The 122,011-nt window shown below is 34.7% G+C and overlaps 3 protein-coding genes across 5 annotated transcripts in view; 2 read left to right on the top strand and 1 right to left on the bottom strand.

The window, feature by feature from the left end:
- The first annotated feature begins 504 nt into the window (after positions 1 to 504).
- LOC129268947 (E3 ubiquitin-protein ligase TRAF7-like) lies at positions 505 to 50,775 on the top strand. 2 transcript variants are annotated; one of them, XM_064105121.1, is made up of 17 exons: positions 505 to 608; positions 1,868 to 1,987; positions 4,139 to 4,234; positions 9,741 to 9,780; positions 10,816 to 10,996; positions 13,470 to 13,545; positions 14,039 to 14,125; positions 15,049 to 15,244; positions 30,771 to 30,812; positions 31,966 to 32,088; positions 40,997 to 41,201; positions 41,623 to 41,662; positions 42,644 to 42,877; positions 43,345 to 43,464; positions 45,349 to 45,480; positions 46,439 to 46,558; positions 47,988 to 50,775. In XM_064105121.1, the coding sequence occupies exons 1-17, from the start codon at positions 597 to 599 to the stop codon at positions 47,997 to 47,999; spliced, it is 1,836 nt and encodes a 611-aa protein (XP_063961191.1). In that variant the 5' UTR covers positions 505 to 596; the 3' UTR covers positions 48,000 to 50,775. The 2 variants fall into 2 exon arrangements, with proteins under 2 accessions (XP_063961191.1, XP_063961192.1); XM_064105122.1 differs by lacking the exon at positions 1,868 to 1,987.
- A 6,870-nt stretch (positions 50,776 to 57,645) lies between these two features.
- Positions 57,646 to 95,401, bottom strand: LOC129268946 (tectonin beta-propeller repeat-containing protein 1-like). Its single transcript, XM_064105120.1, has 24 exons — positions 95,225 to 95,401; positions 91,687 to 92,012; positions 90,473 to 90,661; positions 89,583 to 89,711; positions 88,391 to 88,513; positions 87,986 to 88,166; positions 87,214 to 87,311; positions 86,363 to 86,485; positions 82,176 to 83,451; positions 81,237 to 81,370; positions 80,765 to 80,920; positions 77,882 to 78,034; positions 77,355 to 77,500; positions 76,195 to 76,322; positions 75,222 to 75,324; positions 73,291 to 73,369; positions 71,855 to 71,934; positions 67,705 to 67,767; positions 65,130 to 65,304; positions 63,642 to 63,777; positions 63,056 to 63,148; positions 61,857 to 61,963; positions 60,561 to 60,668; positions 57,646 to 60,328 (listed from the first exon to the last, which is right to left on the bottom strand). Exons 2-24 carry the CDS (start codon positions 91,924 to 91,926, stop codon positions 60,161 to 60,163), a joined length of 4,188 nt encoding a protein of 1,395 aa, XP_063961190.1. The 5' UTR covers positions 91,927 to 92,012; positions 95,225 to 95,401; the 3' UTR covers positions 57,646 to 60,160.
- Positions 95,402 to 114,298: 18,897 nt separating this feature from the next.
- The window catches only part of LOC129269734 (membrane protein BRI3-like), an 11,478-nt gene continuing 3,765 nt past the window's right edge, over positions 114,299 to 122,011 (top strand). Inside the window, exons 1-3 of one of the 2 annotated variants that reach the window (XR_010294734.1) lie at positions 114,299 to 114,475; positions 116,227 to 117,256; positions 118,521 to 122,011. The exon at positions 118,521 to 122,011 is cut by the window's right edge and continues 3,765 nt beyond it. Coding sequence is in view for 1 of the 2 variants with exons in the window: in XM_064105118.1 (XP_063961188.1) it covers positions 114,373 to 114,475; positions 116,227 to 116,537 (414 nt within the window). In the remaining variant the exon portion in view is untranslated. Of the gene's footprint in view, positions 114,476 to 116,226 lie in introns of both variants that reach the window. The other variant, XM_064105118.1, reaches the window with a different exon arrangement.

The following is a 122,011-nucleotide window of genomic DNA, read 5'->3' as shown; positions in this document are numbered from 1 at the left end:
ATCAAAATCAAGTATTATTGGGTTATATCACATTTAATTTCCCTCTTTCAAACATTGAAATATTTAAAAGTGCATTTTAACAATACACCAAGTGACATCAATTGCTTTCATATTTTTTTTGTTTTGTGTCTATATTTTAGTTGAATGATGTTTTTTTTATTTCTAATGATACTAATTATACAATTACACTACTGTATGTATAGTTGTGTATAAACGCTTGGTGGAATTTTTCTTCATTGGTACTTTCTCATGCAGTACTTATGGAAATAAGGCTAGTAAACTCATATAAACTCATGTTCTTTTTTTGTCTGAACATTTTTTTTCAGCCACCAAAATTTTTGTCTCAACATTTTTTTTTCGATTAGCAAAATTTTAATGACCTTTCAATGAATAATAATTTTTCAATTAATGATTTTTATTATGTCAAAAATGTTTTATGAATAACTGTTTAATTGAAGATGACTTATTTTGAAATTATTTTTTTTTTCTTTTGTCTTACAGGAAGTATTAATTTAAGTGGAGATAACAACTCATTGGCCCCACCGTCACCTACTTTTAAAAACCGAAGCTCCTCTAGTGCCTCTTACAATGAGGATATGGACAGTGCAGTAAGTAGATATTTTAATCATAGATTGTCTGATGAAATCAATGTTTTGATTAATTTTGCGACTTAATAAATTCTTTATGCAATACTTTCCAATTACTGAAATATTCCTGCAAATATTTTTCATCCACAAGTAAAATCGTAAAATGTGTGGTATATAATTTGGCAAGGCAATGAAAATTGTACTATCAGTAATCCAAATATTAGAATTAATCCCAATATTATCTGGGATATACAGAAATTACTGACATGTATCGACATGCATGTATCTCTTCCTGTTAATGTAAGTATTTGGTACTATGGAATTCCATCAACACCTCAGGAATAATACTGGAGTTAATCCATATAATTTGAAGGAAATCAAATTCATCCTTCCCTCCTCGCCTGACAAATCATGTTCTAACATCCTTTACTCATACCTGAATTCTGGATTTGTGCAGCTACAGAATTCTTTCTTTTTACCGCAAATTTTGTCATCGGGCAATCAGTTACCTCCTCAAATTTTCACCAATTTACGGAAAAAACCTCACCACCATTTCTTTCTCCGTCCCGCTTTAGTAATAGATTCTATGTCTATGTCAGGTTGTCATTTTCCTCTTCCAACCCCTTCCCCTTCCGTTCTTACACCCGTCCCTTCTCGGAGCCTAATGAAACGTGTAGTGATTTAGTGAGTAACTTCCACCTTAAGTCAAATTTTCTTTACGTTAGTTGTGGTTGGAAAATTCAATCAATCGTGCTGTTAATTCAGACGTGGAGCCGAGCTGAAGAATGAAGCTGACTGCTTAGTTTATTTTGCTTAAGTTCAAAAGAGGTTTCACTTTACTTCTTCAGTCATGGATGTTGTAATTCTGAATGAACTACGGCAGTGAAGTGAAAATGTTTTGATATGTCTTTCATCCAGATAGTGTTGGAGTTCCCTGTGTCCTTTCAGATAAAACTGTGTTATAAGTCATGTTTTCCATAAAAATACAAGTAGATGGTATAAAATATAAATATATATACTTGTAGAGGAAAGCAGAAGAGAAATGGCACTTTTAAGGAAACTTTACCAAAACTTTGCCATCACTAGTTTTGGAAAAGGTCAGAAAGTTGGATCGTAAAGAAGAATTGGAGCTTGCATTGGACCAAAACCTCCATGATACGAGGCTCTGCAAACATGGATTGTGTGTCCTTGGAACCCATTTTAAAACAGATGAAACAGTCCTCTTCGATTGCTTATTGATTGATTTTGTTTGATTCTCTTATGCCTCTATGGGTGAATAGCAAGAAACACGGAGGCAGATATCTTCCCCCTTTAGTTTTGGGAAGAATGATATGAACCATTCTGCTATAGCACCAGCACCACCAAAACCTCAAAGAATGACCAGTCCACAAGAGGATGAGGTAACCATTTGTGTAGTGGCGGCCATCTTGTACCCCGCATGCATTGTTGTTTGTAGTTATAGACTTTCATAGTGATGTTTGATTTGTATGAATATCAATGCCTGGTATCTAACTGAACTGTGCATTTACCCATTCCGTGTTGAAGAGTTTAATTTTTTTTTCTGTGTCAGTAGATTGTTCCATTTCCCCCCTTCTTACTGTTGAACCTTTCAGTGCTATCCTTCTTTTAGTGCTATGTCAAATAAAGAGTATTATATGACACCTAGATAGATCCTTTGCATTTGATTGGTTGTTTGATATCGATCATTCGGACCATTTTACAATGACGTCATCGACCGTGCAATTTTGGGTCCATACGATTTTGTCCATTGCACGCTGGCATTGTACGTGACATACGTGACAATCAACAGAACGAGCTCGCACTGCATGATCATATTTTGCATCAAAACTGATAAATTTCCTATGAAAAATAATGTAGTTTTAAGTGTCATATAAACCAAATAATGAAATCGGTGAAAGATGAAATGAATGATCCATTCAACGAGGCTACGCATCGTTGAATGGATCTTTTCATCTTTCACCTCATGAAGTACACTGTCCATTGCACTCATAAACATTCATTATTTGTATAATATTTTACAATGTTTTTCCAAGGACAAAAATGGGAAGACAGTTTGCGTAGGAAAAACTATTACATAAAGTGAAGTTTCCTGTTTTAATGTAATAAAAAAAAGAAAAGTAGTTCTGCTGACCAGTGAGCATCAGGTACTACATATCCCATAGCATGTTAGGGGTTAATGACTATTACAACTAAAAAATCACAAAGATTTCTTCTAGACAACAAGGTATGTTTTAAGAAGGTCTTTTGTATTATTATTGTGGAATGTGTTTATTTATTCTCTTCTCAATTTGTTTCATATACATAGGCTTGATAGTTTTGTATTGTGGTCTATTTTATTGTTTTGTTCAAGAATGTATTGAAATTTAGTATTCTCCAATGTGGTTATCAATTCTAAACTATTTATTGTGTGTTTTTTTAATAACTTTTTGATATTAATTGTTTTGATTCTGATGCATGCTTTATTCTCAATTATTTCTTTTTGTGGATGCAATACAGTCATTCTTCTTGCATTATGAAACTGTTGCCATTTTCAGTTATATGTGGTATTTCAGGGTTCCTTTCTTATTCAAGTTCTTATTCTTTTTAGATTTAGTAAGTCAAAATGGTTTATTCCTCATAAATAACTATATCCCTTGTTTATTTCTCATTTTCTTTCTTTTAATCTTTTTCATTTTTTTCCTTTAAAATGTTTAATTCTACAATTCTTCTGTTCTTTTATTTGTGACCATTAATAATCAGTATACTGTACCCAAGTCCAATTGTATTTTGAATTCATACATGTTTATACAGATTTATTTTTTTCAAATATTTATTTGAAAGTCTTTTCATTTCATATTTCAAAAGTTTACATTCAAATTCAAGTTAATGTTGATAAATGCTCCTATAAGATGACACAAGAACCCAAGTAAAATAAATGAAAAACTGGAAATATTGTATAGAATGTACACTTGAATCAAACATAATAATTAGGCATGTAAGCAAAGAGCAATTGTTTAGTATGATTTCTCATTTCAGAATACTGCTTTCATTGTGTACATTGGATTCAAGCTGTTTTCACACCCTGGACACACAAAAAACAGCTCTAACATGGAAAAAAAATCTGTGTGGTGTTGTCTAATAAAAGGAGACTTTTAGAGTATGAAGAAAAATCTCCTTCATATTTTAGAAACACGAGTATGACAAGTTTTCCAAAAATTTTGTTTTTTGTATTCACACTGTATCCTGCTTGGTTGATTGTTGATTGATTTGATGAATTTCAATTCTCATGAAAACACATACAAACTAAATACCTTCAATCAATAACATTGAAAAAAAAATAAATGCACACAAGTGTATGGTTGTGAAGTTTAGTTAACAAATATCGGAAGACCAAAAAGCTATTAAAAAAAAAGGTCTTCCCAGAAGTGTAATGACCACTGCAGAAGATGAGCCTCTATACCTTGTAAACTCTTTTTGTTTTTGTCATCATGTTGTTGTAATGAGTGTTTAATTCACTATCTTTCCTTTTTTCCATTCATTCTTTTATTTAGATTGAGGTCCTTGTGTTTGTGGAGCAACCTAATAGAACCTTGTACTGCCTTCTCTGTAGATTGGTCTTCCAAGACCCTGTTATTACTCAGTGTGGAGTAAGTATTCTTATCTCACATTTTCATTTCTGATTGTCATAGTCAAAAACAGAATAATGATGGCCATCTGTTGTCAATTTATATCATCCACTTTGTGGTGTCTTAAAGGGATGGTCCGGGCTGAAAGTATTTATAGCTTAATAAATAAGAGTAGAATTCACTGAGCAAAATGCCAAATTTTTCATCGAAATCGGATAACAAATAACAAAGTTATTGAATTTTAAAGTTCAGCAATATTTTGTGAAAACAGTCGCCATGAATATTCATTAGGTGGGCTGATGATGTCACATCCCCACTTTTTCTTTTGTATTTTATTATATGAAATTAGGTTTATTCAATTTTTTTCCTCCAAGAACTAGAAAAATTGGATTGACAACTGATTTAGTGCATTAGATATTTATTGCTGCAACTTATTTCATTATAAGGGAGACATATTATTCACACAAGTATGAATTAATGAAAAAATTATGATTTTATGTAATAACATAAGAAAACGGAAAGTGGAGATGTGACATCATCAGCCCACCTAATGAATATTCATGATGACTGTTTTTCGCAAAATATTGCTAAACTTTAAACTTTAATAACTTTATTATTTGTTATCCGATTTTGATGAAATTTTCGGCATTTTGCTAAGTGAATTTTACTATATGTATTAAGATATAAACATTTTCAGCCCGGACCATCCCTTTAAGGCCACTGTCCTACTTAACAACTGGTCTACTATCTACTTTGGGAACAAATTGCATTTTGCTTTATAGAAATTTGAATGAATAGAATTTGATGTTCAAATTAACTTTCAGAATACTACAAACATGAAAATGGTTTATAATTGCAATCCTTTATTTTGGAGTAAAGGCCAAATTGGTTTCATATCATAGCTGATAATACGATTGCTCTGACATCACTATGATCGCATATTGAATTCACTTATTCAAATAAGGAGGGTAGTTGCTGATTTGAATATCGCAAAGCGAGATGTCCAGTGCCTCAAAATTTGCATCAAATGTTACGATTTATTCCCAAATCAGGTTGCAAACCAATCTTAAGATGTGCGGGTGACCTTTATTTCGTACATCACAGTGGTTTTTCATGAAGCTCTTTGTACATTCTGCTTTCTTGGGCTAAATGATAATTTTCTCTACTTTTAATAACAATATGGGAGTGCATTTCCTACATGTATATACATTATCAAATTTTGATGAAAAAATATATATATTTTCAGATGCTTGCTAAAAATGAAAAATTTTGATTCACAAAGATCATATTTCAGTTACAGATGATGGGAATGTATAGAATCTGAGTTTATAGCGCCCCAGGAATGGGTCACTGGTCATGCGTAAAGTTGCAAATAACTTGTAAACGGCTTTATAAAACCCATCTTGAAGCCATATTATTACCATCGCTTAAGATAGCCTGTAAGATAGCCACATTCAATGATTCTGAAACACAAGTTCTTAGTCAGAGCCTTCAGGATGTCCAGGTCAGAAGGGATGAATGATTTTACTCTCTCTTCTCCGCTATAAATGTTTTCATAAATCTCACGACGGAGGAAATCGCAGGATTTTATTTGTTTACAAGCCTGATTTCCTTGAAATTCTATATCCTATAAAGTCTAATTCAGTTAAGACTTTTCAAACTCTTACACTAACATAACATTTATTCTCCTCCATATTTTTTTTCAAAAAGTCATGTCCATTTATGAGATTTTCCAATTTAAATTAAACAGATTTGGATTGGAAAGAGTATAACAAAATTAATTGGCATCCCCCCAAATTATTCTTAGCTTCAAATATTTTTTGAATAATTATGAATCATCTCTGTTCTTTGGATTTTAGAAAGAAATAAATCAAGTATTTTTCAATCTATGTTTAGTCCTACATACCTATATAATCCCTTGGTTTATTATGGGTTTATTTTCATGTTAATTATGACTCTAACATGTGAAGTCTAATGCAGCACAATGAGCAAGCAAAAACCTATGAACTGTTTCATTATAAAGTCAAGGTTAATTCCTTTATGGTAGAGCATGGATGTAAATTGTGGTTTCTCAGACTCGCAATGAAATTACTCCACACAAGGTTCTTCAGTCCCACTTGACTAAATTGATGTAATGATCAGCACGCAAGTCGGCCAGATTGCCATGAAAATGAAAAATATTCATATATATTTTGTTGCTCATTGTGACCAATATAGACAAATCATTATTCAAGAGTTTAACCTCTTATAACTTAAAAGTATTTTGTTTTCACGAATGCGGCAGGATTTTGTCCTCTAAAGCCAAAATTACCCTCACATGCACTTTGATGGGGAGCGTGGCATCAGTCATTGACGCCAGTCTATTCTTAGCTAGCATTGTTTTTCTGGAGAGGAAGTACTCTGTTTCTCTAATGATTTGTGGGAAGGCAGGTGAGATTGACCTCAAAACAGAGACTCAATGTTCAGCTTGGAAATGATCTTGGCAACAAGCTCTACTCAATTGTTACAAACATCAAATTCAGATGACACTGCCCGAGACCTAGAGAGACAGAGAGGCCTATGCAGAGAAAGAGAGAATAGAGAGACCTAAGAAAGAGAATTGCAGAGGACTGTGACAGGGGGAGATAAAAAGAAGAGATAGATAAAAGCTTCAAGGGATGGTCTGGGCTAAAAATATTTATATCTTAATAAATAGAGTAAAATTCACAGAGCAAAATGCTAAAATTTCAACAAAATCCGATAACAAATAACGAAGTTATTGAATTTTAAAGTTTAGCAATATTTTGTAAAAACAGTTTATATGCACATCGTCATAAATATTCATTAGGTTGCTGATGATGTCACATCCCCACTTTCCTTTTTCTTGTGTTATTACATGAAATCATAAATGTTTCATTTTCTCATACATTTGTAAATGATGTGTCTCCATTAGGATGAAATAAGTTGCGGCAATAAATAACTAATGCACTTAATCAGTTGTCAATCCAATTTTTTTAGTTCTTGGTAGAAATTTTTTGAATAAACCTAATTTCATATAATAAGATACAAAAGAACATGTTTACATTGGCTTACTTTCCTTTCCGAAGCAGGCCCCGGGCCACCGATTTTCTTAATGTAACATGGGTCATGGAGAGGAGAAGCTGAAAAAAATGTAGAAGGCAATAGGCATAGAGATAGAGAGAGAGAGAGAGAGAGAGCAATAGAGACAAAAAAACAGGAAGAGAGGGGGATGGTAGTTCTATTTTTGGTCCGAGGTTGATATGTTAGGCATGGGTTAGAACACTTGACCACCCTGCTAATCCCATGAAGATCATCTCATGATCTTTCAGCCCCAAATATATCTTACGCTGCTAATCTCCAACTCTCCTGTAATAGATATTTGTGCTCCAGGGGAGGGTGTTCAATATTTAAAAAGCAATAATATTCAAGTACAAGGAAGTGGTTGGCTATACTAGGGTGATCAAACGGGGAAAATTCACTCCGGCAAGGCATCTTGGAGAATGCTTTCAAAAACTTTTTCCATTTTTTTATGTCTTTCCTTAGCAAATTCAGGCTTGCCATTTGAGGCAGATGCAAATCATAACTTTCTTCCAGATTTTGTCTTTTTAGAAATTTATTTTCACATTTCTTTTCAGTGTTGATCATAAAACGGAAGAGGCCCTAGTGAATATTTCATCTTATATCTAAAAAATCTTACATCTTTTTTTGCAAATATGGGAGTCTCACACCCACTTCCGCCAAAGACATAATTGCCCATCTCTTAGAATCCTGTAGCTCTTGGGGATTTGTATCTGTATCACACGCTGAAGTGTGAAAGACCTCTGTTTAACTTTAGAATATGATGATTACAAATAAACTTCATCGCTATCTCCAGAGAGATATGTCTCATTGTATGTGTCGTCGTTACATGTAAACTATAGCCATATGCGTCGTATTGTTATGTAAAAATATTAAAAGAAAGGGATGCTCGTTACGAGCTGGGAAAAGCATACTTAGCAGGAGAGACTAAGTGAAGTTGACAGGGGGGAAAATGCACAAAAGATGAAAGGAAATTTAATAGTCAACTCACATATGGAGTAACAATGTTAAAGAGAACAGTTTATCAACCTTTTTTTCCCCTGTTTTAATGTACACGTGATACATGTGTCTTCAGGCTGTGATCATTGTCTCTTTCACAAAGAAGATGTTCATTACATTTGGTTATGTTTCATCGTCATCACCAATTTGTACATATAGGAAGGACATGAGATCATGAATGTTTTTATTAGAAATTTGGGTTGTTGTTTTAAGGAATTAGTTGGTATCGAAACTAGAAAGTCTGTTGTCTTTTATGTGTGACCGACTGTGGATGAGTATATAATAGAGCCATTCAAACATAATTTTGAGATGTGAAAGATGTAAAACAAGGAGACTTTGTTTAACTTAGCATTATTTTTGATCATCTGATTCTTTTATTTTATCAGGAAAAAATCAAAGAGAATTTTTAATTTGGGTGGTTCTATAAGTATGCTCCAATTGCTTTTAAATATGTCCGAACTGGTTGCGTGATGAAGAAAAGGATTGTAAAATGTCATGCCCTGAAATTATAACTGCTGTTTCCGGGAAATATTGAGTGAGTAATATTATTTGCTCTTTTGTCAATTTTTTATCAAAAATATTGTTAACCAAGAATGAAATTGTCAAATTAATGTAAAATGTGTGTGTGTGAGAGAGAGAAAGATGGGGAGCTGAATATACAGAGAATGTCAAAGATATTGAGAAAGAAAACAAGTTTTGAAAGGAAGTCTGTAAAAATCCCATTATAATGTGGAGTTTGATAGATCATGTGAAATATAAATGAAAGAAACAAGTGCGTACTCACCATTGGCAAAATACATATTTAGCTTGTATATATTACAAAGTAGACTTGTGTGTAATATTGATCTTAAATTTTGACTTTTTAATACATGTATAAAAAAAAATGGAAAAAACATAAATTCTGGAAAAAAGATGATCCAGTTCTGCCCATAATAAGTCAGTCGACTCGCATAATGTTTTTATATGTGCACCATAAGTTTTATTCTAGTGATGTAATGACATCAAATTGAACATTTTTCTCTTGGGAACAGATTGACACAACAAATAATACGAAAAGTAGAACAGTAGATGTACATGTATTTGTTCTATATGACACAAATATTGCCAACACAGCATTCTGGGAATATATGTTTGTTTCATGACTTCCGCCAGCTGTAAAACACAGTTATGAACTGAGTGATCTCATCATTGTCAACGAGTTTCAATGAATGGGAGAGTTTTATTGATTCATTCATTATTTCCTTCCGCACTTGTTCCATTTCTTATAATTTCTATTTAATACTTTCTTTGTTTTCTTTAAGATGTTCAATGCCTGGGCCTCTTTGATTTCGATTTATCATCTATTATCATGTAATTATAACCAGTCCCTATGTTTTTGTTGTTTAGATTAGGAGGAAAAATGTATATTTGATATCAAAATGTTGTTCTTTTTCTTTCTTTTTCTCTGTAGCATACCTATTGTAGAAAGTGTGTGACTTCTAGACAAATTGGTGAGTAAGAAATATTTATATGATATTGGCTGATCATGAGGGGAACATTAGATTCTGTAACAGTCATTTCTCCCTCGTCTTTAGATGAGGGCAATATATTCGATGTTTCCCGAAAGAGAAACCAGTCGATATTATCATTGTTACCTGCAGCTGTATAATGTGTAAATTAGGCTATTATTTGGAACAATTTGAATGCCTATTTGCTTGTCACTAATTCTGATTTCAGGTTATTCATGAACTTGATGAAGTAATCCTTGCTAAGTAATTGTGATGTAAATTTGTATCTCCCAATCCTGCAAGTCTTGTATACATGTAGGTACATGTTATACTGAACAATGATTACTGATAGGTAAATTGGTCTAACTGAAATATTAAGGGATAATATTGAATGATGTTAAAATATATAACACTAGATTTATGATGTATATAAGACGTTTTTATGATGCATGAAAAACACATATATTGGCTTGCATGATACAGTAGGCCTATGTCTGGATGCAATTGTGGAAATGCTGAAATCTGCTAGATCTGTAAAATCCATTTGCATTTTGTCATATTGCTTTCTAATGTGAATCTACAACTCTTCAAAAATGGATCGCTCCTTTGGAATGCTGAAGTAAGTCCACTTTTCACTGCAAAAAGCGTATCCTGACATGTTAGTGTTTATGACTATCTTTTTTTAAATACTTTCCAAAATTGACAAATCGCTTACGTGGAGCGTTGTGGCCCAGTGGATTAGTCTTCTGACTTTGAAACAGAGGGTCGTGGGTTCGAATCCCAGCCATGGCGTAATTTCCTTCAGCAAGAAATTCATCCACATTGTGCTGCACTCAACCCAGGTGAGGTGAATGGGTACCTGGCAGGAATTTATTCCTTGAAATGCCACCGCGCTGTAAAAGGCTGCGGGGCTAAAGCCGGGGTAATAATATCCAAGTCCTTTGGAAGCGCATAGGGACGTTATGACATAATGTGATATGCACTGTACAAGAACTGCGTTATTATTATTATTATTATTACATGTATTTTCATTCACAGAAAAGTGCCCCGTGGATAATATGAAGCTAGCTGTCGTGGTGAACAATATCGCTGTGAATGAACAAGTTGGAGAGTTATTAATCCATTGCAAGTATGGTTGTAAACCAAGTCAGATTAATCTAGGTGAATATGAAGTAGATCCAGAAGGATGTCCATTCACCATCAGGATTAGTGATAGAAAGTAAGTGGAGTTCTTTTTTAATTTGTCAACATTTCCTTAGTACTTGGTGGGATGTCCCTCCAAAATACATCTGATAGGTTGGTCTATAGTTTTTAGCAATCAGTGAGTCCAGGAGAAGTGTATTTTAAAAGAAATGAGATTTATAATCTATAAAACCAAACAATTAAATAGTTCATTTTAAAGAACAATTCATCAATCACTGTTGGCATGCATATTCTGTTTCTTGCACCATTATACTGCACTCCAATTCTTCCCCTATCTCCATAAACTGTCTGGCCAGAATTCAAAAATGGGGGTTTGAATTCAATCATGGTCTGAAACCACCATGTTTTATTCTTATTTTATGAATTTATTACATAAAATTCAATAATGATTGCTGTCACAGGGCATTAAAGGTCAAGTCCACCCCATAAAAATGTTGATTTGAATAAATAGAGAAAAATCAAACTAGCAAAACGCTGAAAATTTCATCAAAATCGGATGTAAAATAAGAAAGTTATGACACTTTAAAGTTTTGCTTATTTTCCACAAAACAGTGATATGAACAACTCAAATGAGAAAGTTGATGATGTCCCTCACTCACTATTTCTTTTGTTTTTTATTGTTTGAATTATACAATATTTCATTTTTTTATAGATTTGACAATGAGGACAATGTGTTCATTCCACATGTTCAGGGAGGAATTAATCGCTGTTCATTTGACTATGAGGAGAAAAATAGAATATTCCCTATTTCATATAATAAAATACAAAAGAAATAGTGAGTGGATGACGTCATCAGTCTCCTCATTTGCATACCCACCAGGATGTGCATATAACTGTTTGTGAAATTAAGCAAAACTTTAAAATGTCATAACTTTCTTATTTTACATCCAATTTTGATGAAATTTTCAGTGTTATGTTTGTTGGATTTTTCTCTTTTTATTCAAATCAACTTTTCGTTGGGGTGGACTTGTCCTTTAAACATTTTACTATTTCATTGTTTTTAATTAATGAGCCCATTAATTAATGCATAATTATTGTTGCAGCACAATTCATGGTTATATAACAATGATTCCAAAGCAGCTTGCGTATGTGGGTCTGTAAGTTTTACCAACTCATTTGTCCTTGTCATTCACCTCATATACTCCCACACTATCATTTCAACTTTCTGTCTTTTAGAAATCCAGATTTTTTTTTTTTATATACTACCAGACTTTTATTAGCAAATTCACATTCTCCATTTCACAATGCTTACCCCCTTCCTTCCTCTCCCCCCCCCCACCACTGCCTTCATTTTGAAAAGGTTTATGCCACTTCTTTGAGCAACAGGAAATGGGTTCTCACACTCGCAAAGAATCCCAAGTTTGAGACATCTTAAAACATGATTGATAGAGATTCAGTCCTTAGGAAATTGGTATTACCAAATCCTCCAAGATCTATTCTTAATTTTCTGAATTTGATTTATCCTCTTACCAATGCTCAAATCGTCTCGTGTGGGATTTAGCTATGATGAAGTAAATATAGATAAGCTTGCAGACAGAATTTTTCTGGAGTGCGGGTATTATGAGGTTTTTAATAAAAGAAGACGGGGATTAAAATTCATTTTGGGAAAGTCATGTGTATTTGATTTTTGATAAACATATTCTGATTTTTTTTCCTTATTATTCCCAAGAGTTTAATGTTCTTGTCTGTTTTAGTATTTAGAAAAAATTCAACCTTAAATAAGAAAATTGTGTCCCTTCGTCTATCTTGGTTTTTTTTTCTCTCTCTCTTCTCTCTCCCCATTTCTCTGCCATGCATGTACATAGGCAGAGAAAAAAATAATTAATGCTAGATAAAATAGAGATGCATTATTTAGGTGAACTTCTCTCTTCATTTTGATATCTCTCATTCTATGATGTGGAATACATCTGTAATTAGGAAACCTCATTTTCTTTTTGTTCTGAGATAGCTGATAGGAATATTAATGAAAGTAAATCAGGATAAATCTTTCTGGAATTTCTTCTCTTTTTACAATAAAAATTATCAAGATTTGACATAAATATGGAATGAAATGGGAAGGAATTAAGAGAGACATGCTTGAGATTTTTCTTTTTGCTCTATCTATAATAGAGAGCAACAATTTCTTATGCTCCATAATTCTTATTTTGCAATTTATAAAGAGAAATTATGACAAATGAAATGTACTCTACACTTATCATTAATGATTTTTTTCATTTTCCTGAACCTTTTGTACTGTTTTCCATCGTGCCATAGCTACCAAAGACCTCTCTGTCTTCGATACGAGATTGCACGCTTTACGAAACAGAACATGGCAAAGCCTATTTGACCTCACTTGCGTAGGGTGTGGTCCATGACAGGCCCCTCCAAAGCTCACATGCTCCCGCATGTGTAGCGTTGATTCCGGCCGATATCTCCTTCATTTTACTAGGTATTTAGGTTGAGTTTTGTTTTCATCATGTTGCTGTTGTTTCCTCTTGTCTTTTCCATAGAGAGCATGAGTCACAGTGTGGCTATGCCCCCGTTCGCTGCCCCAATAATCCGGATTGTCCGCTCGTCCTAAAGATGGTAAGAAAAACATCGGCCCCTCCTTGGTGTTAGCCTAGTAGTCTATTGACCTTGAAATCAAAAGAGAATGGCACTACCTCGCTAGTAATTGATAGACATACACCCTTCAACATTTCTAGCTTTAATAGGGGTCGGTAAGGGAGTTATTTCCAAGTTGAGGTCTCCAATATTCTAGGATGGATTATTTTTATGTAAGTTAAATCCGTTACTTCATATTATAATATTTTTAATAAGATATGACCTCTTGCTTCTGAATATAGCATCTTTTTAATTATTTTTTTACAAGGAAGATGAATGTATATGAAAAGAAAAGGAGAATGGGTTTAGCAGACAGAAAAAAATCATTGTTTCATTGCAAGTGGACACTGACCTTTGTTTTTTACATCCCATTGCTCTTCATTCAATTATTTTGATGATTTTTTGTCATGATGTACATGCTTGTGTTATTTTATCAATTCATCCTTCTGTTCTTATATTTCTTTTTATAATATAGAATCTGGAATCTCACCTCTTTAACTGCAACCTATGTAAATGTGATCATCAGCGATATGGCTGCCATTTTGTAGGCACACAAGAACAGGTAAGTCTAATGGTTTATTCATTTGGTCTACAAGTAGTTGGTCCAATTCTTAGATAGTCTGACCCCACAGGAGCTAGATCCACTTGGCCTACTCTCAATTTGGTCTGATTATTGTTTGGTCGACACAACACCTTGTTCAATGCCAACTTTTCTCATTTTCACTTAGTCTAAAACCCAGTCTGTTACCCTGTTGGTCTTATTTCTACTTTGCTTACTTTTTACTTTGTCAACTTTTTTATTGTTTATTTTGACAAATGAAAAACAAATGAAAATTTGATTCATAAACAATCCATCTGTAAACCATATAGACTAAGTAGGGATAAACCAATTGCATAATAGATGAAATGGCTATAGCCTAAGTAGAAATCAAACAAACTGGTAAATTTGTTGAATGACAATTAGACCAGTAAATAAATTGGTGGTAGACAAGTTAGGATTAGACCGTGTGAGATGAGACTGAATGGAAAGTAGACCAAATGGGTGTAGACCAAATGGTAATGTACTAGTTTACCAGCATTATGGTTTTATTCATCAAAGACAAAACTTTTGAGATGGAATCAACTTCTTTTTAAACTTCTAGTTACTGTATACCACAGCTGATTTAGAGTCTGTTTTGTTGGGATGACTGTAGAATAAGAACTTTGATAGATTAATGTTAGGTTGAAGATTTATCGATACAATAAGATTATTTCAAGTCAGGTTTGGTTTTGTTTAATACCATGGACATCACTGTGTTTCTTGTGTAGTTGGTCAGTCATATTTGAATGTTCATCCAGCCCAACTCCATATTGAATTAGATGTTTCTTTACATTTGAGCTCAGAGTATACAGTATCAAATGGAAGTGTGCCTATGACAGCATAAAAGACTTCTTCTTATCATTTCTCTTGTTCTCTCTATCTTTTGAATAACCATGTACATGTAGGTGGAAGCACACCTATCTCAGGGTCAGTGTGCCTATGACAGCATCAAAGACTTCCTCTCTGCCTCCGATGATAAGATAAGAGAACTCCAGATGACCATCCACCAGAAGGACCAGGAGATAGGTTTCCTGCGCTCCATGTTAGGCAAGCTCTCTGAGAGGGTTGACAGGCTGGAGAAGTCAATGGAGATGAAAATAAGTGAGTGTTTGCATGCTGTCTAGCTAGGAAAGTCTTTCATGAGAAAATATAGTGATGTTCACTGACAAATTTGTCCTTAGCCAATCAGATGCAAAGATTTCAGTAGCTTATAACAATAGTTGGTGAAAATCACTATTTGTTTCATGAAACCCTCCCCAGATCTACAATGATGTCCTACACTTCATTTCTATCAAGCTTTACAGATACTCTCTGGGGGCATTTCATCAATCTGAATTATCAGTGACATTCTTTGTTATTATAAGCTACTAATTCTTGCTTCTAATTGGCTGAAATCACATTGTTAGTGAAAACCAGGTGCAAGATTCTCAATGAAAGAAGGATAAGATTAGATTAATCGAATGATGAATTTGAAGAGGTAAGTTGCATGTAAACCCATTGCCCCCCACCCCCAAGTTATCTTAAATGGATATGTTCTGGACCACGATACACATATTTATTTCTAGAGGTTACTGGATTTGATTCTCAGTTTGCTTTGGACAAACTTTTCAGGATAAGAGTTTTAAGCAATTTGATTGAATTTTTATGTTCAAATTTTCAATTCCTGGCATAATTCTGTCTTTTGGCAAGTTATTTTTCACCCATTTCCCAGGCAAAGAAAATGAGATCCAGTAGGATGAGAAAAGCCATTGTATTGATATTTTTCACATTCCCTCACAGTGATCATCTGGTATGACCACCCTATAGGGAGTGAAGGTGTTGTGCACTGTCACCAGAGTCGAGAAATTTTTGTATCTGAGAAGTCTGATATCATTCCAAGTTTCCAAAAAAATGCTAAATCATCAAATTTTCACCTCAGATTTATTCATCAAGGTCTTTGTATTCATGGTGCTGGTGACACATCAATGTTCAAACCCCCATCTTTCCAAAAACTGATTAAAGCAAAAACACTCAATTCCCTCTCAAGATTAGCGTACTCCTTTGTATGCTAAAGAGGGGGATTAAATGAATTTTTTTTTTTTTTTGCATTGTCATCACGACAAGGTTTAATTTACCACAGTGTAATTAGCTTGTCTTTCAAGTTGAGTCTTTGAACCTCTTGGTGAATATGGTGGGCCTCAGTACGATAAAATGTTTCTTTATGAAGATATTTTGAGTCCCTGCCTTTTTAAGGTTAGTTTACCCCACTGACTGCTACATGTAAATCCTCTCATCCTGTTCCCATAGCCAATAGGTTAATATCCTGATCATAGAAATTGAGTCTTGTAAGTCTAGATGATTAAGTTAGGCCTCACTATAAAGAAGAATTAAAGGCTTCATTAAAATCCTATTGTCTTTTCAAGGTTTTAAGGGGTTTCCAACGTGCCAATTTCTCACCTAATTTACCAGCCCCTTATTTAAAGGGCATATGATATAGGGTCTGGAGTAATCCAATGTGAGACAAAATAAGTTTTCCCTTCTTTTTATAATGCTTTTATTTTAGAAAAGGGAAATGTTATTAGACATTATCAGCCTGTGAAGGAAAGAAAGCACAAGTGTCCTTGAAAAGGAATGATACTGACCGTTTAAATAAGAAGCAACAAAACCTTAAAACAAACTGAATGTTTTTTGTTTATCTTCACCTTCAATTTTTCTTTGCCATTTCACCCATGGCTTCAATGTCACAGTTTTATGTCTAAATAGGCATTATTTCATTTAATGTTGTGTCATAGATAACACAAGGTGATTCAAAGCTTTTAAGACTCTATTCTGATTTGTGTTTTATCATTGGCATGAAGAATATATTAGTAACATTTTAAATATCATTTCCTGGAGCACCTATTCCTATCATTGGAGAATAGGAGTGGATAGGAATGCAATCTTATTTTCTTTCTTAGAAAAGTCAGGCTATAAGAACGTTGAATTTTGTATCTTCATGATACGATATTCTTGCGTTGAATACGTCATCACTTGAAGCATCTCCCTCCTGTCAGTCATTGCACTTTCTGTGCCAAACTCTCTCTCTCTCGAAGGGAGAGTAATTCAGGAAACAAGTTATCAACTCGCTAAATCGCCTATCAAGGTAGGGGTTCCCGAACCGTGCCAAGTATCGTAGACCTGAGGCGGCGCTGCTGACAATGGCTTTCACCTGTGGGATCACGTCAGGGGTCGTTGGAAGTGAGATCGCACTTTGACGCTAGAAGGTTGTTTCTCCTCTTTTGGAAGATATGGAGATCTCTACTGTGGAACCAAAAATGTTTTTGCTTTTGCTTTTTGCTTTTGAAATAGGATGAGGATCATAAGAAGGAAACAAATGGTTTTCATATTAAGAGAATTCTAGATTCTAAACCACATACAATCTGATGGTATGGAAAATTATTTGGGGATGAAAGAAAATAATGGTTAGAGTAAATCAGTAAATTGTAAATGTAGCGGTCTGGCGTCCTTTGGCAAGGCGTTAATCCACACTTTGCCACTCTCGACCCAGGTGCAAAATGGAAACCCGGTAGGATGTGAAAGTCATTGTAGCTTGTCCAGTACTGTGTGCGCCTCACCGGCGACTGACTGGAATACTCCCCAGGGAGTGGAGGATGTGCACACATTGTGTGCGGGAATGACTGATTGAATCCGATGACCGGGGTAATAATATATCTGTAAAGCGCTTAGACACGTCGTTTCGATGTATTAAGCGCTATACATGTACAAAAGCGGATTATTATTATTATTATCTCCATGATGTAGCAAAGTTTGATTACTCAGCCTACGAAAACTATGAAAAGAAAAAAGGCCTCAAAGCCATTGATGAACGGAAGCATGTACATGAGCCCTTCTTGTATTTAACCTTTAGATTGCTATTAGGTCTTTCCTCACCGCAAAAGTATCAATTGGAGGCCAGGAGGAGCCTTGTCGTGCCGTGGAGTCTAGTGACGTTACTAGACAGCAGGAATAGAGAGCTGGAATCGCACCGTATTTCTCTATTCCAGGGAAAGTCACAAAGGGATATATTTCCTGTATTGGTAATTTGTAGTGTAAATGCAACGGACATAATCAACAATAGTAATTATTTCTTTTTGAGTGACACACAAACTAGTATATTAGTTACAAACAGGTTGGATTTATAATTGAGTCATGGTGACAAATCCTTTGTGTTAAAAATTAAGCCATTGATCTGACTACTAAATCCGGTAGACAAGGAGTTAAGAAAAATGTGCAATAGATCAATGTATTGATTATATTTCTGTTAATTATACTATTAATATTAATGATAATGATAATACTATTCAGATTTCTGAAGGGCATAAAACAAATTTCTCAAACCGCTGTTGTATTTTATCCAAAATGAAGAAAAGAAATTATCACATACAAATTAGCAGTACATTATTCTTATCTGTAAATAGAATTGAAAGAGCGTTAACCCATTGAGTAATCTCACTAGCGTCCATGGAAATGTGCGTTATCATGAAATTAAATCAATTGTACAGGTTAAACAGCTGAAGTCTCCATAGAATATCCTTAAACTACATCAATATGGTATTTGATTCTTTTTATCTCTCTAAAATCTTTGCTGATATTGATTAAAGCCATGGATTTAACTTCATATTGAATGTCTTGTGACGTTGTTTACAAGGAAATCTTAGATTGGGGATTATGTTTGATTATAGGATAGGACATAGAAAAGCTGAGTGGGCTTGTGTTTTAGTTGGAATCAGGTGACCTGTCGTGTTTTTCCAGCGTAGCTGTGTCTCATTCTACTGCTTCATACCTGTGTGATTGTCGTCATTCCATAGTGATCAATGTGTGGGTGTATATTGCTAACCTTAGAGAGCACCTGTTGCATCTTTCAGTGTCGGTGTCATCGTAGGTTAGCCTTATAGGGTATGTTTCGATTCCATTCATCTGTGTACATTGTATGAGAGTGACAGCTGCTTCCTAGTACTTGTGTTTTCACAGATTAAAAAAGAAATCCTGAAATTTGCTACCAACTTCCAAAAATTTAGTGGCATTTCCAGGAATCTTGAAGTTTGTTTTTGATTTGGAAAATGAAACAGCAAGCCTGAAATATTTTTATAGTTTATTTTATAATCCAAGCTTTGCAAACACTGCTCCAATGAAATTCCTTTGAAAGATAAATGAATTCATACTTTTTTTGCAAGCATGCTCTATTTACATGTATGTACAAACCAGTGTTCTGTATAAGGAGAATTACTGGAACGGATTAACACATTGATTCACTTGATTTTTTTATTTGAAAAACAATTTATTTTTATCTTCATGACAGGATTTATCGTTGAAATTCAACTCTTAAGACTTATCAAGGGGTTCCCCCTCAATTTGTGAAAATTAAGAATGAAAAGTAGGACATTGTGAGGTAAGGTTACCAGCCTGAAATATAACCCAGCTGAAAAGGAAACTTGAATTTGCAAAATAGAGTCGCAGATTACATATTTCAGACTTAGATTAGAAAGATGACAATCAATTCTGTCATGAATTGATTTCTTAATCACTGAAGCTTTAGAGTTTGAGACAATACCAACAATATGAGGTGAGCTTTGTCACTGGAACACACAAAAAAAGTTGGATTAAATGATGCAATTGTCGCTTGGGTTGCTTTCCAATATAGGGATTAATTGTCTGATTCTTCCTAATCGTGAGTGAGCACGACATTTAAAAGAGAATGAGAATAACGTAATACCAACGTGTATAATGCAACTTGTCATCTGGTATTCTATTGTTGTTTGGATATCTTCTAATTTTCTCTTTTTATATTTGAACCTTTGTATGATTCATTGTTTTCTTGATTCACCATCTGATTCATCTGAATTTATTCATGTATGTCATCTTGTTTCTCCCATGATGGCTATTCTCATCTTTCAAAGAAGAATGATGCTTCATCCCCCTCTTTCATATACAATCATTGCTGCATATACAAACTTTTTTTCAAGTAATACTTTTCCAGTCTAATTTTACTAGCAAAAGCAGTTGTGCTTTTCATATTGACATCTTTTGTACACTTTACACCGATGTGTTTCTCTGCATCTTATTTCATTTTACTTTCATTTTCACTTTTCGTCTTTTTTCACTCTCCCTTCTGCCACAAACGAACTCTTCTACTTTATTCTTGCTTTTTCTTCTATCTACCTTTCTCTCACTCTCTTTCTTTTATCTCTCTCTCTCACTCTCTCTCTTTGTTTATCTTTCCATCAGTTTCACATATATGTCTGTCTATTTGTTTGTCTCATTTATCTTTTTGTCAATCAATCTATTCATCTACATATTCCTTTATATCAATATTTATTTCTTTTCTTTCTTTCTTTTTTTTCTTCCGTTTTTCTTTCTTTCTTTGTTTCTTTCTTTTTTTTTTTTTCTTTCTTTCTTTCTTTTTTCTTTCTTTCTTTCTTTCTTTCTTTCTATTTATTAGTCTACATGTACATTTTGTTGATCTGTGTCCATGTTTTTCTCTCGCTCTCTCCCTTCCTCTTTTCTTTCATTTCTTTGCCACCCAACCCCCCCCCCCCCCCGTACCCAATATCAATTGCTCTTTTCTCCACCTCTCTTTCTCTCTCCTCCACCTCTCTTCTCTATTCCCTCTTTCTCTCCTCTGAATCTCTGTCCATCCCTGTTCATCCTCCTGTCTTAGCTTGGTATTAAGTCAGGATTTTTATTTCTTGACAGTAGCTGTGAATATTAAAGAAGCAGGAAATCAGTTATTATCATATAATCTCTCAATTGAAGACAGCATTTCATCCTCCTCATCTCACATACTTTGAAATTTAAGGTTACTATGTTCATTTTTTTTTTCAATTTACATTCATTTTTATACTTCATAAATGTTACCTTTTCTCTTCCAAAAAGTTAAAGACATTATATGGAAATTTCCTAATAAGGACATGTACATGTATATGGTTCAATAGGTTTATTATTCTATTCCATAATTAGTATAACAATACTATATATTGCAATTAGAATGATTATTATACTAATATTGCTCATTGGTAAGATGTCAGTCAGAATCACAATATTTGTTGGGTGTGAGTTAAAGGCATGCATTTTCTTATAAATATGTCTACACTTTGCATAGAATTTACTTTTCAAAATTATGAGCTGTATTGAGAAGTAAATCCTTTTTCTGGTGCATGTACAGTATAACATCACATTCTATAGATAACTTTCAGCAAGTCAATATTTGAGTATCGTCATCACGTTGCTGCATGTAGACAGTCTGCAACCTGTTCCTCATACAATCTAAATATAAACCAATTGATGATATTAATAGTACGGAGGATCATCATGATTGATCTGTTACAAGCTACTGAAATCCTTGCATCTGATTGGCTCAGAACAAATTAATAAGTGAAAATCACAGACTCTTTGCTTCAAGGAACACTCCCCTATTTATAGACTAAGTGCGTGTTGGTGAAGGGTTATTGAAGACTGCTCTTACTTAAACTTCTAGGGGCAATTCCATAGGTTGGTGGACATGAGCTCAATGTGTCTTTGTACATATAGCCCATCTGAACTGTAACGTGAGTAACCACTTTATCTGCACCCCTAGTAAAAACCATGTGTTCTTTATTTTCTTAATTATATACAAATTTGTCTCCCTAATATACTTCTTTGAAATGGATATAATCAACTTTCATAAAAGCCTTGCATGAGGACACTTTTCACTTATGTCCACTTTTCATTTTATGCATGTCCAAAACATGTAACATGAGTAACCGACACATTTCAAAGATTTGCCAGGAGCATAATGAAATTTCCCAAGTTTTGTTTTTATACAAAGGATAGTCAGACTGCGTACTATGTTGTGATAAAGAGATGTTAAGTTCCTATCAATAATAATGGAGATACAGCTCCAAGTATGAGTCAAGGTGTCTCCAAATGTAACGTGAGTAACCGTGGAATAGCCCCTAGGTTTCCCAAGTGTAGAAGGAGATTGATATGAGCAGGAATTGCAGAAAATAGACTAAACTTTCAGTTAATAGTTGTGCTTCTCATATTGACAGCATTTATAAACTTTATACTGATGCGTTTCTCTGCTTCTTATTTCATTTTGTTTTCATTTTCACTTTTTCGTGTTTTTTTTCACTCACCCTTCTGCCACATACAAACTCTTCTACTTTATTCTTGCTTTTTCTTCTTCTATCTACCTTTCTCTCACTCTTTTTCTTTTATCTCTCTCTCACTCTCTCATTTTGCTTCAAGAAACACTTCCCTATTTACAGACTAAGTGCTTGTTGGTGAAGGGTTATTGAAGACTGCTCTTACTTAAACTTCTAGGTTTCCCAAGTGTAGAAAGAGATGGATATGAGCAGGAATTGCAGAAAATAGACTAAACTTTCAGTTAATAGTTGCACTTGACCAGGTTTCTACATGTAAATGATGAACTACTGTAAGAGCATAGCTATACACAGTTAAAGCCTGATACCTTTCCCATGTCAAAGTGAGCCCCCTATAGAGATTTCTAGAGGGGTTTTATCAAGAATCTTTAAACACCAAACATTTCTTATTTCAAAATATCACTTTATTTTTGTTCTTCAAAGTTTATGACATAGTACATGACTGTATCTCTATAATTTCTATAGGGCATACAAATCGCTGGAATACAATTTTAGTTTATTGGACCAGTCGCCCGTAACACAAAGCTTAGCAGTGATCGTAGAACATTTTTCTATGATTGATTCCATAGACTACAATGTACAATCAACCATAGACTTCAGGCGTACGATGAATCGCTATTCTTTGTGTTACGGGACCCATATTACCTTTAATCAAAGCTACTTGCAAAGTTTTCAACATTAATTTATATATAAATGCTTTCTTTTTATTAGTGAAATAATCATACTTGTGTATAAAGTTCATCCAAAGTTTACTATTAGCAATCTCCTTTGGAGTTATACGATTCTTGACTTAGCCTGATTTTAGAAGACCAGAAATATGAAGAAAAAGCAGGGATGAATTATAGATCCTGAAAATGTTGACCCAATTATGGATGTACTGTGTGAAGCCTTAGGTGTATGATTCATACTCTCTCAGTTTAATTAGGTCTGATGTTTTTCAGTACCAATGACACATTCACACATTGGTGTAGTCCCACCCATTGAATTAGCAGGAGAGCCACAAGCGAGGGTGTGAGGGTTGGGCCTCGGGAGATGCACGACTAATTGGTTGTGCCCACATGTTAGGTTTGCAGTTCAAGAGTTTTCAATACATCATACATTACATGCCGTGTACTTATTTCATGTACTGGGCGTGTGCACAGCCGAAGGCTAAAACAACTCTTTCAATTAGTGTTTGGAGTGAATAGTTCTCCTAATTCCCTATGTCTCAACTACCCTAGGTGAATTCACCATCATTATTTAATTACTTCTATATCCCATTAGGTTTATACAAGTAATTCTAAGCGAAGGCAAGTCATTATATGTAAAGGTGAGAAGGAAGAACAAATAATATACATGAATACGATTGAGGGTAATTACAGGTATTGATATAGAAGCAATTCCTTGTGTTGAAAAAAAAAATTGTGGAAGATCAAATGCTGTCCAGAAATGAACTTTATGAAGCATTAAACAGCAGGAAAGAATATGACACCTGTATTACTGCTGACATTGTCTAGTATAGGGGAGGAAGAGCTGAAAATGAGAACTCAGAAGATTAGACATTGCAACGAAAATTTACTCGGAAACAAACTTAAAAACTTTGAAAATAAAATGTGAGACTATACCAGAGGTGGTCAGTATCACTTTGTACCCAAATCATGACATACAGGTACATGTTACATGGAAATACAAGATTGAAAATACAAAGTGGTAAAGGTGAAAATAAAGTTACAAATGCCAAAGTTGATGACTATGTTTTTATGGAATTGTAACCTAAAAATCAAAAGGGGACAGGAATTGTTTGTTGTCTGTGGCACCATCCCCTTCTCCCCCCCCCCCCCTCCCCCATCTTCTACAGAATCAGATTTTGAAAGCATCAAGAATACAGTATTGAAGTGGAAATATGGTGGGGGGGGTTAAAAGTATATTGTGAAAAAGGGGACATTTTACACTTCATACATGTATTTGACTGAAGCATTCACACGAAAGAATACAATTGCCTGAAGATTGTGTTGTCCACCCCTCCTATGACTTCCACCGGATCATTGTAAATAGGTTAGCACCTCCCCGACACAGATCAGACAATTGCCCTTCCTTCCTGCCCCCCTTCCCAGGGGCCAAGTGCTTCAATCAACACTTCTTACTCGAAGGAGGGTATTCCCAATCAGCCAAGACGACTTCATCTATCTCCTACTTTCAAAGACACATCCTAACTGACCATTAGTTTGAGGAAGCAAGGCGTGGAGACCGTCAGGTCAGGAGGAGGACCAGATTTAGGCCCTCAAGGTCCTATGAGCGGTCAATTTAACATGGTCAGTTGGTCAGTTTAATGCTAAGAGGTGGGATAATGGCATGTAATTTCCATTTAATAAGGCTTAATTGTGCCTGTCTGTTTTAAGTGAGTAGATATAGAGTGATGATGGCTTAATTTTCAATCAGTCACTCATAATTTTTTTAAAGAAAACTGGTGTTAAACATTTCTTTAATTGATCATTTAAAGGCATTATGTACTGATTAACAAATTGTAACCTATTACATTGAGTAATGAATATAATGATAATAATAATAATACGACGTTGCTTGTATAGCGCATATCACTGCCCATGGGCGTCTCTATTGAATAAAATCATAGTTAACAAGGCAGTCCTTACAAAATTCATTTTTTCTTTATTACAGGCAAAGAAATTAGGCCTACATGAATAATATCATTTGAAAATTAAAAAGGAATACATTAATGCTTACATGTATGCATTGTATTATTTCCATGTAATTCCAAGAGTCTAAATCAGATTTGATGCTACTAATTATTTATTATTCTATAAATAAACAAGATTACCACATTATATATTCTCATTGAAAAAATATATTGTTTTAAATCTCAGTACATGCAATAATTCTTTGTAGGTAATGTGTGTAAACAGTATGAACAGAATTAAGTAGTCGGTGTGGACATGAAGTGGAAAATATCAATTTTTACAAGACCAATTGCTTGTGACTCACAAATCATGATTCATGAATAGGTTTACATTGAAAAAAGTCATAGTTTCATTGGAATCATTTCTATATTCATCAAAAGGTTGACATTGCTATCACTCCTGTGTCAAGAATCTGTTTTATGTATTTATTTTCTTTTAATTCTCTATTTATCAGACCACAATACATGATTATTTTTTCATCTTTAAAATCTGTTCATGAAAATTCTTAAACTTATTTAAAGTTTTAATTGATTCTAGTTGATTTCTATATACTCCAAAATATTTTGTAAAACTTAAGTGCAAGGATAATTGTCTGTTTTCCACTACTCCGTCAGGCATGCTCTGATCCCGGGGGGGAGGCCTGTCAAATATATTGCTATACACACGCGTGACCATGAAATTTCCAAACACCCCCTAAACTAGTTTATCTCTGTGTGCAAAATAACCCCCTAAACAAGTTTTTTGCGGGCTTTATTTACACATTTTGGCCCATAAACAAGATATCGCCAAAATATGACCTCGGGGGAAAAGCTTGGTGAAAAAATATACCCTTAATACGTTTGGCTAGTCTTTAAAAAAAAAGCTTTGGGGGAAAAACATACCCTAACTAAATACATTTGACCTCGCGATTGACCATTGACCGGTCTTTAAAAATCACCCTTTTTCTTGAAAATCTGTGTTTTTGATACCCTTAACAAGTCCACGCGCGGACCGCATCAAAAACTGAAAAAACACCCCTTTAATTGCATTTTTCTGGTCACGTGTGTGTACAGCAATATATTTGACTGCCCCCCCCCCCAGGGCTCTGATGTCAATTTCTAACGTGTAATTAGCAATCTTTTTCTTCTCTAATTTGAAGTATTCAGTACATACTTTAATATGGAAATTGGAGCTTGTACAGAACTATGATGAAATTAGGATTTTATTGGAAAAGGGGACAATGAATATGATGAAATTATGCAATTTTCCTGGAAGCTGACTTTCAGAGATTTGATTAAATCTTTTCACCCAAGCATTAACTTTCTCACCAGGGATGGAGTATATTAGAAAGTAGAGTAGTATGATGATAGAAAGCATAGAGAATGCTGTGATGATGAAAGGGAGAACACAGGAATGAAGATTGGGAGGGGAGGTGATTATCGGTTTTAATTCAATGCCAAGTTTGAAGTCAGCCTTCAAGCTCTCATGCGTTTGAGTGACCATTTCTTGGCATAGCCCAATAACTAAAGTACTCATAGATTTCCATTTCCAATTAAATAAATCCTTTCTTTCCGCTCTTCAACACATCAATTTGACCTACAGCCAAATCTGCCATTTATTCTCTCTCTCTCGCTCTATTTCTAACACGCTTTCTCACACACACAGTTCCAAACTTTCTTCTCCTTGTTACCTTTTCCTCTTTATTCTTCTCTCTCTTTCTCATCCTTAAACACACTCACACAATTACACACTTTCTTTCTCTCTCTTAGCTCTCACACACAATTGTTTACTTTCTTCTTTACGCTTTTCTCTCAATCTGGGTGTGTGTGTGTGTCTTTGTCTTTCTCTTTCTCTCTCTCTCTCTTGGTCTCTTGCCTATCCTCAAACACCTCATCTCTTTCCGGAGTTGTTTTGCAATTAGTGGCAGTAATTAATTAGTAATCAATTCCTGTGAGCTATCCTTGATGGTGATTAAAGGAGCACAATCCCTTTAGGATGTACACTGTAAAGGATCTCTTTCATTTCGTTTTGACCTGATTACAATACACGAAATATGAACTGATATGCAGTGGTGATTGAAACTGTTTTATTTCTCTAACTGTGCATGAAGGTATCCTCAAAATACAAAGACAATCATCTTAATAGTGATACTACAATATATTCTGCATTCTGCATTTAATCCTCCAAAATATACATTTGGTTGTGTACGATTAACTTCTTATGAAAAATATGTGCCGATCTTTTATTCCATTGTTTTCTACCATTTGTTTGATTTGTTTATATTCATTTGTGAGGTTTATAAGGGATGGGGATGAGAGATAATGTGGAACTGTCTGAAACATATTTTACAAGTGAAAACTTGAAATTTGACAATAATCATAAATACCAATCAAAATTTGTGTGATGAGGTACTTCTGCAGTGCTTTTTTTCTCAATCTGAACAATCCTATAATATCAAGTAGTATCACCTATGATTTGGATATATACAAGCTAAAGATTAAAACTCAATTGAGAATCTTGATTGTGAGTTATAACTTTTTATTCTAGATCATCCTTGGGAATTGATATTCATTTTTAACAATTAATATGTCTGAGATTTAAATTGTAAAATCACAACAAAATTTGCAGGCCTCCTTAAATACGAACATCATGTGATCTTACTTGATTGGTTGTAAACTATGTGATGATGAGTTATGATTCGTCCATTTCTGAGAAATGAAACATGAATGTGTTTATCATTTAATTAAGTAGGATAACTGGTTAACATGTAGGAAGTCATTGATACAGGCAGTGTTGGCTTGGTTTCAAACTGTGTCATTAGTTTAAATCATCATTTACTTTTTACAGGTACTTCTGGGGTTGATAAAAGACTTTTTGATTAGAAATACTTGATTTTTCACCAAATCAGAAATTTTCACCCAATCAGAGATTCTTGATATTTGACTAATCAGAAACTTTCTAAAGAAATATTCTTGTTCAAAGAATTATTCAACAAATCAGAAATACACATGGAGTTCTTGGATTTGAATTTTTAGTTGTGTTTGAAGCCTTGTTTGATGTCCACTTTTATTTCCCTCTTCATAGCTCTGTCCGCAGTAATCAAAAAGAAGAATTATTCAATGCTGGCTAACTATTAATTTAAAGGATCTTGCAATTCTGTGATTCCTACGATCATGGGACCATTTTCCCCTTTGTCATCAAGGGGTGTGTTCCCAGAATATTTAACTTTTTAATGAAAACAGAATATATAATGGATTAAGACAATAGTCATAAAATTGTCATGTGAATGTTGGCTAAAGCATCAGTGTCTGGGCAAATAAATAGATCAAGTTCTTAATAGTCAATTATAGAAACTTATCTCCATCAGAATGTTCAGTGGTTTGTTTAACAAATTTTGATAAAAATAACCGATTGAGATCAGTAATGGATTTAACACTAGGCTTTGTTGAAGTGTCCTCATGTGACAATAAGACTTAGCAATATGGGTGTAGACCTAATCAATTTTGAGCAAATGATTCCTGATGAGTCTTAAGCGAGCTCATCAGGTATTATTACAAAGATTTAGTCAAGGCCCTGGGTAGTGTTTTGATGAGAAGTGCTTACTTGGTAATACACATACCACCAATCAGTTCTGGGCGATGATTATTAAAATGAATTGAATAATGTGAGAAGTATGAGTCAATAGGTTATGGCATCTTCTCTATTGCCTGAAGTTTAAGGCTGCATCGTCTCGATCTGAATGCGAGGAATTTATCAGACTTTGATGACGGGAAGCGTAACCAAGTTTAGGAGGTAATGTCCCAGCGAAGTAATGTAGACATGTCATAATAGAGTTTATCCATATTGGAAGTTAGAGGAAAGGATGGTTTGGGAGTAAACGATAATTGTAGAAACTGGCCACTGCATGAGTCATGCTGTCAAGGAAAGGGGCTTGCTGTCCAATTTGAGAAACACCCAGGCATTCTCATGTATCCTCTGGTAGGCAGTCCAGTGTTACCCTCTTCTTATTCCATTAGTGACATCGTTGCAGAGGTACATTGTCAAGAGGAAATAATGTCCACACCCAGTATTGTTCATGCCAAATCCCAAGAGCTCAAATCAAGACCACCTCCTTGATTAAAGACTAATCTATCACTTCCTTTTTCTATTATCCCCTACATTTGTCTACGCCCTTCAACCCTAAGCCCTATTTAAACAAAATACATTTGGCATTTTTTCGGCAACGATATCCCTCTAATTTAGTTCCCCCCTCAATCATTTACACTCTATCACACTCTCTTTCTGAGCTGTTGATGAGCATATCTCTTCGGACGTTGTTCGCAATTCTGGAGGGGGCGAGAAAAGAGGCTGTGACCATAATACTTTCCTTATTGAAGGCGGTGGCTCTCTTGGGATTACACATGGGTGCAGACACTGGGACATACAGACACTATTAATTCTAGTGTAGCTCAAATCCATGTTTCATTTCCAGTTAGATGCTCCGACTCTGATCGAAACGAGGGCAGCAGTCAAGTTACCTTCTCATTCCTTGTAGCATTCAATAGGAGGACTTGATTACATTTCTATCACCATTTTGGTCCAACCTTTATTAAACACCCATCCCTGATTGGAGCTAACATTCTTTTGATTCTCACACGCTTTATCATCTACACACCGTGCACGTGCACTGCTACTTAGGGGCGTTGCTAAGGTGGTGTCCTCGTTGCTAAGGACTGGCTGTCACTGACGCTCTGTCCACTTTTACATACAAAAGCTAAGGTGGAAAACATTGAACAACAGTTGTTACCGTCTGTCTCTTCTACTATCTCACCATTACATCATCAGCTGATATCCCCATACCAACAAACTTTAGGTTAGCTCTATCTTATAGCTGATTTTTCTAATTTACATCATTGGGATATATTTCTTTTTCCTTCAAGTTTTTATTAATTCATCGGTAAGTATCATTATTCAAGATTGAAATGGCTTCATCTTTATTTTTCATTGATGTAAAACTTTTGATTTCTCAGATCTTTTTCAATTGTATTTTTATTATGTAGTAATGTTTGCTTAATTGATTGATGATATATGTTTTTCATCTTGAATATTTGTGGTCTTATCTTGTAGCAAATTCATTTGTATTGAATATAGGTTTGCCATGTTTTTGCCATGTACTTCTAAATCTTTTTTGTTACAAAGAATTGTAGCTGATCTGATTCTTCATTTAGGAAATATACAAAATATCCCTTTGGAAACCAGGAGGGGCACATTTATTAATCAAGTAGATGATGCATGCATTAGTATGCATTGTTTCTACAAGACATTTTGAAAAGACGCATACATGTATGTTTTAGGTCATGATGTTGCTGGCTTTCTATAATTGTGTTTGATTTGATCAATCGTATCTCTTTTAAAACAGGCCCTAGCGCAGCAATTTTTGTACTTTTAATTGTATCATTGACACTCTCTGGATAATATAAAGCTTTATTGTCTGTTTATTTGTGCATGTACTATTTTCATGAATCATTAGATAAGACATTATTCATGTATTCAGATTTCAAACTCAATCATATTTCTGCAAGTGCTACCTAGCAACTCCGTTCTTGATTAAAGGCTAATGCTTAAGAAGTATTTGTATTATGATCATTATTCATTATTACGTTGGTTCTATTTCCTTGGAAAGGGTAACTAACATTCGCTTCAGTTACTTTTCTCATTTATTATATGCAGTCAGAAAATCCTCTCTATATCATACTTTTCCAGGGCATTTATGATGAATTTTGTTCTTTCCATTTAGATCCTCTCATTATTTTTATGTTCCTCTCTCTCTCACAGACTACATGGACGATAACATCAACCGAGTAGAGAAGACGATCGGTAAGTTGGAATTTATTACAACTGTATTTTAAAGAGCAACAAATAAGCATTTACTAGTTCTTGGTTATGTACTGGACAGTTATGAGTTAAGTTGAAATCATTGTTAACTTGGAAATTCAATGAAACAAATTGTACATTTTGTGCACGGTGAACATGATGTGAAACTACATGTATCTGTGTTTAATATCTTGACCTGATAATTTCTTTCATTACATCATTTCAAGTGAGAGATGAGTAGATGATGTAACAATCTTCCATCGAAGCAGATCAAAAATGTTTTGATAATGTCTAATTTTTTCTTTTCCTCTATTTTTTTTTCAATTCTTTCTTCCATCTTTCTTCTATGTTCATACTCTCTTCCTCCATATTTTTATTGCATCATATCCAAGTTGTTTCATACTTTCACATTGTCTTTATCCAACCCTATATATTTTATATTATCCTATTTGTCAGCTTTGGATATTAAAGGACAAGTCCACCCCTAATAAAAGTTTATTTAAATAGAAGAAGAAAATCCAACAAGCATAACACTGAAAATTTCATCAAAATCGGATGGAAAATAAGAAAGTTATGACATTTATAAGTTTTGCTTAATTTAAGAAAAACAGTTATATGCACATCCTGGTCGGTATGCTAATGAGGGGACTGATGACATCATCCACTCACTATTTCTTTTGTATTTTATTATATGAAAATGAAATATTCTAATTTACTCCTCATTGTTCTCTGAAACAATGTTTTATTCCTCCCTGAACATGTGGTATTTCCATTGTTCTAACATTTTATGGTTCAGTTAAGTTGGTCCCTAATGTCAAATCTGTAAAAATTGAAATATTGTATATTTCAAACGATAAAAAACAAAAGAAATAGTGAGTGATGGACATCATCAATTCCCTCATTTGCATGTCACTGAGTTGCGCATATAACTCTTTTGTGAAAAATAAGCGAAACTTGAAAATGCCATAACTTTCTTTAATATTTTACATCCGATTTTGATGAAATTTTCAGTGTTATGCATGTTTGATTTTCCTCTATTTATTTTAATCAACATTTTTCTGGGGTGGACTTGACCTTTTAAGAACAATGACTTAAACTTTAATTATTAAAATCAATCATCATTCTCTCCTTGTTCTTTGCTCATCTTCTCCTATAGTTGATCTGGATGAGAACCAGAGGACGTTCTCGGAGGAGCTCATCGACCATGAGAGAAACTATACCATGGTTAATAGAGAACTCTCTGTCATCAATGCTAGGCTTAACTCAGGAGCGGCTGGAGGTAAGACTAGTTTCTTTGCTTTCATTGCCACTCATTGCAATATAACCTTCAGAAACTTCTTCCAAAATCATGACTAAATAACAATTATCCGTCGTATTTCGAAATTGTTTCAATTGCACACATACTATGCCATACACCCTTTACACTGCATATCATTGAAAGGTTTACACTGAAAAAGTCCCTAAAATTGAAAAAAATACAACACAGGAATACATTTTTAACATATATTCTTGGGCTTTGGTTGGTCTATCAGATTAAAGTAGAATTTTTCAACAGAATGTTATGATTGAGTGAGCCTCTCCATATCTATTAAAGGTCGCAGAAATCAGTTTTCACGCTGTGTCAAGGGAAAAGGGTGAAAAACCAAACTGTCGATGCGTTACATATCTCTCTCTTTTAAGAATACGTTTAGTCAATGGAAATAAAACAGATACATATTAACTATGTAAAACAACTTTTCTACCCGAATGAACACTTGAACCCAAGGTAAACATGTTCATGCCAGCTGGATAAGAGGACATGAAACGAAACCAATCAATGTAAACAAAACCATTTCCGGTTTTTCCAGCATGTTCTGGTATTTGTTTACGTCTTATTACAGGCAATAAAGCAAGATTTCAACGTAAAAAACCTCTATAATGGTAACGCTTAGTTATAAAGTTAGATAACTGCATAAAATAGGATGAAAATTGATTGACTGATGCCTTCATTTACCTGTTATCCAATGTAAAATAAACTGAGTCTAAAGAACATGAACTGTATTGAATAAAGACTGTGCCACACCCTTTTTATATCTGGATAATTTGAGAGCCATGATGATAGATTCAGGCAGCCATTATCCTTAATCATCTGGACACTTTTGATGTGGGCAGCTATTATCATGATCACATGTACAGAGATGTGAAAGGAAATGAACATGGTTATGTTTCATTTTGTTTCTTCTCATGTTATTCATGTTTGAAGAACAACATTGATCATTTTCTGCCATACTTCCCACCATTAATCACCTTAAAGAGTGTAGCCAAGATCATTTCCTATATATTAGAATTTCAACTTTAGTAATTAAAAAAATATATATATATATATCTGATGGAAACATCGATTTTATGAAAATATCTTTTCACCTCTTTGTAATTAATTTGAATCATTTCCAGGTTATAATTTCAACTAGAGTAACAAAAAGATATAAAATCTGACTGGAACATTATCAATTCTCTGAAGATATATCTTTGCACCTCTGTGTAGTTTAATTTGAATCATTTTCTAAAATACATTTGCAGATCTGGTAATAAAAAAGGTTTTTGAAAAAATCAGAAGAAATCCTTGAAATTCTCTAAAAACAATATTTATCTATATCTTTACTTTATGTTTTATTAGAATCATGTTCCCAATGCATCGTTCTCATTTTAAAGTGCAAAGAGGCATGCAATATTGTTTATTTGAAATGCCTTATAAGATTATATTTGAATATTGTTAGTGCACATTTCTTATGAGGGATGATATCTTTTGCATAATATCTTGAGAAGACATATATTTCATATCAAGTTCATTGCAAGCCAAGAATTGATAATACACACCATCCTGGGAGGAGTGAGAAACGCCCTTTCACCCTTGAGATGTTTACATTACAAGCAATTTAAACAACTTTGTCATGTTGTCTGAACACACCCCAATTATCTGTCTGAATATTGAGATATAATTGCAGTATTCATATGCCTGAACCGATTCTATTTTCTGAGAGAGTTCTTTAGAGACGTGCATATCATCTGTCTAGTTGTATTGGTCTACTGTCAATGTTAACTGAGGAGGAGGGTTTAGAAACACCCTTATACCCTTGACATGTTCACATCTATCCTAGATATTCCATTCCAGGCAATATGGCGTATTCAGCCTTGTTGTGTGAATGACCCCTATTACCTCTTCCTGTACCTTTTCAGATTATCTCATTAGATGTCATTTCTCATTACTGATCCAAATGTCAAATACAGTATTCAAAGGGAGTCCAGAGAATAAACTTATACCCCAAGTACAAACATTCTATTGTGTTATGACAGAATGCTTTTGAAAGGCTTCAGATTCCAAGGTGTGAAATTATTTTATATTTTATTTTGTTTTATTGCATCTAAATTCTCCACCTGTTGCCTATTAGATTTTTAAAATGAATTTATTGAGATAGTTTTTTCTTTTTGATATTTTTCTACTATTCAAATTCAATTCTCTTTATCAAGATTTAGTATTTTGGGGTTTATTTATAGATTTTTGGTTTTGTTTTGTTTTACGTGAATTTGGCATTTACCGAACTAAAGAAAAGGAAACATTCAACATTCAACATTCAAATCATGTTTATTTATTTTTAGTTTGCTATTTACATTAGAAAATAAGGTATGTACAGCAAAAGGGTTAATTTCATTTTCATTTTCAATAATTACATTGTAGATAGTTTCTTCAACAAATTTGTCGTATCAATCATATTGATAATCAATAATTTAGAAATGTTCATCAGAAACAAATGAACATGTGAGAAAATTTGGAAGTACTGGTTGATATTAACTAATCCCTTATGTCATGATTTTTGTTAGATTTATATATTTTGAATCATTCTTGGCATTTGTTACTTGGTTTGAGAGTGTGAAACCCATGCAAATTCAAATTGACACATCTCATTTTATTCTCCTAACTCACGCCAAGCCCATACATGATTCGCACGTGATTTGATTTGTTACTCAATTTTACAATTGCAAACACTCTTGTTGAGTATCAATGATATAAAAGGAGTAAATGATTGACTGAAGGAACAAACAACAAATGAACGATTTGGTAATGAATTAGTTGATAATGACCCCCCTCCCCCCATAAAAAAAAAAGAATAGAATAGAATTATGATAATGAATAAATGCAAATTAGATTGGAAAAATATCAATCAATTGATCAATCAATCAACCAAGCAGAGAGATGAACGAAATGGAGATGGCCCGGGGGGGGGGGGGGTACTTAGATTTGGTTTGGACGGGGGTGTGCAGCTGAAAGTTCAAAATCCATACCCATTTTTACGGGTCATTTTGGCTAAAAAAGGTACCCCTATTAGGGATTTATTAAAATCTGACAAGCAAAAAAAAAAAAGGTTATCACCCAAAATTAGAGGAGGATATGGACCCATGTTTAAGGCCAGTATCTAAAAATCGGGGCCATGTTTAGGGATTTTCCAGCATAAACCATACCTTATGTTTAGGGATTTCTTCCAAAAAAAGTGACCCATTCCACCGGCACATCCCAGTATGCCTTATTTCGTAAGTACCCCCCCCCCCCTCCCCTGGGAAGATGGAAAAAAGAAAGAGAAGGAGAGGAGGTACGATATACATGTACCATGGACACTTTGTGGTAGGGCCCATGGATATACCATGGACCCTGGATATACCGTGCGTGAATGAAAATATGTCATTCTTGATATACATGTAGGTACATACCTGGTGTTTATCAAACTAGACAGCAAGCTTAGGGTGTAGGTCCCTAGACAATTGATCCATAGATCCAGAGAAGTTAAGACATTGGGACACGCCTTTCTCAATTCAATTGAATTCCAAGGACTTCAAGCATTAACCAAGATTAGGTAATGCACTACCTGGAACAAGATATGAAAGAAGAAATGATATAAGACAGAAAGAAAGAAGGAAAGAAATTCATGAGGAGCAGAAAGCTTGTTTATGAAGAAGGGAATGAAGAGAGATAGATAAACTTGATGGAGCGGCCCACAAGGCAGTCAGTGGCATTCAATGGTAAAAAAAGAAATGGTAGAAAATACAAGAGAGATTGAGAGACAGACAGAAGAATAACGAAGTCAATAGATTAAGAACTAAAATGGAGCATTTCTTTACGACTTTGCTCTTTATTATAAATGTCTGTTCTAATTATCTTGCTTGAGCACAATAGAATGCTAAGCAAACGTGTTAAGATGAGATAATATAACGCTGCCTGAAGGAAATGAGTGTTCCTTAAGAAAACCCTTACTGGTCCAATGTAAGGCGTGTCTTCAGACCTGTCAAACTTTGACAGCACATCTTGACAATATCAAATTCAAAACATCAGCCTACCATTCAAACATTGACAAATTCTACCAAATTACCATCACATGGGCTATGATGTTCTCCTTCAAATTCTAGGATCAGATTCTCATTATCCAATAACGACCAATCAAATTGAGAGATTGTATCTGGTATTCTTGGCCATACGGTCACACCTCCCTTGATTAAGATTGGCAGTGTTGAATTATGATACTTTATAGAATGGGTGATTGCTCTATGATATGAAAGCTGTAAGTATTGACAGGGAAAGTTGCTGACTCACTTGACGTGTCCTGTTTTTCATGTAAACCCAGACAAATTCAATTTATAAGTACATGTACTCGCTTATAACATTTCTACTCATAGATGTAGATAGAAGAATTGTATTCAATTTCAAGGCTATACAAATCATTTGGTTCAATGATTGTTTGATGTGTTTCAGCTCATTTTGAAACTATCTTTGAAAGATCATAATCGTAATTGGATCTGTCTGGCAGGACTTGATTTCAAAATATAGGTGAGGAAAAGAGATTTTTCAAAATATCTTGAATATGCATTTTACTAGTTATAAAGTAGATTTTAGGTGTTTGGTAGGGAATGTTTTAGTCAATGAACAAATTAAGACTGGAGGCTTTCATTTACAGGGTGATACTTTGAAATTATGACCGTAATAGAGATACTAGTACTAGACTGGGGAGACTTTCTAACTTGAAACATGCAATGAATGTTCTGAGCTGTAATGAAAATGCGTGTGGACCATTGACTTGTCAACACCATAACATTTCATACATATACAATTAAGCTAGGTAATTGTCTTTAGTAGGAGAATCATAAAATCACATATTGTTTTGGAAGTGATTAGGTATGGTTCCACCTTCCTATGAGTTTTACATGTACCAATCACTCTAATTCTAGCATACACAGAGACTGGATCTCGAGCTGTACATGGACATTTTTTAACATAAAACATTCTCTTTAAAGTGGAGATCGTCAATATGAAAACTGATCAGGATACATTTATTTGCTTATCTGAGTCTAGCTTTTTGGAGCTCTAAGATGAACTTGCTCGTCAATAATCAAGTATGTAGGAATATCACATTAAATGTGTGTTTGGGAGGATAAATGTACCTGTACAATAGTGTACAGTTTAGATCATTTGTTCATTTCCTTCATCTTAAGACTGTGTTCAGTGATAATTTGGTTTTCAAAGAGAAAAACTTCACCAACCAGGACAAAAATACTTTAGGAAATGGTTCTAGTTATCTTGTTTATGCTGTCTTACCCCAGGCTTGGGAGATTATTATTACACAAGTTAATATGAATTATGCAAGTATTCCTTGTTGTGTTTGACGGTGGTTTCTAATTAGATCTAGTTCATCATGTGTTTTTTTATGCAAAATATATTATGAAAGTGGGTGTCGTGTTTTTTGAGGAAATGGTGTAATTTCAGCCCCCTTATAATTATCACATTAAATCATAATCTAGATAATGGACCTTCTTAATTTGCCATTTAAAATAAAATATTCTGTGGATATCTTTGTTTAGAAACGTATTATTTTGATTGCTCTGTGGTAATTTTTTTTAAAATCATTTTTATACAGCTACATGTATATAAACTGATGTATGATTGATACCAATATCCGTATGTAGCCACTGTGAAGAGTTAAATATTGGGATCAAGGGGGGCGGGTTGAAGGAGGTCTGATACCATTAAAACCTTTATCAAATTGTTTTGAAATTGTAACATTGAAGCTACATAGTCTTCCATTTTGGTTCATTTATGGGATCCTTAGAGGTCAAACCAAACTGTCACTTGAAGGGGTCAAGAGACAGAATGAGTAAAAGTGGAATGACATCAGTATGATGCGTGTGTTTTGTGAGGGGGAACGTCAGGGACAGAGGATTATAAGGGATTTACAGCACGCTTTAACTTCACAAACACGTTCAGTTTGAGAAATCTTAATTATTTCTGAAAAGGGATTTGCAGGGCAAAGCTCCCACGTTACTTGATACTCATTCACTCTTAAAGTCAGCATTAGGCTAATTTCCGCTCCATGGCAGTTGAAATATTGTTTTTAGGGATTAGTTTCTGTTTCCAGTCCACAACAACCATTGAAAAGGATCGGTCTCAAATATGTCAGGAAAAATTAATATTTGTAATTGGTTGATGACTTTATTACCCTAGCTTGCAACCATGTGTGAATGTTGAGGTCTTCCTATTAAATAACATATTATTGGCATTTTGCCATTGAGCATGGTTCCTTTTACTATACCATAGCTAAAAACTTGCTTTCATACTAATACGACGGTCACATTGGTGAAGCTGACTCTGGACTAATCAAATCTATTATGTTATTACCAATGACATACAATTAGTCCTTTTGGAATCTTTTTCATTGGTGTGACAGTACAATAGCATTTTGCCTACTTCATTCCAAGTATGTCTCTATTTTTGTTCTTAATCCTCATGATGAACTATAAATATAGGAATATCTCACATTTATTTTCATCAGTACAGTAGACTCATTTTGCAATGTTTGTCTGATATAACCCTTGTATACATGATTGCCCCAATCAAGACAATTTTCTTTAATCTCCTTTGTGTTGAAATTAATTCAAAGGTGTTCATAAACCAAATAATATCAACAATTTAGAACAAGGTGATTACACTACAGGGTTCTTTGCTTTCCAATTGATAATATGCATTCATAAAATCAGATCTAAAAAAGCAAACCCAGAATGATACTACAGTTCAAGATTCTAATACAGTGAAAGGTACTGTATATAGTATTATTCCGAATAGGTAATTCCTTGATGTTTTGAAGAAACCAAATAAATGAATTATCTCATTTCTGCCAAATTCCTTCAATAATGAACACTCTCTTGTAATATAAATTATCTGTTCCCAGTCCTACCATCATAGTTCCTTATCCTCTCCAATAGGTGCTTGTAAATCAAAGCGATCATCAAAATTCCTATTAATTTTATACAAGAACTTGTTTCGGCCCAAATACTCAATGAATCACTTTTCTCATTCATACCACCCAATCCAGACCCTTTTAGGATAAGTTCTCTATGAGGCTGTTCTCACTACGTTCCTAAAACTAGTTTAGTGGAAACTAGTTTAAGGCGTAGTGAGAACGGTCAAAGCGGTCTTGGAAGCGATCTTCCAAACCAGTTTGGAAAACCACCTCGCGATGTAGTTTTCAAGATCGCTTTGCCTTGTTAAACTGGTTTTAGCGTAAGTGAGGACACAACCGTTCTTCGGGAAGCGATCTTCGCACGTTTTGAGCGCGCTACTCCACACGACAGGTGTAGAATGCCTATGCTGCGGTTTAGAATTTCGCGCAAACGTGTCACCCCACTGAGAGCGTTTCCATAGCAACAAGAGCGCTTTACGTGAAGTGATTTTGAAAACCACTTTCATGTGATCAAGTGGGAACGCTAGCAAAGCGATCTTTCAAAGTGGTTTCCTGAATCGGTTTCCAGTAAACTAGTTTTAGAAAGCGTAATGAGAACGGCCTCCTAGTTATGCACATTTGAAATCCCTAGCACAGCAACCCAACAATCCAAGCACCTTACAGCTCCATTGCCCAATGTTTAGGGTAGAAGTTCATATAATTACTTTCACTCTGCAAGTATACTTGAGCCAGATGAAAACTCCCTGTAACAGTTCTCTTACTTTTGAAAAGTTTCTACTATACTAACTACCAGGAATTTTATTTTGGGATATTACAAGTAATTTGCTTTCACACTGGCAAAAAATACTTTGTATTTTTTTATCATTGTAGATTTCCCTATCAGAGAATGCCAGGTATCCTCAGTATTTGAGTGTGTGAAAGCAGCATGTAATATTAGACCAGTCTTCCATATCACGCGCGTCATGTAGACCCCCCTGGCGTTACACGGGCATTCCACTCTGATGGCTAACACCAAAGAGCATTAACACTTGAAGCCTTCTAATTCATGACGTCCTCTCACAAACCAACTCTGTTTCCCCTTCAGAGTATCCAGTGTTTGATACACAAACACTCTATCTCCTGTAACATAGGAAGTATTTGGTTTAGGAGTGAGAGTATGAGGAGGGGGGGGGGGGGGGTGGGATGTTTGCCAAGAAAGGAGGAAGGTATCGTAAAATGTGCTTGCTGATTGAGGCGGTGAATGTAAGTCTATGAGGTCATCACTGGTTCATGAGATAGCCAGTTCAATAACCTCAAGAAAATGTTCAAAGAAGGACTCATAGGACTCCGTAGGTGTATTCAGAATGAAATTTGTCATAAGAAGCCTTACTTACATCAATTGATGATGTGAAAAAGGGAAAAGGTAAATAAATAGTAAAGAGCAATTGTAGGCCTAATGTAAATTGCCATATAACATAGAGCTCCTTTGAAAGTGAGGTTATACACATGAAAAACAGGACCTGTTGCATAAAAGTTCTATTATAGTAATTGCGCCATCTAATGGAATCCTTGATTTTGATTGGCTATTCATCTTTGTTATAGTAAATGTATTTACCATTGGTTGAAATAGTTATTGTGATAGTAGCTTTTATGAAATGGGAGTATACTTTCTCAAGTTAGCTTGGTTTAGGTTCATTCTCAATGACTACATCTTCCTTTTCTTTGATAGTGTGTGTTTTTACCCCATTGCTAAGAATGCTTAAAAACAAGTAATCAGAGGACTTGCAGTTTAAGATCCTCTTGCAGTGACATGGTAATGAAGATAAATGTCTTTAAGTAAGATAGAGCACTAGTGCACCTTGTAGTAATGAATCCCAGGGCTTAAGATCATGAGACAACCACTCTCCCGAATGAGCTATATAACGTCTCCTATTCTTTATCTTCCTACAGCTTATGATCCTCAACAGGTCTACAAGTGCAAGGGAACGTTTGTTGGACACCAAGGTCCTGTGTGGTGTCTATGTGTGTTTGGTGACCTTCTCTTTAGTGGTTCTTCAGATAAGACCATCAAGGCTTGGGATACCTGTACCAACTACACCTGTCAGAAGACGTTAGAAGGTCACAATGGCATTGTCTTGGCGCTCTGCACACATGGGTAGGTCTCATTAAAATAGGTTAAGGCTATGGAAGAACACATGAAATTACCACAACTTGTGGAGTGTTTCAACATTTTTTGTCAGACAAGTTGTCAGATCTGAGATTTTTCCTTGATTCCTGTTTGCTGAGAAGTATTGTTACTCTAGTAACTGTCTGATAAAAGAGGACTTGTCGGATAAAACGACCGAAAATTCCTTTCATTAAACGCTCCCTTAGCTAGTGTTGACATTTTTTTCCATAAGAAGATATTATGATTACTCTTATTGGAATATTAAATCAGAAATATTCCTGATTTTGTTTATATGTTAATCATTATATTATTCCCAGGAAATAAGATAGCAGCAAAATTTTTATACTGTGTTTAAGTCCTTTTATCTCACATTGATTATGTTAACTTCAATATTTTCTTTTATTAACAGTAACCGTCTGTACAGTGGATCTGCAGATTGTACAATTATGGTAAGTTCTGCTTGATGTCATTGATTTGTAACTAATGAAAGAAAATGCAGAGCTGCCAAGTAGTATGATTTTTCCGTATTTAGTACGTTTTTGCAACCAAAATATGGCAGTACGTTTTTTCTTTAAAAAATACGTTTTTTGTATTTTAAAAAAAAATAATAATAATAATTTTTTTTTTTTTTTTTTTACAAAATCGAAATTTATTGAGAAAAATCATCTCTATATGTCTCTATTTCATAAAACGTACACATATATAGTTATTAGATCAATGTAATTTCAGGTAACTTGTTTTTTTTTCAATCATTTTGTAAAAACCAGGGTGAGATATACACAAGTTTCAATGTTTATTTTTTTTTTTTCATCTGCAAGAGCAGTGCACATTTTAGCTTGCATGCAGCTTGAGCGCCGTCATGGGCGAGTGCGCCAAGCATTTTATTATGAAATGCACTTTTTGGGGGAAAAATACAAAATATTTATCTCACACGGTAAAAATACTGATTTTTTTTGTCAAAATACTGATTTTGGGGGATAAGAATACTGAAAATGCAAAATACAACTTGGCAGCTCTGAAAATGGTTTTTGTCTTATCCTTTGGATTTAGAATGATTTCAGGATATACTCTGAGCTGAACAAGAGGCAGTATGTTCAGTAATTCTTATTTTGAAGAAAAAATATATGCAATTACTGAGGAGCAAAGAACACGAAAATAAGAAATGATGAATGAACAGACATCAAAGCTTCCTTTAAATAGTTATTAACCTAGATTCAATATATCTAGCGATAAATCTTTAAAAATCCTGCAGTATATATTATATATTCTTTGATATTCACTCCTATCTTTATGATGAACATTTACATTGCTCACTTGTATGTGAACTATATACAAAGCTAGTCTATGGTACATGTACATGTAAATATAAAAAGTAATTTTGTATAGAATTGTTTCTGTTTAAGTAATCTCAACATCTTTGAATATTTTAGGTGTGGAACATCGATGCCCTTGAACTTGAGAAGACAATCCCGGCCCATGAGAACCCTGTTTGTACGTTGGTGGCAGCAAACAACATGCTCTTCAGTGGTTCATTGAAGGTTATTAAGGTCTGGGACCTACATACACATCAACTCAAGAGGGAGCTTACCGGACTCAATCATTGGGTTAGGGCGCTGGTCGCCAACGGAAACTATCTCTACAGCGGTTCATATCAAACAATTAAGGTCAGGACATTTTCCTGTTATGGACAATTGAAGACTTTGTCAGAACAATTATAGTCACAAAACTTTTTCAACAGACTTTTAGAATTTTGAGATTTATGAGGATGGCTAATACTGTCAGATCAAAGGCAGAATATTCTAGTTTCTGTGGAAAATGATGTAAATGCAATAATGGATGTGTTCGATTCATCATTACTCGTGAGAAGTATTTTACCAAGTTGGTTTATTATGTAATCTATGTTTTGACCTAATGAGGATTGAATCTGGACAATCCCTTAAGGGTTGTGACATCTGATGATCTGACCCCCTATTTGTGGATTTGAATTTATTAATCTCTGTTCCAGTGTTTCTGTTTTAATTAAAGTAGTTAAAATCTTTGCAATCGAGATGAGACTGTTAATGGTTCTTATTACTCTTATTAGTGAATTTCATTAATAATAATTTTTTCTTGAATTCATTATTTGTTGCAGGTATGGGATCTGAACACATTGGAGATTGTTCACAGTCTGCAGACAAGTGGGGGCAGTGTTTATTCTATCGCTATCACCAATCACCACATCATTGCTGGAACATATGAGAACTGCATACATGTGAGTCAAAATAGATTTAGCACTATAAGAGAAATACCTCAACTTGGAATTATTATCTCAAAATATGTTCTGCAATTCATTTTTTTTATGATCACTTATTTCTTTATCATTAAAGTTGCTTTTTCATTCACTGAAAAGCTGTTCTCCTTTCCAATTACATGCACATTTTAAAAGTAGAATGGACAGACAAAGATACCAAATGTCAATACACTCATCTAACAAGAGATGCGATTGAATACAACACATGAAATCAAGCACAAGTCCCAATATACGTCTTTGATTGTTTGAAAATCAAATTGCATTTGATGTTAACTCTAGCTGGCCTCTGGTCAAGCAGATCTCATGTCAGTTTTTCCCAAACCAAAATAATTTTATACATCTATAAAATCTTCAGAATTTATCGAAATCAAAAGTCCTTGAAATTCTTGATTAAAATTTTGGTAACTGGCACTTCTATTTTACTTTGACCAGTCTTTTTTCTTTCATTATTTGCTCAAATCTGAAAATTTGGTCCTTGAATATATTAGTGATATGCATGATTTTATTGGATTTGACAATATCTGTTGCATATTTTAAATATAAGCTGACCACATAATGACCTTTTGATTTAATTGTACGATGTTGGTTTAAGCCTTTGGGGATAGTATGTCTCTATATTGTCTGAGTGGATGATGTCATTTGTTATTATATGAGTGAATGGGTCAGGGTTTGAATTGATAAAAAATGGTTTATTGTCTTATTTAATTATATGATATTAACCCTAAAGAATGACATGTATTTGAGGCTGGGGTCTGATTTGGTCAGCGGAGAAGCTTTTCTTTGGGATGTCCTAAATATGTTCTTTTTCTCATCAGTTAGTTAATAGTGCAGAGCTTGAGATCCACTGGAACTGATATTTGCCAATTTGAATGTGCTGCCTCCCAAAAAGAAAAAAATGTTAAAAATAATTATAATGATTATGAAAATAATCATAATAATGATAACAAATAAATAAAAGAAAAAAATATATAATGAAAAATGGAATGAGTTATTTAATCAATTAAAACAAACTGATTAAAGGAGAATGAAACCCTTGAAACCAGCTGAATCCATATCAAAGAGAAAAATCAAAGAAACATATTGTTGAAAGTTTGAGAAAGATGGAATGAATAATAAGAAAGTTATGAGCATTTGAATATTGAGATCACTAATGCCATGTAGATCCTCTCATTGGCAATGCGACCAAGATCTGTGATGTCACACACGTACAACTCCCTCGTTACTCTAGTACTTATTTCACTTATGTTCTCACTTTTATAGAGTCTATCACAAGGTGAGGTGTTCTCTTTATGAGAGGACAAGTACGGAGGTTTCACAACATTATATCATTGATGAATTGTTTGTCATATGATTAGAATGAGCAAAAAGAGATGTTTTGGGGTATATTTTCAGTGTCCAAAAGGGGAGAGTTGTTCATCTGTGACATCATAGATCTTAGTCGCATTGCCAATGTGAGGATCTCCATAGCATTAGTGATCTCAACATTCAAATGCTCATAACTCTTCTATTGCTAGTCCTATTTTACTCAAACTTTTGTTGATCTTATTCTTTGATTTTTCTGCTTTCACAAAAGTTAACTTGCTCCAAGAGTTTCATTCTCCTTTAATAGACAAAATTTGGAGATTTGAAAGTGCTCCCCCAAAGAGAAAAAATAATGATAAGAGTGATATATATTGATTAATAAAAAATGATATGTTAATAAATGTATGGAAGATGAAACAAAATTTTAAAAAGATAAAATAAAAAAAAAAGAAATATTTATGAATATAAAACTAACTAAATTATAAGAGTATAAACGATTCTGTAAATTTTGATATATTTTCTATGTTTGTGTTTATGTATTAGGTATGGGATAAGAATGAATATAGTCAGATTGAGACATTAACTGGTCATGTTGGTACAGTCTACGCTCTAGCTGTCATCAGTGCTCCAGGAATGACTAAGGTTTTCAGTGCTTCATATGATAGATCATTAAGGGTAAGATTACAAACCTACATTATTGATTGAATTATTTATTTATTCATTCATTCATTCATCTATTTCTTTATTTCTCTTTTTTTTCAATCTATATTTTTTTACTTATTAACTATTCATTCAATCATTTTTTTTTTTCATTTATTTGTTATTTATTCTTTTATTTATGTATTTGTTATTCATTTATTTATTCATTTATTCATCCATCCATTCTTTTATGTATTTATTTGTTATTCATTTATTCATTTCTTTATTCATCCATCCATTCATTCATTCATTGATTGATGTAATCATTATTTATTCATTCATTCATTCCACTTTGTTTAAAATTCAAATTATGTTTAAATGGACAAAAAACACATCAAAGCTGCATGTATAACCCCCATGCCATGTATTTTTTGCTTATAAATAGGAAAGCTATTTATATAAGGTGGTAATATAATGAAGTTTTATTTGATTGCATAGCCATCATGAAGATGGAGTGTGTTCAAGTATTTGTTGAAAATGGAGTATTTTTAAAGTAATTATGCATGTTTCATTTGAATTAAAGGTATTGTTTAACTTTGTGAGCAGCCGATTTAAAAAATTCTCAAACCAAGATGAAACATGTGTACAAGTGCATGTATTAGAACTAATAAACCCTGAAAACAACCATTATTGAGAATGAAAAGCTACAACTACAAGGCAAACACCGATTTTGTAAATAGGCGTCTTATAGACGCCTAAATAGTACACATAAGTGTATGGGATGAAATTAAGATGGTGTTTTCGGTCACTTTATATTTCAATTTTAGAAGCACTAAATAATTATTTTCGAACGCAATTTTTTCTGGGCTTCATTTTTGTAACATATCACAGACACAGGTGACAAGTGTGACCTTCTAGCTCAGATTTTTTTAAAGTCAAACCAATGTTAACCAATCACTTTAATCACATGTCCAATTCTTATTATCAATCCCAGGTATGGAACATGGAGAACATGATCTGTACACAGACGCTCATCAGACATCAGGGTAGCGTTGCTTGTCTAGCTGTCTCAAGAGGGCGCTTGTTTTCTGGAGCTGTTGACAGTTCAGTCAAGGTGGAGTAGAGATCGTGTACATTTAAACGTCTCCCATCTTGTTCATGCATGTTGTGTAGACCAAGGACCATAATGGGCTCTAGATGTTCAATACGATAAGGATCCACAGCATCTATATTGCACCATATTTCTGTTAAAATGTTCAATATTTCCTTAAAACCTTTCTATAGATACTTAGCTATGGATTCCTTTAAAGTCTTCTGAGATTTTGAAAACATGAAAGCAAGAATATTGTCCTTTGATACTATTGAGTCATCAATAGCCCTTATTACACATTTTATATCTTAATATAACACCCAACTTGACAATGTGAAGATGTCTATGAATATCATATAGATATTTTCATAGCATCTTACAGACTGCAGTCTTTAGAAAAATGCATAACTAATTAAATAGTTTAGTTAAGGATGTTTGGAATTGGAAATAACATAATTGATATCGATCTTTAGGGGATTAAAAAAATTGTACATGTATTTTGGGGAAGGGGGAGAGAAATTGTGGTCCTTGGTATTTGTTCTGTTTACTTGCATTTTACATAATTCCATTGTAGTCTGTGTTTAAATGTAGTGGTTATATATTTCATTTAGTCACATTGGCTGATTTTAGGTTTGATGTTGGTATCAGTTTTGGTGTCAGTGTTGGTATTGGTGTCGTTGTTTGGTGTTGGAAGCACAATTCATATTGCCTTTCTTAGTTCCAGCACCTAAGGTGAATCTACACCTAGTGGTGCTATGCCAAAGTAAAATCAACACAATTCCAACACCAAAGTTCAACACTGAACCTGAAATCATCCAATGTGTTTCTTAAAATAGAATCTTACAAACTCCATTCAATATCTCGATCCACCTTGTTATATTCCTTGATTATTCATTGGTGTATACAATGTATGCATTGCAGTCTCATGTCATTGCATTTGGATGTGATGGTTTTGTGAAATGCTTCGTAGAAATAAAAGAAGTTTTATCCATATTAGTTGCAAGTAAAGAAAACAAGTTTGATAGAGATTTAACAGCTGACTAAAATGAATGAAAACTCTTTGAATTCACCTTATATGCTCCTTACCCATATTGTTCATTTGTTTTATCAGTTGAATAGTATTAATTAGCATTATTTAGTGTTTAGAGACCTTCATTTATTCAACTTCACGTCAATAACAAATGCTAAATTCTCATTTGAATTATCTTTCAGCCAATCAGATTCCAGATTATCATAATACTGTATTTAAAACCATTACTGTATTATCATGATTTATATAGATGCAACCTATCGGACTTTGGGACTTGTGTTACATTTAATAAAGAAGGAACTGATTATAAAGACAATTTACTGTAAATTGATATTGACAGAAGCTTAGAAATCATCTTATTTCATTTCAGAGCCAAAGTTGGTCCAGGATTTCTAATTTCTCTTTGTTTTTTTATTTTGTCAGGTTTGGCAGTGAGATGATGACACTAGGATATGATTGAGATGTCACGACGTCATTCCGCGCCAGAAAGAGGAAACAGAGGTCAAAGGTCATAACCTCAGACCTTGTAAATTATTGGACATTGGAGACTGAAACAAAAGAGATGCTTGATAGAAATAACTTTTTACCCACCCATCTATTTAAAAGTGAGAATTTTCAGATTTTTACTTTTAGAATTTATAGGATGGCTAATCTATTAAATAAGTTTCAAAACATTTTTTTTGTATAAAACATTTATTTTGAAACATATGGGAGATTGTGAAGAAAAGGAAGCTCCAATGAATATTGCTTCAAAAAATGAACTTTAGTTAGAAAGTGAGTGTTGGCCGAGAGAAGACTGTCATCTCTAATGTGTGTCCCCTGTCGTCTAGTCATTCCCTGCCAACTTAGAGTGGTCAGTTCCTGTCCACTTATACATCAAACCTCATTAAATAAGGGTGTTCCACAGAAATGTGTTCGCTCACCTCATCTGTTCGTGTAAAGCAATTTTTGTGACTTTGCATCTTTTTTAAAATGTAATATGTTTTATTCCTATTTTTAAGCAACTCCTGTGTTGTGTATTAAATTCAGATTTGTATTTATAGTTAATTATTATTATATAAGGGTTCAACATTGATGTAAATTAGAGCGGGGCATTACCCTTTTCATGAGTGTACATGTATGTACAACAATTGTATAGTAATTAATACATAACAAGCGCCTTCCTCTTAATATTTGAAAATGCTTCTTTTTGTTTGATCTCTGGCTAAAAAAATTCAAGTTTGTATTTTCCCGACTCCACAGCAGCCTGTGATGGCCTCATGAAATTTATAAGATCTTGAGTTTTCAACATTATCTTTTCTCCTTCTAGCATACAAAATAATATATCATAATCTTATCAACACATTCTTGTCTTGATCAATGATACATTATCTGTTATAAATGGGGCTTTGTTTGTATGTTTGTTGGTTTGTCTGTCTGTATTGTAGAGGAAATGGAGGGGCAGTTGTGTTGATAGAACTTCAGATAGAATATTAAACTGTGGTATAATTGATCTGTTTCAATGGTGATCCCAGACATGCAATTTTGTAATTGGAACTTATGCATATTTTTGTATCTTTGAATTTCTGCTCAGTGAGAGTATTTGATTGCACACAAACATGACAAAGAACAATTTATTTTGTTAGGTTTCATTGTAGATGGTGGTACTTTTGTTTAATCATGTAAGAGAAAATATGAAATTAAGAGTTATAAAATGTAAAAAAAAAAATAATGTAAACATCAACTACTTACATAATGTACATTTCACTAATCATTTCATGAAGTTTTTTTAAGGAAGATGTAAATACAATGCATTATTATTTAAATATATTTGTACAGGTAAATATTAACTTGAAAGTTATGTGTATATAGATTATGTTCCCACAAAAAAAAAATTATGAGATGTAAAAAATTGTAAGAATTTATTTTGTTAGTGAGAATTAGTTTTTGACTTGCATGTACAAGCAACTGCTCCAATTTTCTCTCAAATATATGTATTTGCTTATGCCATTAATCTTTGTTTACATTTTTTTAAAACCTGCTTTATGGGTTTTTTCCCCAATTTACACAAAAACTCCCATTCAGTCAGGGAGAGATTGGTATCCTTTCATTCTTCAATTAATTACCCTCAGTTATATTTCATCCGTAAAGAACGGATAATTTAAGATATTTTATTCAAAAGTTTTTGTACAAATCTGGATATCGATATTGTCTTGCATATTACAAACATTTTAAGTCAGAAATGGTGCGTGAGGATGGTGCTTTTAAAGAATTTCAACATTTTCAACATTCTCTGTAAAGTTGCTGAATATATCCAATTTGGTTGCATTCATGAATTATTTTTGTTGTTCGCAAAGATATTTCAATTTTTATTTTAGGACAAAAAAAACAGCAAGTAAGTCATTTTACTGTAGTATGCGTAAAGAAAGGGACAGAAATTTATATGCATTTGGTCTTCCTCAACAATTTATACTTTCATTCTGGTATTTCATGTAGTAGTCTAAGGTGCCTTATTTTATATAGGTACATGTACATGTATATTCTATGTTCTTTAACATCATATATTTACATACTCATAAGAATAAATATACATTTTCCAGATTTTTGACAATCTGCTGACTAATGGTATCCTCAAGTACAAAATTTCCTATTAAATCTTATAGATCTTTTAAATCATGAACTAGAATTCATATATTTTCCTAAATGATTATGGCCACAGCTTCAATTAATGATAAGTTGAAAAGATATCAAGATTCAGACAATAGACTATAATTGTATTGAGTGAATATGTGAAATAATTATTTATCAATAATTTCTGTGCCTTTGAATTCAAACCAGTTGTCTTTAATCAGTGATATATTTCATATCACATGAAAATGTAATCGATTCCTTTGGAGAATTTGTTTAATGATTTTGAGTCTAACCTTTGCTTAGAAAAAATACAACTGATTCAAATTATCGTTGGGGTCTTAAGGAAGTAACAGGATTATTAGATTTTGTATGTATTAATATATATTGTATTTCTAATAAAAGTACTATGCAATAGAGTGTTATTAAGTTGGATAGTATGAATTAAGTTAAGGGTCTACGAATATAAGTATTTCAAGTTATTAAAGTAATTTGAATTATCCAAATCTCCATTTGTAAAGTTACTACACTTCTGAAATGCATGTATGCAACTGGTGTATTTTTTTGTATAAAGGACACATTAAAAGAACAAAATGGAAATACATGTACATTGGATGTTTTGCTCATTTATGTCAGAGTTCTACTTTATTATATATCTTTTTCATAATTATAGCAAGTTACAACGATCACTGATTGGTCATGCATAGAGTTGGATAATCGGTACAAGAAAACAAATGTTTTCATATAATTTTCCACTGAACAACAATTTCAAGAATAACATAATAACATTTTGAGGAATAATTTATTCCTACATGTATATAAAATAGTGGCTTGAGAACATTTGATCTCGTTGTAATGAATTGGAAGGTTTATCATGACATCATGAGATATGTGTTCAACAAATTATTTCATCAACACCAGAGGGACAAGCAGGTACATAGAGAAAAGAGATAGAGGGGGGAGAGACAATGATAATGTCTAGAATCTAAAAAAAAAAATTACAATTCTTATGAAATTCTGGGATATCAAATCCAAGAAAATTCAACATAGATCATCGATGATAATTTCATTTTCTGCTCGCAATTGAGACAGATAGTTTTTAACTTCTTTTGTAAAAACATGGATTCACACTGCATTCAACATGCAGAATTATTGTTGTTTAACTTTTTTTGAATGGATATATTTCTTATTTCATAAAATTCATTACTAAAGACATACTGTAGTGTGACATCATTAATTCTCTAGAACATATCACCCATGTTGTGAATTTAACGAAAATTCAAAATATCATAACTTCGGATTTCAAAACTTATTTGAAGAAATTTTTAGTGTTGTGCTCATTCCTTCTTTCAGTATTTCAGCATATTTTCACAAAACTTCAGAAATTATTCTTAAAGGCCCCGTCACATCGTTATGTGCAAGCGTTGCAGATGAGTTGCAGGCAATTACCAGCGACAAAGTTTTAAGCATGTTCAAATCTTTTTTGCAGGCAAATCAGACTTGCATGCACTCCTGTAGGCAACTGCATGCAAGATTCGTAAGAAAATAATTTTCAATACGGGCGGCCTACGGAGAACAAAAGCGATCACCTGCAAGGATTGCACAAAATAATCTGACTTCAGAGGTAAAAAAGAAAGAATAACACACCAAAATGATTGCATATCACACTAATTTCAACTGTAACTGGTGTAGTCCAAATTGTGTACATATACATTACACACATAAACTTACGTACATATACAAGATAATTCTTTAAATACATCACCATAGAAATATGGCTAATATATAATGTACATTAACACCAATTATTGCACTTCATATTTGGGGGAATATAAATCTTTATAAAAAATGGCTTATGCATCATCAGCATTTCATGGAATATCAGTATTTCCATAATAACATGTACTATTCATTATATTACAAAAATCCCAAAATATAAATGATATTTTTTAAATTAATCCAGCAGGATGATATTGCACTTAATTGTACATGTAAGTGACATTGTATAAAATATAATTGTATTTCACATTACATACCTTACATAAATATTTATCAATGTCAGAGCAACAAGGCCACTCGTCTCAAATTTATAGAAATAAACGTTTAACAACAAACAATCAAGTGTTGACCTGGCTCAATCCCATCTCTTGATCACAAAAACTTAAATGATGTCAAATGAAAATGAGTATGATTCAAATGGATACAGTGATATGGCGTATATACACTCCAGGGGTTGCTTGCACAAGCAGTTGCATTTAAACACAACTCACAATAACAATTGCAAGTCTAAAATACGCACCTCAGATTAGTTGAAAAATCAAATTGTGTTTTACTTTTGGAGCTGCCTTAGATTGCATCCTTTACTACAACAGACCCCAGAATGCCCCATGGTCATAAAGCAACTAACTTTCAATCATTAAACACCTTTGATCAGGGCTTGATCACCATTTTATTTGTATCGATGATCATGCCAAGACAGGTGATCCACAATGCAATGCTTTCTTTTCTATTCAACTTGATTCTTTTGTACAACCACTGGCCTTGACTTCATTGTTAAAGGACAAGTCCACCCCAACAAAAACTTGATTTGAATAAAAAGAGAAAAATTCAACAAGCATAACACTGAAAATTTCATCAAAATCGGATGTAAAATAAGAAAGTTAAGGCATTTTAAAGTTTCGCTTCATTTCACAAAACAGTTATATGCACATCTTGGTCGGTATGCAAACGAGGAACTGATGACATCACTCACTCACTATTTCTTTTGTATTTTATTATATGAAATATGAAATATTTTTATTTTCTCGTCATTGTCATGTGAAATGAAGTTTCATTCCTCCCTGAACACGTGGAATTCCATTATTTTAACATTTTGTGCTTCAGGCAAGGAGGTCCTAATTGTAAAATTTGTAAAAATTGAAATATTGTATAATTCAAACAATAAAAAACAAAAGAAATAGTGAGTGAGTGACATCATCGATTCTCTCATTTGGATGTAACTGGCTCGTTCATATAACTATTTTGTTAAATAAGCGAAACTTTGAAATGTCATAACTTTCTTCTTTTACATCCGATTTTGATGAAATTTTCAGCATTGTGCTTGTCTGATTTTTCTCTATTGATTCAAATCAACATTATTCTGAGGTGGACTTGACCTTTAAGTAGCAACCAGGAATTCATTTATGTCACTTCATACAGCCAAGGAATGTTTTTAAGTTTTGTTTCTACTACTGTTACCAGCTGTTTTAATCGGTGACTGACATTCATGCTTCGGTGACAATTACTCCGGGCTTTGTATCCTCTAAGATGTAGGGTTAGTGGTTGCAATGGGGTTTTATGTTAGGTTTAGGATAGGGTATCGTGTTAAATCCAGGGTTAAATCCATCAATGTGTGAAATTTGCAGCGGAGCAATTGGTGCTGGAGCAAGTGTCATGTAACCGTTTCCCTCACCAAGCAACCACTAGCCAGTTAGAATTGAGCATAAGGGAAACCAGAGTAGCAATAACCATACTTCACTGCACTCAGTAGAAAATGTTCATCTATCAAGGACATAAATCGACTAATCCACCTTGTTTTCATAACCTCGCCAAGAATCTTTTCAACCATTGTGGATTATCACATATTGGATTTTCTAGTTAGGCCTACATTTTTTTATCAAGAGAACCAGCTTTTGAATTTCAAATTTTTTTTTTCATTCTATAAATATCCATCGCTTGTGTTATCCACGTAGGAGTTGGGAACAAATTATTTGAGAGAACACTTCGCAGGATCAGTCGTCATTGCAACATGAGTCATCTCATCTTTTATGACTATATTTTGCACTTCTCTTGTTAACCTAGATCATGCCATCACCCTATACATGCAATTTGAATATGTACATGTAATATGAAATTATCAAACTCCTTTCGTATTTGGAGGATATATATCAACTATTTGTACATCTACATCGAGCATCGGAAGGCTGGTAATATATAAACACACTCTTTAAAGTCATCATCCTTTCATCTCTTATCTATTCTTTTGATTTTAAGAAAATGTTTTGTTGAAGAGCAATGCTGAAAAGTTGGCATTGTGAGGGGTGCACTTAGCCAGTAGGCTCCTAGAGAGTAAAAATCATTCACTAACGTGTGCTTACTCTCCACGGAGCCAGGGATTGTGCCTACACCACGTGCATGTAGGATTGGCTTTTTTTTTACTTTCACCCTCGAGATTTCTACTTTCCCTGTACAAGTTCTAGCCCTAAATCATGTAAAAATTGGCTAGAACTTCATTCACTGCGTTCATACATTATTGACTTCATTTTTAACACATATACATTTTAAAAAATGAATTATTATGAAAAGATGGGAGGTAACTTAACGATGTTTACATCGCCATCTTGTCCACTTTATTAGTAGCTAAGCTACGACACACATATAGAGGGCGGCAACATCAAATCACTTTAAATGGAGTACATGTACTTCTTACAAAAAATAGGCCTAGATATAACTTTCAGATGAACTGCTTGGGTTAAGGTATGATTTCACCTAAAAGTCAAAAAATCTTCTGAGAAGCATTTCATAAAAGGACTTGTTGGATATTCTATCTGACAAAGGGGTGTTGCAAGAAAATATTTGCAATCAATTGCAAATATTATGTTGAAATTTTACAGTTGATTGATCACTTTTAACTTTAGCAAATCAGATTACACTCCTTGTTTCATTGGGCAGATTAGCAATCAATTGCAAATTATTTATTGCACGACATATGCTTGATTTCGGGAACGAAAATAAACTCGCAAGTTTCTTGCAACGCCCCAAGTCTGTCTTTTCCGACAGTTACCATAATAACAGTCGGACTTCTGGTCTTCTCAGCCAATCAAAACCTTGGAAAGCCATCAGATCTGACAACTTATCAGATGATAAATGTTGATTAAACGCTCTCCTGGAAAACAGACAGCAACGCTTTTACAGCAGCCTCAAATTATACATTCATTTTACAAAGGGGAATCAACCTGCATCGCATGGTGGATTTTCATTTTAATGGTAGGTGATCTGACTTAAGTACAGACAAAAATAATGTTCAACAAATTTGCTAAGGAGGAAAGAATCATAATGGATAATTCTGAAATCGAGAAAGTAGATCATTATATCTACATTGGGCAACACGTCAGAATGGATCATGAACAACTGGATGAAGTTAAAAGGAGGACAAGAGCTGGATGGATCGCTTTTGGGAATTTCAATGACATTATGAAGAGCAATATGCCAATTTGCCTTCAGAGAAAAGTATTTAATTAATGCGTTATACCGGCAATGGCCTATGGTTCTGAAACCTGGTCTTTAACAAAGAAAATGGAACAGAAATTAAAAACCACTCAACACAGTATGGAACATATAATGCTACGGATATCAAAACGTGACAGGAAAACCATACAATGGATTAGGAGCCAGACTAGAGTAATAGACATAATCAAAGCAATTAAATCAACGAAATGGAGATGGGCTGGCCACCTTGCAAGATCACATGATAATAGGTGGACCAAACGCATCACAGAATGGAGACCATGGCTAGGACCACGAAATCGGGGTAGACAAAAATTGAGATGGAGTGACGAGCTCACAAAATTCATTGGCATAAATTGGATTGCTTCAGCACAAGACAAGCACCTTTGGCACCAACTCTTGCAGTGGGCTGAACATGGCTGATATGATGATGATGATGATGATGATGATCTGACTTAAGTACATAGGTAGATTGTATTATTTCTATCAACTCAAAAACATGATAAGACATTCTAAGTATAAAATTCAGATTGTTTGATATATGAATACAAGGGTAGTGGGACCTTTGAAAATGTCGGAAAAACACATAAAAAGTTAATCATTCTCAACATGATGGAAGACAAAGTTAAATTCATCAAAACAGAAGCACCAAATTATTATCAAAAGAAGAAGTAAAGTTGAATAAAATACTTGCAGTTTCTTTTCAAAAGTGTACACAACACATTAATGATAATATAAGTAATAATAATAGTAATAACAACATCTGTAGAAAACCTTTAGACAAACCTTCATCACAATGTTACTTGAATAGTAGAGTGGAAATCAATAAGTGTACTGCCAATGGGGAAAGGCAAATTCTTCATAACTGTTTATTTGTATGTCACATAGAAGGGTATAACAAAATGATTGATTTGAAATAGATTGATTCAAGTTAACCATGAGGAAAGGTCCCCCTTATTCTGAAAATACTTGATTAAAAACAATACAATGCAATAAGCAAAAGTAATCTTTTTAGAAATAATATTACTTTTCTTTCTGAAAATATGTAGACTTAGATATTTTTTAAATACATGATTGAATCCCATTAAAATCACCAGAAATCCCCCTGAAAAAATGGATAACATCCCTGAAAGAATAAAAGCTGACTCCTATGATTTCATTCTAAACTCAGAGTTAAGCACTCATAAAACTTTAAAATTAGTTTTCAATTATAATTTTGCTTATTTTGTTCTTTATTCATATTTTCAGGTTCTATTTCTAGTTTAAACAAATAAATATATCTTAAATCTGCTCTTTTTTTCTGGTTGATTTCAGCTACTGCTTTTTCCAATGATTTTTTCTTTTTTGTGAATAACTATTTACTTTATGTAATCAGACAGGGTTGTTTTGGAATGTAGCTCTTTATTAAAAACTCAACATGCCAAACTGTGTAAATAAAATTGAAAAGATTATTAATAAATAACAACTATTAAATACCAGAATGATTAATTCTATTCAATAAATTAAATCATGAGAGTGCCCTAGTTGAACTTTTGCAGATAACTGTTGCAACTGAGTTAAGCTGCACGATTTAATTGAAGAAAAAAAAGATTATCAAGATGATGACATCCTATCCTAAATATCAAGTGAACTCAAGAAGAAGGAAGATTTATTTGAATGCAAAGAAACTTGGAACACCAGCTAAGTGGCACAAGTACAAGTAGGCCTATATCAAGGGGAAAGTACATGTAGATAGTCACCCCGTAATCTTTTCTGATGATATATTACTGAAGTACAAGTGCCCAAATTATATTCACTGTCATTCAACTACATGTATATAAAGCATCAAAATAAATCAAATAACTTACAAAATTACTGGCAAGAAAATGATCGTCTTTACTTGATAATTATTATTTCAATAAGGATTAAAACAAACATTATGATTGTGATGTATCAATCTTTCTCATTAAAATGTAATTAATGTAAATATAATAAATAGATATCCCTACATCTACACCTCTATTTCATCCCTCAATTCAAAATCATTCCATTGCATAGATCAATTTATTGACGGAGCAGACATGATAAAAATATCATTTTACATACTAGTAGATATCGCCATAGTGATTCAAACATGTTACTGATAATTTCCCTTCATATAGATCAAACATAATACATTTGTAAAATTATTTTTTTATACTAATTGATCAAACATTCCAGTTGAATAAAATTTTATACTAATTGATCAAACATTCCAGTTGAATAAAACAAAAAAAACATGATCTTGTATTCCTAAAGCCCATTATACAATTTGAAAGAATGCCCATCTCCTATTTCTTTCAAACTGAACATCAAATATTGTCACGAAAATAGGACTCTTTTTAATATGACATTTCTGATTAGTTTTAAATCTAGAATATTATATGAGATGCCTAAGAGATGTAATCTCATCCAGAATGTAAACAACACTGTTAGAGTAGCTATATTAAAGGAGAATGAAACCCTTGAAACCAGCTGAATCCATATCAAAGAGAAAAATCATAGAAACATATTGTTGAAAGTTTGAGGAAGATTGAATGAATAATAAGAAAGTTATGAGCATTTGAATATTGAGATCACTAATGCCATGTAGATCCTTCCAATTGGCAATGCGACCAAGATCTGCGATGTCACACACGTACAACTCCCTCATTACTTTAGTACTTATTTCACTTATATTCTCACTTTTATAGAGTCTATCACAAGGTGAGGTGTTCTCTTTATGAGAGGACAAGTACCGAGGTTTCACAACATTATATCATTGATGAATCGTTTGTCATATGATTAGAATAAGCAAAAAGAGATGTTTTGGGGTATATTTTCAGTGTCCAAAAGGGGAGAGTTGTTCATCTGTGACATCATAGATCTTGGTCGCATTGCCAATGGGAGGATCTCCATAGTATTAGTGATCTCGACATTCAAATGCTCATAACTCTTCTATTGCTAGTCCTATTTTACTCAAACTTTTGTTAATCTTATTCTTTGATTTTTCTGCTTTCACAAAAGCTAACCTGCTCCAATTTTTATTCTCCTTTAAGGCCAAACTAATAGGTAGATTATCCTGTTCATCTTGTGAGTAAGAGCCAGATTCTGTGATTCACTTTTTTTAAAAGCCTTTCTGCAATAAGACAAAATATTTTTTTATATCTTAAAGGCAAAATATGTCAAAGCAAAAGCATGAGGCATTTAGGCATTTGAAATTTCCCCTTCCAACATACACTGTAGATCAAAATAAAGAAAAGGCCTTTTTGCAATCTACATATCTTGCAGCTACAGTAAAATATTTTACTGAATATTTTTAATTGTAATCAGCTGCTTTTAAATTCATATCATACTGTATTTCAAGATCTACCAGACCATGCTTTATCAAGGATAAATCTGATAAATTGTAGTAGACCATTGAGAGCTGTTAAATCAGAGTTGCGATCAATCTGATCGATGACACCTATTGAAAGCCAACACAACCAGTGTCTTCAATGCATAGATTTGTTCAAATTGCAGTCTAACTATGATCCATGCTCATCAATGTCTTGAAAAATCACTTTGCTCCTTGTTATTTCCAGAGAAGCGTTGTGAACATTTTCTGCATGAAGAATTATGACATTTCCAATTTTCCATATAGTTGAGGTTGATTGAATTAGTCACAAGGCTTTTGTGACAGGGTCCAGACCTGCCAACCTCTGGGAATGAAAAACTGTATTCTGTGATAAAAAAAACTGTATTTTTCCCCAAAAAAGTGTATTTCATAATAAAATGCTTGGCGCACTCGCTCATCGCGGCGCTCAAGCTGCATGCAAGCTAAAATGCGCACTGCTCTTGCAGATGAAAAAAAAACAATTAAAACGTGTGTATATCTTCACCCTGATTTGAACAAAATGATTGGAAAAAAAAACAAGTTACCTGAAATTACATTGATCTAATAACCATATTTGTGCACGTTTTATGAAATAGAGACATATAGAGATTATTTTTCTCAATAAATTACGATTTAGTAAAAAAAAAAACATATTTTTCAAAGAAAAAACGTACTGCCGTATTTTGGTTGCAAAAACGTACTAAATACGGCTAAAACGTACAGGTTGGCAGGTCTGAGAGTCCCCACCTTTATTGGTGAATGTAGTCTTTCATTCATTTCTCTGGATTCCAATATTCAAAATCCATTGTGTATATATTGTGTATTGCTATTACCTGGCAAGCCTCTTATAATCCTTCAGATTCCCAATGAATGAGTTGCACTTGATCTACAACTCAATGGCCCGTATTCTGAAGTCGAGTTTAACTTAAACTCAGGTTTAAAGTTGTGGTTTAAGTATGGATAGCCAATTGTTACATAAATCACTAGGAGTCAAGATATCACATTCCAGCTCATTTGGCTCTCAAATCATTCGTAATTGTGTAGGAAGTATAAATGGATGATTGTCTTCACCATTGAAGAATCAGGAAAGAGCACAGTAAATATAAGAAACATACAACTTAATAAAAATTTTGACACTTTTGGCTTCCCATAATTTTAGTACAGAGTTAGACCATGGTCTAAGTTAAACCTGACTTCAGAATACGGGCCAATAAGTTTGAACAATTCATCAAAGCAAAGTCATCTTTGAGAAAGCCAAAGGTTGTGATTGGTGAAACACGTGATTCACTTGACAGCAAATTACATATCATCCTATCGGGTTCTTTGTTCCATATTAGATAGATAACCTTGATTAGCAGAGAGCATTTCCATCAGAGCTTGTGTACGGCCTTACAGGATCCTCTTTCTTCTTGGTATCTAATGCACTCCCTTGGATGGTTGCCATAGCGATATCCTCTACCAATGGATCTTTCTCTAACTCTTTGGTGCAGCTTCGTATACAGAGATGCATAATGCCTCCCTGTTTAAAACAAGATGGAAGGAAAGATGGGAGAAATATTGAAGTATTATACACAGAGTGGACCATAAATAAAGTAGATCCTTCATAATTTGAATAATCGTCTAACTTGAGGCATAATTTCAGACCAGAATATGCAAGACGTATAATAATAATAACATCTGAGTTGAATTTTGTCTAAATTGAAGAGATTTCTATGGTCCTAAGAGATATATGACATCAAAGAACAGCTTACCCCAGCTCCTTTGTCCCATGCTTTCCCCATAGGTTTAGCTGATCCAATCCCATCACGTCGACACACCACGCCACGAGCGCCATCTACTTGATCAGCTATCACCCAAACCTTGAAAATAAAATTATTATACAATAAAGATTACTTACGATGGGAGATGAAAAATGAGTTCTTCATAGGCAAGAAAATGGTTTGCTTTTATTTTCAGGTCTGATACAATAGGTTCATCCAATGCTTCTAAACTTTAAGATTAATTCCAACTTTTAAACGTTGATGATCTGCTCACAGTTTACCCCTGAGTAGACATACTCCAGAGTTAGCAAACTTCAAGTTTAGTTTAAGTTTAGTCGACGATTAAAACTACAAGCTTTCCTATGGTTCACACTCTATCCCCCCCGTGTCTGCACCAGGGGGAGGGGTCTCCACTTGTAGTTTTGAGTCATGTTGACAGGATAATCAACTATCTTGGAAGTTGGTATGACCTCTCCCTAGACTAAGTTCTACTGGGGTCATTGTGACACTTCCTGCTCCATGGTTTGATCAAGTAGGAATCTGACTTCAAAGTTAAATTTTAAAGATGAGGTGTTGTGTGGATGATCATCAGAAGGGATGAGCTCTTATCATAGATGTTTAGAATGCAAGTAATATTATAGAGATAACACACACCAGTAAAGCTAGTTAGAATTACATGGCGTAATTTCCTTCGGCAAGAAATTTATCCACATTGTGCTGCACTCAACCCAGGTGAGGTGAATGGGTACCTGGCAGGAATTTATTCCTTGAAATGCGTGTGCGCTGTAATCTTAGTAATTACGGCTGCCAAGCTACAGCTTGGGTAATAATATCCAAGTCCTTTTGAAGCGCATAGAGACATTATTCATAATCGTGATATGCGCTATACAAGAACTGTTTATTATTATTATTATTATTATTACATGCATTAGGATTTTCTTAAAGAATTCTAACATGCCCCAGGGCAGAGCCAAAGGCGTTTGGACTGTTTTATAGGTAACAAGTGTGTGTAATCATTCTAATGCCTGAGCAAGACGATATCTATTTCTTGTTTTATATTAAGATAGATCCTTGTTATTAAAGCATTCTCATCTCTAAATCACGACTGATCAATAGAACAAGTCTCTTATTCCAGTCATTAACAAACTCCCATTATATGAAACAAATTACAGGTCATGGGATAGATTGTAGGCAATCATTTCATTAGGATCCATTAGAACACCATAAAAGGGAAGGCTTTTGATACATGGTATTAAAATATATGAGTGAATTGAGGAGGATTAATACCTGATCTTGAGGGCCAACTGATACTTTACGAACCCGAGAACTAACATGGATCCACCTAGTGCCTTCTGGGAAGGTTGGAGTGATGTCCTGGCGATACCACAGGTTCACTGCAAAAAGAAATGGACAATAACACTTGCACATGTTTGCACTTTGAATTACTTAACTGATCACTTGTTTCCCCATGCATTGTTTGATAGTCAAATTCTCTCCCCAGGGATCTAAATTTCATCATTAAAAAATATTCTTCCAAAAAAAAAAATTGTACTTTGCTAAAGAAAATGGATCTTTTTTAATGTTCTCCCCAAACACTATCCTGCACCTTTTGTGAAATTGTCAGTTAGCAAAAACATTTCTTTGGAAAGAAAAAAAAAAAAAAATATATATATATATATAGTATGATAACAAAAAAAAAGAAACAGAATACCAAACTAAGAAGACAGAACACAAAATTAAAGGAGAAAGAAGATAAAAAATATGAAGAACAATTAACCAGACTTCTTCTCAGGTGTAATTTGGTACAGTCAAGAGTCAATTATTAAATAGGCAACAGTTTATGACAAATAACAATCTCACAATCATATTCATTACATTATTTCAACACATCAGTGGGCCACAGCATGTAGACTTGGCTACATGTACATAGTGATATATATTTATTGAACACATGGCCAACATTGTTCAAAGCAAAGGGTGCAGTTTAAATGTGCTAAATAAATTGTCTGCCTTTCTTTCATTTCCTATATTAGTATTTAAAGTCATACAAAAACTTAACAATGCAACAAATCCTCTCTAATACCTTGGATGTAGGCATTTAAATTTAATAACTTATTTGCCTCCCGATGACTTCTCATGAAGAATTCCAAACAATTTCAAAGGTGTTGTACAGCATTTGAACATGGACTGGCAGAACTTTCATTAGGGTCAAATTTCTCTTTTCTGGAGTTCCAATATTTCAACAAATTGGATTCGAAGCTGTTTACAGATGGGCTCTCGACTGCATTTGAGGGGAGGTTGTTCCATTCGTGAATGCATCTCTGTGGAAAAAGAGCGGTGTCTAAGCCTAGAGGAGACTTGTTTCTTTGTATTTATAACAAAGAGTTTTACTGCCTGGTAGATGGTTGGAAAAATGTGAGGTATCAAATAATACTAATAATTCCATGTATATAAGCAATGATATCAGTGTTAGTAATTTAACTTACTTTGCACATCAATGGCCCATACAGAGCACAGGCCAGCTGAGATCTGCTTTAGAGGGGCGACTGAGGGCGGGGCGATATGAAACCAGGTATCACCTGTATGGGGGTGAAAGTCAAAACAAATTAAACTTTGTCATCTTAAAGCTACAAACTACTCAAAAGATGATGTCTTTTGAATGCATTTCTGAATAAAAGTCACTTATGAAGACTGTGTAATTGTAAACATAGCAAATTATCCCAATATTTTGAAGCTGACACAGTGAATGTTCTATCATCGGCTAATGTACGAGTTAATGAATGTTAGATGAAAAGGAACAGCGACCAACCTCAGACCTGGGTATATATGAATTCAATCAAACATGGTGTGAAAAATATCTTTACTTGGTTTATGTTTTTAATTTGATTTGCATTACATATTAATTTGTAATCAATAAATCATTACTCCATTAAACTACACTATATTGTGTGAAAGCAAAGGCACTATGAGGGGAAGACTATACACTCAAAAGACCTTGTAATGAAACACTGGGAAACACTATTATTATTATCATTATCATTTATACTAATATAATCACATATCATCACATACCTGTACGATTGTAGTCACTAACTCTGTTGCGATAGAAGGCAGAACCATCTCGAGCCACTGCCCAGACTCTAAACTTTCCTCCCACAGATATTGACTGGAATGGCTGATCTGTAGGAACATGCATCCATGCTGTACCCTGATAGAAGTCAATCAATTGAAATAAAAAAGGTCACTAGTTATAACTATTTCAAAATGAGTTCAAATGACCATTAACCCTCAATCTCCCGGGGTATTCTGATTCTTGTCATTCCCGGGGGGGGGGGGGGGCATTATAATGGCCCCCCCTTAAGATCTCAGCCGTGGATTGCACGATCACAACGAAAATTTGCATGATGGTAGAGAATGACGTAATCTACGCAGTTGCATTGGTAAATTTCACTGAATTCATATATTTTTATTTTATATGAATTAATTATGCTAATTTATTCATGAAATCATACTTTTTGCTCTGATTCACTAAATAAAGCTCCTAGAATGCTATTTTTTGGTGAAAATATTCTTTATAGCATTCCTAACAATTGTGAATGAAAAAAATTATGGTACCAAGACCGATTTCTTATGTATTTTATTGTTTTTTAAATTTCTTATGTATTTCTTTGTTTTTTATTGTTTTTTCAATGGAAATCGTTCCAGACTTAATTCTAATCATAAACAAGGCAAAATTAATTAAGTTTGATCATTAAAAGTAGAAATAATGATACATTTATGAATTTTGGCCAAATACACAATTTGCATTGGATTTGTACATGAAATCACGTTTATGAGCAATTTTGGGTCTGACATGCACTTACATAATGTTGCGTAATGTCGTAACCGCGTACCCGGGCGTCACAAATTTGGTCTCAAAATTTGCGCGAGACTTGAAAGTAAAAAGTCAGTGAGCGGCGAGGTCAAAAAAATTTTCGCAGCAGATATATCGCAAAAATTGTCGAGGGGGGGCCATAATGCCCCCCCCCCCCGGGAGAATTAGGGTTAAGTGATTGAAAGTATGTAAAGGAAATATGTGCTACATGATTCTGAGAAATAAGCACAATAAGCATGCAGGTATGTCAACCTAGTAAAACAAACTGCTGTATTTTTAAGGGTTAGAAAAACAGTCTTTTAAATTTTCTGCAATAGAAATAATTTTGGGGAAAAGTATTTCTATGAGAACTGCAGTATTTTCATTGAAACAAATGGTATAAAATAATGCAAACAAAAAGAACAGTTGGCATCTCTGAGCATGGCATTCCAGCCAGGAGTAGGGTCTTATTCCCAGATGTGCTTATCCTTGTTGGATAATCTTCAGATTGGATTTGGGGAAGCCTCTATGAAAAGGCGCATAGTGCCTGGTAGAGCTCGGTTCCAGCAAAAAGATGTGGAACAGATGTTCGACAAGTTACCCAAAGCATAACTATGAAGCTTTGTTGTAGAATATTATAGAAAACACACTAAAATATATAACACATTTTTCCTTTTAATCATTTCTGATTTTGACTTTGTTCTTACCTCAGGACATGCCCTTGTCACCCCTAGTCTTGTAACAACATCACCGTTGGTTCCAATGGCCCATAATGCAATAGGGCAGTCCCATTCTTCATCTACATCCACCTGAAGTGAAACATCTTTAAGTCCAAGGTTTGGTATCTGTTTCCAGGGACCGGTCGTCTTTATTTGACATCTCCTACAGGTAAGATGGTCAAACAAAGAAAACATATAATCAAATGCATGCTTTCACTTCTTCCTACCCCTGGGTTGTAAGTGGCAAAAAGGTTTAATTTCTATTTTCATTTACAAAAGTTATTTATGTCACATTTCATGCAAATCAGTTGGCCATTTCAAATCAAATTTCTGCACTTAAACATGATCTCCTAACAAATATCCATATTCACCTGGGTAGAGAGCGGCAGAATGTTTAGGTTCTGTCTATATGGACCAGGGACCAAAAACCCAAAGCAACTGATTTTTATGATTGATTGTACAGTATGGTCAATGCAGTCATTTGTAAAAATAATTCCCACAATCAATTACTAAGCTTTGCATTATAGGGCTCCGAGCAGCTTTATTAAAAACTTTAACATTACACAGTCATTGACTACAGTGACAAAATAACTTTGATTGTGAAAAGCAACTCCACATAAATATCTATTTCCTACATGATTTGGGATTTATTACCGTTTTTACGTGACAAAAATCCAGTTGAATGATTACCAAAAGGCACGTCTTTATCAAATTTTTCCAAGATATAATTTTTTTTTTTAATTACAAGTAACACACAAATTGATACATTGATTTCAAAAAGCAGATCCTAGTTATGCACCAATTAACTGCACCCAAGTTTAGGTTTGCACAAGTATTCAGATCAGTTTCCATACCCTGGACCCCTAACCTTTCTAAAGGTAGCTTCTAAAGAATTTTGATTTTGGCTATTAAGCATTGTTACCATGGTAATTACTATGGAATGGCAGAGTTACTATAATAGTATCATTTATGCAACATGGTCGATGGTCACCTGCCGGTCCCGGCAAAATTCAGGTCAAGTCAATCTTGACGTTCATATAATAATAATACTAATAATACTTTTCTTATATAGCGCATAATAAACTGTAAGTACTGTACGCGCTTTACAATAAAGGTTACAAAGTAAACATGCTACAAACAAAGAAAATAGACTTGTGAATTACAGAATTACTTAATATTTAAACTTACAATTATTACCTATAAAATAAATACCTATACTACACCTACATGTAGTTATGAGTTTCGGAAAAGATGGGTTTTGAGTAAGGATTTGAAAGTTGAATAAGTGGATGCCTGTCTGATATGTAGGGGTAATTTGTTCCAAAGGGTTGGTCCAGCTACAGCAAATGATCTGCTACCATAAAAGCTTGTGTGGGTTTTGGGAATTTGAAGAAGTACTTGTTTGCTTGATCGAAGGTTACGGGGTGGGTTGTAATCATTTAGTAAATTGGACAAGTATGATGGAGATAAGCCATGCTGAGCTTTAAAAACTAAACAAAGAATCTTGAATGTGATGCGCTTTTCAACAGAAAGCCAATGTAATTTCTTCAGGGTACTGGTAATGCTGTGTTGTCTAGGAGTGCGAGTTACCAGCCTAACTGCAATATTCTGCAGCATCTGTATACGGTGTATGTCTTTTTGGGGAAGACCAAAAAGCAAGCTATTACATGAGTCGATTCGACTGGTGACAAATGCATGGACCAGGCTTTTTGTTGCCATATGCCATAATAATCAATATAATGATTGTGGGCATTAACGGAAAGACAAGACAGACATATGGTTCTTTGTCATGAAAATCAGCTACATCAGGACCTGAATTCACAAAGTAGGTTAACAATTCAAACCCACAAATTAGAGTTTATCATATGACATCAATGTAACACATAGATTAAATACCCTGTCTGAAGTCATGCATTTAACCTGCTGAAAGGGGCGGATCAAATTCCAGCTGACAAATGGTTATCACACATGGATTAATCTTAACTTAACCCACATTTGTGAATTTAAAGGGATGGTCCAGGTTAGAGATATTTCTATCTCAATAAATAGAGTAAAATTCACAGAGCAAAATGCTGGAAATTTGATCAAAATCGGATAACAAATAACAAACTTATTGAATTTTTAAAGATTTGCATTATTCTGGTGAAACAGTTCTAGGCATGTCGTCATAAATATTCATTAGGTGGGCTGATGATGTCATATCCCACTTGTTCTTTAGTATTTTATTACATGAAATTAGGTTTTTTTCAAAAAATTTCTACCAAGAGAACTAAAACAATTGGATTGACAACTGATTAAGTGCATTAGTTATTTATTGCCGCAATCTATTTCATCATAATGGAGACACATCATGTACACATGTATGAAAAGAAGAAACATTTATGATTTCATGTAATATCATAAGAAAAAAGAAAGTGGGGATGTGACATCATCAACCCACCTAATGAATATTCATGACAATGTGCATATAACTGTTTTCACAAAATATCTATAAACTTCAAAATTCAATAACTTCATCCCTTTAAGACCAAGTGTTAACAAAATTGAATATATTTAATCTTACCTGACCCATCTCCGCCTTCTTACGTAATCGTTCCATCTTCTGTCTTTATGGAATGCCTTGGTGCTATGAGCAATGAAACAAATACAATAGATAATGATCAGTTTTGTTGAAACTGGATTAAAAATAAATGCACTTTTATTATCCTTTTGATGTTCTTTTCAATTACTCTGGTACAGTACAGTGGTTTTCTGTTTACTCTAAATCAAAACAGAAAATCTTGTTTGGTTCTTTACTTTCGTGTGAAAGTTCATTGAATTTACCTTTGTAAACTTAAGGGAATTCATGTTTTTGCTGTCTACACTTTCAATGACAACACAGAATTTCCATTTTAGAAAGAAACAAAAGGTTTTCAGAACAGGTAAAAGCCATTTTTTAAACAGAAAATCACTGTCCCTATACTTTTGACCCATCCATAAGCATATGATTATCTGTCTCAATAATGCCAAATCAATGAGTCTATATTTGTAGCAGTTTATCTTTCAAAATAACCTTTTTGAGAGAGAAAATTATTCACCTATTTATTATTTTTTGGCAAAAAATATGAATTATTTAAGCAATAATTTGATCCAATATTGCAAAAATAATAATTTGCCTTATATACTGTGTGAGTCAGCAAAAAACTTTAACCTCACAAATCACAAATTTAAGGGAAGAATATGAACATGGACATGTAATTTTTATGCATGGCCTGAACAACTACTTTCTTTCAAATAATTTGATACCATATTTTATAGTTTGTATAGGTTTACTCTTGGAAAACAATGAGGACTTCTTTGCAGTGATGTAAATTTTGATTTGCACCAAAGTATGGCTGCAATCGATGGATCCTGTCTTACAAAGAGTTGCATTAGATCCGATCAATCACAACTATGGACGGCCAGCAACATCAACATCTATTATGCATGTTTGTTCAAAATATTTTCTAACTATGATGTATATTCATGCATTCATTGTTTTCTTGAAAATTCACTGCGCTTCTCTTTGCATACAGAGGACATTGTGCAAATTTCCTTTCGAAAAAAAAAAATGACACTGATGGATTTCCATAGAGTTAGGATTGATTGGATCGATCGTAATTCTTTGTAAGACAAGGCCTAGATGTCAATATCCTACAAGAGTTTGAATTAAAATCCATCGCAATAAAACCTCTTCAATAATCAACAGAACAATTGTTTAATAAACACTATTAGCATCAATTCTCATGTTAATTTAATTGAAAAGGGGTTTGCAATGATGTTGACTGCAACTCATGACATAATTGGCATCTGAAGACATAGGTGCAATGATTGAATCCAGATGCCAATGTTATAATACTAAATGAATTGCAGTAAAAAAAACATTGCAAACATCTTTTCAATCAATTTCACTTGAGACTTGATATTAAAAGAGTATTCATTAAACAATTATTGTTAGCGTTAATTATTGACAACTGAGGTGTTTTGCAATTTATTTTACCGCAACTCTGGTAAGATTATATTATGACTTCAGTGAAAGCTGGATTCATTAATTGCAGTCGTGCCTTACGTTGGTGCAAATCAAAATTAACATCACAGCAAAGAATACCTCCTGATTATCCAATTATCAAATCATTTGAGAGAAAATAATTTTTCAGGCCAAATGTAACAATATTGTGTCCATGACATATTTTTTCCTAAAATTGATCATTTGTGCATATAATTTTGTGACTGTCTCACACTATAGTATTCACATTCTCAACTCCCCAGGAGCATCAGTTTATTAGATATTAGATATATGACATCATGATTGTATGACTGAATTGGCCAATATTTGCATCAGGTATGTGTATTTATGGTAGCTGTGCATACGGTCACCTATGATTTCACAGTGCAATGGTGCAGCATTTACAAATACTTTTGACTATTCAGACTTCCTACAATAAAGCACAAAGGCCTGATTTCACAAAGGTTGCTATGACAGAAACTATGGTGGTTTATGCAGATTTGCAGTATAGCAGATTTGCAGTATAGCTTTGTGCTCCTCAAGGCCGTCCTTGGCCTCGTCAATAACATTTATGTGGACATGTGCTTGTCCTTGGCATTGCCTTTGACACTTTGACCTACATGTACATGTATGCCTTGGCCTTGTTCTTTGCTTTTTGGCCTTGGCACTGGTAATATAGCACATGCATTTACAAATAATATACTACATATAATCCCATATAACCATGATACATGCTTTTGGTAAATTATGCTACCTTCATGCTTGTTGCTATGGCATCAGACCATTAGTTAATCTACATTAGTTCATCTAAATTATTCTAAGACTGTGAGCTGATAAAGCGAACGTATAAAACCATTTAATCTGTGTATTGGCTCAGTTGGTAGAGCTTTCGTCTCACAACTGGGAGGTCGGGAGTTCAAACCCTGGCCACGTCAGCCCAAAAGACATTAAAAGATGGGAGTTGTTGCTACCCTAACTGGCGTTCAACAATTTAAGGGATAGAGCCTCGTTGATCTGGTGCTGCACAGTGGCTGCTTGACCCACAATCGATTGGGCACAAAGAGTTTTTGAAGTATATTCTAGTTCAGCTTTAATTTTGAACAATAAAATATGGATTTTCTTTTTTTTTTGTCGAAACAAGCATGATTTGTGCAAATTAGTACAAGTATGTATTACTGGAACTTTCTGATTGTACATGGTAAATGAAACACACATCAATGCGCTGAAATCGACGTAAGTTCAGTTGAAACCAACTTTTGTATAGCTCTAATTTTGGATAAAAACAATCACACTGAAAATCACACTTCTAAAATGTCAATTAATAGACATTCTATCCTATCCAACCAAACCTAGATCTATAATTATCTAGTTTTCTATGAAAATATATATACCAAATTACAGATAAACACTAAATTAAAGGGCTAGGTTAAGAAACCAATATCAATTCAAAACAACACAACAGCTATATCTCTGTATTGTTTTCTTTTTCATCACATGGAAATGTTAAGATAATAGGAATACATATTCAAGCTACAAATAGTATCAAATCAACCCACCAACTGAAGAAAATTATCAGAGACACTTGCCAAAATAATATGAAAGCTGGTAATATGTCTCATCTTTATACTTCCTATTCTTTATATACACTTTCTTTTCATTTACCATTCAGCATACATGTACATATGTATTATCGCTGAAAACAAATCAAACTTACAATTAGAACTGTAATGCATAATATTTGTGACTATAATGGCATTCATGAATTTTTTAATATAATCTACAATAAAGCATGCAATTCAAAATACCAGTAATTGATATTAAAACTTTTGACTCCTATTCTAAGAAATAACAATAATTTCATACAAAAATCCTTCACCATATATAAGCAAAGGCGAACACAAAAAATAAAGAGGAAAAAAATTATCCTTGAAGATCATGTGCTTTAACTATTATAACTTTGTCACAGGGAGAAAATTAATGCTTGTTTAAGTAATAAGGGATGGGCGTGTTTGGGGGAAAAATGACTTCTAAACCAACAAAATCATACTGACACTACTGTTATAAATAAAATAACCCATGGGAACGGAACAGTGGTGGCATGAAAGCATAGGAGTGGAACTACACAGTTATATCTCCAAAAAAAAGAATATGTACCTTGCATTGTCTTGTATGATGCCTGGCATTTTCATGGGAATAGGAAAAAGAACTAATCCAAGGGGGATTAGTCTGGTAGGGGTATCACTAAGGGCAAAAATATTATCATAAAAATAGAATTTGATACAAATTTGTTATAAGGCATTGATAAACAATGGAATGTTTGATAATATGTATATACATACTCTGTCATTTGTATTTTCAAAGTATTGTTCATTATTAATTTTTTTTTTGAACAACCTAAAATCACTTCATTCTATTCCTTCTCTTTTTCTCACTTTCTTCCTTCTTTTCTTTCCTCTCTCCCATCTTCCTCTTCATTCTTCATCTCCTCTCTTTTTGTTTCTCTCTCTCTCTCTCTCTCCACTTCATCCTTCTTCTCATTCTCATCAGTTTTTTCATTCCTTACCCACTTTGCTTGACAGAATATAAGCATTTTTATTTTTAAATCAAATACTATTTTAAAGAAATATTTAAATTGTTTGTAACTTGAACACAATAATAAAAATAAATATTAAATAAAACACATTCTTACTGTTTGAATTCTTTGGCATATTGCCATCCTTCTTTATCTGTGCTTCCAGAAATAGTAAAATCAACCTTCCAGTCAGATATCTAAAGAAATATTGAAATTGAAAAAAAAAAATCAAAGGTACTTACCTAATATTTACAGTCCAGTCACAAAAACATTGCAAAAATACTTTTCAAAATAATAACAATCACTATCATCCAAAACATACACATACAAGATCAAATAAAAGTTTCTTTTCAACAATAAAAACGACTATAAATTTTAATATGATTTTGATCATGATGATGCCGTGTACAAACCATTAATATTTTGCATGGGATGCTTTGATGAGGAAACTCTTGAGAAACTTGTATCAACAGTTAAAATCACATTTATTCAGTATACTTTCAATATAGTAGTAAATATGAATGAACCTACAAATCACAAAGCTGTCAATGGATAAATAAATTATGAAGTATTAAGTTTACACATCTGAATTGACTATTCTTCTAATAATAATTCAGTGGATATCTAAGCTTGAAGTCTCTTTCGACATCTTGAAGCCAGTCTCTGTCTTTTTCTGTAACTAGTCTTTTCAATAATCCACAAAAAATATCATTTATATAATTAATTCTTGAGGTGCAACATTCTAGGTACATGTACATGACTGGCCTTACTATCAAGATGGATCTTGTTTAAAGGGTGTGGTAATAGTCAGTTCAAGTGACTGAGGTTGGAAGTATGAGTACCAAAGTGATGACGTCACAAATTTTTTTTGCATCTCAGCGACTTTTATACCGTACCTCTGCGGGGCACGATGAAAAACCCCCAACAACCCAAATTTGGTGGGAATTGATCCATGGGGCCCCAAGATATGACCTCATGATTACATAATTAGCCCCACTATAAAAAGTCAACGTATTATTGGCCTGGTTCCTAAAACTTAGAAACCTGCCAATAATACATCTATTTCAATGAGGCTATTTATGTATTCATAAGGTCATTTATCTTGGTGCCCCATGGACCTATTCTTACCAAATTTGGGTTGTGGGGGGTTTTCATCATGCTCAACCAAAATATGGTATCAAAAATGGTAAAATACCAAAAAAAGAGAAAAAAAAATTGCTAACGTCATACTTTGGTACTCTATAGCTCTTAGAACTCTTGGTTTCTTGAAATTAGCTGAGGCGTTGGTCTCTCATGGTCAGTGTCTAGGTGTTAAATGCTATTAAATGGAGAGATCTGGGTCCCATAACACAAAGGTTAGCGATTAATCGTACGCTTGATTTTCATGATTAATTGTACATTGTAGTCAATGGGATCAATCGTAGAAAAATGTTCTACGATCATTGCTAAGCTTTGTGTTACGGGCTCCAGATGTTTCTTAGATGTAACTGGGGAAAAGTGTAAGGGTGAATGACTGAAAGGATAATACATGTACTAGAAAACAATCAACTCACCCATTGCCAGTGTGAGGATGGCATCTGAACGTTATCTCTTGATTCAATTATCTTCCCAGAATCATTTGTCCACAAACCCCTGGTAAAAAAAAATACCAGAAAAAATATAACTTTGAACATTCTCATGAATTTCATCAACTGAGATTTTTTGCTCATAATATGATTTCATTTTCCTTCTACAATTATGTGATTTCTCCTTTCCTCAAAAAGTTACATTGGTTGCCAATTTGCAAATGTGAAATTTGAAACCATTCTACTTACATGGAAAGCTTTAAATGGTTTGGCACCAAAATATTTACAAGACCTTGTCAAGCCCTATACACCAGCATGTAGCCTGAGATCATCAAACCAGTATCTTCTACCCCCCCCCCCTCCCTCCCTTCCCAACAAATACGAGAAGCACATGCTTGATAGGTTTCCTCTGCTGCTACACCTTCTCTTCAGAATAAGTTGCCATCAATTACAGACTTACAAATTTAAATTGAAGTCTTAAGTCAAATTCTGTTGATCTCTGATGAATTTTATTTAACCCTTAACGTGCCATGAACACATATCTGTGCATCCACTGGAGTGCCACGAACACATTTCCGTGCAATGGTCATACAGCTATTGTTATGCCTATTGCATTTTGAGGAGTGCATTGAATGCGTGAGTGATTCTATTGTTCAGTTTAGCTTGTGGTCAGGAGGTTTAACATTATTGTCTCAGGAGTGATTCCCTTTATATATATATATATATATATAAAACAATTAAATATAGACTCTTTGAAAAAAATGGCACTCACTGATTACAGTGAATGGCACATTAAGAGTTAAAAGGTAAGATTACGATTAGTCACAAGAGCTCTTGACTAATCAAATTTTCAGTGAGGGATATAATGAGCAATAACAATTATGTTAAATTAAGAGATAAAAAATTGTTTGGAATGGTATATACATGTAGTTTTGCCATTTCTGTTTTCTGTATGCCTAATGTTTCATTGTGTAGGCAAAATATTGGATACAAAAGCCAATATTGAATGAAATGGATGAAATGGCATAGATTCTTATTTCAATTTTTATTAAATCATATATGTACACATGCAGTGTCACCAGGCAGGTTCATGTAAGTGAAGTCTTTGTTGAAGCTTGCACTTTAAATAGTAGTTGGACAAATGATTAATGTAAAATGTCTAGCATACAGTAGCTATTTTCTTTCTATCTACTCAAACGTAGGCCAATTGGATATACATGCAATATAATACTACATTATGTAGTTTATCTAGCTATTCATGACTTATGTGTTTGATGATTATGATAATGATATTGATCTCTATGCAAATGATAACTGTTAGATGGTAATGATTATAATAATATAGCATAATAATACATGTAGTAACTATATTTTTATATACAGTGACAATAATGATATAATCTATAATACAATTTACAGTGCTCTATGCCTTATTTTCCGTACATGTATGTCAGATGTCTAATACATTAGCCTTAAAATTTATATTTTAAAAACATAATTCCATATTTATTTCTCAATGTGAACCTTCCACTTTGCGATTTAATTTTATATCCCAATCTCAACCTTCTTCACAACTTATAGATTTGTTTATTGAATTTAGTGCATGTATTTCAGTTATCATTACCATATTTTAGCTTTTATTTATAAATATCTTTGGAATTTATTTTGTAACGTGCTCTCATCTATAATTACCTCGTAAGTGCAATATACCAACATCAATTGATTAATTGTTACTTTATATTATTTGACTATTTCGTTTCACTTATGTAACTATGAAATTTATGTTTACATTGTAATCTTTGTATCAGTCTCCCGACTGTTTTAACAAGGAAGTATTTTGTACAATAAACCGAAATGAATGAATAAATGAATGAATGAATGAATATGGTTGAAATGCTGCCCTCTATGGTTGATGGTACCTGTCAGTAAAGCCTGCAAGAGGACTCCATCTTTGATTCTCAAACACATAGATATTCTTGGAGTCAGTCTGAGGCTGGTTGCCAAGTGAACTGCTGTAAATCCCTGTAGAATAAAACAAAGTTATTCTATCATCATGACTGTAAAGTCGAGTAAACTATCATAAATGTATACATAGCTTTTAAATGAAGGCCCACTTAGCTAATCTAGACCCTTCTATTAACCGGCTGCATCCTGGGCTAGTTTCCTCTTTTAATTTTTACTCAATTAATCAAAAAGCATCAATATTCTTAAACAAACAAAAAAATTCAATACTTATTTCAAAAGAAAATTGTGGAACGTTGTGGCCCAATGGATTAGTCTTCTGACTTTGAAACAGAGGGTTTTGGGTTCGAATCCCAGCCATGGAGTAATTTCCTTCAGCAAGAAATTTATCCACATTGTGCTGCACTCAACCCAGGTGGGTGAATGGGTACCCGGTAGGAAGAAATTCTTTGAATGCTTGAGCACCTAGGCAGCCCAGCTAAAGCCGGGGTAATAATAATAGCAGGGCCCGTTGGGAGAACAGTTTTCAGAACTGAAGTGGCTTCCCTGGGTAAACATACGTATATTATTTTTACTATTATCATTATTAAAATCATTAAATCACATTTAATCCTCAAGAATACCCCCCTCCCCCCAATCCCCCTTCTCTTCCATTCTTCCCTCTCCCATATACTGATCTCATCCTCTCTAAAGCATGGCTCACATCATTACGTTTAAACTGAATATTGCTACAATAGCCAAAAACAGCAATACGCAACCTAACACAGCACACTACACAGCAAATTTTTTTTATTGCAATCACACTTTTGCATACGAGCTTATCGGAGCTCATACAAAGTTGCCAAATTTAACGACAATTGGTTAAAAACCTTCTATCTATCATCCCTCTCTCTCCTCCCAGCAAACCTATCTATCATCACCAAATGTTACCTTTGAATATTCCTCCACCATATCCTCCTAAGTAGACCCAAGGAGTGTGGTCTAGTCCTAGACCCCAGACCACTCCGGCTCCACATGCTTCAATGTATGCTAGATGCCCTCCAATCTGCCTCCAGTACCTTCAAAAACAACAACAGTCCTACATCTATATGATACAATAATGTTCTACTCTTATATAGCACTTAATACATCAGAGCGATATGCACTCCACAGATTAGGCTATTGATTATGTAAATATTACTGATTCAAATATATCAATCATAACAAATTGTATGTTATGACAGGGCCGTTGTGGAAAAGGTTCTTAAACTGACAATGCCACCCTGTATAAACCTGAATAAGTCTTCGGACTTTGAACCACAAGGTCCGGGGTTCAAATCCCACCGCAGCACTAGCGTCCTTTGGCAAGGCGTTTATCTACATTTGTCACTCTCGACCCAGGTGTAGTAAATGGGTACCCGGTAGGAAGGAATTCCTTGAATGCTCGATGCGCCCGATCTGGGTAGGCGTGCTAAAGCCGGTGTAATAGTATGCAGCGCTTAGAAACATTTGTATTAAGCGCTATATAAATGTTGCATATTATTATTATTATTATAAATAAAACTACAAATAAATCAATAAATAAAATATATCATTACCCCGGGCACCGAATCCTGGCTTGTACACAAGCAATGTTTGCACTTTTTCCACTCCCTTGTGAGAATAGAAAGAACCCCATTGGAATATGACCAAGTTTAATGCTAAATTTGATGCATATGAAGCTTCAATTGAATTTTTATTATTATCATTATTATTACTATTATTCTCATCATCATCATCGTCATCATCATCATTATCATAATTATTATTATTATTACTTATACTGCACTTATCCCCATTAGGCCCAATGCACTTATGAATTAATTCATCTTCACACTATTATCTACAAGAGGGATGGCTTTTTAATGCCTGTATGAAAACTGTTAGTGATGGAGACTGTCTAGTGGAAAAAGACATTCCATAATTTTGAAGCTGACACAGTCAAAGTTCTTACATCATTTCTCCTACATGTATATTGGAGCACACCAAATTTATTATTAAATACATAATTTATAAGAATATCACAAATTTATCAAAGTTTACCTTACAGCATTTACAAAGCTGATACTTACAGATGAGATGAGGGTGCGATCTGCATGTTAGGTAATGTTTCATGAACGAAGACATCTCCTCTACATGTGACTAACCATGATGCCCTGCAAGAGGGCGCTCCATATATACCCCTAACCTCTGTACATGCTTGGCTAATTGCAGCAACCTAGTTCATAACAAAATAATAGTTTCAAGAAGAAAATAATGCATCAATATAGAGGCTTCACAGCACATCAAGAATTCTTTTGTGGGCATATACCAGAAACGATTGGAGTTTGAATTCAAATCAGTCTATTATGCATTTAAAATACCTGCTCAATTGCTTGCTGGTGGTCAAATGTCAATTTCTTGGGTTTGAGTTCCAGTTGGGACTCAGAAAATGTTCACTGTAAATGAATACACCACCACCATCATCATCATCATCATCATCATCATCACCATCATCATCATCATCATCATCACCATCATCATCATCATCACCATAATCATCATCATTATCATGACCTGTATCTGTCACCATGGTAACATTACTACCACATCTCCTCACCCATTCTTCCAGCTCTCCATCACTGTTTGCACGTAATGTGATTGGTTTTCTGTCCAGCACCCTCTTCGGTGTGAAGATGCAGAATGAAGGATATTCCGAGCCATTAACCACCTCCTGAACAGACGTCACTTCACTCAATAAGAATCTAATCAGCTGTCAAAACAAAACAAGGATTCATCATCATCAACTTTACAGTCCCTGAGAGATGCCTCTTCGTCCCTTCTCAGATCTCTTACAAGTTAAAGAGAAATTCCAGTAGTTGCAGTAAACACTGATTTCATGGGAAAGTCTGTAAAACCAGGCTTAATTGTCAGTATATCATCGAGGATCTAGATCTGGTACAGTTACATAAACTGAACTTTGTGAAATCTAGAAATCTATGCTGAATAATGTTCAGACTGAACTTCCCCAACACAGAGAAGCACACGTGGGACAGTGTATAATTATTGCTTTGAGCGTCGGGCCCGACGCTCTACCCGAATCATGTGCTTATTTGCTGATTTCTCAGCAATTACACAATTTCTTCCAGAATCCTTTGGCACATGCGTTTTATTTATACAAACAGACACTTTGGTGGTCATTTCATTGGATTCTGTACGAACTCATTTTGATATCGTTACCAAAACTAGCATTTACCTTTAAATTCATTAATGTGGTCTAAACTGTGTTGATTTCTTTTTATGAAACGAGTTGATATCGAAACATTCTTCACCCAACAGCAATTCTTTGTTCAGATGTGACACACATAATATGAGATCTCACAATATAGCTGAATATGGGCAATCCGTTCATTTCTTTTACATCAACATGTGCAAGTTTTATAAAAATATTGAGGGATTGAAACTAAACTCCTCAAAAAAAGTTTGGAAATCCGACTTTGATCGATAATCCCTCCTCGGTTTTATTAAATATCAATGTGTAATTAATAGCAATGGATAGAGCATTTAATTCTCTTTAAAATGATACCCTACATGATATGATTATGGTTCACATGGAGGTGCAGTGCCTTGAAATGTGGGGCAAGGTCAAAATTCAAAAGTTGCAAAATGACACAATATTGAAAGTCACTGTTCTTTTTTCCGTGGTAATGAGTGAGTTTCTCAGCGTTTTTTTTTTACTTTGATCGATAATTCCTCATCGGTTTTAGTGAATATCAATGAATAGATCATTTGATTTTCTTTAAAATGATACCCTACTTGATATGATTATCGTTCACATGGAGGTGCAGTGCCTTGAAATGTGGGGCATTCAAAAGTTTCAGTGGTGATGAGTGAGTTTCTCATCGGTTTCTTTTAATTGTTTTCATGCACCCATCAACATTAACATGGAATCAAACACACCTCTGCACAAGCAAACATATAACAAACAAACAAACATGCATGGGTATTTCAAACCACAACTCAAACCATGTTATGCACAAAACCATCACTACAGAAGCAGGGGCTTGATTTCAATGGATTTTCATCTCTATTGACACAGACAAAAGAATCATGTTCTGTATTGACCCTTCATGACTATTTCTGCTCGTTTTGCAGATTTTCAATTCAGACCTCATCCAACACTTTTGAATCCTGCTCTTTTCGTGATGACATGATCATAACAAGCATGGTATCATTTTAAAGAGAATTAAATGATCTTTTGAATGATATCAAATATGCATTGTGTAAAATTGGGAGTTGGGAGAAATTAATGGTCAAACTCAGATTTCCAAACCTTTTTTGCTTGTTTTGCAGCTTTTCAATTCAGACCTCATCCAACACTTTTGAATCCTGCTCTTTTCATAATGGCATGATCATAACAAGCATGGTATCATTTTAAAGAGAATTAAATTATTTTTTGAATGATGTAAAATATGCATTGTGTAAAATTGGGAGTTGGGAGAAATTAATGGCCAAACACAGATTTCCAAACTTTTTTTTGAGGGGTTTAGATGGATAACATGCAAACACTTTTCAATAGCAGCCTGGTAATATAACGCTATTATACAAACAGGAAAAGACATGAAAATATTGGAGACAGAGTTTTCCTTCTCTAAGACAAAAATGTTATTTTGACTATACAAGACAATGGTCCATATTCACAATGGTGATTTTTATTCTGCGATCTACATTTTATAACAAGGAACAATTCTGCTTAATCTAGCACCAAAGTCGGGAAGCGTCCAAAAGTGAATGCAAGTACCGGTGCAAAGTTTTATTGCAAGATGTTAAATTCACACTATAGATATGGCATTAATGATCCCACTCTATTTTAATTAGTTTACATAAACAGTTGTTTATCAATGCAGTGGTCTTTGTAAAAGTGTCAAACTACATGTAAGCACACTTTGACAACAGCTCACATTCACTATAGATTCTTTCACGTAGTCAGGCTAATTTAAGCATGATTAATTCATAAAATCTGTAAAACCCTCAGACCACAGATTCCAAACCATCTATTTCATGCTCAGGGTATCTTTGTTCATATTTTGTTTAGAATAAAGAATGGAGTACCTTATCAACCGGTGGATCCAGGAGGAAAATTGAATATTTTTTGAAAAATACAACAGAAAGTCTGTAAAATATAGGACAAAAATGGGCCACCTGCGACCCCCACCCCCTGCTTCTACTGTTCATTCCTGAATCTGGGCCCCATCTTACAAAGAGTTACGATTGATCCAATCAATCGTAAAAGATTTCTCCAGGAAATTTGCAAAATGTTCTTTGTTATGAAAAGCGAACACACCAAATTGTCAAGAAAACAATGAATTTATGAATATACATGTACATTTCTAGAAAACATTTTGAACAAACATGCATTTTGGATATAGGCATTGCTGGCTTTCCATAGTTGTGGCTGACTAAATCTATCAAAACTCTTTGTAAGAGGGGGAGCTGGTCTTACCTTCTGTTTACCAAATGACTGATAATGAAGGGAGAATCTACTCTGCTGCCTCCCTGTACCATCAACACCCCTCTCAAGCTCAATGGTACAGTCCATCCATTGACGTCTCCTTCCTTCACTGTACCATTGCAGGCGACCTACTTTAGCCCAGGAACTCTGCATTTCAACAATGGGTATGCATAATAAGTATTCCTATTGTGATATATTATTCATTTACTTTGTAATGATGAAAAATTGACCATTCACTGCTCATCTACATATTTGTTAAACAAAACTTATTTAATACTATGACTACAGACATAATGACACCACAAAATATATAGGAAAGCCACATTAAGTTGATAAGAATGTCCAAAAAATACAAGTTCTTCTGTACACACACAAAAATTATGGTCTAAAAATACATTGCTATAAATACAAGTTTTTGCCAGAAAAATTACATTTGATTATTGCAACTGGATTGAAGTCTTACCCTTTCAACTGCATTAGGATAGTGCTCAAATGACATGGCCTCTTCTTCCCTACGTCGTCTCAAAGAATTGAGGATTAAACTACGCCAAGACCCTTCTTGTAAGCGATGACGGAAGCTCTGTTGACTAAGGGTTGCTATATGGTACATAAAAGAAATCATGTTAATAGATTGAAATATTTCTTTCCGTCCAAGAGCTAGAAGAAAGACAAGAAATTTATCTATGCATCTATCTAAGAGTCTGCTTACATAAAACTGGTTTCTTGAAAGAAATCAATAAAATGTGTTTGACAGTGCTTGGAATTTATTTCTATGTAAAATATTTAAAACAAGAATTACATCTTTTAAAAATAAAACTTATTGCAAGATGGAAATAATCTAAAACCCATATTCATTTAGTTAACAAAATTAAATATATATCTTATCATCCAGAGTCCCTTCTCACAAACAATTTGCAAAATAACAATCAATTTGATTTTCAAATCTGTACAGAAAAAAGATCGAAGATGCAAGTCAAATTGAGTAACAATTATTTTCAATTATCTCAATAAAACCCTCTTAGTCTTTTTTTGCAGGAGTTTCTGCATTTATTGTAAAGTCAAAATAAATTTACAATACATAAACATAATCGTACGTAGTATGACATGAAAGTACATTGTAATGTGACAAATTTATAGTAGTGTCATAACAAAATTTAGACATGAATACAATTTAAGGATAAGAGAAAGTAGTGAAAAACAAATGCAGTGGCAAACTATATAAGCAAAATAAATGCTTGAGTAATAGCAGCCAAAGGGGGAAAGGGGCTACATGGAAACCAATTATTGTATAGGTCTAGGTCTGGAAGAAAATCTTACGTCACAAATCATCAGAAAAGGAGAAAGAAGAAAAATACCTTGGGTCCATGCTTACACATATGAAATAAAGAGAATGGTAAGATACCTTGGAAAAACCATTTTGGGAGTGATGTTGGCTCAACTACACATCCTCCACCACTGACCCACATCCAGAGCGGTTCCTCTTCCTCCATCTCATCTCCTGCTTGACATAGATCTGCCATGCTGTTATTACGCATAGGTAAAGATGAATCAGCTGTCCTAGAGAAGGAGTGCGAGAGAACCTGCTGCCGTGAGTGTGGTCTACGCCTGTTATCAAAGTCATCAACCATAATGGAAGGTGTAGTCCTTAATTCACTGTCGCTAACCGATCCAGAGTCAATCTTATGTTCCTTGTCATTTAAACTGAATTTCACACTGCCAAAAGAATTCTTACGATTGTCTACTAGGTATTTAGGTCTCTTGTCTTCCTGCTCCACACAGTCTGGGATTCCTGTAGTAGATGTTGACTGGTTGTTCTGCAGTTGCAATTGCTTCACCAGGTCCACTGTGATATCTGGACCAGCTAGCCCACCTTGGTGAAGGTTAATGCAGTCTGGTAAAGTTTCTGTTTGTGTACCTTTCTCGCTTCCACTATCTTGCAAATTCTCACAAGAGTCTTCCTCGTTGAATTCTGTGATGTAGTCAATGGTGTTATCTGAGACATCTGTGTGATAGCTTGGCTGCCTGGTGATAGGGTGTGTAGGCATTGTTATAGGAGTCAGGTTATGAATGTCTTCCACTGTTAAACCCTTTGCTGGGTCAGATTCTGATGGAGGATCGGCTTCGGGAAAAACTAACACAAGTTCTTCGACATCAGGCACATTCAAAGGAATCGAAGACACAAGTTCTGGGACATCTGGTACATTCACAGGACTGGCAGAAGCTGATCTACCAACACTGCCCCCATCCACTGGCAGGTAGGCTGAGTTAATACTATCTTCAAAACCTGAGTTAAGGGCCCCGGAACTGTTTGCCTTGGATATATCAACTGTCTGTGCACACATTGTTCTCATCAACTTCCCATTGTGCATGAACTCATCTCCTAGAACTGAAGGCATAGAAGAATCATACCCCATGACTGACAACGCAGACGGTTCACTGACACTCCTCATGAAGCGGCTATCAGCATCAAGCAAATGCTGAGTTTTAGCGCAGATGCTGACAGAGTTTGAAACCATGCTGTCTGCGACACTGATAGTATCAGGTGGTTGGTACATGTATCTCTGATCATTCTTCTGAATGATAATCACTGCTTTCCATTCTCTTCCACTAAGCTCTTCATATGAAACACCGGATCTGAAAACAATAGAACGGCCTTCCTCTGCAGTCAGAGCCCAAACCTAGAATTCCATATCGAATGTAAACAAAGATATCATGTATTATTAATGGTATCTAATGTTTAGTGGATGCATAAAAAAGCAAATTGCACTGACCACACAACTAGACTTGTTATAACATTAAAGGAATGATCAAGATATCCTAAATTGATTTGGATACCAATTATTTTACTGCGTTAATTGATAATCAAATAAAAAAAAGACATGCAGAGAATCTTACAATTTATTTGTACACGTGATCCTAGAAAAACTAATGCATAAATTTAAGCCACAAACTGGAAACCTTATTTATAGGACTATCCATATACAGATAAAGTAGGATCACTATCCCCCTGCTTTCCTATTGGTTCATCTTTAATTACCTCTCCGTTCCTGCTTTCCTATTGGCTCAACTTTAATTACTTCTTTATAACCAACTTGGTTATAAACTTAAGTTTTCAAGTGGATCTTCATTCCTGATGACGACCAGAACACGCTGGTCGAAACGTCGATAACAGTTCTTTTCAGAGCTAACATATATTCAAGAAAGAATAACAAACAGTCCTTTTCAGGACTACATACATGGTGTTTACCGTAAAACCTTTCAATATTCTCTCCACCATGGAAACCTTCAAAGATCATCAAAGTAGGATCTGCGTTAGTCAAATGTTAGAAATCTGTTTGACTTTACAGAAGATGTACATTAAACTTGATAAGTGATTATGAGACTTAGGCAGGCCATCAAAAATCCCTTAATTTGCATCGCCACTCGTTTTTCCTTGTAGCTTCCCGTTACAGTCCGTTAGCTTTTATTTGTTCAGCTTAGGCAAATAATGATTGGTTTCAGGACGCATTGCAACAGCCCAACTAATCCAATACAACACAACCTGGATGCGAGGCTCGCCACTTCAGCTGTACTGAAAATCTGTCTCTGATCGGGAAGACAGCAGTAGCGGGTGTTGTCAAGCGTATGTCCATTCTTTTCTTTTCTTTCACGAATCATTTTTGTTTTATGTATTTCATCTCTGTCTGTTTATATTACTATAATAACAATATTCTTTTCAAATTCTATTCCCTTTCCGACTTTGTTGGAAATTTATATATACTATAGTTCTACCAGGATAGTAAGAGTTTGTTCTGCTGCGAGGTATAAAGGATTAATAAGACACAGTTTGCAGCTCAAAGTAATTTTAAAATATGTTCCAAATGATCAGGCATTGATTTGAACAAACAGCCATCTATTCTGCAAGAGTGAAGTATGCCTCGGAGATGGCTTCGAAGATCGGGGAGCAGCCATTAGTGTGCTCGGTGGACAACATACCACCTTGGCTGTCGATAGACAAATTCAGCCGGGAAATCTCTTCTCGACCAACGAAGCACCCGATTGCCACAACCATGACTTTCCAGTTCCTGGTTATCTGCTGACTCCATCGGGGTATCTACAGATGGAGCCAACGCAGTCAATGGACATGGATCAGCTTGGAAGAGAGAGATATGGGTGATTAACTTACTTTATTGATATTTCCATTTTCCTCTCACAACTTTCAGATTGCAACCAACAGCCATTATTACCTGGTAGTTTAATTCTTGCCACCGTGACAGTCACTTATGCCTCAGAAAAAAAAAATTAATACCGTTTTTTTTGTACAACCAAATCTTTCATGGTAGAAAATGAGAACTAAAAAATATCTTGCTCTAGTGACAGAGACGGTAAACTTTCCTCATTAAATCAAATGCAGGTAAAACATAGAATTTACTACAACTTTATTACGAATATATACAACTCTGCAGTTTTCTCAGAAATGTATATTAAAATCGTGAGAATTTCCATATGCCAATGTCATGCTTAATGGCTAATATATAAACTATTAAATAATTCCGGATATAATAATGGTCAAAACGATTTTGATTTATTTGCAGTTTAGATCAAATCACAGAACTTGAAATTGACAGCTTTTCTTTTCTCTTCTCTTTAATTACAGAATGCCCATCAACATGACATCAACAGTAGAGTGCCGTGGACCCCATTCGGGAATGAACATCACTGCACACCTCACCAACCATTGTGACAATCCAGCAGCCATCCAACATGGAAAACATGCAATGGTGCTCATTGTAGATGGGGGACCCCGATGTGAACGTCAACCATGGCACCAGCGAGCTGTACTATGGACGCTTTTTCAAAGATCTTGCCTGGATGCTCTGTTGGTAACAACATATTGTCCCAGTGACTCAGCATTGAATCCTGTGGAACATTTGTAGGGGCCATGCACTAAGGCACTCACAGGAGTTTATCTACCATCAATGCTGCCAGGAGAGGACAGACCACCAGTTCGGCAAGCGAGACTCTCTGAAGAGGAGATGCTGGCCAAAGAACACCAAGTCTTCAACAAGGCAATGAGAAGTGTGAAAGAGGCCTAATGGAAAGACTTTCAGTTTGCCGGTGGTGTGGTTTCCAAGATGGAGCTAATTAGAGAATGTACCCCGTGCGTGAGCAGCTTGGGTCAAGTGCAACATGTACTATTATAAAACTATACTTCACGCAACCTGGATATTGTCGGCAGTAATCCGTCATTATTATCTGCAACAAGGCTAGACGCTCCCATTAGTGAGTCAACAGGATAAAAGGATGCAATGGGAAGGGATGTCAACCAATATGAATGGGAAAAGGAGGGGTCGTCGGCTTGCGTCGCTCCCCGTCTGGAATCAGACCCGGATCCTGAGATTTCATTGCGGCAGGTCGCGTCACATAAAGGATTTTTGATGGCCTGCTCTAGAATATGTAAATAACATTTTATGTTCTGCATATTCTAGTCTGGAAAAATGCTTTGACAGTTGATTATTCAATTTAGGGAACTTTGACTTGTGCAGAATTGTGTATCAATTCTAATTACCAATGATTAAAAATGACCATAATGAGATAAAATCAGACTACCTGATCATTGGGTCCAACAGAGAGTTGGGCCACCTGACCACACATTTCAATCCAGCTAGTCCCTGCTCGATTGCTTCTATTCTCCTTCATATCAGTCGACATAAAACCTTTCCTGAACCAAACCTACAATAAAGAAGAACAAGGATTATGACAGAAGGAGAGAAATGATTATAATGATACCACGTGTCAGCCTTAATTAAACTTATCTGATTTAGAGCTTGATATCATTAATAAGCAAGTCTGTATTGAGGGGTGTTATACAAGAATTATATGAATATATTAAGATTAAATCAGAGTTGAATGACAATATTGAATATTAATTTTCATCTTCTTGATATATTTATTTCAAATGTTTATTCATACAGTATTGATGAAAGTGAGATCTACTAAAATCCACTTTTCATTTCATTATTATTGCAGACGGACAAATATCGCATGCAACAATAAGTTACAATAGCCCCCTACCTCTTGTAAATTTTCTTGTATTTTGCAAGGAAGTTAACAGAATGCAAAGATAAGAGAATTTTCAGAATACATTTTATCTCAATATGTTATCTTGCGCACAGAGATATATATGTGCCGTTTTTTAACTTTACGTATCATTATAGCTCTGTCATACGCGCTCAGTGAAAGTTATAAGAAAATTTACAAGAAAAGATACAAGAACTTTCAGAATACAGATTTGATTGTGACTCTTAAGATACAAGAATATTTCTCTTAAGAAAATATTCAGAATACGGCCCCTGGACCTCACTACAAACCAAGAATGTAGAATATATATATTGTTCAACATACCGATTATAAAAAAATCAAATTATAGGTCTAAGATCTGATTGATCTAATGTTGATACCTTTTGATCTCTTGTAATCGACCATACCACATTGTTACCCACGGTAACACTAGTTAGGAGAGACTTCTCAGGTGGATTCACATATGTCCAATTGGTCCCTGGTCAAAAGAAAAATTGAATAAAATATCTAATTCTTCACAACATACCCATACTTTTATATGAGGGTCCTCTCATACAAAGAGTTGTGATTGACAGGATTGCTCTCATCTATGGAAAGCAAGCGACCAAAATATCTACTATGCATATTTCTGTGAAAAGTGTTTTCCAAATATGATATACAGTCAAGCATGCAACTTTGTCATGTAGATTCAATGTGCTCATCATTATTTCCAAAAGGATTTAAAGTAAATTTCCCATATAAACATGACATTGATAATTTCCATAGTGAAGTCTTATGTGATTATTCATAACTTTTGGTATTAAGACAGGGCCCAGAGATCTGTCCACAGCCGGTCTATTTCTGAGATCTTGGGTCCTAAAAAAAGGTTGATTCCATATAATAAGCTATTTACACATGAGTGATACCTGGACATGCAGAAGGGTCCTTGAGTTCAGATTTCTCTCCATGGTAACCAACAGTAGTAACAGGATAGGAAAGTTGCAGATGACTGTTCCATTACTTAAAGGATAATACATGGATACTTGTATTCATGATATAACATTCTGTCCATCCCATGTCACACCCTACACCACTCCTGTAGGACCTATAGATAGCTGGACAGGACCCTAGCCTTCAGAGGTGGAAACCTTGTCATTGAGGACTTTGACTTACCGAGAGGATGATCCCTTGACACTCCCATTCGTATCACACCTTGGCCGTCCCATGTCACACCCCACACCACTCCTGTAGGTCCTACAGATAGCTGGACAAGACCCTTGCCTTCAGAGGTAAACACCTCCCTCCAGAGGGAACCTTCAGGGTTCTTCCTTGAAACACCTACTCGGAAGAATACCTACAAAGTACAAACAGAGAAGGCTTATCAAAGGTTTTGCAGCATTATAACAAGCAAATTCAATTATCGGGTATATCAATTACCAAGAGAAGGACTCCATGGTTTAATATTGGCAAATATTGTGACATTGAAACTTCATATTGTGCAGCCCTGAACATAAGAGCAGAATGAACAAGGCTCAACTTTCCATTCTCTAACATTTTGATCATTCTGTACATCCTCACCTTTCCCAATGCTGATATAGCCCAAACCGAGAGATATCCCTCAGGTTGACCAGGAAGTTCATGGCCACCTATGGACAACTCCATCAATGGTTCTTCAAGAGGATCAGCATTAATACTTTGTACCTGTTAATCAATAATCAATAGAGAATTAAAGAACGAGTGGACGAAAATGGCATAAAAATCCACGTCCACTGATCAAGCATGTCAATGTCATTGACTGTCCCTGTTCATCTCAATATTTTGTCTATTTGAACTTTCATTGAGCCAACCAGTGTGTTGGCTCAGTTGGTAGAGCATCCATCTCACAAATGGGAGGTCAGGAGTTCAATCCCCGGTCGCATCAGAACAAAGGACGTAAAAAGATGGGAGTTGCTGCTACCATGTTTGGCGTTCAACAATTCAAGGGATAGAGCTACATTGATCTGACGGTGCACAGTGGCTGCCGGGCCAACAATCAATTGGGCAAAACAAATTTTCGGACTATATCTATGTCAGACTTCATTTTGAACAATAAAACATGGATTTTCATTATTTTCCCTTTTATGCTATCCAGATGGGGCTGTCATTTATCTCATGAGATGGTCTAATTTCCACTTAATCTACAAATTTTGCATTTTTTTTCAATTGAAACTTTGATATACAAACGGTTCATCTAATTGTACAAAATTAGACCACGTAGACATTGGATGCAACGGGTAATGGGAATAGCCTTAAGTGGAAAATAAACAAATGATATTATGGGCTAAATGGCAAATAAAACCAAATGGTTTAGTATAAGTAGACAAACTGGTTGAAGACAAATTTTGATAAGATCACGTGGGATGCGACCAAACGGGAAGAAGACAGAAGTAAAGACAAAATTGCAATTCACTAATTTCTCTACCAGTGAAGAAAAAATAGTAATACAAGTTTCAATTAATTTCAAACTATTATGTGTTTCCAAATATTCACTGCACGGAATTCTACTAAAACAATCATCAAAATGATTAAAATGACTGAAATTGGCACGGAACCCAATCTCTACTTCCTTTCAACAAATCCAATCATCATTACAATGAATACATCTTACAAGTTACACATATAATAAATAAAACCCAAATGCAATTTTAATGAATTAAAGATGCATAAATTATTTCAATACAATCATAGTAGCACTTTTTTTAATCCGTAAAAGATGATTTGTACAGATCACCTGTGCCCAAGCATCAGTAGCAATATATTTCCTGTATCGAATCCATTTTCTCCTCCGAACGCAAGAGTTCCATCTCTTCTCAGACGTATAACTCTCATTTGTATTGAAGTTCACTGCATACTGCCATCCCTAAAAACAAGATTAACAGAAATATAAAACACAAATAATCACAAAGGTGCTAAAGATACAAAATGTACAAGGGTATAGAAGAAATTACAGTACATTTGAAATTTTTCATTTCATCATTTGAAGTCTACGTATCTACATGTACATGTATAGTGTACTCACTAGAGTACACTATACATGTAGATGCGAGGTTAGCCTGTGTTGTGGGTTGTATACTTGGAGGCATAACCAGGAGGTTGTTGAAGAGGCGGTTACAAAAAGGGTGACATCTCATAATTCTGGGAAGGGTGTTGCAAATGGGGGTATGCCCTATATTGATTTTGTGAAGGAGGGGGCTAGGCCAAAATCAAGGGCAAGGTCTACGAGGCCCAGTATCTTGTCCTCAGCTCGTGATTGGCAGGTGAGAGTCAACCTGGACGGAAAAGGGAATTTCCCACAGCATATGACGTTTACAAATCTCCGCCCCGATATTGTTTTGTGGACTGACTCTGCAAAGGTAATAGTTCTAGGAGAGTTGACCGTCCCTTGGGAGGATAATTTTGACTATGCCTTTGAGCGCAAGCTCACAAGATATTCTGAACTTGTGGCAGAGTGTACAGGCAAAGGCTGGAAGGTGTTTTGCTTCCCCTTTGAGGTTGGTTGTCGTGGGTTCATAGCAAAATCATTGCCTAGGTGGTTTCGGGAGTTGGGTTTCTCAAATAGAGAGAACTTTTATAAAGGTATAATAATTCCAGTATCATTCCCATCATCTAGGAGTAACTTACCTCTTTTCCAGTGGGTTGTCCTTTATAGTTCTCATCTACATGCCAGTCTGATTCCCATTTCCAATGTTTGTTTGGAAGTCTAACATCCCGAGGTCTAGGGAACACCCTGCTACCCTTCTCATCGCTCCAAGGAGAACGGTCAGAGAAGATGAGACTCTTTTCAGAATAGCCTCTCACTGGCCCCCATCTCTGAGAAAAAAAGAACAGTATAAATAGATTGAGAAACAGAACAGCAGGACCAAAGAACAGCATATACTCTGATAAACAGAACAGTGTAGACTCTGAGAGGGAGAACAGTAGGACCAAAGAACAGTAGAGACTCTGAGAAATGTGTACATGAATATTTAAACCAAAAATTAAACAAAATAGGAAAATCTTGGTAATTATCAGTTCTCTGACACTTTTTTAATTTGATATTATCAAGTCTGAGATTTTTGAGACATTCAACCAATTACCAATATGTCTGTATAATTATACCAATTACAAGCAACAGGTACATGTACATTATTCACATAACAACAGCCAACACAATGTGGAAGTGTTCAATGTTTAATGTTGCTTACAGCAAAAGCTTAAAGGATGTGATTAAAAACAAAATACAATTAAAAACCATTTATATTTCCTTCATGGGTAAATTTCTGAAGAAAGGTAGTTCTTGACAACTGAAAGACACACTAGTAGTTTCAAAGTTTTGTAGTTTATAATAGTCAGGTCAAAGGGATACTTTATTACTTGGCTCCCACTAAAGAACCATTTATTTGAATCACTTTAATATCAAACAGAGTCAGTCATTCACGTCCAATTTTTGTGCTTCTATATGAATGATAACCAGGTCAAACTTGAGATTTTATCATTTTTCGATCCTGAAGCTCTGGTCTGCATACTACATGTCACGCAAGAGCATAGATTACATGTGGTTCATAAGCTACGACCTGTCTCATACTTTCTGAGTTTTTTTTTTTTTTTTAGTGTTTCTCTTTCTTTTCCTTATAAATGTCACTTTACAATCATATACATACTCATGTTAACAATGTTCAATGAAGTTCCTTTCATTATATTCTATTTCAATGTTTTGAATATTTCATTTTACACTGCGTATGTAAGCAGTAATTATTCTAATTAGATAAAAATCTGATAGATCATTCAATACTACATCTACATGTAGGGACCTGAAAGCATGCACGCTTTATCAGATTTTGATGTTTTTGACCTACCTGGTTTTCATAAGTGTATTCCAAGTATCGAATAGGCACATCCATACCAAACACATAGATATAGGGTTGCTGATTATAGGCCAAACCCCAAACGACATGCTTGGATGCTGAAATCCTCTTAAAGCCTAGAACCCGTTTGACATTGAATTCCATGCTGCGAAGCTCCCATATCTGATTATCTGTGGACATGGCATAGGCCCGGCCCTGGTTGCCGATGGCCCACAGGTATGTGGCTGGCATGGTGGTACTTGGAGACTTTATGAATAGACCACGTACCTCAGATAAGATTAACTTGAAAACTTCTCACACATCCTAGTAGAACACACCTTTATAAGCAGAGGAAAGGAAAAAACAAAGAATAAAACAAAACTAATGGTATTTGACCAAATATGTGACAATTTCCAATTATAGATCTGTAGACTTGTTTTGATAGTCGCACATGCACACCGCGACTTTTAAAACATGTGCAGCACAATTAGAAGTCATCTTGCATTTTGCTCATTATTGTTTTGTGTGAAAGTACAGAAATATGAAATAAAATGATTATTTCTAAAAAGAGTATTGAAAAATGGAATGAAAAAATGTGATAAATTTATTTTCTAAAGATGTTCTTCCCAGTATTTCAATGATCGCAGAGCTGTCACCAACCAGCCTTCAAACATGTTCCGTCACCCCTGTGAAATGTGACGATGAATGAAACGACTGAGAAAAGTTTGAAATAAAAATTATCAAAATTATTACCATTGTAGCATTGAAATTCCATAGCCATAGACTCCAGCCCGAGAAAACTCACAATATTACATGTAGCCTTTAGACAGTCAAGTCTCTAAGAAATGACAACAATTAAATAAGGAGTTTTCCTTTCTCATTCAGAACAGCATTCACCATTGAGACTATTGTCTGCTGCTTTTATGGGAAAACAAAATGCTTGATTTTCAACGATCCGTCGAATGCTCCATTCATATTTTATGCATAACGTATATGAAAGAGGAAAAGATAGATATTCAGGTTATAAACTTTGTTTTCAGAAAAGCTAGCAGTAAAAGCCATAAAAACCCACCCAAAATCGTAATTTGCTATGTGCAAATGAAAATTTGGTAACACCACTTTCCATTGTTCTAACTCAATCATGCGTGCATTATGAATAATAAGAGGGAAAGCATACATGTATATCTTTTCATTGGTGTGGATCTTTTCATTGTAGAGGTGTTGTGGCTTTAATAGTGGATAAGTCTTTGGACTTTGAACCACAAAGTCCAGGGTTCAAATCCCACCGCAGCACTAGGCGTTTATATACATTTGCCACTCTCGACCCAGGTGTAGTAAATGGGTACCCGGTAGGAAGAAATTCCTTGAATGCTCGATGCGCCTGATCAGGGTAGCCGTGCTAAAGCTGGGGTAATAGTATGCTGCACTTAGAAACATTTGTATTAAGCGCTATATAAATGTTGCAGATTATTATTATTTATTATCTCATGAAGCAAATTTAAGATTATGATGGCAAAAAATTACACTAAACTACAGTTTTCCTAGAAACACTGGAGAGGAAATAGAAATGTTCCATACTGGATTCCATGTACTTAAAGCAACTTGCCAGGAAATTAATGTCCATTGAATCACTAGGTTAAAGACCAAATCCATCCCTGGAAAAAAAGGGGAGTGTGTGAAACGTTAAGAAGAAGCACTGTTCATTTCAACAGCTCACATGCACCTTGAAAACCAAAATCAATGCATATTCCGTAGATCAATCTATCTTTTCTATTTTTGAACACCCCTCTCCCATTAAAATAGATTTATTATGCTACTAAGGGAAAATAGCATCTTCTTTTTGTTCTTTTGTTCATTTTACCCCATCCAGTCCTTTCTCTTGTAATAAACACAGAAATTAGACAAAAGAAACAATTATCAACACATAACATAGGTGAAAAACTTTAAAAATCATGAAAGCATATTTAATTCGTGAAATTGAATACATAGTTTCCTCCTATGATATAACACGTTTTAATTAGACTGATGTTTTGACAAATTTGAATGCTGGAACATGGATAACTAAATTGAAAAATCTTAAGTGTAATTTTGTATTTCAATTAAAGGTAAAGTCCACCCAAGAATTTATTGTATTTGAATCGATAGAGAAAAATCAAACAATGCTGAAAATTTCATCAAAATCAGATGTAAATCAGAAAGCTGAGGCATCTTTAAGTTTTGCTTATTTTTCACAAAAACATTACTATGTGCAAATGAGAGAGTCAACGATGTCGCTCACTCACTATTTCTTTTGTTTTTTATTGTTACAATTTTATTTCAATTTTTACAGATTTGACAATAAGGACCAACTTAACCATAAACTGTTAAAATAATGGTAATTCCACATGTTCAGGGAGGAATAAAATTTTGTTTTACGTGACAATGAGAAAATTATAATGTTTCATATTTCATGTAATAAAATACGAGAGTGAGTGGGTGACATCATCAGTTTGCTCATTTGCAAATCGACCAGAATATTCATATAACTGTTTTGTAAAATTTTAAAGCGAAACTATAAAATGTCATAACTTTCTTGTTTTACATCAGATTCTGATAAAATTTTCAGTGTTATGCTTGTTGGATTTTTCTCCTTTTATTCAAATCAACTTTTTTTCAGGGTGGACTTGTCCTTTAATTGCATGCTAAAGAAATCATATTGAACAGCAAAATTTGCCTTTTAATCAATTTCGCATGAAATCAAACCAAATATACTTAAATTCCAATGATAAATCTACACAGAGACGGCCAGTAAAACTTATTTCTTTGCATGATAAATCAAGCGCGTAGCTTTAGGACCCCTTCTTCATCAGGCAGCGAAATCAAGATGGGTTCGGAAAACACTGCAGGATTCTTGTTTTTTGAAATTTCTTCTTGGTCAATGATCTAAGTTTTACCACAAATTAGAGCAAGAAAATCTGTTCATGATTTATTGCTTGTAAACAAAGTGCCATCATACTTTGTATAATTGTAGCAACTCAGACTCAGTGATTTAATTTGAACTATGCTCAAATTCTTTCTTTTCATTCTTTCTTTCTTTGCAGATCCTACTCAATAACAAAACAAGGGCCAGGTGCCAGCTGCTGAACCCGTGATAAGCCGAGGCTAGCTCCATCCTGCTGCCTCGACTTTGCCTTCAGACTCATCACAATTCACATTAACTCCTTTGTTTTTTTCTTAACTCCTTACTTGAAACTAAGAGTAAGACAGTACGGTACTAACTGACTAAAACATGCTAGTCGAAAACATCTGTCCTATTCATTTTTATTCAAATTTACTACCTACATATATGTTAGATGGTATTTAAAAAATGTTAAATTCTGATTTCGACTCGCCGTAGTCCGCCGGCAGAGGAGCAAATGTGATTGGTAATTACTTACATCTGGCAGGCCATATTGTTATTGGCCCAGCCATGGCCCCAGCCAGTCTACTTTTGTTCTAAATTTATAGAACTAGGCCTACTTTGTTCTTTCCAAATTATTCTTTTCTCCATTCGAGAAAAGGTGATACTCACCTGTAAATTCCTCAGTACCGCAACTGATCACTGTACCATGAATTGAAGACAATAGATCATACTTTCATAGCCGAAAATACATTCTTGTTAGCGATGCCGATGTGCGCTAATTAACTTTCAGGAGTTGATCCGGTTCTCCATTCATTCAATGCCTCACAATTAATTTGCACACAATATACATGTACATATTTGCTTCCTATGGATCTATCTATGGCAAGCCATTTATGGGGAGCGGCGCTGGAAATGATTAATACAGGGTGTTTAAAAAAAATAATAAGTTCAAAGGTCAGCAAGATATGTCTAAGGGGGTGTTGCAAGAAAATATTTGCGATCAATTGCAAATATTCTGTTGCAATTTTACAACTGGTAGATCAACGTTAGGTGTAGCAAATTGGATTTCACTTCTTGTTTCGAGGAGCAGATTAGCAAATCAATCACTAATTTGCAATTAACTGCAAGACCTATAATTGATTTAGGGACCAAAAATAGACTTGCAATTGATCGCAAGTTTCTTGCAACACCCCATAAGTTTGGCATCCATCAACATAATTCTTTATATGTCTATACTACAATACAAGCATTGTTTGCTCCACCATTCTCCATTGTTTTATATTACAAATACACTGGTGGGGGCTAGCTATCGACTATCGTCCGACAAATTCAAGAATAAAAAAGGGAAAATTATTAAAAAGGTGAAATATTATATTATTTTTTTGAGTATTATATGTAAAATTCTATTAGTAGTGGTATTACAAAATATAATTTTTGTATTAAAAAAAGTACAAACAAAATCAATCGCTCTCTTCACTCACATACATCTTTTTATAAACTTTGCCCTATATTCAATAGTGTCAAAATTTGGCTCATTAATTACGCCACTCATCAGTATCAATTTTGAAATGTCAGGTCAGTTTTTTCAAATATTTCTTCGCTTTAGCATAAGTTAGATACAGCTTAGAATGTCTTGTGTGTTTTTTATTATTGTTGTCAGGGACCTGTCCACGGAGGATTATACCCCCGAGTAACAGTAAAAAAAAGTCATCCCGGCGTGGACAGCCATGTTTGATGTTGTTGTTTGTAAGTATTTTTTTTCTAAATCTGAACCAACATATTAAGTTAGCTTTGGGCTAACAAATTAAAAAGAGAGATACATTTTTTTTCTTCACAACCTTTCTTCATGTTAAACAATGTTTATTCACTTTTGGGATTAGTATAGCAAAAAAATTAGCTCTCATTATTCATTCGCACTTTTTGAAAATTGAGATACATTATCTTCAGAAGTCTGTGCAAAGAGTTGTTTAAATCAGGGGCATAGCTATAGGGGGCTTAGGGGGCACGTTTCCCCACAAATTGTGTGTGCCCCCCCCCCCCTATGTTCCCTCACAAGGAAGCAAATAGGGTAAGAGAAAACAAACGAAGGAGAAAGGGATGAGTTTATTTTTTTTTAAAGGAAAGAATATATAAGAATGAAACTAGGGGCATGGAATAATAAGAAAATATGTGATATTCAGACCACAAAAAAGGACATTATAAGCAAATTTTCAGCATTTTGCTCTGTGAATTTTACTCTATTTGTTGATATATGAATATCTTTAGCCTGGAGTTTCCCTTTAAAATGTCCCTTTTGGAGATCAATATATTATATTTTAAAAATTCAGCTCGCACTTCGAGCTTGCATTGTTTGCTTCGTGTTCTTTTTCTATATTAATGAATCTCTAATTTTGTGACAGATTTTGATATGATATTCAGCAATTAACTTTTTTTTTCATGGCCATGGAACTTTTGAGGGGCATGCCCCCAAGCCCCCATCTGTAGCTGTACGCGATTGATAACCATAAGCGAAGCCCCCCTCCCCCTCCCCGAGAGTTTTTTTTTTCTTTTTAATAATAATAATAATAATAATTGGATTTATATAGCGCTTTTTCCAGAGGATACAAAGCGCTGTTGATGGCATAAGACAAGTTAAGGTTTATGGTTATACAGTGCGTATCAAAAAAAAAATTTACACTTTGAAAAAGCCCTGGGAATTAAAAACTATACAACATGTGGGTATTTTTTTAACTTATAATCTTGGGTTTTGGTCTCATCTATCAAATGAAAGTAAAAATTTTGACAGAATGTTACATTTGAGTGAGCACGGTCCATTTTTGTAAAGCTCGCAGAAATCTGTTTGCGCAGAAATGCTCGTTTTCACGCTGTGTCAAGGGGAAAGGGCAAAATCAAACTTACCCTGCGAAACATTTCTCACACATTTCCCTTGCACTTTTAGTCAACTGAAATAAAACGGATACATTCAAGCATTTTGTAACAATTTTGCCACCCAAATTGAAATTTTAACATTTAGTAAACACAATCTTTACCCTTTTTGTGCCAGCTGGATCCGAGGACATAACTGAATCTGAACAAAACTTAATATCAGACATCTCCAGCATTTTTTCACCAAGTTTTTATCATTTATAGTGGGTCTACATTTCATTTTTCATTTAATACATGTTTCTCTACACGTTTCCCAAGCTTGAAAATGATTAACTAAATGAAAAACAAGCCTTATAGCCTTTTCATGTAAATCACAGCTCAGTGTAAAGCAAATTACGTCTCGATGGCCTCGGTGTGTGCCTGTGTGGGGGAGTGAGATGGGCGCAATGCACTCTTCGAAGTGTTTTGGGCAACGAAACAAGTTTTAAAAGTTAAAAGATATCTTCAAATCAATTTTGCTAAATAAATTCCATGTGTTCTTCATGATTAAGGTCTACTTTTATTTGCATAACTATTCCAAAGTTCTGCGCAAATCATTTTTCATTAACTTTTCAAAAGTACGTGGTGCTCACTCAAGCGGACATATTTTTTTGACAGTTATATCGTCATTTGCTTAAATGGATCTGTACCAATGTTAAAATGTGGAAAAATGTTCAGGATATTGTACAAATGTGTAATTTTACAGGATTTTTTCAAAGTGTAAACTTTTTTTGATACGCACTGTATAAGTGTGTTTTGAGATGTTTTTTGAAGAGGTCAAGAGAAGAGAGGTTTCGAAGAGATGATGGAAGGAGTTTGTTCCAAAGACGGGGGGGGGGGGCAAGAGATTGAAAAGAGTTGAAACCGGCCTGTTTTCTGGATTTTGGAATGACATAGGAAGGAGCACCTGCAGAACGAAGAGAATGTGTAGATTTTTGTTGCTGAAATAATGAAGAAATGTTAGAAGGTAGTGTGGTTGACAGAGATTTATATGTTTGAACAAGTATTCTATCAGAAACTGGAAGCCAATGTAGTTCATTTAGAAGAGGGGTATATCATGACACCATTTTGGTTTTTGAAGCATAGTATGGTATAGAACCATACTTGGGGCTTTGCGTGTTTAGGGGAATAAATTCCTAAGGGTGACGATCTTTTTTTGGGGGTGTCGTTTGTCAGGACCCCCTCCCCCAAGCTATTAATATGTTCTTCCTCCCCGCCCCTTCCCCTTCAACCGCCCTTCAACCACCCCCATCCCAACCCCAACCAACCACCACCGATTAGCCCCTTTCTGCATCTGCATTCAGAAGTTTTGGTGCATCAGGGTTTCAGCACAAACAAAATAAATGTTCAAAAGGATCTGATGTTGGAGACTAAACACATGGGGGACAATATATACATTGCCATTGATTTTTGCATTACGCTAGTCTTCGAAGTCAGATTCCTTGGCCTTAAGATTTATAATTTTTTTGTTGCGTCTGACGGCTATACTCGGATCCCCACCAGAAAAAATGCCTGGCATTATTTTCCAATGACAAGAAAACACCCCACAGATTTCATGAGGTTACCTCTTCAGATAGGCTAGCCTTTTTTAGGGGGGCACGCCCACACCCACTACCCGCGACCAGCCAGTCTATAATTGCTACGAAGATTAAAATTGGAAACCTTTTCAGCTAGGAAGACGCTGCTGGCTCCCGGAATCATCATCTGCGTCAAGAAGAGCCGTCGAAAATGGTCTCTTTTCAGTGTACCCGTGCCATCACCTCTTGGGTTCTTTCTTGTCTTATCTTGTATTAGATACTGCACTCGAACAAATGGGCTATATAGACGTGCGGGCGGGTTTCATCAGGGCGTCAGTTGCATAAATTGGGAAAATAAAATTCCTTTAATTCTTTTCCCCCTTTTTCATAGAAAAATCACACTTTAAAAAGTTTAAAGGGAGGGCTTGAAGTGGTGCTGCTATACGGCCCTGGTCTATATAGTTTGCATCTGCCGAAAACTTTACCCCTTGATTTGTTGGGGATTGATTTAGTTTTGCAGATTTCACCTTTAAGCAATGTGAGTAGGGGCGGCGATCCTGGGGGGCCGGGGGCACAGTGACCCCCCCCCCCCACACACACACACACTTTTCGAAACATTAAAAAGTGCCCTTTTTACGCATGAAAAATGCCCCCTCACGAACGTGTACTGTGCCCTTTTCACCTGAGGAGGAACCAATATAGGTGTTACCAATTGCCCTTTCTCGTATGCCCTTTCACCTGAGAAGGACCCTTTTTATGTGTTAGCAAGTGCCCTTTCTCCTATCAGTGCCAATCTTTAAAAAAATGCCCCCCTCTCTAATGTGTTCCGTGCCCCTTTTACCTGAGAAAGATCGTTTTATCGTTTTGTGTAAGCAAATGCCCCCTTGCCTTCTTGTAGGCCTAAGTGCCATTTCTCGAATCAGTGCTCCTTTTACCTAAGAAAGTGCCCCCTCACAAACGTGGTCTGCACCCCTTTCATAGCTAAGAATGACCCATTTTATGCCGTTAGCAAGTGCCTTTTTGCCTTCTTATAGGTGCCCTTTATCATATCAGTGCCCCTTTTTACCCCCCCCCCAAAAAAAAAAAATGCTCCTCACGAACGTGCTTTGTGCCCCTTTTACCTGTGAAAGACCCGTTTTGTGTGTTTACAAGTGCCCCAGGCCTTTGAAACAAGAAAACAATATTCTCATATTTAGATGTTATTACTTATGAAGGAAAGAACTTTGCAAGAATAATCCTACGTGCCTTAATTAAGTCATGTGAGTGGAGTAGATAAGTGGCGTACAGATGTGGGTTCTACCCCCCCCCCAAAAAAAAAAAAAAAAAGGGTGAAATATATTATTTTTTTAATATTATGTCAAAATCTATCACAAAATTGGATTTTCGTTTTTAAAATGTCACATTTTTGCTCATTCCCGGGGCTTACTCGCTTCGCTCGCTCGCAGCTTCTTTTTCGTGATACAACTTATATCTAGTCCCCTCAAAAATTTTGGCTCATTTCACCATTGTAGATAAGTTTTTTTCTTTGTTTAAAATAGTGCCCTTTCAAAGTGCCCCCCCCTCACTTTCAAATTCGCTCCGCCCGCGTGAATGTGAGTGAGACCCTTAAATTTCCTTTTGTTTCGGTGTGTCTGTGTGTCGGGGGGGTCTTTTTCTATTTTTACTTGGCAATATTTAAAAAATATATTGAATGAATTTGAAGTAAACTTTTATCTTTTCAGAAAATTTTAAAGAAATTATATTTTTTCTTATCATTTTTTGTTTGTTTGTGCCATGAAAAATTGACATGTAGAGTAATCTTTAACGCTTTTTAATAAAAAAAAAAGTTACAAAAAAGTAATGCTCTGCCTTTATTTTTTCGAAACTGGAACATTTGACGGTCCTCAAAATAATTCGTTTTCAACAGTGCAGTGGAAGAATTGCTTTCCATAATCAATCATTACGTCATCATTGACATCGTAAACATCTCGTGACATCTGCCGAGTCTGACTCCGAATTTGATAATTTCTTCTGAATTTATTGACAAGCTGTTTCGTCATTGAGATATTTTTCTGGTGGTGAGTGATAAAGTTTCTTTTTCTAAAATGAAGGTTTACATATTGTTTACATCTATCAAACTAATTTTACCTACATTTAGTTACATCGTGTTACGCGTCTCTGCTCTCGGGGCCGATCGGAGTGCCTGTGAGTGTGACTGGGTCAGTTGTGTCGGCTAAGCTATGCACTTCTGAGCCCGGTGCTCCCTGCGGCCGGCGATGGAGTTCCGTGATTCCGCTGCATGCATAGTTGCACGAGCCAGAGCCAGAGGACTCCGCCGCCCTTCACCGGCGCCGGCGGAGCCCAGCCAAGCACACAAACTAAGTCTACGAATTGCGGGGCAAGCATCATATTATGACATTATTGTTATTTCCTTGTCTGATATCCAAAAAAAAAGGAAAGGAAAGAAACACCCTCCTCGACGGTTCTATTTATGAATATGAGCAACGAGGCATCTAGACCAAAAGCTTCAGTCTCTGTATTTTGGTTGTTCCGCTGAACTACGTTGCCGTTGGCTCCACTCACCATAACATAGACTGAAGGGGATGGGGCCCCGTACCTACAGCCAACGTATAGTGAACTAGCGTTTTATAGATCGCGATTTAAAACTTTTTTTTAAGCAAAATTCAAAGTTTCATGGTTTCCATTATCAGGGAAATATAAAAAACTTAAGTAATTGGGCCATATTAGCTAATATGCCCAGCCGCCATTAATACCGCTCATCTAAGTAAAAAATCCGGGACGGGCGCAAAACGCACACATATGAACACACGGGTACAGTGCTTCGCGAAGCGAAGCACTGTGTGTGTTCATATGTGTGCGTTTTGCGCCCGTCCCGGATTTTTTTTTGTTGGTAAAGCTTTACGCGGTATATATGAATCTTAATTTCACCACAACGAGTGAATAGGTGAGCGTGGCGCAGTGCATAATACGTAGGCATCTAAGCGTTTGAGGTTCGATACTCAACATGGTTCTTTTTTTTTTTTAGGGGATCGGGGATGTGAAGTATTTCGGTGCTATTTCTAAAGGTCGACATTCGATCGTTTTTATTGCGTATTTCATGAACTTCAACAACTTTTCTATATTGCTTAAATCCGTATTTTCAGGAAATTTGTCACTCTATACTAGCACCTTAATATGCCCAACAATTTTTATATATTGCTTTATTCCGTATTTTCGTGAAAGTTGTCACTCTATACTAGCACCTTAATATGCCCAAAAGAATTTTGAATAAAATATGCCTTTCCTACTTTTCTCTTTTCGCTCTATCCCCCCTCAGACATTTCAATCCCCCTGTCCGCTGCTTATATACCCCCAAAAGAAAACCCCTTTTCTCGCCCTCCGGGCCAACACGAATTATGAGAATCTTGGCTTGTTCATCACTCTATACTAGCACCTTAATATGCCCAACAACTTTTCATTATTGCTTTATTCCGTATTTTCATGAAGCTTGTCACTCTATACTAGCACCTTAATATGCCCAAAAGAATTTTGAATAAAATTTGCTTTTCCTACTTTTCTCTTTTCGCTCTATTCCCCCTCAGACATTTCAATCCCCCTGTTCGCTGCTTATATACCCCCAAAAGAAAACCCCTTTTCTCGCCCTCCGGGCCAACACGAATTATGAGAATCTTGGCTTGTTCATCACTCTATACTAGCACCTTAATATGCCCAACAACTTTTCAATATTGCTTTATTCCGTATTTTCATGAAGCTTGTCACTCTATACTAGCACCTTTATATGCCCAACAACTTTTATATATTGCTTTATTCCGTATTTTCATGAAATTTGTCACTCTATACTAGCACCTTAATATGCCCAAAAGAATTTTGAATAAAATTTGCTTTTCCTACTTTTCTCTTTTCGCTCTATCCCCCCTCAGACATTTCAATCCCCCTGTCCGCTGCTTATATACCCCCAAAAGAAAACCCCTTTTCTCGCCCTCCGGGCCAACACGAATTATTAGAATCTTGGCTTGTTCATCACTCTATACTAGCACCTTAATATGCCCAACAACTTTTCAATATTGCTTTATTCCGTATTTTCATGAAGCTTGTCACTCTATACTAGCACCTTAATATGCCCAAAAGAATTTTGAATAAAATTTGCTTTTCCTACTTTTCTCTTTCGCTCTATCCCCCCTCAGACATTTCAATCCCCCTGTCCGCTGCTTATATACCCCCAAAAGAAAACCCCTTTTCTCGCCCTCCGGGCCAACACGAATTATTAGAATCTTGGCTTGTTCATCACTCTATACTAGCACCTTAATATGCCCAACAACTTTTATATATTGCTTTATTCCGTATTTTCATGAAATTTGTCACTCTATACTAGCACCTTAATATGCCCAAAAGAATTTTGAATAAAATATGCCTTTCCTACTTTTCTCTTTTCGTTCTATCCCCCCTCAGACATTTCAATCCCCCTGTCCGCTGCTTATATACCCCCAAAAGAAAACCCCTTTTCTCGCCCTCTGGGCCAACACGAATTATTAGAATCTTGGCTTGTTCATCACTCTATACTAGCACCTTAATATGCCTAACAACTTTTATATATTGCTTTATTCCGTATTTTCATGAAATTTGTCACTCTATACTAGCACCTTAATATGCCCAAAAGAATTTTGAATAAAATATGCCTTTCCTACTTTTCTCTTTTCGTTCTATCCCCCCTCAGACATTTCAATCCCCCTGTCCGCTGCTTATATACCCCCAAAAGAAAACCCCTTTTCTCGTCCTCCGGGCCAACACGAATTATTAAAATCTTGGCTTGTTCATCACTCTATACTAGCACCTTAATATGCCCAACAACTTTTCAATATTGCTTTATTCCGTATTTTCATGAAGCTTGTCACTCTATACTAGCACCTTAATATGCCCAAAAGAATTTTGAATAAAATTTGCTTTTCCTACTTTTCTCTTTCGCTCTATCCCCCCTCAGACATTTCAATCCCCCTGTCCGCTGCTTATATACCCCCAAAAGAAAACCCCTTTTCTCGCCCTCCGGGCCAACACGAATTATTAGAATCTTGGCTTGTTCATCACTCTATACTAGCACCTTAATATGCCCAACAACTTTTCTATATTGCTTAAATCCGTATTTTCAGGAAATTTGTCACTCTATACTAGCACCTTAATATGCCCAACAACTCTTCAATATTGCTTTATTCCGTATTTTCATGAAGCTTGTCACTCTATACTAGCACCTTAATATGCCCAAAAGAATTTTGAATAAAATTTGCTTTTCCTACTTTTCTCTTTCGCTCTATCCCCCCTCAGACATTTCAATCCCCCTGTCCGCTGCTTATATACCCCCAAAAGAAAACCCCTTTTCTCGCCCTCCGGGCCAACACGAATTATTAGAATCTTGGCTTGTTCATCACTCTATACTAGCACCTTAATATGCCCAACAACTTTTCTATATTGCTTAAATCCGTATTTTCAGGAAATTTGTCACTCTATACTAGCACCTTAATATGCCCAACAACTCTTCAATATTGCTTTATTCCGTATTTTCATGAAGCTTGTCACTCTATACTAGCACCTTAATATGCCCAAAAGAATTTTGAATAAAATTTGCTTTTCCTACTTTTCTCTTTCGCTCTATCCCCCCTCAGACATTTCAATCCCCCTGTCCGCTGCTTATATACCCCCAAAAGAAAACCCCTTTTCTCGCCCTCCGGGCCAACACGAATTATTAGAATCTTGGCTTGTTCATCACTCTATACTAGCACCTTAATATGCCCAACAACTTTTCTATATTGCTTAAATCCGTATTTTCAGGAAATTTGTCACTCTATACTAGCACCTTAATATGCCCAACAACTCTTCAATATTGCTTTATTCCGTATTTTCATGAAGCTTGTCACTCTATACTAGCACCTTAATATGCCCAAAAGAATTTTGAATAAAATTTGCTTTTCCTACTTTTCTCTTTCGCTCTATCCCCCCTCAGACATTTCAATCCCCCTGTCCGCTGCTTATATACCCCCAAAAGAAAACCCCTTTTCTCGCCCTCTGGGCCAACACGAATTATTAGAATCTTGGCTTGTTCATCACTCTATACTAGCACCTTAATATGCCCAACAACTTTTCAATATTGCTTTATTCCGTATTTTCATGAAGCTTGTCACTCTATACTAGCACCTTAATATGCCCAACAACTTTTATATATTGCTTTATTCCGTATTTTCATGAAATTTGTCACTCTATACTAGCACCTTAATATGCCCAAACGAATTTTGATTAAAATATGCTTTCCTACTTTTCTATTTTCGCTCTATCCCCCCTCAGACATTTCAATCCCCCTGTCCGCTGCTTATATACCCCCAAAAGAAAACCCCTTTTCTCGCCCTCCGGGCCAACACGAATTATTAGAATCTTGGCTTGTTCATCACTCTATACTAGCACCTTAATATGCCCAACAACTTTTATATATTGCTTTATTCCGTATTTTCATGAAGCTTGTCACTCTATACTAGCACCTTAATATGCCCAACAACTTTTATATATTGCTTTATTCCGTATTTTCATGAAGCTTGTCACTCTATACTAGCACCTTAATATGCCCAACAACTTTTATATATTGCTTTATTCCATGTATTTATGAAGTTTGTCACTCTATACTAGCACCTTAATATACCCACAGAATATTAAATTGTGTTCAAAATTTTATATATCGCTTTATTCTGTATTTTGATAAGTTTGTCACTTTATACCAGCACCTTAATATGCCAACATTTCTGTATTGCTTTATTCTGTATATTTTGTATGCAGTCACTCTATATACTGCATCAAATTAATACGGACTAAAGCAATAGAGAATTAAGAATCTTGGCTCGATCATCACTTAGTACTTTATGCCCACAAACTTTTCTTTATTCCGTATTTTGGTAAAGCTTGTCACTCTTTATTAGCACCTTAATAATTATGCCCCCCCCCCCAAAAAAAAAAATATATATATATTTCAACTTTACTATATCGGTTTTTACGTATTTTGTTGAAGTTGTTATACTAACACCCTAATATGCCTCCCATTTTTGTTGCCTTACTTTTCCTTCGCTCTACCCCCCGCCCAGCCAGACATTTCAAACCCAGAACACCACTTTTCCCTCCCTCCGGTCAATAGTTATTATTAGAATCTCGGTTGATTCGTCCTTATGCTCACCAAGTTTTCTCTATAAGCTTTATCCCGTATTTAGTGAAGTTTGTCACTATACTAGCACCTTAATTAATTTGCCCATCAAAAAATTCAAATTGCGTTTTAACATATGTTTTTCCTTTATTCCGTATTTGTAGCTAATCACCTTTGGAATATACATCTGTACCATTAAAAGTTCGTCTTGCTCTTTCTTGAGGAAAATAAAAATAAGCTAACATTGACAAAATCCATTTATGATAGAGTGACGATGGAAGAGTAGAAAAGATACGCAAAAATGTTGGACATAATAAGATGCCCTATATAGAGTTTAACAATTACGGAATAAAGCAATATTGCGAAGGAGGAAAATTAAGAAACAACATAAAAATACAGCATAAAGTGAAAGTTCATGAATAAATAAAATCATGAACAGATGAAAAAAAGAAAAAAAAAACACAGAGACACGTAATAAAGCAATATACACCATAAAGAATGAAGACTATAAACAAACGTAAAAAAATTATTTATTTATTTAAATATCTTTATACAGGATAACAAGCTCAGATTCACTGTTGTTAAACATGGTCCTGTTAAAATGGAATAACAATATATACAAAAATATAAAAGTGTAACTTAGGTTCTATACAAATAGTGAATGAATTCGATATCAATAACATTAAAATCAGAATCATCACTAGTAAAACAATTGTATAAAAATAACATATTCAATTTTTGAGGAATCAATGAAATGAGAAAATTTCTCTCTTGCTTTATTCCATATTTCAAGAAATTTGGGCCTGCATGTATACTAGCAACTTAATATGCCCAACTTTTCTATATTGCTTTATTCCGTATATTTATGAAGTTTGTCACTCTATACTAGCACCTTAATATACCCACAGAATATTAAATTGTGTTCAAAATTTTCTATATCGCTTTATTCCGTATTTTGATAAGTTTGTCACTGTCTTTATACCAGCACCTTAATATGCCAACATTTCTGTATTGCTTTATTTTATTTTTTCTATGCAGTCACTCTATACTGCATCAAATTGATACGGACTAAAGCAATAGAGAATTAAGAATCTTGGCTCGATCATCACTTAGTACTTTATGCCCACAAACTTTTCTTTATTACTTTATTCCGTATTTTGGTGAAGCTTAATTGTCACTCTTTATTAGCACCTAAATAATTATGCCCCCCCCCCCCCCCAAAAAAAAAAAAAAAAAAAAAAATCTATTATTGCGTTTCAACTTTACTATATCGGTTTTTACGTATTTTGTTGAAGATTTTATACTAACACCCGAATATGCCTCCCATTTTTGTTGCCTTATATACTTTTCCTTCGCTCTACCCCCCGCCCAGACAGACATTTCAAACCCAGAACACCACTTTTCCCGCCCTCCGGTCAATAGTAATTATTAGAATCTCGGTTGATTCGTCGCTATGCTCACCAAGTTTTCTCTATAAGCTTTATCCCGTATTTAGTGAAGTTTGTCACTATACTAGCACCTTAATCAATTTGCCCATCCAAAAAATCAAATTGCGTTTTAACATGTGTTTTTCCTTTATTCCGTATATTTGCAGCTAATCACCTTTGAAATATACATCTGTACCATTAAAAGTTCGTCTTGCTCTTTCTTGAGGAAAATAAAAATAAGCTAACATTGACAAAATCCATTTATGATAGGGTGACGATGGAAGAGTAGAAAAGATACGCAAAAATGTTGGACATAATAAAGTGCCCTATATAGAGTTTAACAATTACGGAATAAAGCAATATTGCGAAGGAGGAAAATTGAGAAACAACATAAAAATACAGCATAAAGTGAAAGTTCATGAATAAATAAATTCATGAACAGATGAAAAAAAGAAAAAAAAAAGACACAGAGACACGTAATAAAGCAATATACACCATAAAGAATGAAGACTATGAACAAATATAACAAATTTATTTATTTATTTAAATATCTTTATACAGGATAACAAGCTCAGATTCACTGTTTTTAAACATGGGCCTGTTAAAATGAAATAACAATATATACAAAAAGATAAAAGTGTAACTTAGGTTCTATATACAAATTGTGAATAAATTCGATATCAATAACATTAAAATCAGAATCATCACTAGTAAAACAATTGTATAAAAATAACATATTCAATTTTTGAGGAATCAATTAAATGAGAACATTTCTCTCTTGCTTTATTCCATATTTCAAGAAATTTGGGCCTGTATACTAGCAACTTAATATGCCCACCAACTTTTCTATATTGCTTTATTCCATATATTTATGAAGTTTGTCACTCTATACTAGCACCTTAATATACCCACAGAAAATTAAATTGTGTTCAAAATTTTCTATATCGCTTTATTCCGTATTTTGATAAGTTTGTCACTTTATACCAGCACCTTAATATGCCAACATTTCTGTATTGCTTTATTCTGTATATTTTTTATGCAGTCACTCTATACTGCATCAAATTGATACGGACTAAAGCAATAGAGAATTAAGAATCTTGGCTCGATCATTCATTAGTACTTTATGCCCACAAACTTTTCTTTATTACTTTATTCCGTGTTTTGGTGAAGCTTAATTGTCACTCTTTATTAGCACCTAAATAATTATGCCCCCCCCCCCCCAAAAAAAAAAAAAAAAATCTATTATTGCGTTTCAACTTTACTATATCGGTTTTTACGTATTTTGTTGAAGATTTTATACTCTCACCCGAATATGCCTCCCATTTTTGTTGCCTTATATACTTTTCCTTCGCTCTACCCCCCGCCCAGACAGACATTTCAAACCCAGAACACCACTTTTCCCACCCTCCGGTCAATAGTAATTATTAGAATCTCGGTTGATTCGTCCCTATGCTCACCAAGTTTTCCGTTTTCTCTATAAGCTTTATCCCGTATTTAGTGAAGTTTGTCACTATACTAACACCTGAATCAATTTGCCCATCAAAAAAATCAAATTGCGTTTTAACATATGTTTTTCCTTTATTCCGTATTTGTAGCTTATCACCTTTGGAATATACATCTGTATCATTAATAGTCCGTCTTGCTCTTTCTTGAGGAAAATAAAAATAAGCTAACATTGACAAAATCCATTTATGATAGGGTGACGATGGAAGAGTAGAAAAGATACGCAAAAATGTTGGACATAATAAAATGCCCTATATAGAGTTTAACAATTACGGAATAAAGCAATAACGCGAAGGAGGAAAATTGAGAAACAACATAAAAATACAGCATAAAGTGAAAGTTCATGAATATATAAAATCATGCATAAAAGTTTATGCATTATGTGCGAGATGCGGCAAGACACATCTTGATGTCAGTGGGGCACGATTGACATGGAGGGCGCAACTTATCGCAGAGGATTAGAGTGAGGATTGTTTGAGAGGATTAGAGTGAAGAAAGAAAGGTTTAATGAGAGAGATGATTGATGAGCTTGCCGGGCGAAAAAAAAATGAGGAAATTTGTTGACTTGGAATATTTTGGCGGAAGGAGTGAAGGAGGTTAAAATTCAATATAACGGGGCATTTATATAAAACCAAGAAGGATAACGCAAAAGTGAGTATATGAAATTATTTACAATTTCTTGTGCATACTTTTTTTTTCAATTTTGCCGTGCCTACCAAAATGCCACATTTATTTGAAAATATCCGAGAAGATCGTATATTGGCGGACCGATAGCGACATGATGTTTGCTGTAGAGGGGATAACTTGGGAGTTTAGAATGAAAAAAAGGAAGCTATATATATGTTAAAATAAAGTTTTAGGCCTACACGCCGACTACGAACATCAAGTGCAAACTAGTTGCGTGAGTTTTTTGTTTCATGTTTAGGCCCCCTGTTGCCTAAACAGAGAAAAGTTCCGGGTGTTATTTCAGGTGACTCAATATACTCAATAGTAAACGCACATCGTGTTAAAATACATAGCGATAATATAAACGAAGTGAAAAAAATAACAAAATCCTGTTTGGAATTATTGGTACCAGTATCTATAGCCCCTGGATCCTTAAATATATATATTTTCTAAATAATTAAATCACGGATCGTTGATTCCCTGGCCTGCTAACTGCTGCCGGGGAAACCTCCGTACGACTTGAGCGCTAAACCAGTTTCGGCTGTCAGCTCATCTCATGTGGCGTGCTGACTACGATGCTGGACTGCAGATCAAAAGGTTCGAGTTCGATTCCCATCAAGGACAGAAAAAATAAGGTTAGTAAAACAGTGTTATGTAATATGATATGAAATGAAATGTACAGTATGATGAATAAATTGGATGGAATGAATGAATGAGGAATAAATCCACCCACCATGTATCATACAGAAAACACAAAAAGAAAACGAAAATACGATGCACATAGTATTTTATTGAAAACCCGCCGATTTCATATATTTTAGTGCCCCTTCACCCCCCCCCCCCCCAATCCCTAATCCCCGCCCCTCTCTTGCACGGCTGAAATACCCATTAACACGCCACTTCACTGAACGCCGATATCCCGCTGACTGAGCTTTGTTATTGTGCGGTCATGTGTGACACCGGTCGCACATGCTCTTACGCACGTCTAGCGATAAGAATTTTCACTGGGCTGAGCAGTTTTAATGGCGCTTGGGCACAATAGCGAATTTGGCCAGTAATTGCATACCTTGGGCCGGAGTTATTGAAAAAAATCCTCTGGATGATTGAGAAATCTGTCATCTAAGACATTTTCACCTGACCTGACGGTTTTTCTTGCAAGTTGCCATCTTGAATGACGTCATTATCGTTATTAACTTAATGTCTCGAATCGATATATCGCGATTATAACTAGTACTAGTACTAGTATAAGTAGTATCGTTTATCTTCGGTTTCGTTCGCATATGGAGCAGATCGTATAATATCGAAAGCAATATCGATATCACATTCGTGATTGTTGACGTTCGTTTGTAAATATTTTATAGTGTGGCTGCCATTTTGACCATTTTTATCGTGTTCAACCCAATTAAACATCGGTAAAGTATATTTTTCATGCATTTTTCATCTATATCGTTTAAAGTATTTAAACATTTAAATATCATCTTTTAAAAGTTTGTTGTTTATACATCCTTAGATTGTAAATTCGATGTGTAAAATTACATCAAACTTTGGACTGTGAATTGACAAAAGGGAGGGAATGAGAACACATGCGAGCCCACACGTACACCCTACCGTCGGTAAATGGGGATTACAGTAAAATGTCAGAAATTGTTGAATAAATCCCCAGAAACGACGGTTATTCCTGTCTACGAGGCATCAAATCTTGTTTGTTGAATCAAGCTCAATCTTTTTCCCGAAAAAAAGAGAAAAACTAAAACGTAAAAGAAAAGATTGGCATTCGGTCAAAATGGTCAACTATTTACATGGATGCACATGCGTATATATATGATTCATAACCTTGTTCATAGAATGAGTGGAGTCGGTCAAGTGTTTTGAAGTAAAGACCAAAATAGACCAAAAGCTTCGGTCTCTGTTTTGTTGGTTGTTCCGTTGAACTCCATTGGCTCCACTCACCAAATACAGAGACCAAAGTTCTATCTCGATCTGTACAGGGACTCAATGACCATATATGTTTAAGTATTATGTTCGGATAAAACAGGGAAGTGAAGTTGCGCAACACTAGAACAGCCGAAGTAAGTCACTGTTTTTTCCCCTTTAAGTTTATTTTTCCCTGTTTTGGTGCTTTTCGGGCCAAAACGGAATAATAACCTTTATTTTGGTAGAGTTCTTTTTATATATTTTAATGAAATAAAGATAGAAATCGATGAGCCCCGTCGGGGGGATTTTGCATTATTAACCCCCTAACAATAGCGAGCCGTCTGTGTACGAGGAGAAAAAAAAAATTAAAATGTTAAAAAACTCGAAACAGACGGCTGCCAGCTGTCTAAGACCAAAACTACTTGCCCGAATTGGGCAAGCAAAATACTCACAGTAGAATGACCAAAATTAGGGTCGATATATGATATTGACCCTAATTTTGTTCATGGCAGGTAGATCAGTATCATCAGTTCATTTCAAAAAGAGAGAAAAAGGTCAATGGCAAGGTTATATCATAACCTTGTTCATTGAATGAGTGGTCAATGGTTTATAAGACTGCAAAACTTTCTTTGAAGAGGTAAAACTTTTTTTTCAAGAATTTTGGGGGCAAGTATATTCCAACTATTTGAAAATTTACTTGCCAGACCGGGCAAGTGCTTCTAAAAATCATGTAGCACCAAGACAGGAATAACTATCGTTTCTGGGGATTTATTTAACAATTTCTGACATTTTACTATAATCCCCATTCACTGAAGATAGTGTGTTAGTGCGAGCCTGCATGTGTAATCAGGTCCACCAATTCGGGAGACCAGGTTTTGTCTAGATTTTTTTTAGATTCTAAATGACATTGTATTATCTTGAGCGAAGGCCCACAATTTTCGTTAGACTCTCAATCTTTCTTTTGATACTATACATATTCGAAGAAAATAAAAAAATATATACTTTATTGATGAATCAATTGACTTTGTACTGTACACTTTGCGAATACAACGGAATACGATGAGATAACGTCCCTGTTTCGTAAGATTTTAACAGAAAATAAAAAAGTAAATGAAATATGCATACCTGTGCGATATTGGTATTAGAAAAGAGATTCTCCGAAAATACCTCTCATTCATATAAAATATAGGAAAGTGAAATTCTATGTCAATTTTTGGTATGAGGTGATAGGGAACTGCAGCCTTATCTGTTTTGATGGAATTTCCCGCCGCCACTTGGAAGGCTTGCACTGCACTGCGCATGCTTACTATATTTTCATTCATAAATTTGCTCACAATGACAGTAATCCCTGGCTGACAGTAAATTTCCGTTTATCCAAAACCGTCAAATTGAGAACAGTTAGTGGCATTGACGGTCGTTTGCAAAACGTTTGACTACATGTACAACACTACTATGAAAGTGACATTTAGTGATTAAAACTTGTGCAGTGTCTGAGACCTTAGAATTAATGTGAGGCTGTGAGCTTGTTCACTGACTTTACAGTCCCATGCAAGCTTTTTGCAGATGCTACCGTGTACACAGTGATGGAATTTAGTACACGTGCACTGACTTGACCGTGCGTATACACGTGTACCTGAAACGGGCCTAGTCAAGTCAACCTCCCTCAAATATTAGTGTTCTCCCCCATTTTTTCCCTTTGCTTTATGAGTGTGTTATTTGTGTGTATTGTTGATTATTGTACATGTAAATAAAAAAAATTTGTTTGGTTTCCCCTTTTTACAAGCATTGCCTCTCCAGGGCGACCTTACCATCATTGTATTTTTTAATGAAAATTTTGAATTAAATCCATCTGCCATTCAGAAAGGGTATTCCAGACCTTGTTTACATCCAGTTACATGTATTTATTACGATATTCGATTGATACTTTTAAAAAGTGCCAGGAGTCTGGGTCAGTAACCTTGCATCGATTAGCAATTTACCCTTATTCTAATCACTTGAATTGTGAGACTCGATAACTACAATATATTTCAGTATTATTGCATATTTGCCTTTAAATTAATATGCGTTATCCTTGAAAGCACAATTTGAATCATTCTTTCTTTATTTCTTGTGACCTTTATTTCTAAATGAATAAAAGACATTCATGACACTAAAAGCCTCACAAACGAACAGTTAACTTGATATCTAGACTTGATAGTATGATACTTGATACTCTCTCTGGCACCTCATGCAGGAAGCTACATTGTATACTGGGATGATGAATAAAGTGAGCCACTGGAAGAAGTGTCATGAAATAATAATAATAGGCATTTATATAGCGCCATCTATCTAGAAATATTCTATTCCGAGGCGCGTTGTTATTATTATTATTACCCCGGCTTTAGCTCGAGCTGCCTTTTAGCGCTCATGCATTCGAGGAATTAATCCTGCCGGGTACCCATTCATCTCACCTGGGTCGAGTGCAGCACAACATGGATAAATTTCTTGCTGAAGGAAATTACGCCATGGCTGGGATTCGAACCCACGACCCTCTGTTTCAAAGTCAGAAGACTTATCCACTGGGCCACAACGCTCCAGATAATGGTGATGGATTACATTGTTTGTTTTAAATTCATTTCCAATACATCTTCTTAATGAAACAAAGTTTTTAATGGTGAAAAAAAAAAACACTTTCTTTTCTCTGTAGATCTTGATTTCGAGCTCCACAAGTCAAGTATGTCAGCTCCACCTCTATATGCTGGAACAACAAGTAAACCACCTCCATATACTCAACTAAAAGAGGAAGGTCCTCCTTCATATGGATCAATTGCTCAACATCGTAAGTATCTTCTTATAGCAGTACTTTAATCAGTGGGTCAAGCAATCGCCAGCCAATGAAATCAATACAATTTCAAAGAAAATATGGAAAATTATCGCTCTATTAATAAAGAGGCATGTACAGGTGGGGGTAAAAAGAAATAATCCATTTCATGGATTTTTAAGATAAAAAGGTGAAATTTCTGCAACTTTTGGTGGAGGGGTTTTTAAAAATATTCCCCCCCCCCCCCGTCAGTTAACCGTTAACGCCTGTTTATTAATAGAGTTTAAATATTTTTCAAAATAAATGTAATGACTCGGTCCTAATGTGAAAGTTTTGATAGATCTAGAAATAAATGCCTGAAAAGTGGTTGATATTCATAGACTTTGGAGACACTAAATTTCTATTTTGGCGGTCCGCTAGTCTCCGCCGAAAAATCATGGGCGGTCTGTAGTACAAAAAAACACAAGATGACTCAGGCCTAGTTTGCCCATATCACTTTTTTAAAGTTGTGATTCAAATTAAAAATCTAACATTCTGTGTTTCAGGGACGATTTAATCAATGAACACCTGCAATCCTGTACAGTAAAGTTAGTAGATCATTAAGGCCCGAATTCACAAAGGTGGTTTTGAAAACCCACGGTCGAGTCCATGGTTTATGCAGATTTCTTGTATACATGTAAATAACGCTTATTTTACCGCGTATATCAAAAAAATGTCAAATGCTGATGCGCGCTTTTGTCACAGTGCACCAAATTGACGTCTGTTGCCGTGGTTATCCACGCCATTTTATTCATGAGTCCACTGTTTGAAGAGTAGACTCATGAATAAAATAGCGTATCTTACCATGGTAACAGGCGTCAATTTGGCGCACTGTCACAAAAGTGCGCATCAGGATTGGACATTTTTCATACACGCGCCTGATACGCGTAATTTATGTAGGAAATCTGCATAAACCGTGGACTCAACCGTGGGTTTTCAAAACCACCTTTGTGAATTCGGGCCATAGTGTTTAAACCATAGATTCCATTACATGTACCATCATGTCCATTTAATTGCTGGTTTAGTTGTGTCAGAAATCATGTCATATCCATCAAATCTACAGGATATTGAAATCCTGTTGACCTTGAATTATAACATGAAACACAGTGGCACTGCTATTATTCATAATGTCCATCTATACTAAGATATTTTTAAATTTGTTTTCAAATTCAATGTAACTTACTTCATAGATTGGAATACAATTCTGGTGCTTTGAAAAAATTCATTATTCAGTGAAATAAAAAGCAAAAACCTTTCACAAAATCATGCTATGAAGTAAATGACATTTTTTTACTGGCAGAGTGAATGAAGATAAACCACATTATACACATGAATGTGGTTAAAGGCAAGTTTGTGGTAAATGGTCACAGGTGATGGACGTTTTCTTGTTTTCATGTATAACATATTTCTAATCTATCATGATGTCTATATATTTTCTCAGGAATTGAACATCACAAGCTCTTATAGGCATCAAATTTTCCTTTTTGGCAAGAAGTATTATTACCTTTTAATGGAAACATGATATATTTGATTTACAAAATAGCTCATTTTGGTATATTATTCATTTATTTGATTAATTTATCAATTATGTATTAATTATTCTGTTTATTTTTCTAATGGAAATGGATGAATTCAATGAGGATTTTAAGATCAGTTACATTTGACTTCCTTATGATAAAACCATCAGACTAGTCCTTAGAAAACACCCTGATCATTTCTGTCTAACACAGCTACTTACCCAGGAGGACAACCACCTGCTACTGGCTACCCCCCACAGCCAGGTTACCCACCCCAAGGTGGTCCCCCACCCAATGGACCTCAGTACTACCCACCCCATCAACCTGTAGTAGCTCGACAGACAACCTATACAACACAGGTAGTGGTGGTTGGGGGTTGTCCTGCATGTCGGGTTGGTACCCTGGAGGATGATTTCACACTTCTTGGTGTCTGCTGTGCCATCGTCTTCTTCCCTCTTGGTATCCTTTGCTGTTTGGCCATGAGACAAAGAAGATGCCCTAACTGTGGTGCCACTTTTGGATGATGCAGTTTTGCAGAACTTCTTCTAATGAAACCTGTAATTGTCATTGACTGATAAAATCTTGTAAATCAACATCACTCTTCAGCTTTATTGAAATGTCAGATTCTGTTTATATTGAAAACTGAAAACAAAATTGATGTTTTTATTTTTTTTAATATGTGTACATTGTGGGCCCTACTGCAAGCAAGTTTTGAACATTTGTACATGTATGTATGTTTGAGGAGTGAAACTTATTCATTAAACAACAAGTTCATATTTTGTGAAATTTACTTGTCATTTATGAATATATAATCACTATTGATAAATAGTCATCTCATGAGAGTTTTGTTGAATTGCATTCAACAGCAATAAAGGAGAAGTCCAACCACAAAGAAGATTTATTTGCAGTAAGAGAGCAAAATCAAAGAAGCATAATGCTAAGAGTTTTATACTTTCATTGAAATCCGATTGTAAATAAGAGAGTTGTATCATTAATTTTTCGCATAACAGTCATAAGAGACCACGGTGATATTTTTGTATTGGGGGACTTCCACTTAAACTGCAGTCAGACCGCAGCTCGCGCGATAATGAGCATATTCACAGAAATTTATTCAGCGGCCCTCTAGCGGTCTCCGAAGGAAAACGTGCGATCAATTTGGCTTGATTTTCCCACTGAATTGGAGGGGCTGAAGTTATAGCTCTGTACTGGTCGCTAACTTCAGTTTACGTCGAAACGAATTGTGGTAAGTTATTCTCAAGACCTTCATCTACAGTTTGGTATATAATTTTCCATATTTCGACATTTTCAACCTACCAGTTTTACCTCTTTAATTGATGCTTATTTTAGTAATATTTTAACTGCGATTTTGTAGTCGGAATTTCACTTTTGGTTCCTGACTTTGCTACATAACCAAATTGTTTCGATCAGGATTTTTTAGAAAGAAGAAAAGTCACTGTTCAAAATATGTCAGAACCAACTTGACGCAAACTCACCTTATATTTTTATTTTAGAGAAAATGATACCCTAAAAATCGAGAAATTTACGTTTTACCCGGAAGTAACCTTCTCGTTCACTCCACGATGGCGCGAAATAATGCCAAAATTACGTTCGTCGCGGGTTGGTAGAATTTCGCCTTTGGTCCCGTACGTTGAAACTTCTGTAATGATGGCAGATGGCTCGCATTATATGTGTCTGTGGACGGTGGACTTGTTTTTTTTAAATTAAGACTCAATATAAACGAAGCTTAATAAGTAGATCCCTTCTAAAGTTTTATTCAATGATTATCAGGTTTCCGAATTCCAGCAAGTTTTTATTATAGATTGAGATATTTCTTGATTTATGTTGAAAATTGTTAACCTTTTTTCTTAATTAGTCGAAGACGAAGTTGAGCCCCATGACCATGATTTTTGCCCCAGCCCAGGCTGCGGTTAAGAATTAAATGATGATTAGCTCAGACAGTCTACTCTAGAGACTATAAACAGTTTAAAGTCAAACTAAAAAGTCTGGTACTACCGTACTCAGTTAGTAGTATTTATAAACCATTTTGTTCAAATAAAAAAATTGTGGCTGTCACAGACAGTACTTAGACTTAACTTAGTTAGTCTCTTAGACTTAATTGATGTACATGTAACATCAAGTAATCAAGTAAGTGAAGAACCATCTTTACAAGCATACATGTATGTAATAATGCTTTGTACATACCGTAAATGTAATGTATACCTACATGTACAGGTACCTAATTTTTATATAGATTTTAAAGCGATTCAAACCATTTTGAATTTTCAAATAATTGGCACTGAAAAGAATTTTGTATTCTCTGATGAACTGATACTACAGCTCTCTAGATAAGTTTTTTTATTTTCATATCAATAATACGCCTCAATGCTCTGTCACATATACTGCAGTTTCCATGTAAGTAAACAAATACATGTAACATAATTCATACTTTGAATGGTTATTTAGTAATTTAGACTATTTCTCTCTTTATTTGTCTCTTCTACACACAGATCTGCATACTTGCTGACTCTGGTCTCTGCTTGCTACTTCATTCTGGGAGAGTCCATCATGTACTATAATGGTCAGACCATGATTTCGACAAAGCCCTTATTTCGTTTGCAAATTTTGGACTGATACAACATAAAATTTATCTTTATCGATATTGGAAACAAAAAAATTAGAGCACAGTTTTGGGGAGGACTAAGAATACTGACTTGGACAGGAATACAGCTTGACAAAAATAAAAATTCACAATTCAAAACCAAAGAACATTTTTAATGTTACTAATAGTGCATTGCAAGAAACTTTCTACTCAATCACACATTCCAAAATTAAGGGTAAGTCCTTTGATTAAACACAAACATGTAGTTGATTTGCAATTGAAATTGAACATAAGTTTCTTGCAATGCCCCATAATCATATTTTGTTCTCAAGCAACTCTGTTATATGTTATCTAATGTGCTGAAGGTTAAGTGCCATGTATGTTCACAATTTTTTTTTCTCGAAGGTATAATATATTTGTCCTTTTAAACGGTATTTGAATGTGGTTACGCCTTGTTTTTGTTTTCCACAGTAATTATTGCATATATGAACAGAAGTGAAATATTTGTTGTGAAGCACTGTATGAATGTTGTGTGATCATGGAGCTATGGTGTAATGGTATTATAATTAATTCATCATTTTTGTTATAAGACTGTAAACCTGGTGGATGTGAGGGAGTGGCCTGGATGAAAGGAAAGTGAGCATGTGTCCAATTACGGATTTGCATATGTTTAGACAATTTTGTTCGTGGATAAATATTAATGTGCATTCCCTATTCCAAGCAAAGAGTAAAGGAGAAGTCCACCCCACCAAAAAATTAATTTGAATTTAAAGAAAAATAAAGTATTGCAGAAAATTTCATAAAAACTATGATTCAAAATTAAAAAATTACTATTTTGACATTGAGAAATTTGCCTAATTTTATAAAACAATTATATGCTCATCTTGGTCAATGTGCAAATTACAGACCCGATTATGTCACAAGCACTCTAATTTCTTGTGTATTTTTTTGTTTGATACATGTACATGACATGTATATTTTATTTTAATTTTCATTAACAAATTTTGAGAGGGATTTTAATTCCTCCATTAACATTCGTAGTTTCCATAAATGTAACCTATTGTGATTCGAGGAAGATTTTTTAGATCAAATTTGCTAAAATTTATATAATAAAAATGCAACAAAAATTTAAAAAGTAATGTGATGTGAGTGACATAATCAACTCTATTTGCATACCATTGTTTTGTGTATATAACTGTTTTGTGTTAAAAAAGGGAAATTTCTGTATTTATTCAAATAATTTTTTGTTGATGTGCACTTGACCTTTAACTCACTTCCCTTCCCACCCCTGCCCAAATAAGTATAATCAAGAACTTGAAAATCAAAAGCAGTGATTAAGAAGAAGTAAGAATTAATCATAGAGCTATTAATAGCTCCATGATTTAATAAATACAGGCCTAAATAGAACTTCACATGAAAGTAAAAAGAGAATAAAGCTGGGTAGGAACGATGAAGGAATATGATTTAAAGAAAAAGCATAAACATATCCCCATCACCCCCCCCCCCCCAAAAAAAAAAAAAAAAAAAAAAAAACAGTCCGGCGGGTTCGAACCAGGGTCCTTGCACACGCCAAAACAATGCGCTTACGCAATTTGCCATCGATCTCTTTCATACTATTTCTGGGTTTTTTAAGCTATATGTAATGTTGCAAGTCTGTGCGCCGCTGTTGACCAATCAGAACGCGTCGGCAATTCTACTGCAATTCCAATCATTTTGCGATGGACATTGCCGTGGTTTTTTGTGGTTCCTGACTTTGCTACATCATGAAATTTTATAATTCTTTTTCAGTCGTAAAGAAGAATGTCTACGCTTTATATTGATTATAATATCAATTTGACGCAAGTGTAATTTCGGTGCAAAAATGCGCTCTGTTTATTCACATATATTTCTTGAAAAAAATCATTTTTTCTAAGCTAAATATTGGTCTTCAAAATACATTAAATGTGCATTTTATTTAGCTGATCAGAAATTTCAAAGTTTTATCTATAAAATAAGACCAATTTTGTGAGGAATAAACGATTCTAAGAGCAAAAAACACCGATCGGAAAGTTCGTCTTCACAGCTCATTACGTATGCATAACCACGGACGGCTATGCATACCGCTGAATAAAATAGAGCACTTTTGGACGGGCTGCGGACTGACTGAACTGGGGAATGTTGAACTAAGGCCAGTGTGTTACTTTGAGAGTCTCTCTGTAGCTTTAAGATGAAATCCCTTTTTAATCCCCTTCTTAGTCCCCATTTCAATCCACTTTTCCTGTCTTGACACAATAGCAGTGGACTCTGAAAGAAGCCATGGTCCATGATGTAATCCTTTACTCTAATCCATGGAGTCTTTGTAGAAGTCTCATACTTCAATAACTTCACAAAGACAAGATACCAGTGTCATAATATTCTTCCCTTTTTTCATTTAAAATTTCATCTGGATCAGACAAAACAATACAAATCAGTATCTACATTGTAGGAAAAATCAATTGCAAAGAGTAGTAGGGACTACAGCAACATTTATTTATTTTTCTTATGCATACCTCATAAAATCTTGTAGATTATTGGTAATTCTGTCCGAGTTCAAACAGCTTAAAGGATAAGTCCACCCCAACAAAAAGTTGACTTGAATAAAAAGAGAAAAATCCAACAAGCATAACACTGAAAATTTCATCAAAATCGGATGTAAAATAAGAAAGTTATGACATTTTATATTTTCGCTTAATTTCACAAAACAGTTATATGCACATCCTGGCTGGTATGCAAATGAGGAGACTATGACGTCATCCACTCACTATTTCTTTTGTATTTTATTATATGAAATATGAAATATTCTAATTTTCTCCTCATTGTCAAGTGATACAACGATTAATTCCTCCCTGAACATGTGGAATTATCATTGTTTAATACTATATGGTTCAGTCAAGTTGGTCCTTATTGTCAAATCTATAAAAAATGAAATATTGTATAATTCAAACATTAAAAAACAAAAGAAATAGTGAGTGATGGACATCATCGACCGAGTCACCTAGTTGTGCATATCACTGTTTTGTGAAAAATAAGCGAAACTTTAAAATTTCATAACTTTCTTTTTTTACATCCGATTTTGATGAAATTTTCAGCACTATGCTAGTTTGATTTTTCTCTTTTTATTCAAGTCAGCATTTTCCTGGGGTGGACTTGACGTTTAAGTATTGAATGGTAAGGGTTTTGGTAACACCATGTAACACCAAACTCTACAATAATAAAGTTCTCTGATTGCATTCAATTTCAGGGTAAACCAATGATGTTTGATAGCCTCTTAGACCTGTGTTTCATATAGCATGTCAGGGGCAATATCCAAAGACATTGATGTACAAATACTGCCCCAGATTAAACCATTGTGGTACACTACTTTCATCACATCATGATTAA

The sequence above is a fragment of the Lytechinus pictus genome, chromosome 10, assembly GCF_037042905.1.
Source record: "Lytechinus pictus isolate F3 Inbred chromosome 10, Lp3.0, whole genome shotgun sequence".
In the NCBI taxonomy this organism is placed as follows: domain Eukaryota; kingdom Metazoa; phylum Echinodermata; class Echinoidea; order Temnopleuroida; family Toxopneustidae; genus Lytechinus; species Lytechinus pictus.
The sequence above is the reverse complement of the archived record's forward strand: the minus strand, read 5'-3'. Positions and strand labels throughout refer to the sequence as shown.

What these genes read in the sequence shown, in the direction of transcription:
- LOC129268947 (XM_064105121.1), top strand. An exon ending in TTGGCGCTCTGCACACATGG is followed by an intron (nt 41,202 to 41,622) that starts GTAGGTCTCATT and finishes TTTTATTAACAG; the next exon opens with TAACCGTCTGTACAGTGGAT. An exon ending in GTTCATATCAAACAATTAAG is followed by an intron (nt 42,878 to 43,344) that starts GTCAGGACATTT and finishes TATTTGTTGCAG; the next exon opens with GTATGGGATCTGAACACATT.
- LOC129268946 (XM_064105120.1), bottom strand. Translation starts at nt 91,926, where the DNA reads ATGCCAGCCACATACCTGTGGGCCATCGGCAACCAGGGCCGGGCCTAT. An exon ending in TATGCCAAAGAATTCAAACA is followed by an intron (nt 67,768 to 71,854) that starts GTAAGAATGTGT and finishes CATTGCTCATAG; the next exon opens with CACCAAGGCATTCCATAAAG. An exon ending in AGAAGGCGGAGATGGGTCAG is followed by an intron (nt 65,305 to 67,704) that starts GTAAGATTAAAT and finishes TCTTACCTGTAG; the next exon opens with GAGATGTCAAATAAAGACGA.